Source organism: Salmo salar, chromosome ssa12, assembly GCF_905237065.1.
Source record: "Salmo salar chromosome ssa12, Ssal_v3.1, whole genome shotgun sequence".
In the NCBI taxonomy this organism is placed as follows: Eukaryota; Metazoa; Chordata; class Actinopteri; order Salmoniformes; family Salmonidae; genus Salmo; species Salmo salar.
In genome coordinates this window covers 51,502,920-51,617,539 of record NC_059453.1, presented here as the reverse complement: position 1 = coordinate 51,617,539, position 114,620 = coordinate 51,502,920, and the positions used below count along the sequence as shown (strand labels likewise).

At 42.7% G+C, this 114,620-nt stretch overlaps 3 protein-coding genes and 2 non-coding genes across 7 annotated transcripts; all 5 read left to right on the top strand.

The window, feature by feature from the left end:
• Positions 1–31,707: 31,707 nt before the first annotated feature.
• LOC106565181 (retinol dehydrogenase 12) lies at positions 31,708–49,269 on the top strand. Of its 3 annotated transcripts, none has more exons than XM_014132024.2 (6): positions 31,708–32,027; positions 37,353–37,592; positions 38,311–38,400; positions 42,981–43,169; positions 43,549–43,658; positions 48,402–49,269. In XM_014132024.2, the coding sequence occupies exons 1-6, from the start codon at positions 31,865–31,867 to the stop codon at positions 48,579–48,581; spliced, it is 972 nt and encodes a 323-aa protein (XP_013987499.1). In that variant the 5' UTR covers positions 31,708–31,864; the 3' UTR covers positions 48,582–49,269. The 3 variants fall into 3 exon arrangements, with proteins under 3 accessions (XP_013987499.1, XP_013987501.1, XP_013987500.1); XM_014132026.2 differs by lacking the exon at positions 31,708–32,027 and adding an exon at positions 36,442–36,595; XM_014132025.1 differs by lacking the exon at positions 31,708–32,027 and adding an exon at positions 36,928–36,967.
• Positions 49,270–62,347: 13,078 nt separating this feature from the next.
• Positions 62,348–91,370, top strand: LOC106565182 (NACHT, LRR and PYD domains-containing protein 12-like). The gene is given in 14 exon segments (XM_045692118.1): positions 62,348–62,593; positions 63,644–63,759; positions 63,933–64,156; positions 80,384–80,527; positions 80,908–80,949; positions 84,369–85,903; positions 85,906–86,220; positions 86,437–86,639; positions 86,907–86,995; positions 87,149–87,275; positions 87,379–87,552; positions 89,289–89,462; positions 90,053–90,102; positions 90,203–91,370. Coding segments are annotated over 13 exon segments (3,762 nt in total). The 5' UTR covers positions 62,348–62,593; positions 63,644–63,652; the 3' UTR covers positions 90,781–91,370.
• A 2,529-nt stretch (positions 91,371–93,899) lies between these two features.
• Positions 93,900–104,445, top strand: nop56 (NOP56 ribonucleoprotein homolog). Its single transcript, NM_001140556.1, is given in 14 exon segments — positions 93,900–93,943; positions 94,882–94,971; positions 95,072–95,186; positions 95,430–95,594; positions 95,837–96,035; positions 96,298–96,485; positions 96,773–96,924; positions 97,117–97,217; positions 97,583–97,731; positions 97,988–98,109; positions 98,338–98,463; positions 98,709–99,381; positions 103,748–103,764; positions 104,361–104,445. Coding segments are annotated over 12 exon segments (1,626 nt in total). The 5' UTR covers positions 93,900–93,940; the 3' UTR covers positions 98,925–99,381; positions 103,748–103,764; positions 104,361–104,445.
• Positions 96,544–96,668, top strand: LOC123725794 (small nucleolar RNA SNORA26). Its single transcript, XR_006758307.1, has one exon. It is a non-coding gene; the product is annotated as a small nucleolar RNA SNORA26 (small nucleolar RNA).
• LOC123725782 (small nucleolar RNA SNORD57) lies at positions 98,180–98,246 on the top strand. Its single transcript, XR_006758295.1, has one exon. It is a non-coding gene; the product is annotated as a small nucleolar RNA SNORD57 (small nucleolar RNA).
• Positions 104,446–114,620: the final 10,175 nt, after the last annotated feature.

Below are 114,620 nucleotides of genomic sequence, written 5' to 3'. Positions count from 1 at the left end.
TTTTAAATGTAACCAGTGCAACCATTGCAGAAATATTGCACAGAAAAAGTATTTTGTTGACCCATCTTCTAAAATGGAGTATTACGTCAAGCATTTCATTAACTGCAAAACCACTCATGTCATCTATAGATTGGAATGTCCAGAGTGCAAGGTGTTCTACATTGGACGGACAAAGAGACGCCTTCAAGACCGCTTAGCGGAACACAACTACGCTATACAGGTAGGCAATGAAGACAACCCATGGCAAGGCACTACAAGTCCTTATACCATGGCCACCCTGCCTGCCTACAAGCTATGGGTATTGATCATGTTCTGGCCTCAGTTAGAAAAGGGGACCGTCTTAAACAGTTAAACCAAAGGGAAAGTTTTGGGATTTACAAACTACTGGCCACTAAGTACCCTGGTTTAAATGAAGATATGGATTTCTCACCTTTCCTGTAGGGTCGTGATAGGTCCATTTGCTGTCATCTAGTGGACATTTTGCTCAATTGCCCTCAGCTATGTTTAGACTGTTGTTGTTCATGTTTGCTGTGTACTATGGAATATATTGCTTTCTTATTCTTGACACTTCTCCCAGTCATATTTAAGGTTAGAACTACCTTTCTAGGCGTTCTGATACTTCTAGCTTGGAGTTACATTTTTTGATAACATAGCTACAGTATTTCACATTTTAATGTGTTTATTATTTTATTTTATTTTTTCACCTTTATTTAACCAGGTAGGCTAGTTGAGAACAAGTTCTCATTTACAACTGCGACCTGGCCAAGATAAAGCAAAGCAGTGTGAAAGTGGTCAAAGTGGAATCACTGTAAATTTTTTGACATTTTTACAAATTAATTGCAAATGAAAAGTTGAACGGTCTGGAGTCAATAAGTATTCAACCCCTTTGTTATGGCAAGACCAAACATTTTCATGAGTAAAAATGTGCTTAACAAGTCACATAAAAAGTTGCATGGACAGTGTTTAACATGATTTTTGAATGACTACCTCATCTCTGTACCCCACACATGCAATTATCTGTTAGGTCCCTCAGTCAAGCAGTGAACTCAAACAAAGATTGAACCACAAAGTCCAGGGAGGTTTTCCAATGCCTGGCAAAGAAGGGCACCTATTGGTAGATGGAAAAAAAACCACCTATAAAACAGACATTGAATATCCCTTTGAGCATGGTGAAGTTATTCATTTCACTTTGGATGGTGTATCAATACACCCAGCCACTACAAAAATGTCCACCAGATACTGGGAGATATGTTCACCTTTCAGCAGAACAGTAACCTAAAACACAAGGCCAAATCTACAATGGAGTTGCTTACCAAGACGACATTGAATGTTCCTTAGTTGCCTAGTAACAGTTCGTCTTAAATCGACTTAAAAATCTATGGCAAGACTTGAAAATGGCTGTCTAGCAATGATCAACAACTAAGAATTTAAGAAAGAGTAATGGGCAAATATTGTACAATCCAGGTGTGCAAAGCCTTAGAGATGTGAGGGAATGTTGTTGTCTGAATAGATAGACTTGAACTGTACATCTTGGCTCATACAATCATTGGTTCCTGTAGGTGCTGGGTAGAGATATGAGAGGGAGACAGTCATGATCCCCTCCTCAGACCTTTTGGCAGAATGCCAAGAACATGTTCAATAAGTTAAGATAGGAGGTGGTGCCAGTCACATGCAGGAATCAAGCCTATGAACCGTATAGCCGTATATATGAGAACTAACAGGACTCATATATACGAGAGCTCCCGACTGACATGTACTATGGTGCATTAAGTCTGTTGGAACCTCTCCAGCTTGCTGATAATAAATAATTATTCATTTAAGATTGACTTTGAGTCCCTGGTGGTAATTTCCACAACAGAGATTTAGCAAGAAAGATTAACAGCTGTAATCGCTGCCATAGATTATTCTAACGTGTTAACTCAGGAGGTTGAATACTGATCTAATCAAGATATATTAGTGTTTTATTTGTATTTCTGACACATTTTTGAAAACGTCTTCCACTTTCATATTACAGAGTATTTAGTGTAGATCGTTGACCAAAAAATGACAATTAAATATATTTTAATCCCCCCAAAAAAGTAAAGTGGTGTGAATACTTTCTGAAGGCACTAAACATTAGGAACACCTTCCTAATATTGAGTTGCAACCCCCTTTTCCTCAGAGCAGCCTCAATTAGTCAGTGCATGGACTCTACAAGGTGTCGAAGGCATTACACAGGGATGCTGGCCCATGCTGACTCCAAAGCTTCCCACAGTTGTGTCAAATTGGCTGGATGTCCTTTGTGTGGTGGACCATTCTTGACACACACGGGAAACTGTTGAGCATGAAAAACCCAGCAGCTTTGCAGTTCAAGACACACTCAAACTGGTGCACCTGGCACCTACTACCATACCCCGCTCGAAGACTCTTAAATCCTTTGTCTTGCCCCTTCACCCTTTGAATGGCACACATACACAATCCATGTCTCAATTGTCTCAAGGCTTAACAATCCTTCTTTAACCTGTCTCATCCCCTTCTTCTACACTGATTGAAGTGGATTTAACAAGTGACATCAATAAAGGATCATAGCTTTCACCTGGATTTACCTAGTCAGTCTATGTATATTTGCAAGATGGCGCCGACAGAGTGGGTCGCCTCACTTCTAGTCTTTAAGAAACTTTGCAGTATTTTGTTTTTTTATGTATTATTTCTTACATTGTTAGCCCAGAAAATCTTAAGTGTTATTACATACAGCCGGGAAGACCTATTGGATATCAGAGCAACGTCAACTTACCAGCACTATAACCAGGAATACAACTTTCCCGAAGCGGATCCTTTGTCCGAACCACCCAAGGCATTGAACTGATTCCAGAGGCTGACCCAAAACAACGTCACCTCTGAAGAGGAAGACGGAGCGGACTTCTGTTCAGACTTCAGAGGCGCTCTCACCACCCACCGCTTCCGAGTATATTACTCGCTAATGTGCAGTCTCTAGATGACAAGGCAGATGAAATTAGGGCAAGGGTTGCTTTCCAGAGACATCAGGGATTGTAACATACTCTGTTTCATGGAAACATGGCTGTTGGAGTCGGTACATCCACTGGGATTCTTTGTGCGTCATGCCGACATAAATAAACATCTCTCCGGGAAGATTAACTCATGGTGTAATTGTAACAACATACAGGAACTCAAGTCCTTTTGCTCACCTGACCTTGAATTCCTCACAATCAAATGCCGACAGTATTATCTCCCAAGAGAATTCTCTTCAGTTATTGTCACAGTCGTATATATCCCCCCCATCAAGCCGATACCATGACGGCCCTCAAGAAACTACTCTGGACTCTATGCAAATTGGAAACCATATATCCTGAGGCAGCATTTATTGTAGCTGGGGATATTAACAAAGCAAATTTGAGAACAAGACTACCTAAATTCTATCAGCATATTGATTGTAGTACCCGCGCCGGCAAAACATTGGATCACTGCTACTCTAACTTCCGCGATGCATACCAGGCCCTCCCCCGCCCTCCTTTCGGCAAATCTGACCACGACTCAATTTTGCTCCTCCCTTCCTATAGGCAGAAACTCAAACAGGATGTACCCGTGACAAGGACTATTCAATGCTGGTCTGATTGTTTTGATCACGCAGACTGGGACATGTTCAGAGCCTCAGAGAATAATATCGATTTATACGCTGATTCGGTGAGTGAGTTTTTAAGGAAGAGCATAGGAGATGTTGTACCCACTGTGACTATTAAAACCTACCCCAACCAGAAACTGTGGATAGATGGCGGCATTCGCGCAAAACTGAAAGAACGAACCACCTCATTTAACCATGGAACGGTGACCTGGAATATGGCCGAATACAAATAGTGTAGTTATTCCCTCCGCAAGGCAATCAAACAAGCGAAATGTAAGTATAGGGACAAAGTGCAGTCGCAATTCAATGACTCAGACACGAGATGTATGTGGCAGGGACTACAGACAGTCACGGACTACATAAAGAAAACCAGCCACATCACAGACACCAAACATGTTAACCCTCGCAAGGCTGCCGGTCCAGACGGCATCCCTAGCCGCGTCCTCAGGGCATGCGCAGATCAGCTGGCTGGTGTGTTTACGGACATATTCAATCTCTATCCCAGTCTGCTGTCCCCACATACTTCAAGATGGCCAGCATTGTGCCTGTACCCAAGAAGGCAAAGGTAACTGAACTAAATCACTATCACCCCATGATAAGAGAATTATCTAATAAAGGTAAATGAATCAATAAACCATGATGAATTATTAGTCATACAGCAGGTTTAATGAATAATCAATGTAATGATCAATGTAGGGATCGATTAGTCTGATTAGTTCCGGAAAGTCCAGGAACCACTGGAGAGGGAAAGAAATGTGTGTATGCAATTAGTATAGAGAGATAGAGAACCAGATGGTCAAGGGAGTAAAACCTCAGAGAGTTCCTAACCTTGAAGGAAAGGAACAGGCTGAGCCAGAAGGTGATAAACAGTGTGAGAAGTTTATGGGGGTTGCAGGTCACCAACGGATTGTGTGTAAATGCATGTGCGTAAGTAAGCAAGAACTATATAATGACTGTTTTGTTATCCTGACGCCAGAACGTTCTCATGAATAAAGCTACAGAAACCTTTTGCAGAAAGCTGAGTCCTTGCCTAATTATTTGAACCCATTGTCTTACAAACCTTGGGCATTAGTCAAGGCGAATTGATTATTGATTATTATCATCAAGATATTAAATTCTTATAACAATTGGTCCTATTCGAGCCGGATCTCAAACTGCCGCTGTCGTTCCAAGGAGACACCGAAACCGTGCACGGGCGGATGAAATATCCGTAAATCAAAGACCTGGCCCTTTTCTGTGGGTTCTTTACAGGCCGGTGGCAAACTGGTACGCGACAGAGGTGGTGACGAGATTCAACGAACATTGAAAAACTCAGCTGCAAATTATAAGGTTAGTAGACTTTATTCATACTTTTGGGGAATAGCACCTGTATGATTACATTAAATAAGGGGTGAGTGATATACCTATAGGTCTGCATTGCATTGTGAAATGAGTGATACACCTGTGTGTCTGCATTGTATGGTGAAATGAGAAATACACCTGTATGTCTGCATTGTATGATGAAATGGGAAATACACCTGTATGTCTGCATTGCATGATGGAATAAGGGACACAATTGGGTGTTGGCATTTGATGAGAAAGCGATTGTTGAGAGTGTAAGGCAAAAGCGATTGTTGAGAGTGAAAGGCAAAAGCGATTGTTGAGAGTGTAAGGCAAAAGCGATTGTTATGATTGAAAGGCAGAAGCGATTTTTGTGTGAAAGGTAAAAGCGATTGTTGTAAATGAAAGGCAAAAGCGATTGATGAGAGTGAAAGGGAGAGCAAGTAGAGGATTTTAATGTACTCTGGGTGTTAGACGCTGAAAGTCGTGAATGTTATAGCTGGTGACCTGGCTTCAGAAGTTCGCGTGGAGAAAAATCGGTTTTAAAGGGAATCAAGTATTCTGCGCGAATGGAAGGCAGGAATTAGTTGTAAATTCAAAACGACGAATTCGAAAACGACGCAGGGTCTGAAATCGACCCTGGGCAACTGTGGCCACTGCATAAAACTAAACTAGTGCTTGTGGTGAGACCTGATAACGTAGCACAAGGGTAAAAAAACCATAAGGGGATAGTCGGTACCTAAATAAGGCTTTAGGTCTGATATCTATGGGTGAAGTGAGACCTAATATGGCGGAGTGAGATACAGGTATTGGTGTCAACAGTTACATGAAGCAACAGATAAATAGGCTGTTAACTAGGGCTTTACGACCCCTGGAAAGTAGTTTATAGTTGCATACGTATGCGACCTAATGTCTGATCGACAGTCCCCTCTGTAGATAAAGTTTTGAGAGAGATAGAGTAACTATGCTGGGATGAGGGATTGCGTGTGAGGAGAATTCTGTCAATAAATCGCGAGAAAAAGACAGACAGTAAAAACCTAAAAATAAAACGGGTTGCAGTGTTTGTCTAGGAGCGAGATAAAGACCGGGTTAGGATAGATACGTATAATCATTCTAGCAGAACAACTCTATATTGCGAATAGAAGGTTAATAACGAAAACATATTGCTAGAATCAACAGGCGGCAAGATAAAAGCCGTTCTTTTTGAGCGATGAGATAGAAGCAATTTGTAATATAGCATGCGAATAATTATTCCCCAAATTAATAACGAAAACATATTGCTAGAATCAACAGGCGCAAGATAAAAGCCGTTTGTTCTTTTTGAGCGATGAGATAGAAGCAATTTGTAATATAGCGTGCGAATAATTATTCCCCAAATTCTAGGTTAATAACGGTAAAATAGCATACACATAAAGATTAACAACGAGTAGACACTGATCGTATTTGGTTCGGAGTTGTATAAATTGGAGCACATATGAATAAAAGATAGTTTATGGTTCTTACGAATAAAATTTCTAAAACTCCAGATTGGTTCCTTTAACAACATGGGTAGTAAATCCTCTAAGGAGATCCCGGCATTGACGGGAGATGAACGGTTTATGCTGGGAAAAGATAAGAGGAACATTTATTTTGGCCCGAAATGGAGTAAGAAATACGATTTTGATGGATGTTTGAATGTTGAAAGATTGGAATTAATGGTAAAACAAATACATAAGGTCAGTGGGGGTAAGACAGAGAAGCAGCGCACAGAGGGCCTTGACACTGCTCGGGTTTGGCTGGCAGAAGCTAGAAAGAGAGCGGAGGGGGCCAAAAGTAAGGGAGTTACTAAAAATGAATGTTTGGGTAGCCAGGAGCAGACAGAGAGGACTCCAACGGCTCCCACAGAGACACCATCTAAACCCGAATTATACCCTTCCCTGGCTGACCAGGGATGGCGGGAGAACCCAGATGACGAGGTGGTGGTAGTGAGACGGAGGCTACCACATCAAGTGCCGCCCGTACCAATACCCCCTCCCCCATATGCTGGTCCTCAGGGAGCCGAGGGAGGTAGAGAGGAAGAGACACAGGGAGCTGGACAGGATTTAGCCACTTTATTGAAAAAGTGGATAGAAACGGAGGGAGAGAGAAAGATGACAACTAGGGGAAGAGAGCGTGTTAGTGGTGCTGCACAACCCAGAGCCCTCAGTAGACTCGTTTCCCATAACCAAAGTCCGGATAGAGATAGACAAGAGGGAAGTGAGAATGATTCGGAAGGGATAGAAGAGAAGGAGAGAGCAGTCAGACAGTACCCTCTGATAGCCTTACCTAACCCCCGAGCTGGGGAAGAAGGACAGGGGCCGACGCTGGAGGTATATAGAGCATGGACTCAGAGAGATGTAGCCAGGGCAGTAGAAGGGGTATGACATCCCAAGACAGGAATGGATGGGTTCAAGAGAGATTTGGAGGCTCTGGCAGCCAGCTTTAAACTAAACACGGGTGAAGTAGAGAGAGCAGTTAGACAGCTGGTGGGAAAAGATTGGGCAGCAGTTAGGGGAAATTGGGTACCAGGAAATGGGGATTTGATAGTAGTGCCCTGGGTGATAGATGGACAATATGTCGAGAAAATCACACAGCTGTGTAATAATCTGAGGGACCGCTATCACAGACATGCAGATTTCTCTAAGGTTCACGAGTGTAAACAAGAAGACAGTGAGACTATAAGCCAATACCTAGAGAGATTAAAGGACGTGTTCAACGCAAACAGTGGGTTAATAGAACCCCCGGTACTGGATGGATTTGATGCCCCGTATTATCAGCAATTAAAAATTCCTTTCCTCAGTGGAATGCGTCCCGAGATAAATCGTGCCACCAAACAGAACCTCGTAGGGTGGGGGCTAGCAGATCTGAGGGAAGTAAGCAATGCCAGAGAGGGAGTAGAGACAGATACAAAGAGAAGGTCAGGCGCCCCCAGCCAGACTCAGAGGAGGAGGAGGAGGAGGCATGACTAACTATGGAGAGCGGGGGAACAGACACTAGTGAGGGGAAGGACGATTTTCAGAATTTAGTTATAAACAGCGATTGTGAAGTTTTTGAATTGGCTACAATTGATTTGGCAGTACAACAAGAACAGAAACCCTATTTGACACTAACAGTAATGGGAGAGAGAATCAAATTTCTGTGTGATACTGGGGCGTGTCTTGTTTTCAGAGTTTTAATAAACACATGAAATTCTTTTGATAGGGAATGTTCTGGGAAACCTGGGATACAAAATGTAGATAAAGTTCTTAGCTTTAATTTGTTTAATGTAGTAAGAAACACGGTTCTGAAAGGGTGGTATGACTTTTGACCCCTCTGGTGACTTTTCCTGTGTGGTCTGATCAGCCACATTGAAAAGCCATTTGGATGGTGAATTAAGGTCATTGGTGATATTGATTTTAAGGGAATTTGGAGAACTGCTAATTATGATGGAGTTAAAGTTCTAAGACACAATTGATAATTTGAACCAATGAGAGGACTAAAAGGGCAAAGCTTTAGACTAAGGGTAGGCTTCCTTAAGTCTATTTTTCCTAGAACAATAAGGGTAAAATAATTTTTCTTGTTGGAGTAAATCAGATTAGTCATTTAGATCTGATTATGTGATTTGAAAATATTTTGACCAGTAGCAGGGGTATTTTTTACATTATCTAGATACGTTTATTTTCCCTTAGGAAGTCAGCTGTTGTTAAATTCAGTGTAAGAGATTTAACACAACAAGGCTGTGGAATTGATATACTAGTATTACTATATTTTGTTGTTGAATTCAGTGTAAGAGATTTAACACAACAAGGCGGTGGAATTGATATACTAGTATTACTATATTTTGTTGTGAATAAGTTTAATAATGGTAGACTTATGTCAACAGGACAGGGATATATGACATCCTATAGGTGATCCAGGATTATTGAGGGTATCGAGATAAATTTAAGTAGATATGCAATATCTAGACAGGTTGATTTTTCTAAAACTCAGGAGTGCAACCAAGGAGACAATGAGACATTTAGTCAATATTTGGAAACAACCATATTATGAGAAAAAGCTGGAGACAGATAGAAGGGCAGACGGAGAGATCCTCCCCTGCACTGCTGAAACCTTGAGGGTTGGGGAGTAGCAGGAATAAAGGAGGGGGGCCAGCAGGAGTAGATAGGAAGAGAATTTGGTTCACTTAGCTTTAGGATATTAATTCATGGAGAGACTATCGGCTCCGTTGGCAGGCATATATTTTAGTTTTGATTTTAAGTTCATGTTTGGTAAATTCGCTAGGAGGAGATATGATCATTTTGTTGAAAGTAATTGTTACCCTAACTAAAAGGGCTTAGTTGGTTTCAGGTGTTAGACACTGAACCATTGCCCAGACACTATTCTGTACAGTAGGCCGAAATAGTAGCATTGACTAGAACCAGTGAAATAAGAAAGGAGAGAAAAGTTACTATTTACACAGACAAGCACATAGACATTTAAAACTATACAAAGCAGCATAGATAAATCTTAAAGACGATAAGAAACTTGACAGAGAATTGTTAAATGATAGCCAAGGATGAAGGCCCCAGGAAGAATTGGACATGTGGAAAATGAAATGGGGCATCCTACAAGAGAAGGTCTGACATAAGGATAATTTACTTATCCTACCAAAGACATTGTATAGATACGCAGCAATATTGATACATAGGCTAAGCAATGTATCAAGGGGAGGGAAGTATAGTAGAGTAGTTAGGAAAGAGTGATGGCCTAGAGGATAATTACTTAAATAAATTTAAAAAATTGTAAGAAGATCCATTCCAACATTTGGAATTGGACTTATTGAACTATTCCGAATTGAGGGGAAGAAGGGGTGTTTAACAATAATAGATAAGTATAGCAAATGGGTAGAAGCGTTCCCAACTTACTTGGTGGACATGATTATGGTAGCTAAAATATTAAGTCAAGATATTATCCCTAGAGTTGGTTTACTAGGAGCCATCTCTTTAAATGATGGATGACAGTTTAGCTAATCGGGTTGAATAAATAGAATGCCAGAGTTAGAGATACCAGAACAGGTAGACATAGACGTTGAAGTAATACTAACAGAACACATGAGAAGACTGTTTGTTAACCAAACCCGTATGTCCAAGAATTTGTGTCCAAAAGTCCAGGAACCACTGGAGAGGGAAAGAAATATGTGTATGCAATTAGTATAGAGAGATAGAGAACCAGATGGTCAAGGGAGTAAAACCTCAGAGAGTTCCTAACCTTGAAGGAAAGGAACAGGCTGAGCCAGAAGGTGATAAACAGTGTGAGAAGTTTATGGGGGTTGCAGGTCACCAACGGATTGTGTGTAATTGCATGTGCGTAAGTAAGCAAGAACTATATAATGACTGTTTTGTTATCCTGACGCCAGAACGTTCTCATGAATAAAGCTACAGAAACCTTTTGCAGAAAGCTGAGTCCTTGCCTAATTATTTGAACCCATTGTCTTACAAACCTTGGGCATTAGTCAAGGCGAATTGATTATTGATTATTATCATCAAGATATTAACCTCTTATGGCTAGGGGGCAGTATTTTCACGGCTGGATAAAAAACGTACCCGATTTAATCTGGTTACTAATCCTACCCAGTAACTAGAATATGCATATACTTATTATATATGGATAGAAAACACCCTAAAGTTTCTAAAACTGTTTGAATGTTGTCTGTGAGTATAACAGAACTCAAATGGCAGGTCAAAACCTGAGAGATTCCTTTACAGGAAGTGGCCTGTCTGACCATTTCTGGAACTTCTTTGCCATCTCTATCTTTTACTAAGGATCTCTGCTCTAACGTGACACTTCCTACGTCGTCCATAGGCGCTCAGAGCCCGGGAAAAACCTGAATGTCGTCATCCCAGCCCCAGGCTGAAACACATTATCGCCTTTCTCAAGTGGCCGATCAAGGGACTATGGGCTTAGGCGCGTGACCTGGCCGCCCCCGTCTTTGTGATTTTTTCCTCTGTTTGCCGAAAAGGAGATTTCCGGTTGGAATATTATCACTTTTCTACGAGAAAAATGGCATAAAAATTGATTTTAAACAGCGGTTGACATGCTTCGAAGTACGGTAATGGAATATTTAGAATTTTTTTTGTCACGAATTGCGCCATGCGCGCGACCCTTCTTTACCATTTCGGATAGTGTCTGGAACGCACGAACAAAACGCCGCTATTCGGATATAACGATGGATTATTTTGGACCAAACCAACATTTGTTATTGAAGTAGCAGTCCTGGGAGTGCATTCTGACGAAGACAACAAAGGTAATGAAACTTTTGTAATAGTAAATCGGAGTTTGATCAGGGCTAAACTTGGTCGGTGTCTAAATGGCTAGCCGTGATGGCTGGGCTATCTACTGAGAATATTGCAAAATGTGCTTTCACCGAAAAGCTATTTTAAAATCGGACATATCGAGTGCATAGAGGAGTTCTGTATCTATAATTCTTAAAATAATTGTTATGTTTTTTGTGAACGTTTATCATGAGTAATTTAGTAAATTCACTGGATGTTTGCGGGGGGTATGCTAGTTCTGAACGTCACATGCTAATGTAAAAAGCTGTTTTTTGATATAAATATGAACTTGATTGAACAAAACATGCATGCATTGTATAACATAATGTCCTAGGGTTGTCATCTGATGAAGATCATCAAAGGTTAGTGCTGCATTTAGCTGTGGTTTTGTTTTTTTGTGACATTATATGCTAGCTTGAAAAATGGGTGTCTGATTATTTCTGGCTTGGTACTCTGCTGACATAATCTAATGTTTTGCTTTCGCTGTAAAGCCTTTTTGAAATCGGACAGTGTGGTTAGATAAAGGAGAGTCTTGTCTTTAAAATGCTGTGAAATAGTCATATGTTTGAAAAATTGAAGTTTTTGTATTTTTGAGGAATTTGTCATTCGCGCCACGCCTATCATTGGATATTGGAGCAGGTGTTCCGCTAGCGGAACGTCTAGATGTAAGAGGTTAAATTCTTATAACACCTCATAGCACTCACTTCTGTCATCATGAAGTGCTTTGAGAGACTAGTGAAGGATCATATCACCTCCACCTTACCTGTCACCATAGACCCACTTCAATTTGCATACTGCCCCAATAGGTCCACAGACGATGCAATCGCCATCACACTGCCCTATCCCATCTGGACAAGAGGAATACCTATGTCAGAATGTTGTTCATTGACTACAGCTCAGCATTCAACACCAAAGTACCCTCCAAGCTCATCAGGATGCGTGAGGCCCTGGGTCTCAACCCCGCCCTGTGGAATTGGGTCCTGGAGTTTCTGACGGGCCGCCCCCAGGTGGTGAAGTTAGGAAACAACATCTCCACTTCGCTGATCCTCAATACTGGGGCCCCACAAGGGTGCGTGCTCTGCCCCCTCCTGTACTCCCTGTTCACCCATGACTGCGTGGCATACACGCCTCCAACTCAATCATCAAGTTTGCAGACGACACAACATTTGTAGGCTTGCTCACCAACAGCAATGAGCTAGCCTATAGGGAGGAGGTGAGGGCACTCGGAGTGTGGTATCAGAAAAATAACCTCTCACTCAACGTCAAAGCAAAGGAGATGATCATGGACTATCACATCGATGGGACAGCAGTGGAGAAGGTGAAAAGTTTTAAGTTCCTCGGCGTACACATCACGGACAAACTGAAATGTTCCACCCACACAGACACTGTGGTGAAGAAGGTGCAACAGCGCCTCTTCAACCTCAGGAGGCTTAAGAAATGTGGCTTGTGGAGCACGTGATGCGGCGGAGCTGAACAGACGTTGACAAACCGAGCTCTTGAAAGTTATCTAATTATTACCTAAATAACAACGTTGAAACAATATTCTAACATCGGCTGATAAATTGTCAAGTACTTACCTTCCCAAAGAGCCATGAACCTCCGACCGAGAGGCAAGAAGGACGACCAAAACGTTGTTGATTCCCAAGATAACGATAACGCCACAGCTAGCAAGATTAGCTTTAGCCCTCATAACTCAGACAACAGTTCCAGACTGTTGCTCTCGGCAGCCTCTTGCGAGCCTGCCGACATGCTGGCTACTCTCCTCCGGGAAATTCAGGATGGTAACAAAGGTCTTTCTATGAAAATTGACAAGAAATCGGCTGAACTCCATTCTTCCATCGACGACCTGAAATCCTCCATGAATGATCTCCTTTTGAGAACGACTGAGGCCGAGATGCGCATTAGCACAGTTGAAGATACCATCGCTCGACATGACCAGGTTCTGATACAACTGCAGAAGGACAATGCCTACCTCAAAAACAAAGTAGACCAGATGGAGAACCAGAGCAGACATAGTAATATCCGTGTGGTGGGATTGAAAGAGGACAGCGAGGGCCGTGACCCGGTCCGCTTCTTCACTCAATGGATCCCGGATGTCCTAGGCATAATCAACTTCACCAAGCCGCTGGAAATCGAACGCGCCCACAGAACATCAGCGCCGAAACCCCGGCCAGAGGAGCCCCCACGGCCCATCCTGGTCAGGTTCCTCCGTTTCCAAGACAGAGAGAAGATACTGCAACTCGCAAGAGCCAAAGGGGACATCACCATCGATGGCAAGAGGGTCAGCCTTTTCCCGGATATGAGTGCTGATCTCGCCAGACGTCGCAAGCAGTTCAGACCTGCCGCCAAAGCACTGAAGGAGAAGAACATCACCGGCTACCTCATCCACCCTGCGCGGATTAAAGTTCAGTACAAAGGCCGAAGCCATATCTTCAACACACCGGGAGAAGTGTTCACTTTTCTCAAAGAACCGAACCGCGTCTGAAAAACGGTTTCTCTGGGGGATAAGATCCAATTTGTTTGTTTTCTCTTATCTGGACTGAACTGCTGATATCTTCTTGGAATTTGGATCCGTTTACCCCGCTATCCGGTCGCTATAATTGATTTGTACATTTTCAACTAACCGTTTTTTCCCGGGGTGAGTTCTATTAGATTTACAGGAGAGTATATTTTGGTTTAGTCAATATCCACTGGGCGAAGCAAATAAGTGGGCTTAGGCCCACTGCTTTCCCCCCATTTATGTTTCTCCTCTCCCGAAAAGAGACTCAAGCAGCCCTTACCGTGGGCAGTAAATATTCAGCCATAAATGTCTATTCACAACGTTTGTTTTCAACTTAGAAAGCTCGCAGGTTTAGTTTACGCCAAGGTTTAGCTGGTAAGAGCAAGGTGGAAAGCGAGCAGCAACGTATCTCTACAAGTGTATTCATGTTTCCTTGTTGGGAATGTTGTTTTAGTCTGACAATCGGGGTGGGAGGGATTTTTTTTCCTTCTTTTTTCCATGTTTATTGTTGTTTCCTTCCTAAAGAGACACATAGGTCACTTCTGTGTTCAAACCAAAGTTGAAACATTTCCTGACTATTTACATATGAGAGATTTCCATTCGGTTACATATTTGAAACCCAACCTATGCTTAATCCACTAAAATATGTCACATTCAACGTAAAAGGTCTTAACAGCCCGATTAAAAGGAAAAGAGTCTATACATACCTTAAGAAATTAAAGGCTGACATTGTGTTTTTACAAGAAACACATCTTACAGCCAGCGAACACAAGAAATTGAAGAGGGAATGGGTAGGACAAGTTTTCGCGTCCTCTTTTAACTCCAAAGCAAGAGGAACTGCAATTTTGATAAGTAGACACATCCCCTTCTGCGTCAACAACACCATCTCTGATCCCTCGGGCAGGTTTCTTTTGGTGCAGGGGCATATGTTTTCAGAGTCTTGGACCCTATTGAATATTTATGCTCCTAACTTCGATGACCATATGTTTATACAGAATGTCTTCCTTCAGGTCGCTCAAGCACCACCAGGATGACTACTGGTTGGAGGAGATTTTCATTTTTGTTTAGATACAGTTCTTGATAGGTCCTCTGATAAACCCTCCCTTCTTACCAAAGCTGCCAAGCTCACCATGTCATTCATGAAAGATCTTAATTTACTAGACATCTGGAGACAGTTGCACCCACAGGATAGGGACTACTCTTTTTATTCACACCCACACAAGACACACACACGCATAGATAACTTTTTACTATCGACCCAACTGTTTCATAGAGTGTTAGATATCGAGTATCTCCCCAGATTGCTTAGTGACCATTCTCCTCTGGTATTATCAATCTCTATTCTTACAAGGTAAATGGAGCATATAGATGGAGACTAAATTCTACACTCCTAAAGCAACCTGAATTTTGTGCATTTATCAAAGAGCAGATCAATATTTTTTACTTTGACAAACAAACCCTCTGCTCCTGACAGTTTCATTCTTTGGGACACATTGAAAGCCTATCTGAGGGGACAGATCATTTCCTATACTAAAGGGTTGAAGAGAAAACACAGTGCGGAACTGAATGTCCTTGAATCTGAAATCTCCGAGCTAGAGAAAACCTACCAAAGAGGCCCGACTAAAGATCTATACAGGCTTTGGTAAATAAAAAACTGAAATGTAATATTCTGAACACATACCAAGCTGAGAGGGCCATCACTAAATCAAAACAGCGTTATTACGAGCTTGGAGAGAAAGCTCACAAAGTATTGGCATGGCAACTGAAAGCAGAGGAAAGTAAGAGGACAATTAATGCTATAGAAACTCTTACTAATGAGATATCTTTCGACCCTACTGAAATTAATAATACCTTTAAGAAATACTATGAAGACCTCTACACTTCCCAATCAAGCGATGATCTGTCAGAGATCGACTCCTTTCTCTCCCCTCTCAACATCCCATGCCTGTCAGAGGAAGACAGAGAGCGCCTGAGTGAAAACTTCTCAGTTCCTGAATTGTTGGAAGCCATTAAATCCTTACCTTCTAATAAATCTCCTGGGGAGGATGGCTTCCCTTCAGAGTTCTATAAAGAATTTAGGGAGCTGTTGGTCCCCTACCTTATGGAGGCACTTAAAAAAGCCGGGGAAGACAACTGCTTTCCAGAGTCTTTCTCTCAAGCAGTGATTACTGTAATCCACAAGAAAGGGAAAACCCCGCTAAAATGCGCCTCCTATAGACCAATCTCTCTCCTTAACACAGATTGTAAACTGGTCACCAAGATGCTATCTAAGAGACTGGAGTCATGTCTTCCCCTGCTGGTCAACCCAGATCAGACTGGCTTCATAATTAATAGACTGTCCTCCAATAATCTCAGAAGGTTCTTTGATATAATTCACCTTGCTAACAAAAACAAAATACCTAGTGTCGCAGTCTCCCTCGACGCTGAAAAGGCCTTTGATAGGGTTGAATGGCAATACCTTTTTCGCGTCTTGGAAAAGTTTGGTTTAGGTACCGTGTTTGTAAATTTGATAAAATCACTCTACAAATCTCCTAAAGCTAGGATTGCAACCAATGGGATTACTTCCTCCTCTTTCCCTCTCTATAGGGGTAAACAGACAAGGTTGCCCAATTAGCCCCCACCTCTTTGCCCTCGCCATCGAACCGTTCGCTGAGGCTATTAGATCGTGCCCTGACATACATGACTTTGAGGTGGGCCCCCATACCTATAAGTTATCACTCTTTGCGGACGACCTTATCTTATTTCTAACAAACCCAGAACACTCCCTCTCTCACTTGCAGATCCTACTACAGTGTTATAGTTCTTTCTCTGGATAGAAGGTTAACTTTGATAAAAGCGAAATCTTACCGTTGTCTGTCTTTGACCATCATACCATCAAGCACAAGTTTCCTTTTAGATGGTCGCCTCTGGGCTTCACCTATTTGGGCATAATGGTGGATGGTAACCTGAACAACCTCTATAAACTCAATCTGGCCGGCTTGTTGCAAAAGGTGGAGGGTGACCTGTGTAGTGGATAGACTTGCCTCTCACTCTACTGGGTAGAATCAATGTGATTAAAATGAATATCCTGCCCATATTTCTATATTTGTTTCAATCTCTCCCTATCTCTGTGCCCGCAGCATTCTTTTCCTTTCTCGACAAGCTGACAAGACGGTTTATCTGGCATGGCAAAACCCCGAGGGTCAGCCTGGACAAACTGACCCTTGATTACGGTCAAGGGGGCTTAAACCTCCCCAATTTTAGAATGTACTACTGAGCTGCACAGTCTAGGTTTCTGGCTCAGAGGTTTGACAATGGTCCCTCTCCTTCATGGTTGAACATTGAAAAGCTTGAGGTGAATGATGACACGGGGGCAGAATTGTTTTACAAATGGGACAGAAAATCTATAAAAACCATCACAGACAACCCTTTAATCATACATTCTGTCCTGGCATGGTGCAAACTGCATGAGCTGTTCAGACGAGAGGGATTTCTTTCCCCTAAAACCCCTCTATGGAACAATAGATTGAGCCCTATGTTTTTCCAGAATAGTAACTTTAGACCATGGTCTGATAAGGGGATCACTCTTCTGGAACACTGTTATGAGGAGGGAGTTCTTATGTCTTTTGATCAACTGAAACAGAAATACTACTTGTCTAACAGGGACTTCTTTAGCTACCTACAACTACGAAACTTTATTAGGGTGACTCTCAAGGGACAATGGAACCTACCTAAGATGTCACCTATTGAACAAATCTGCCACGCAGACCAACCACTGTTCAAGACCATTTCCCGTGTTTACGATGCTCTTATGTCAGTACTAACACTGCCTGAGCTAGATAAACCCCGACTTAGATGGGAAAAAGATCTGGGTATTGATCTTGATGAGGGTCTATGGAGTGACCTATGCAGGGATGGTGTTACATCCACATTGAACTCCAGATACAGACTGATCCAATTTAATTTCCTCCATCAGCTCTATATCACCCCATCTAGACTGCACAAGTTCAACCCTGATATCTCCTCCCTATGTTTTAGATGTGGCTCAGATGAAGGAACATTCCTCCATTCCACTTGGCAGTGTTCAAAACTACACGGTTTCTGGCAGGCTGTATGCGATACCATATCCTCAATTCACGGGGTTGCATTCCCTTTAGACCCGGAGGTCTGTCTACTGGGTAACTATACTAACACCAATCTTAGGCAAAGTCATACTATAAAGCTAACAGAAATATTGCTAGCCAATTGCCAAAAAATGTATTGCCTTGAAATGGAAATCGGATTCCTTCCTGCCAGTTCCAATGTGGCTATCGGAAGTTAATAGTTGTATCCCACTGGAGAAAATCACTTACTGCTTGAGGAATAAGTTAAAGACATTTTACAGAATTTGGCAACCTTTTATTGACTATATGGAGAATCTCCCCCCACATCACATTGATTGAATCTCTATATAATCCTTATATAATGTTTCACACGTAATGTATAATATGTAGCTTACAGCAGGTGTTAGACAAGTGTGTGCACCTCAAACATTTGTGTAATAATGTGTTAACGTCATTTTAGGATCTGTGCTGTAGTTTGCATTAGGCACATTTCTCTCAAGGTAAGATTTGGCCATAACAGAATCGCCCTTCAAAAGCAATAAGAACACCACTATAGCGAAGCATAGTTTTTAGATAAGCTAGTTTTATGTATTATGTATATGATCCAATGTCTCATTATTATTATTATTTATTTTACTTTTTATTATAACTTTTATGTATCATGTATGTTTTTTATGTATTATGTATGTCTGTATATATAATATACTTTTTTTATTACGCTCGTCTGTTACCGTCACTTTGTCCTTTGTTGTCTAATATATTTTCACTTTTGTTTTGAATGTTCTTAATTGGAAAATGCAAAAATAGAATATATTTTTTTTTAAAAAGCAATATGGCTTGTCACCTAAAACCCTCACAAACTTTTACAGATGCATAATTGAGAGCATCCTGTCGAGCTGAATAACCTGCCCTCCAGAACACCTACAGCACCCGATGTCACAGTGTCATGATGTTGGCCTGTGGGTAAGGTTTATGAACCCCCCATAAATACCTTTCTCCCTTCCCCTCTCTCTCTGAAGGACTTTTGAATAGCCTTTGTTAAATATAGAAAGTCTGGGAACATCAAACAAGTGGGGGGAAAGGAACCATATTTCGGTAATAGAACCAGTTGGAAATATACCAGGTACTTAATGAGCATGGATGTCAGTTCGGTTGTCATCTGAGACATTATGACCGATGACAGGACGACATAAACTGTACCTGGGAAAGTCTACACATTCTAGTCAGATTCACATGGAATTGTTGTGCAATTTAAATGTTTGATATTGAAACTGTTTGTTAGGAGATTAAATGTAATTTTAGCTTCCAAATGAGAGAATTGGGTTTTCAAAAGGAAAGAGCCCTTCTCAATCAGTGGCCCGCCCCTGTGAAGAGACATGGGTTATAAACCATGAAACACACCCATCTCCCTCGCCACTATATAAGCCAGTGACGAAATGTAACCAGTCTGTTCCGGGTACGTGAGGTCTGCAGCTTCTGCGTTAAAAGGACACACATGTCAAGTACAGAACTAAGCCAACCTCAGCGTGAGCTTTGGTTGCGAATGGTATGAACTTTGAACCCTTATTCACTACAGAAGTGATTCTTCCTAGCCGTTGAGTTAGCAGCAGCCGCTGTAGACGTGGGCCAGGAAAGGATGGACGACGTATCCAGTCTAACACACAACGAAGATACTACAACGTATCCATTTTACCACCAGTGACATTCTTCCGAGGACAGGAAGATCTCTTTTGGCCAACACGGCCAGCATCTACGACCAACCTACCGAAGCGCAGCTCAGAGTAAATATTTATTGCATCTTCCTTTTCCAAATGGGCGGTAATTTAGAATGCATACGATACTGTATTTACGAGGGCATAGCTGCTTTTCTGGTTCCTCAGTCTTCCCGCTCTTTCATTCAAGCCAAACCCCCTTTCTTTGTGTAACAAGCCGCCATGCCGGTTTAGCCCACTAGGGCACATTGTCTTATCATTTCCTTGTAACCATATCTGTTTGTTATGCATTTCTGTGAATTACTTAGATTAGTAAATAAATGATTTTAAGACAATTGATGTATGGATGACTCATAGTGAAGACTGGGTTCGTGCAGATAACCAACAATTTACGACGTTTGGAATGAGACTGACGAGGTAAATAACACATCATTAATCAGAGGACTCAGAGATTAGGAAAATTATAACTTTGTAATCTGAATATTTTCCTTGGTGCCCTGACCTCCTAGTTAATTACAGTTACACAATTAATCAGTTTAATTGCGTAATAATAATTACAGAGAGTTATTTGATAAACATGTCTTCAGTTTAATGATGCCAAAGACACGACAACAGGAAGGCCAAAAAGATCATCAAGGACAACAACCACCAGAGCCACTGCCTGTTCACCCCGCTATCATCCAGAAGGCAAGGTCAGTACAAGTGCATCAAAGCTAGGACCGAGAGATAGAAGCTATTTTTCAATCTCAAGGCCATCAGCCATTAAACAGCCATCACCTTTCTAGGGAGTTTTTCCTAGCCACCGTGCTTCTACACCTGCATTGCTTGCTGTTTGGGGTTTTAGGCTGGGTTTCTGTACAGCACTTTGAGATATCAGCTGATGTAAGAAGGGCTATATAAATAAATTTGATTTGATCACTAATACAGAGAGGCTGCTGCCTACATACAGACTTGAAATAATTGGCCACTTTAATAAATGGATCACTAGTCACTTGAATAATGCCACATTAATAATGTTTACATATCTTGTATTACTCATCCCATATGTCATAGGTGTCGATGAACGGTGACCAAAATGCAGTGGGTATAGTGCTCATCTTTCTTCTTTATTTGAAAGAACACTCAAAACAAAATAAACAGCCAACGAAACAGTTCCATAAGGCACACAGGCTATACAGAAAATAACCACCCACAAAAACACAGGAAAAACAGGCTGTCTAAGAATGGCTTCCAATCAGAGACAACGAAAGACACCTGCCTCTGATTGGAAGCCATACCTGGCCACACATAGAAAAATAAACATAGAAATAGAAAACTAGAACCAAAATCCCCTAGAACCAAAAAAACCCAAAACACACAAAACAAACACCCTCTGCCACGCCCTGACCATACTACAATTACAAATGACCTCTTTACTGGTCAGGACGTGACACCATATGTATATTCTGCACTTTATACCATCTATTGCATCTTGCCTTTGCCGCTCAGTCATTGCTCATCCATATATTTATATGTATATATTCTTATTCCATCCCTTACCTAGATTTGTGTGTATTAGGTAGTTGTTGTGGATTTGTTAGATTACTTGTTAGATATTGCTGTAAGGTCGGGAATAGAAGCACAAGCATTTTGCTACACTGGCAATAACATCTGCTTACCATGTGTATGTGACCAATAACATTTGATTTGATTTGATTTGATTTAAAGAACAGGTTTTCCTTATGTTGTGTACACTCAGTAGCAACATCGACTTTGGAAAAAACTTCAGTTGTTGAATTGAATCATTCTATGTGGATACTGCAAATAGCCCTCAGAAAGGACCGAGGTAAAGACATTTTCAAGTTGGAGATTCGACTGATATTTGCGCTTTCAAACATCAATAGCTTTCAAACCACTTGAGCCACAAACTCCAAATAAGTGTTATGATGTTGGAAAAATTGCGCACAACATTGCACAGGTCTTATTTTTTTACATTCAAATTTCAATAGCTCCTTGGTCATGTGACCTACTGACTTCAAACAAGGTTCAGAATGTCCACTGACTACCCTTCTATATTGCACACCCTTTAGTTTGTCCATTTTCATCTCACATGGTTTTACATGAATTTTTCAAAATGTAGAATTTCAATAGCTCCTTGGTCACGTGACCTGGTGACTTCAAACAAGGTTCAGAATGTCCACTCAGTGGGCCTACACATTGCACACCCTTTAGTTTGTCCATTTTCATCTCACATGGTTTTACATTAATTTTTAATACAATAAAGTTTCAATAACTCCTTGGTCGTGTGACCTAGTGACTTCAACAAGGTTCAGAATGTCCACTCAGTGGGCCTACATATTGCACACCCTTTAGTTTGTCCATTTTCATCTCACATGGTTTTACATGAATTTTTCAAAATTTAGAATTTCAATAGCTCCTTGGTCATGTGACCTAGTGACTTCACGTCCTGACCATAGTAAGAGGTTATTTTCTATGGTGGAGTAGGTCAGGGCGTGACAAGGGGTGTTTTGTGTTTTCTATGTTTTCTATTTCTATGTTTATTCTAGGTTTTCTATTTCTATGTTGTTTTTTGGGTTGATCTCCAATTGGAGGCAGCTGGTCCTCATTGCCTCTGACTGGAGATCATATTTAAGTAGGGGTTTTTCTTCCTGGGTTTTTGTTGGTAGTTGTTTTCCATTTTGTGGTTGTTGCCTGACGAAACTGTTTGCTGTCGTTTTTGTTCCTTTGTAAAGTGTTTCATTTTTTCATTAAAATATAATCATGAGCACTCATCACGCCGCGCCTTGGTCCCCTCTATACGACCCGCGTTACAGAACTACCCACCATGATTGGATCAAGCGGCGTGCCCAGGCAGAAATTGACACCTGGTCACATAAGGAGTGGACGGAAAGGATAGACTGGACTTGGGGCCAGGTAATAGAGAGATATCGGAGCCTACCGGGGAAGAACGAGAGGCAGCCCCAAAACATCAAAACATTTTTTTGGGGGGCACACGGGTAGTTTGGCTGGGCCAGGGGTGAGACCTGAGCCAACTCCCCGTGCTTATTGTGGTGAGCATGTGCCTGTCTCTCGCACTCTCTCTCCAGTGCGCCTCCATAGCCCAGTACATCCTGTGCCTGCTCCTCGCACTCTCCCTCCAGTTTGCCTCCATAGCCCAGTACGGCCAGGGCCTGCTTTGAGCACTCGATCCTCAGTGCGTCTCCCCAGTCCGGTGAGACAGGTTCCAGCTCCACGAATAAAGCCTCCAGTGATAATTGATGGTCCGAAGCCTGTAGAGATGATCCATGGCACGAAGCCTCTAGTGATGATCCATGGCCTGGAGCCTGTAGGGATGTTCCATGGCATGAAGCCTCCAGAGGTAATCCATGGCCCGGCACCTGTAGAGATAATCCTTGGTACGAAGCCTCCAGCGATGATCCATGGCACGGAACCGGTAGAGATGATCCATGGCATGGAGCCAGCAGCAACGGTCACTAGTCCGGAACCTATAATGACGCTTCCCAGTCCGGAGCCTCCGACGACGCTCCTCAGTCCGGAGCCTCCGACGACGCTCCTCAGTCCGGAGCCTCCGACGACGCTCCTCAGTCCGGAGCCTCCGACGACGCTCCCCAGTCCGGAGCCTCCGACGACGCTCCCCAGTCCGGAGCCTCCGGCGACGCTCCCCAGTCCGGAGCCTCCGGCGACGCTCCCCAGCCCGGAGCCTCCGGCGACGCTCCTCAGCACGGAGCCTCCGGCGACGCTCCCCAGTCCGGAGCCTCCAGCCGAGGTCCGCAGCCCAGAGTCTTCAGCGGCGGCCTGCAGCCCAGAACCTCCAGCAATGATCTACAGTCCGGTTCCTCCAACGATGATCCATGGTCCGGTGGTACCAAAGCAGAGGGATCAGCGGGTGGAGCGGGGATTGCGCCCCGAACCGGAGCTGCCTCCTCTGCTGGAGGTTAGGGTTATGTGGACTGCATTTGAGCCGCCATAGATAGGAGTTGCCCACCCAACCCTCCATTTCATTATGTTTGTGTTTCGTTCTGGTAGCATTCGGGGTCTGCACCTTTGGGGGGGTACTGTCACGTCCTGACCATAGTAAGAGGTTATTTTCTATGGTGGAGTAGGTCAGGGCGTGACAAGGTCTGTTTTGTGTTTTTCTATGTTTTCTATTTCTATGTTTGTGTTCTAGGTTTTCTATTTCTATGTTGTTTTTTGGGATTGATCTCCAATTGGAGGCAGCTGGTCCTCATTGCCTCTGATTGGAGATCATATTTAAGTAGGGGTTTTTCTTCCTGGGTTTTTGTTGGTAGTTTTCCGTTTTGTGGTTGTTGCCTGACGGAACTGTTTGCTGTCGTTTTTATTCCTTTGTAAAGTGTTTCATTTTTTCATTCGAATATAATCATGAGCACTCATCACGCCGCACCTTGGTCCCCTCTATACGACCCGCGTTAAACCTACACATTGCACACCCTTTAGTTTGTCCATTTTCATCTCACATGGTTTTATATGAATTTTTCAAAATGTAGAATTTCAATAGCTCCTTGGTCATGTGACCTGGTGACTTCAAACAAGGTTCAGAATGTCCACTTCATATCGCACACTGTGTAACGGCTTGTCTGTTGTGTGGCGGAAAGAAGCGCAGGAAGCAGCGAACACTGTGTGGTAATTTTAATAAACCACAAGCACAAAATAAAAGGTTTCCCAACAACAGGGAAAATACACTCGACAAGCACAGTCGAACAAAACGCAGTCGACACACAGAAAGACAATCCCGCACAATAGGGAGCGGGCCAGCTGAACTAAATAGCCCTCTTAATGACTAACTCAGGGCAGGTGAGAAAGCATAAAAAAAGGGGAAAACAAAAAGGGAATCGGTGGTAGCTAATAGGCCGGTGACGACGACCGCCGAGCGCCACCCGAGCAGGAGGGGGCGCCACCGTCGGTAGGAATCGTGACACACTGTTTGTCTACTTCATCTCATGCTATTAGACTTAAATCTGTAAGCTTCGCAGGCCTTCGTTTTACATGTGTGTTAACATTTTTCTTTTTAAGTCAACAAATGTTCCATCCTCGCAATAACTATCTTTCACATGGACACTGAAAAGATCCGCAAATGGCTGTATGTGGTATGGATCAAGGACAGGAGAGGTGTTCGAACAGAGGTGCTTAAAGGAAGGCGCACAGGTAGGCCTCATGAAAACCATGTTTCATATGCTCTTTTTAATCACAGTAATATCAAATCAAATCAAATTTATTTATATAGCCCTTCGTACATCAGCTGATATCTCAAAGTGCTGTACAGAAACCCAGCCTAAAACCCCAAAAAGCAAGCAATGCATGTGAAAGAAGCACGGTGGCTAGGAAAAACTCCCTAGGAAAAACTCCCTAGAAAGGCCAAAAACCTAGGAAGAAACCTAGAGAGGAACCAGGCTATGAGGGGTGGCCAGTCCTCTTCTGGCTGTGCCGGATGGATATTATAACAGAACATGGTCAAGATGTTAAAATGTTCATAAATAATAATAATCATAGTAGTTGTCGAGGGTGCAACAAGCACGTCCGGTGAACAGGTCAGGGTTCCATAGCCGCAGGCAGAACAGTTGAAACTGGAGCAGCAGCATGGCCAGGTGGACTGGGGACAGCAAGGAGTCATCATGTCAGGTAGTCCTGAGGCATGGTCCTAGGGCTCAGGTCCTCCGAGAGAAAGAAAGAGAGAATTAGAGAGAGCATATTTAAATTCACACAGGACACCGGATAAGACAAGAGAAATACTCCAGATGTAACAGACTGACCCTAGCCCCCCGACACATAAACTACTGCAGCATAAATACTGGAGGCTGAGACAGGAGGGATCAGAAGACACTGTGGCCCCATCCGATGATACCCCCGGACAGGGCCAAACAGGCAAGATATAACCCCACCCACTTTGCCAAAGCACAGCCCCCACACCACTAGAGGGATGTCTCCAACCAAGGGCACAACCCAAGGGGGGGACGCCAACCCAGACAGGAAGACCACGTCAGTGACTCAACCCACTCAAGTGACGCACCCCTCCCATGGACGGCATGGAAGAACACCAGTAAGCCAGTGACTCAGCCCCTGTAATGGGGTTAGAGGCAGACAATCCCAGTGGAGAGAGGGGAACCGGCAAGGCAGAGACAGCAAGGGCAGTTCGTTGCTCCAGCCTTTCCGTTCACCTTCACACTCCTGGGCCAGACTATACTTAATCATAGGACCTACTGAAGAGATAAGTCTTCAGTAAAGACTTAAAGGTTGAGACTGAGTCTGCGTCTCTCACATGGGTAGGCAGACCATTCCATAAAAATTGAGCTCTATAGGAGAAAGCCCTACCTCCAGCCGTTTGCTTAGAAATTCTAGGGACAATTAGGAGGCCTGCGTCTTGTGACCGTAGCGTACGTGTAGGTATGTACGGCAGGACCAAATCGGAAAGATAGGTAGGAGCAAGCCCATGTAATGCTTTGTAGGTTAGCAGTAAAACCTTGAAATCAGCCCTTGCCTTAACAGGAAGCCAGTGTAGGGAGGCTAGCACTGGAGTAATATGATCAAATTTTTTGGTTCTAGTCAGGATTCTAGCAGCCGTATTTAGCACTAACTGAAGTTTGTTTAGTGCTTTATCCAGGTAGCCGGAAAGTAGAGCATTGCAGTAGTCCAGCCTAGAAGTAACAAAAGCATGGATTAATTTTTCTGCATCATTTTTGGACAGAATGTTTCAGATTTTTGCAATGTTACGTAGATGAAAAAAGCTGTCCTTGAAACAGTCTTGATAGGTTCTTCAAAAGAGAGATCAGGGTCCAGAGTAACGCCGAGGTCCTTCACAGTTTTATTTGAGACGACTGTACAACCATCCAGATTAATTGTCAGATTCAACAGAAGATCTCTTTGTTTCTTGGGACCTAGAACAAGCATCTCTGTTTTGTCCGAGTTTAAAAGTAGAAAGTTTGCAGCCATCCACTTCTTTATGTCTGAAACACAGGCTTCTAGCGAGGGCAGTTTTGGGGCTTCACCATGTTTCATTGAAATGTACAGCTGTGTGTCGTCCGCATAGCAGTGAAATTTAACATTATGTTTTCGAATGACATCCCCAAGAGGTAAAATATATAGTGAAAACAATAGTGGTCCTAAAACGGAACCTTGAGGAACACCGAGATTTACAATTGATTTGTCAGAGGACAAACCATTCACAGAGACAAACTGATATCTTTCCGACAGATAAGATCTAAACCAGGCCAGAACTTGTCCATGTAGACCAATTTGGGTTTCCAATCTCTCCAAAAGAATGTGGTGATCGATGGTATCAAAAGCGGCACTAAGATCTAGGAGCACGAGGACAGATGCAGAGCCTCGGTCTGACGTCATTAAAAGGTCATTTACCACCTTCACAAGTGCAGTCTCAGTGCTATGATGGGGTCTAAAACCAGACTGAAGCGTTTCGTATACATTGTTTGTCTTCAGGAAGGCAGTGAGTTGCTGCGCAACAGCTTTTTCAAAAAATGTTGAGAGGAATGGAAGATTCGATATAGGCCGATTAGTTTTTTATACTTTCTGGGTCAAGAGAGGCTTTTTCAAGAGAGGCTTTATTACTGCCATTTTTAGTGAGCTTGGTACACATCCGGTGGATAGAGAGACGTTTATTATGTTCAACATAGGAGGGCCGAGCACAGGAAGCAGCTCTTTCAGTAGTTTAGTTGGAATAGGGTCCAGTATGCAGCTTGAGGGTTTAGAGGCCATGATTATTTTCATCATTGTGTCAAGAGATATAGTACTAAAACACTTTAGTATCTCCCTTGATCCTAGGTCCTGGCAGAGTTGTGCAGACTCAGGACAATGGAGCTTTGGAGGAATACGCAGATTTAAAGAGGAGTCCGTAATTTGCTTTCTAATGATCATGATCTTTTCCTCAAAGATGTTCATACATTTATTACTGCTGAAGTGAAAGACATCCTCCATTTGCGAATGCTGCTTTTTAGTTAGCTTTGCGACACTATCAAAAAGAAATTTCGGATTGTTCTTATTTTCCTCAATTAAGTTGGAAAAATAGGATGATCGAGCAGCAGTGAGGGCTCTTCGATACTGCACGGTACTGTCTTTCCAAGCTAGTCGGAAGACTTCCAGTTTGGTGTGGCGCCATTTCCGTTCCAATTTTCTGGAAGCTTGCTTCAGAGCTCGTGTATTTTCTGTATACCAGGGAGCTAGTTTCTTATGACAGATGTTTTTAGTTTTTAGGGGTGCAACTGCATCTAGGGTATTGCGCAAGGTTAAATTGAGTTCCTCGGTAAGGTGGTTAACTGATTTTTGTCCTCTGACGTCCTTGGGTAGGCAGAGGGAGTCTGGAAGGGCATCAAGGAATCTTTGGGTTGTCTGAGAATTTATAGCACAACTTTTAATGCTCCTTGGTTGGGGTCTGAGCAGATTATTTGTTGCAATTGCAAACGCAATAAAATGGTGGTCCGATAATCCAGGATTATGAGGAAAAACATTTAGATCCACAACATTTATTCCATGGGACAAAACTAGGTCCAGAGTATGACTGTGGCAGTGAGTAGGTCCAGAGACATGTTGGACAAAACTCACTGAGTCGATGATGGCTCCGAAAGCCTTTTGGAGTGGGTCTGTGGACTTTTCCATGTGAATGTTAAAGTCACCAAAAATTAGAATATTATCTGCTATGACTACAAGATCCGATAGGAATTCAGGGAACTCAGTGAGGAACACTGCATATGGCCCAGGAGGCCTGTAAACAGTAGCTATAAAAAGTGATTGAGTAGGCTGCATAGATTTCATGACTAGAAGCTCAAAAGATGAAAACGTCATTGTTTTTTTTTTTGTAAATTGAAATTTGCTATCGTAAATGTTAGCAACACCTCCGCCTTTGCCAGATGCACGGGGGGTATGGTCACTAGTGTAACCAGGGGGTGAGGCCTCATTTAACACAGTAAATTCATCAGGCTTAAGCCATGTTTCAGTCAGGCCAATCACATCAAGATTATGATCAGTGATTAGTTCATTGACTATAACTGCCTTGGAAGTGAGGGATCTAACATTAAGTAACCCAATTTTGAGATGTGAGGTATCACTATCTCTTTCAATAATGGCAGGAATGGAGGAGGTCTTTATTCTAGTGAGATTGCTAAAGCGAACACCGCCATCTTTAATTTTGCCCAACCTAGATCGAGGCACAGACACGGTCTCAATGGGGAAAGCTGAGCTGACTACGCTGACTGTGCTAGTGGCAGACTCCACTAAACAGGCTGGCTAACAGCCTGCTGCCTGGCCTGCACCCTATTTCATTGTGGAGCTAGAGGAGTTAGAGCCCTGTCTATGTTCGTAGATAAGATGAGAGCACCCCTCCAGCTAGGATGGAGTCCGTCACTCCTCAACAGGCCAGGCTTGGTCCTGTTTGTGGGTGAGTCCCAGAAAGAGGGACAATTATCTACAAATTCTATCTTTTGGGAGGGGCAGAACACAGTTTTCAACCAGCGATTGAGTTGTGAGACTCTGCTGTAGAGCTCATCACTCCCCCTAACTGGGAGGGGGCCAGAGACAATTACTCGATGCCGACACATCTTTCTAGCTGATTTACACGCTGAAGCTATGTTGCGCTTGGTGACCTCTGACTGTTTCATCCCAACATCGTTGGTGCCGACGTGGATAACAACATCTCTATACTCTCTACACTCGCCAGTTTTAGCTTTAGCCAGCACCGTCTTTAGATTAGCCTTAACGTCGGTAGCCCTGCCCCCTGGTAAACAGTGTATGATCGCTGGATGATTCGTTTTAAGTCTAATACTGCAGGTAATGGAGTCGCCAATGACTAGGGTTTTCAATTTGTCAGAGCTAATGGTGGGAGCCTTCGGCGTCTCAGACCCCACAACGGGAGTAGAGACCAGAGAAGTTTCGGCCTCCGACTCCAACTCGCTTAATGGAGAGAACCGGTTGAAAGTTTCTGTCGGCTGAATAAGCGACACCGGTTGAGCATTCCTACAGCATTTCCCTCCAGAAGCCATGAGAAAGTTAAGTGTCTGTTGACATGTTGGAAAAGATTAAAGGTCTACAATTTCTGTTTAATTTGTCAATATTACATTTTTATTCATTGATTTACTGGCCACCATTACTGTGGTTACATGTTCAGTATATGTATTGACCAGCAAACCCACTGCAGCCTACCTCACTAGTTCATTCTCTATCCCTGCTTTGGTCAATTAATAGCATGACTCTCGTACTTTGCCCTTTTCCTTTATGGTTGATATTAACGACGAAAGGAGATATTGTCTGTCTCTCTCCTATTGTGGACCACTGTTAAATACTGTGGAAGAATAAAAAACTGGGAAAATAAACTTAGAACTACCAATTATTGTAGATAAATATTACAGAAAAGGGTAAACTGTCACAAGAATTTTCAATCCCAATGATAATAACTAACAATCCTTAAGCTTTGACTAATCCTGTCACGACTCCTACCGAGGGTGGCTCCTCTCCCTGTTTGGGTGGCGCTCGGGGGGTCGTCGTCACTGGCCTACTAGCTGCCACCGATCCCTTTTTCCTGTTCTGTTGGTTTTGCCTAATTAGTTGCACCTGTGTTTTATTAGGCTTGTTAGCTGGGCTATTTAAGCCCGTATGCCCGCCTGGTCTGTGTGCGGGCTTAATTGATCTTTCCACTTTATGCTGTGTGGTGGATGTTTATTTTGGGACGGTGTATTTTGTGCGCCCGGCATTTTGGGCGATTACTCCTTTTTGTGCGTAATAAAGAACACTGCATTGAACTTTTCTGCTTCCTGAGCTTGACTCCGCACCCACGACGCCCAGACCATTTCAAATCCCCAAGGTTTGTAAGAATAATAATTAGGCAAAGACTCAGCTTATGCAAAAGGTTTGTACAGTTTATTCACGAGAACGTTCCGAAGTCCATAATACAGAGACATTCATTTTATAACTTGCTTCTTCCTTACGCACATACATACACACAAACAGTAGGTATCCTACGCACATACATACACACGAACAGTAGGTGAGTTGTATCCCTCCCCGGAGTTCTCACCACTGTTAATCACTACCCAGCACAGTCCGTTCCATTCCCCCGAGATTGGAGAAACCTTGAGAGGTACTCCCTGTCCAATCATAGGTTTCTCAAAGTTCTAGCTAGGTCGGGTAAAACACAGTCTCTATTGTTCTTGGTATTTTCTTAGGCACACACATACATTTCTCTTCATCACAAGACTCTACTAAACCTTATGGGACTTACGTTTAGTACTTTAATTATTCATTATACATGCTACATAAACAACTAATTACTAATTAGTTACATTTCAGGGTGGGATTCTTTAATCATTACATTTAAACATATAAATCCCTTATCATAAACACAACACTGGACTGAACCCCCTAATTGTCGGACTGAACCCCCTAATTGTCAAACTAATATTAATGTGCAACAATATAGAAGATACATGACTAGAGGTTATGCAATATGCGTGTATATCCACTGCATGCTTCTTAGGTGTGTAATTGACATGACCAAAGAGCTATTGCAAATGTGAAACTATGAAAAATTTACATTACACAGCGTGATTTTACAGTACACAAACAAGAGTGTGCAATGTAGAAGGGTAGTCAGCGGACATTAGGTCACATGACCAAGGAGCTATTGAAATGTTACATTTTGAAAAATTCATGTAAAACCATGACAGATAAAAATGGACCAACTTAAGGGTGTGCAATATAGAAGGGTAGTCAGTGGACATTCTGAACCTTGTTTGAAGTCATTAGGTCACCTGACCAAGGAGCTATTGAAATTTTACATTTTGAAAAATTAATGTAAAAACGTGTGAGATGAAAATGGACAAACTAAAGGGTGTGCAATGTGCAGGCCCACTGAGTGGACATTCTGAACCTTGTTTGAAGTCACTAGGTCACATGACCAAGGAGCTATTGACATTTTACATTTTGAAAAATTCATGTAAAACCATGTGAGATGAAAATGGACAAACTAAAGGGTGTGCAATGTGTGTCTATGCCATCAGGTTAGCTACAACCAGTTTTGAAAGTGTTAGGAGTAATGGTTAAAGAGCTATTGAAATGTGAAAAATGTCATTTGTCACTATGTTGACGGTCCCTAACTGCTGTTGGTGGACGTAAGGAAAACTACTGGCGAATATCTGTCGAATATCCAACCTGAAACTGTCTTTACCTCGGTTCAGAAAGGAGCTGGGTAGTACATCTGCTTCAACCTGACTGACAATAACAATACATCTGCTTCAACCTGACTGACAATTGCGTAGTTGTATCCAGATACATTTTCGTTCTGCATTTGGGGCTCGGTGGATTATTAAATGTATTCGGTTTGGACTTATGTTTTCTCTCACCCGTTGTGGGCGGTATCGACGGTGATTTTGGGACTTGTCTTGCGATCACAGCGGAGAGGGTCGTGGGATCCGCGCGCCTGTCTGGTGCAACTGAAGGGCAAGACAGCCATAGTTACTGGAGCTAACACAGGTAACTGTTTTGTGTGGTGCCACTTGGCATGGACTATAGAATTGTTTTGCTTGGACAGGCTGATCCAGTCAATTTGATTCAATAATTATATTTATCCACCAAGTGCACAGACAAAAACTCTTAAACAAATGGTAATACAACAAAATCTAAAGACTATTTAAATCATAATTGGTAACCCACTGTGCACAGACGTCAATTCAGCATCTATATTCACTTTGGTTCAATCTCATCGAAAGGATGTGGAAACAACCAGTGTTTGTCCTGTGGGGAAAGAACTCTTGACATGACGCATTTCCCTCACTTGAAGCTTTCACCCTCCAGCCCACACTCAGTGTCTCAAATAGACTTCGGAGTTTAGTTAATGGCATGCTTTTGGAATCCAAGTAAAGATGTGAAGAAAGTGAGAGTTCTCCTGTATGTCCACATGTTTTTGTCCGTGAGAGAGGGTTTCCATTCATTTTCAACTCCACTGACAGTTTTGCATTATATAGCTAATGTGCCCACTCTGGTATTGACACGCGCGCTCTAGCCAGCACGGCGCAGATATGCGCACTATTGGCTTGAGCGCACATACAGCCTACATTATGAGATTATTATGGACAAAAGAGCGAGATTACTTTTTATTTGTCAAATGGCAGCCAAGCATCGATTAACATGTCACCAGAAAAAGACCCTTGATATTTATTGGAAAAAAGCATCAAGCTCCTTCCTATAATGGCACATTTTTTGTGAGAAAACCATCAGTAGAGTTGAAAATGCGATGGAGACCGATTTAACTTGTCTTTTTTTTCGGTTCATGGGAATTAGTATTTTTATGTTTACTACGTCTGCAACAAATCCATTTGATGGAAACAAGTCTCTGGTGGGAAATGTGCATATTGTTTTTATGCGGATTTTAGAATATTCCTCATGGAAATCTGTCACCAATTGGATGGAAATTTAGCTATAGCCACAAAAAGATCCCAGTTTGTCTAGCATGTTTTGTTTTGTCGACATTTGGAACGATTACCAAGTTTACCGACACATTTGCTGTTTCCATCAGGCCTGTCATTACATTTTTTATCCATGTACTTTACTTTGGTTATAAACCAGGTTTCCATCCAACCTTTATGCAAGTAAAGTACACTGATAAAAAAAATGTCACAATAGGCCTGATGGAAACATCAAATTTGAAGGTAAACTTTTCAAAATGTTGACAAAACCAAATATTTCTAGACAAGGTGGGATCTTTTTGTGTTTTGTGATGATGCGAACACATCCTCATTTGAACATTGCCCCATATTTAAATTGTATTTGTGAGTGTTTATTTCTATGTATATTTTATTCCAGGAACCTGCTTAACTTACGTTATTCATATCAGAGTTGAAAATCAAATGAAAGCTATTTAACTTGTATTTTTTATTCGATAAATGGGAATTTAACCGCAAAAGTTATTTTTATGTGCACTTTGTCATCACGCACAGCCTTTTGTCCACAACAAGTCAATTTGATGAAAACGTCTCTGGTGGTAAAATGCGCATATTACAGATATATGCTGATTTTAGAATATTTGCATTAAAATCTGTCATCAATTGGATGGAAACCGAGCTATAGACAAACACTTGGAACAATAGCTGTGCATGTCAGTCAGCTCAGAACTCAGAAGTGCCAAGTTTCATGTGAAGGAAACTGTCACGAGGTGGAAACGTGACAGGTTATTTGTAACTGGGATGAGCAGGCATAGTGAAGTAAAGACCAAACAAAATGACTAGTTTCAGCATTTAATAAATAATAGGGCATGGTTTACAAGTTCACCATTTCAGCAGTGGCCTTTCTCACTGGGCCAGGAATATTTACAAACCATGCAATTTCAAATGACAAACAATCAAAGTAACAAAAAGGCACAGGAGATGGTGCAGCCCAGGAGGTAAGTCCATCTTGGAAACTCCCAATACTCCATTTCCCCCATGCTCGCGGAAACAACCATACATTTGGACTGCATGCCCACCTGTAGACAGTCGCATCTAAAACAGAACAAGGCTTAAATCGGAGAGGAAGAGGCGAAGCGAGAGCTTTTAAATCTGTCCATGAAAAATAAGCCCACGAAGTGAGTTGTTTGGGGGGAGGTAGTTAGGACGAGTCTAAGGGCCTGTGAGTGACAGTGGTCCTAAAAAAATATTAGAACACTAGGTAAACATTTTTAAATATTAAATTATTAACCTATCATCATTAATATAATAATGTATTTACAGTGTACTAATAAAACTACTCCCAACAGAAGAAGGAGGTGAGCAGCATTGTGTGGAATGACATGTCAGTTGGCATAATTGCATGTACTGAAATGCATTAAGGACAGGATTGTGATTCTCCAGTCAGGAAAAATCTCACTTGACACAGAGGCAGCCAATATCAGAGCCTTAAAAGAAGAGATGCAGGGTCTTAGAGATGGAAGGGAGTCTCTCCTGTCTGAGGCAACATTGATTGTTATGCAAATGATTGTTGCGCCTCAATTTAGCAAGGGACACAGCCGCCAGAGGAAAAGGAAGAGATTCTATGATGAGACCTCTCAAGAGGAGACAGACAGCTCAGGACAGTGCAGCAAATATGTTTCAGAACAGTGTTTTTTACTGCTATGGACAACATCATAAGTGACTTGGACACTAGGTTCCACACCACTGCAAAAATTGTGGAATAATTTTCTTCTGTTCTGAAAGTTGGTCAGATTAGTGACGATAAAGTCCCTTCTGTGTGCCAACCACTGATCATGAAGTATTCCAGAGATCTTACACCTGAGTTTCAAAATGAAGTAAGACATCTGAACACTGTATATACTGCCACTTTCCCCCCTAACTTGTCCCCTCTTGGTCTCCTGAATGCAATTTTTCAAGATGCAGCTGCAAAGAATTTTTGGAGAAGTGTGCATTGCTTTACGTATATTTTGCACACTGTTGTGGTGGTCGCAGAGCTTTCAGTAAGCTAAAACTGATTTTTAAAAATTATTTTTGGTCCACTATGTCCCAGGACAGGCTTTGCAGTCTTGCCATGCTGTCCATTGAAAGTCAGTTAGCTAGAAAGCTGGACTTCAAATATTTGATCAGTGACTTTGCTTGCAAGAAGGCTCGGCGCTGGGCTCTTGGTGAGTAAGGCTGAACAAGGGCCAGTGATAACTGTTAAATGGCATGGATATGGATATTGGATCACTACACACATAATGCCCACAGGCTGAGAACAAGACTGAGAACAGACTGAGAACAAGATCTATCTCAAAGTAATGGCTGGATTGCCATACAATTTGTTGTGCACAGTCAAGACCCCAAGTGGAAGATACTACTAATTTGGTGATCACTTGACCTTTCCTCTAGCGCCACCATCAGGCCTTTTCATTTCCATTTTGTTTTCCATTTTTCATTTCCACTTTTATTTTCTAGTTGGTATGTATACTTAGTTCAAAAATCTGCTGCTGATTTTATTATTTTGTATGTTATATCATTCTATAGATGATAATGTTAATTTATTTTAATTGAAGAGGTTAATGTATATTTAAGTTATATTTATTTTAAGTTATTCATTAATGTTAAGACAATTTTCCATTCAAGAATTTTACCATTAAAATTACATTTGGACTGTAAAAGATGGCCTTTAGCACATTTCTTATAGAGGGTATCAGTCTTGCATCAAATAGTGAATTCCACTGTATGCAGAATGTTGCATGCATGTCTGCACAGTGTTATATTTTCACAGCTCACTGTCAGTAAATATCGTACAGTAACTATTGGACTACAAGAGAGTTGCAAGCCTGCAAAGGTAGAGTTATTTAAATCTTTGAATGGGTCGATTGGGTTCTGGAGGTGTGTGGTTACAGCAATTGCGCAGGGTTGGTGTGGCCTGTGGTGGTGGGGCCCAATGTGATATCTTTTCATGGGGCCCAGAATCCCTGGCGGCGCCCCTGCCAGTGAGTGTCGAATTTGGTCAACAAAAAAATTTAATTGCTAATTTGTTACGTGAGTCTTATTTGATCAAATAGACATTTCGTAATGGTTAGGTTGTTAAGAATGCACTTATATAAGTGGACGCACTCGGCATTACGGCAACTTATATATCGGCCTATAACGGCGTTGTGCCTGTTGCCATAAAGATAGATGTATGACTCATCATGGATATAGCCCATTTTAACATGGATATTGCCATTGAGGGCTTCCACCATTTTAAAAGTAGTCAACTGGTTGGGGAGCCTACGCGTTGGGAGCAATCAGACAATAAAGAAGAGGAAAATGCACTACTTTAAAATGCCGCTGCCCATGCCGTCCCAGACACTATAATGACACAGATACAAAGATGAGACCTCTATCTATCTCTATGGCCTGTTCACACACGTATCTGCCCTGTCATTGGCTAGAATGGTCCCACCTGATCTCGCCTTCTCCCGCCTGCCTTCCATCTTTGAGGCCTTTTATTCCCATTAAATTGACTATCTTGTCAATATAACAGACAATCTTTGATTAAATACAATTCAGCAAACATACAATTAACCAATGAGATCGCTTGGAGAGTTAACAAGTCAAGAAGGAGAGAAGGAGAGATGTCGTGTGGTAAAACTGCATTTTTTCACTCGATCTGTCCAACTTATCACCTTATCGCCTCTAAAATGTAAATAAAACACAATAAGAGTTTATATAATGTGTCATTACATGCCTATTTGAAGGTTTGTGTCGAATTTGAATCGGGTTTTTAGGGCGGTGCTAAAGTGATCTTCAGAAGTAAATAGCGGCTTTCAGAGTCATGATCGCTTGCAGTGATGACGCAAAAAATGACTATGTATCCCCCTTACCCAGTCACTGTCCATTTCTTGTTTTTAAACGATGAGAGAAGTGCTACACCTGGTGGAGAGAGATTGTAAGACAGAAATAGTTGCTTTATGCGCGCTGTACGTTACGGCATGACACGTCACGATGTAACGGAGGGTCAGTTTTTTCAACTTTTCTCCAATACTATAGAGCCATTACCATGTCGATCAATGCTTGAATGGAAACGTAGTTCACACCCCAGATTTTGAAGTCAACACAGTCCCATTCGCTTTCTTTGTAGCCTCGTTTGAATGTCGCGGTTGCACACATTTGTACGGAATGGGGTGAGTTTACGTTAACCCTGTTAACCTCCCTCCCTCTCTACTCCCCTATCCTGTTTTCTCATTCCCTTTCCCCCGTCTTTCTGTTTCTCGTTCTCTTTTTCTACCACTTCCACTCTCTTTCCCTCTCTCATTCTACATCTTCTTTCTCTATCTCATTCTCTCCCTAACTCATTTCCTCTTACACTCCACCCCCACCACCTCACCTATCACACTCTCAGGGATAGGGAAGTTCATTGCCCTTGACTTTGCCCGGCGCGGGGCTCGTGTCATAATGGCGTGCCGGAGCGAGGCTCGCGGTAGCGTCGCCCTGCAGGAGATCCGTAAGCGGAGTGGGAATGCCGACGTGCACCTGCGTCTGGTGGACACCTCGTCCCTGGCGTCGGTGAGGGCGTTCGCAGAGGGCGTCCTGCGAGAGGAGAAGGAGCTCCACATACTGGTCAACAACGCCGGGGCTTCAGGTGGGCGCCGGATCCAGATTAGCCTGGAATACACACTTAGGCTGGAATAAACACTGAATATTGTTCACTATTTATTACTGTTTCACTTGAAGCAAAAGACAATAGTGAAGGAGCTCTCTACACATCCTGGTCGACAATGCCAGGGCTTCAGGTGGGCATTGGGTCCAGAGTCAGTTATAGCCTGAAATCCACACTGAATATCGCTACATTTTCAATATTCACCTGAAGCAGAACAGTAATGAAAAGGAGCGATATTCACTCTGGATTCCAGGCTAAGATGCAGGGAACCAGGGGTGGACGTCAACAGCCGTCACACTAGTGTGATCAACTGGGTTTGAATCAAGGGTGTCTACACGCTATAAGACTGAATACTGTGCATGAGGAGAGTTAATGCAAGTCTTTAGGTCTTGGATAAGATTACCAAAGCACGGTTGTCATTTCGAGTCAGTACCCAATAAGAGTCTCCATGAGACGAACAGCTTTGCTTGATTGATAATAACGATGCTAACATGCCATTCAACCCAATTACAATTTGGCTTACAAATTCCCATTCATTATCTATGTCTGTTTGCGACATGCACATCCTTTTGTGCCCCAAGTAAAATGCATTCACAGAATTTCTTATCACATATTATAGTAATGCTTTCCGTATTTAAAATACATATTTTCAAATATGTATGGGTGTGCCTTGGTTTGGTTATATTGTGTCTGCACACAGGCTTGCCTAGAGATATCACCTCAGATGGGCTCGAGGTGTCCTTTGCTACCAACCATGTGGGTCCTTTCCTCCTCACCAACCTGCTTCTGGGTAAGATACAACATATCCCACTAATACCTCACCCTGCTGTAATGCTGGAGCTCTGTGTGCAACTACTAGAGCGTTACACAGGCCACGGCTATAGGCTTATTATACAAAATAGGTTCCTATACACTCTTAGACAAAAGTGTTTCTCAAAGGGTTCTTCCACTTTCCCCATCGGAGATCCCTTTTGGGTTCCATGTACAGTGCCTATTAGGTTTCAGGTAAGACCTAAGTGCAGACTGCTGAAGTAACAATGTTTATTGCAACAACAGGGGCAAGCAAATGACGGGTCGAGGCAGGCAGGGGTCGATAATCCAGAGTAGTAGGGCCAAGGTACAGGACGGCAGGCAGGCCCAGGGTCAGGTCAGGCAGAGGTTGGAAGTCCAGAGTAGGGGCAAAGGCACCGGACGGCAGGCAGGCTCAGAGTCAAGACAGGCAAGGGTCAAAACCAGGAGGATGAGGAAAAAGCAAGACAGAGGAAAAGCAGGCTCTGAGACAAACCGCTGGTTGACTTGAACAAACAAGACGAACTCTCACAGACAGACAGAAAACACAGGTATAAATACCCAGGGGATAAGTGGGGAAGATGAGCGACATCTGAAGGGGGGTGGCGACAAGCACAAGGACAGGTTAAACAGATCAGGGCATGACAGTGCCGTGAAAAAGTATTTGCTGATTTTATAAATTTTTGAATATTTTTGATACTGAATGTTATCAGATCTTCAACCAAAACCTGATATTAGATAAAGGGAACCTGAGTGAACAAATAACACAACAATTACATACTAATGTCATTTATTTCATAAACAAAGTCCTGCCACACCCAATTCCCCTGTGTGAAAAATAAATTTCCCCTTATACTCAATAACTGGTTGTGCCACCTTCAGCTGCAATGACTCCAACCAAACGCTTCTTGTAGTTGTTGATCAGTCTCTCACGTTGCTGTGGAGGAATTTTCGCCCACTCTTGCATGCAGAATTGCTTTATTTCAAGTCCTGCCACATCTCAATTGGGATTAGGTCTGATCTTTGCTTACTGTCAAGCATGGTGGTGGTAGTGTGACAGTTTGGGGATTTTTATATATGTATTTTTTATTTAACTAGGTATGTCAGTCAAGGACAAATTCTTATTTACAATGACGGCCGACCCCGGCCAAACCCAGACGACGCTGGGCCAATTGTGCGCCGCCCTATGTGACTCCCAATCACAGTCGGATGTGATACAGCCTGGATTTGAACCAAGGACTGTAGTGACACCTCTTGCACTGCGATGCAGTGCCTTAGACCGCTGTGCCACTCGGGATGCTTTGCTACCTCAGGACCCGGACGACTTGCCTTAATAGAAGGAACCATGAATTCTGCTCTGTATCAAAGAATTCTACAGGAGAATGTCAGGCCATCCGTCTGTGAGCTGAAGCTGAAGCGCAGCTGGGTCACGCAGCAAGACAGTGATCCAAAACACACAATCAAGTCTACATGAACATGGTTAAAAAACAACAAATTTGAAGTTGGCATAGTATAACGATTGTCTGAAAGAGGGGACCAAGATGCAGCGTGGTAAGTGGTCATAATTTATTATAAATGTCGAAACACTTAAACAAAGAAACAAAAACGAAAGCCAACAGTTCTGTCAGGTGAAAAACACAAGACAGAAAACATAGAAAAAAGGACATAGAATGCCCACCCAAATCCCACCCTGACCAAACCTAAATAGAGACATAAAAAGGCTCTCTCAGGTCAGGGCGTGACAGTACCCCGCCCCCCCCCGAAGGTGCGGACTCTGGCCGCAAAACCTGAACCTATAGGGGAGGGTCTGGGTGGGCATTTCTCCGCGGTGGCGGCTCTGGAGCGGGACGCAGACCCCGCTCCACCACTGGCTCACCCACTTTGGTGGCGCCTCTAGAGTGGGGTCCCTCGCCGCGGGCCCCGGACTGGAGGGCGACTCTGGCTGCGCCGGACAGGCGGGCGACTCTGGCTGCGCCGGACAGGCGGGTGGCTCTGGCAGCGCCGGACTGGCGGGCGGCTCTGGCTGCGCCGGACTGGCGGCGGCTCTGGCAGCGCCGGACTGGCGGGCGGCTCTGGCAGCGCCGGACTGGCTCTGGGCGCAGGCACAGGATTCACCAGGCTGGGGAGACATGCAGGAGGCCTGGCTCTGGGAGCAGGCACAGGACTCACTAGGCTGGGGAGACTTGCAGGAGGCCTGGCTCTGGGCGCAGGCACAGGATCCACCAGGCTGGGGAGACATGCAGGAGGCCTGGCTCTGGGAGCAGGCACAGGACTCAACAGGCTGGGGAGACCTACTGGAGGTCTGGTCCGTGGAGGAGGCACAGGATAGACCGTGCTGTGGGGGAGCACTGGAGGCTCCGGGCTGAGGAGCGTCGCTGGAGGCTCAGGGTTGTAGGCCGTCTCTGTAGGCTCCGGACTGTAGGCCATCTCTGTAGGCTCCGGACTGTAGGCCGTCTCTGTAGGCTCCGGACTGTAGGCCGTCTCTGTAGGCTCCGGACTGTAGGCCGTCTCTGTAGACTCCGGACTGTAGGCCGTCTCTGTAGGCTCCGGACTGTAGGCCGTCTCTGTAGACTCCGGACTGTAGGCCGTCTCTGTAGACTCCGGACTGTAGGCCGTCTCTGTAGACTCCGGACTGTAGGCCGTCTCTGTAGGCTCCGGACTGTAGGCCGTCTCTGTAGGCTCCGGACTGTAGGCCGTCTCTGTAGACTCCGGACTGTAGGCCGTCTCTGTAGACTCCGGACTGTAGGCCGTCTCTGTAGACTCCGGACTGTAGGCCGTCTCTGTAGACTCCGGACTGTAGGCCGTCTCTGCAGACTCCGGACTGTAGGCCGTCTCTGCAGGCTCCGGACTGTAAAACGTCGCCGGAAGCTCTGGATGGGGAACTGTCGCCGGAAGCTCTGGACGGGGAACTGTTGCCGGAAGCAGCTCTGGACGGGGAACTGTCGTCGGAAGCTCTTGACGGGGAACTGTCGCCGGAGGCTCTGGACGGGGAACTGTCGCCGGAGGCTCTGGACGGGGAACTGTCGCCGGAGGCTCTGGACTGGGAGTGCGCACTACAAGGCTAGTGCGAGGAGCAGGAACAGGATGTACTGGGCTGGGCAGGCACACTGGAGAGAGAGTGCGAGAGGCAGGCACATGCTTACCACAAAAAGCATGGGTAGTTGACTCAGGCCTCATCCCTGGTCCAGCCAAACTACCCGTGTGCCCCCCCCCCAAAAAAAAAAATTGGGGGCTGCCTCTCGTTCTTCCCGGGTAGGCTCCGATATCTGTCGATCACCTGGCCCCAAGTCCAGTCTCTCCTCCCAATTCACTCCTGATGAGACCAGGTGTCCATCTCCTCCCGAGCACGCTGCTTGATCCAGTTGTAGTGGGTAGTTCTGTCACGGGCGTCGTAGTGATTGGACCAAAATGCAGTGTGGTAAGTGGTCATAATTTATTATAAATGACGAAACACTTAAACAAAGAAACAAAAACGAAAGCCAACAGTTCTGTCAGGTGAAAAACACAACACAGAAAACATAGAAAAAAGGACATAGAATGCCCACCCAAATCACACCCTGACCAAACCTAAATAGAGACATAAAAAGGCTCTCTCAGGTCAGGGCGTGACACATAGTCAAAGTCCAGACTTAATTGAGATGTTGTGGTAGGACTTGAAATGAGCAGTTCATGCTTGAAAACCCACAAACATTGTTGAGTTAAAGCAGTTCTGCATGCTAAAGTTCTCCCTGTGGCTCAGTTGGTAGAGCATGGTGTGTGCAACGCCAGGGTTGTGGGTTCGATTCCCATGGGGGGCCAGTCCAAAAATAAAATGAAATGTATGCATTCACTACTGTAAGTCTCTCTGGATAAGAGTGTCTGCTAAATGACTAAAATGTAAAATGTAAATGTCCACAGTGATCTGAGAGACTGATTAACAACTACAAGAAGCATTTGGTTGGAGTCAGGTGGCACAACCAGTTATTGAGCATAAAGGGGCAATTACTTTTTCACACAGGGGAATTGGGTGTGGCAGAACTTTGTTAATTAAATAAATTACATTTGTTATAATTTCTGTTATTTGTAAACTCAGGTTCCGTTTATCTTATTAGGTTTTGGTTGAAGATCTGTATCAGTATCAAAAATATGCAAAAATTGAGAAAATCAGAAAGAGGAAAAATACTTTTTCATGGCACTGTAGAACCCTCTTCACGGCTCTTCATGGAACCCCAAATGCTTTTACATGGAACCAAAAAAATGTATTCAAAGGGTTCTACTATGGGGACAGCCGAATAACCATTTTAGGTTCTACAGTAGAAAGCACCTTTTTTCTAAGAGTGTATTCTAGTGCTGTATTTTGTGAGTATTATGCATTTTGTTACTTTACATGTTTTATATCTACTCAACCTTACAGTAGGTTACTGTATGTAACATTGTCCCAGTTATCTCACGTTACATTCCACACTTTACATTGTTACTGTATTCACTTCCCTTCCCACTACTCTTCTCTCACCTCGCCTCGCCTCTCCTCCCTCCATCCCCCCCGTTCCCCTTTCTCCCTCCTCTTCCTCTCCTTTTCCTCCCCCTCTCCCCTCCGTCCAGACCTGCTGAAGCAATCAGAACCGGCACGCATCGTCAACGTGTCATCCGTGAACCACTGGAGGGGTATGGTTGACTTCTCGCACTTCAAGGGCAAGAACCTGGGCTACACTATGGACAGTGTGTACAACCACACCAAGCTGCACAACGTCATCTGCACTAACGAGCTGGCGCGAAGGCTACAAGGAACAGGTGGGTATGAAGGCCTGGGCCAGTATTAGTAAAGCATCTCAGAGTAGGAGTGTTGATGGCATCTGGTTGGCTATTCGATTATCAAATTCTTGTTTAGAGCACATAGTAGCTATACCCTGTTTTACCGCTGCTAAAACTGTATTAGTGGATGAGTAACATTTTACAATGAGCATCATTTCTGAGTGGTCTTGTAAGGGGGAATGTGGTGACGTAATGAAATGCGCCAAACATCTTCTGTGGAGCTGGAGTTTCCCCATGTGAGTCAGACTTCCCAAGAAATCAGATTCCTGGTAAAGGAGGGACATGGATTTCTGGGCTTTTGTGTGGTTTATAATCTCTTCTGTGTGCACGTGCGTGCGTGCTTGCGTGTGTCTCACAGGGGTGACAGCTAACTCCGTCCACCCCGGGCTGGTGATGACAGAAGTGATGAGACACTACAACTTCATGGTTCGGTTCCTCTTCAACATGATCGGAATATTCTTCTTCAAGGTGAACATTTTGAATCATAACACCCTGGTGAAAATCATTCATACAGTGCATTGTTTAACACTTACTTTACCATCCTGTTTCAGCTGGTATTAAGTAAGAAACCATTTCTGGCACTTGTGTTATTATGTAATAATTATCATTTTATACAGTAGTTTCCAAATAAGTAAATAGTGTACTGTAAAATTAAGTTGTAATCATTATTTTCTTTTTGTCTGAACTGAAAGAGCGAAAGGCTGGGATTCATTGAAAGATGCATTTCAACAGTGCACACTTGTCACGGCTGTTCGAAGGAGCGGACCAAAATGCAGCGTGTTCGTAGTTCCACATATTTATTAGACGTGAAACTGAATGCAATACATAAATAACTTGAAAACACAAAAACAAACCGTGACGCAGAGAGGAAAACAGACTACTCAAAAGGAAGAGAAAAACCCCTACTTAAATATGATCTCTAATCAGAGGCAATGAGGATCAGCTGCCTCCAATTAGAGATCAACCCCAAACAATCCCAACATAGAAATAGAAAACATAGAACAACCCAAAACACCCCCTGTCACGCCCTGCCCTACTCTAGAAAATGACATCTTACTAGGGTCAGGATGTGACAGTACCCCCCCCCCCCAAAGGTGCAGACTCCGAATGCAAACAAACAAACAAAAAAAACACAAAACACAAAGGGAGGGTAGGGTGGGTGACTAATGTCTATGGCGGCGGCTCTGGTTCCAGGCGTAGTACCCCCGCCGCCCGCTGATCCCCTCGCTTCTGTATGTCCGGAGGAACCAGACCATGGATCGTCGCCAGGAGGCTTCGGATCGCCAACCGCCGCTGAAGACTCTGGGCTAAAGGCCGCCGCTGAAGACACTGGGCTGCAGACCGCCGCTGAAGACACTGGGCTGCAGACCGCCGCTGAAGACACTGGGCTAGGGATGCGCACTGGAGGTCCGATGCGTGGGACTGGCATAGGTGGCGCCAGACTGGTAACACGCACCTCAGGTCGAGTACAGGAACAGGACACCCCGGACTGGGCAGCGCCCTAGAGGCCTGATGCATGGAGCTGGCATAGGAGGCGCCAGACTAGTAACACACACCTCAGGGCGAGTGCGGGGAGCAGGCACAGGACATACTGGGCTATGGAGGCGCACTGGAGGGAGAGTGCGAGGAGCAGGAATCGGTCTCACCGGACTGGGGAGACGCACTAAGGGCCGAGTGCTCACAGCAGGCACTGGCTGTACCGGGTTATGGATGCGCACTGGAGGGAGAGTGCGAGGAGCAGGCACAGGACGTACTGGACTATGGATGCGCACTGGAGGTCTGGAGTGTATGGCTTGCACAACCCGCCCTGGCTGGATGCTCAACTCAGCTCGACAACTGCAGGGTGTGGGCACAGATCGCACCGGCCTGTGAATGCGCCCTGACGACACAGTACGCGTCACCGCACAACACGGTGCCTGCCCGATCACTTGCTCCCCACAGTAAGCACAGGAAGTTGGCTCAGGACTCCACCCTGACTCTGCCCAACTTCCCGTGTGCCCCCCCCCACAATTTTTTTTTTTTGGGGCTGCCTCTCGCACATGCCTCTGGGTGGATATAGCGCCTCATAGTTTCGCCGTTCCGCTCTCGCTGCCTCGATCTCCTCCTTCGGGCGGCGATACTCCCTAGCCTGCCTCCAGGGTCCTTTCCCATCCAATATCTCCTCCCAAGTCCATTTGTCCTGCTGCTCCATTCCACGCTGCTTGGTCCTTTGGTGGTGGGTTATTCTGTCACGGCTGTTCGAAGGAGCGGACCAAAATGCAGCGTGTTCGTAGTTCCACATATTTATTAGACGTGAAACTGAATGCAATACATAAATAACTTGAAAACACAAAAACAACAAACCGTGAAGCAGGGAGGAAAACACACTACTCAGAGGATAATAACCCACAAACAGGAAGAGAAAAACCCCTACTTAAATATGATCTCTAATCAGAGGCAATGAGGATCAGCTGCCTCCAATTAGAGATCAACCCCAAACAATCCCAACATAGAAATAGAAAAACTAGAACATAGAAATAGAAAACATAGAACAGCCCAAAACACCCCCTGTCACGCCCTGACCTACTCTACTATAGAAAATGACATCTTACTAGGGTCAGGACGTGATAACACTGCACAAATGACAACACACCTTTTAAAGGCAATCTCCCTGCTTTTTGTGGATATCACATTCATGTGCAATGTGCTTGTCGACATCGCTCCTTTGACTCAATTCCGGAAAAAGTGTGTTTCTGAGATGGTTTGTAGTTGGGAAGAAAATGTGTGAGATATAAAGATTTGTTATTGTTCTGTTATTGTTATGGTCCTGGTTGTAACATGTATGGGAACAGGATGTGTTAGGTCTCACTTCATTCACAAGGAAACTAAAGAGACTTACTGCACCAGACAACCGACAGTGCGCTTTTTAAAGATAATTTCCAGCTGAGCCAGTTTAACCAATGATATTTTGTACAGATAAGTATAAATAGGTTGTGGCGCTTAACTACTGTATGACTCTTTCAACATGCCACTGAAAAGGTTGAAAGCTGCAATTCATTTTACGATACCTGAAACTACTGAAGAGTAATTCAAAGCCATTTGCAAACATTGGATGCTTTGCATATACAACCTTGAACCTCTTTGACCATCTAAGGGTCAGTGTTCTTGTTTCAAACACACATTACACCATCTATAGAGGGATGGTTACTCCGATTTTCCACTTACCTTGGATGTAGTTGATTCAAAAAGGCAGTTTTCTTTCAACACTTAAAGGCATACTCCTTTATATACTTCCCCAAAGTCAGATTAACTTGTGGATACAAATTGTATGTCTCTGTGTCCAGTATGAAGGAAGCTAGAGGTAGTTTCGTGAGCCAATGCTAATTAGCGTTAGCGCAATGCCTGGAAAAATAGAGGCCGTTACCATTACAAATGTAGACAGAGAAAAGCCGACCCCCGATATAATCTGAGATGCCTTTAAGGCATACATTATGGGAATGATAATCTCAATGATAATCTAATATTTGGCAAAAACTAAATCTGATTAAGTGATTTATTTTTCTTTCATTTTTTATTTCTATCTTAGAAAAAGACCATAAAAAATCTTTACACGGTACAGAAGAAAATCACTTTTCTGAATTTAAGCAAGAATACAGTCTTTTACTTTTGAAGAGAGCCAACAATTACAGGTCAAACTCCAATAAAGCATATTACTTAATGGCAAATAAACCTGGGAAATATCTTGCAGCTCTCACAAAAAGGAATACATGCTAAACCAGTTATAATTTTAAAAGAAAGATACAAATGCTGTTAATCACAACGTGATTAATGACACTTCTATAACCTTCTATTAAAATGTATATAAATCAGAATTAAACAACAGTTGGACGGACCTTATAGTCTTCTTAGACTCAACAACCGTGAAGCAATTATCAGAAAGCAGAGATCGCCCAAAAATAAATATTATATTCTGTTAAAACATTTACAGGGAGAAAAGCACCAGGACTGGATCGCTTTCCCATAGAATTCTATTCAACATTTTGATACAAAGTAGCACCCCTTTTTACACAAATGACAACACATGTCAGTCAATTCAGTACTTATAGTTCTATGTCTCAAACAGTTACAAAGAAAATAAATAATTGGCTTAATATAATTTGGTTTTCTGAGAAGTATTTTAAATACTTTCAAATATAAAAAAATTCTGACACCTGTATTTGAATTTCAAAGAAAATAGTTGCCTTATAGTCGAAACTCTATATAAGCTATATTCCACTACCTTGAGTATTTGAAAAGTTTGTATTTTCAAATAAACTACAAAATACAATTATTTTCTGCCCTGGTCTGGTGGGGACCCAACAAAACAGCGGAACACTACAGAATGAGTTGAAAAAAACAAATCCACCCAATAAACCAGCAGAACAACTGTAAACGCTACCACATGTTGGTAATGAAAACAGCATTTATTTCTGTCTCTGGGTTCATGTGAACCGTGACTGTGGAATTTGGACTGTTTTGACTGTGTGCCATCCCACCTCGAAAGAACTGTTGTGTTTGTCCAGAAAGAATTCTTAGGGCTCTATTCAATCTGTATTGCTGAATACAGATTGTTACAGATTGCACAATAGAAATGTGAAGGTAATTTCCGATTTTGCCGACATATGCAGCGTTTACCTTGAATGCAGTCTCCGCTAATGCGGGAACATTGAAATGTAATGGAAATCAAGTTGGAATGCTAAATTCAGCGATACAGATTGAATAGAGATCTTAAGACAAAATAAACCAGTGTGAAAAGGAGTCAAGTGGAGTAGTGTCAAGTGCCCCAGTGTCTGAAAAATTGAATTTCTAGCAGTTTCACAACTCTTTTTCACAGATTTCCCTGAATCAACAAAGTTGCAAATTAAGGAAGACTTATTTCCTGGCATATCACCAAAACAAAGCACTGCGCTATTGACTGGCAGTTAATGTATTTACTAGCAGTGGCTGTCTCTTTTATGCAGAGGTGGTTAGTGTGTGTGTGTGTGCATGTGTCTTCTTAGGCCGGGATTCAATCTGATCACCGCTTGATCCGTGTTAAAGTGCTTGACATTTCCAACTGAGCTGGCATCTGCAGCAATTAATGTGAATGGCGGAACATTGACTTTAAAATGTGCATAACTGACAGCGCGAATGGATTGAATCCCGGCCCTACTGTATACCTAGCCTCACCTTCTCCCATCTCTGTCCACACAGTCTTCTGAGGAAGGGGCAGTGAGCACCATCTACTGTGCGGTTGCCGTGGAGATGGAGGGAATAACAGGGAAGTACTTTGACAGTGACTGTTCCCTGGTTCTCCCTGCTCCCCTGGCCCGAGACCCCGCCCTCGCAGTAAAGGTCTTTGAGTTCTGCGAGAGATTGACATCCAAGTTCTGAGGGAGCGAGAGTTTTTCTTGAAGTGTTTTATTCAATAGCAGACAAGTAAAATATAGTGTAAGGTTTTATAATCTGTGAAGGATACCTATAAAGTTTTTTTTGTGTTTATTTGTGCGTCTTCAGTGTTGTAGAGTCACCTAACAGCTCAGACACACCAATAATGTTTGCCGTAGGTCATGTGATATTTTCAGCTGACTGTATTTTCCTTCCCTGTGAGTAGGGACCTGCGTTTTGGTTAATCATGTAATAAGACCTGGAATTTTAACCTTTTATTTTAAGCCTTTTCCAGAAATGAGAAGTAGACCAAAAATGAAAGCAATTGTCTGAGGATGGTGCTGGACCATCTGAGAAAAGGGGACAGTTGTCATGTGTTGCTGCTATGCTATGTTGTTGTTATCTTAGGTCTCTATGTAGTGCTGTCTCTCGTCGGGATGTGTGTTTTGTCCTATATTATTTCATTTATTTTTAATCCTAGCCCCTGCAGGAGGCCTTTTGGTAGGCCATCATTGTAAATAAGAATTTGCTCTTAACAGACTTGTCTAGTTAAATAAAAATGAAATATAAATGGTTAAAATTCAGGTCATGTGACGTGATTAACCCAAAGACAGGGCCCTAACTATGAGGTGTGTGTGTTAATGCGTGCTTGTGTGTGAAGAGGGAATTATGTCAATAAACTTACTACCAGCAATGAGTGGTTGTTTCTTCACATTACAGACACTGCCATCTAGAGGATGTGGTATGGAAGTGTGACACACGTATGGATACACAGCTATTTCACAAGACAAGCAAAGCTTTATTGAAATGATCATTTTCCTTTATTCATATAATTGAAACAAACTGGTAGATTGGCAGCTTTGATGTCTCCTGTGGTCTTCTGTCATTTGGCTGAGAAAGCACAAACATGTTACAGCCTATTAATACCTTTAAGCACTGTACCTGCGTTGTGTTTTTACCTACAGTAGTACAAAGTTGCAGTAGTACAAAGTTTGTACATCCGTTGCACACTATACATACACTGAGTGTACAAAACATTAGGAACACAAACTGACCAGGTGAAAGCTAGGATCCCTTATTGTCACTTGTTAAATCCACTTCAATCAGTGAAGATGAAGGGGAGGAGACAGATTAAAGAAGGATTTTTAAGCCTTCTTGAGAGATGGATTGTGTATGTGTGACATTCAGAATGTGAATGGGAAAGACAAAAGACTTAAGTGCCTTTGAACACGGTATGGTAGTAACTGCCAGCCACACCGGTTTGAGTGAGTCAAGAAGTGCAAAGCTGCTGGGTTTTTCACACTCAACAGATTCCTGTGTGTATCAAGAATGGTCCACCAACCAAAGGACATCCAGCCAACTGTGAGAATCATTGGAGTCAACATGGGCCAGCATCCCTGTGGAACGCTTTCCACACCTTGTAGAGTCCATGCCCTGACGAATTGAGGCTGTTCTGAGGGATAAAGGGGGTACAACTCAATATTCGCAAGGTGTTCCAAATTATTTTTAGACTCAGTGTCTATATTAAAATGGTCAAAAGAAAATAAATGAAGTGTTAAGACATTTAAGCTAGTCTAAACAAAAGTTCCAACTTTGTTTTTTGTAACTACGCACCGTGGCTAGAGTTTGCACTTTTGGGACTATGCCATTGGTTCTGCCAGATAAGGACATTTTTGCAAAAGTATAAAAAATAAAACCTGAAATATCACATTTACAGAAGAAGTTAGACACTTAACTCAGTACTTTGTTGAAGCACCTTCGGCAGTGATTACAGCCTTGAGTCTTCTTGGGTATGACGCTACAAGCTCGGCAAACCTGTGTTTGGGGAGTTTCACCCATTCTTCTCTGAAGATCAAGATATGTTCAATTGGGTTCAAGTCCAGGCTCTGGCTGGGCCACTCAAGGACATTCACAGACTTGTCCCGAAACCACTCTTGCGTTGTCTTGGCTGTGTGCTTAGGGTCGTTGTCCTGAAAGAAGGTGAACCTTCGCCCCAGTCTGAGGTCCTGAGTGCTCTGGAACAGGTTTTCATCAAGGATCTCTGTACTTTGCTCCGTTCATCTTTCCCTCGATCCTGATTAGTCTCCCAGTCCCTGCCACTGAAAAACATCCAGACACCATGATGCTGCCACCACCATGCTTCACCGCAGGGATGCTGGCAGGTTCTCTAGACGTAACACTTTGCATTCAGGCCAAATAGTTAAATCTTGGTATCATCAGAACAGAGGCTCTTGTTTTTCATGGTCTGAGAGTCTTCAGGTGCCTTTTGGCAAACTCCAAGCGGGCTGTCATGTGCCTTTTACTGAGGAGTGGCTTCTGTCTGGTGGAGTACTGCAGAGATGGTTGTACTTCTAGAAGGTTCTCCCATCTCCACAGAGGAACTCTGGACCTCCATCAGAGTGACCATCTGGTTCTTGGTCACCTCCCTGACCAAGGCTCTTCTCCCCAATTGCTCAGTTTAGCAGATGGCCAGCTCTAAGAAGAATCTTGGTGATTCCAAACTTCTTCCATTTAAGAATGATGGAGGCCACTGTGTTCTTGGGGACCTTCAACGCTGCAGAAATGTTTTGATACCCTTCCCCAAATCTGTGCCTCGACACAATCATGTCTCGGAGCCCTACGGACAATTCCTTCGACCTCACGGCTTGGTTTTTGTTCTGACATCACTATCAACTGTGGGACCTTATAAAGACAGGTGTGTGCCTTTCCAAATCATGTCCAATCAATTGAATTTACCACAGGTGGACTCCAATCAAGTTATAGAAACATCTCAAGGATGATCAATGGAAACAGGATGCACCTGAGCTCAATTTCTAGTCTCATAGCAAAGGGTCTGAATACTTACGTAAATAAGGTATTTCTGTTTTCTAAAATCTAAAAACCTGTTTTTGCTTTGTCATTATGGGGTACTGTGCGTAGATTGATCAGTAGAAAAATTATTTGATCAATTTTAGAATAAGGCTGTAACATAACAAAATGTGGAAAAGTGGAAAGGGGTATACCTAGTCAGTTGTACAACTGAATGTATTCAACTGAAATGTGTTTTTCGCATTCAATCCAACCCCTCTGAATCAGGTCAAGGGGTTTGAATACTTTCTCAATGCACTGTATATACACTACCATTCAAAAGTTTTGGTTTCACTTAGAAATGTTCTTGTTTTCCATGAAAACATACATGAAATTAGTTGCAAAATTAATAGGAAAAATAGTCAAGACGTTGACAAGGTTATAAAGGAGGTAATCTGAAGAGATTTCACCCCATGCTTCCTGAATCACCTCCCACAAGTTGGATTGGCTTGATGGGCACTTCTTACGTACCATATCATCAAGCTGCTCCCACAACAGCTCAATAGGTTTGAGATCCAGTGACTGTGCTGGCCACTCCATTATAGACAGAAAACCAGATTACTGCTTCTTCCCTAAATAGTTATTGCATAGTTTGGAGCTGTGCTTTGGGTCATTGTCCTGTTGTAGGAGGAAATTGGCTCCAATTAAGCGTCATCCACAGGGCATGGCATGGCATTGCAAAATGTAGGGATAGCCTTCCTTCTTCAAGATCCCTTTTACCCTGTACAAATCTTCCACTTTGCCACCACCAAAGCACCCCCAGACCATCACATTGCCTCGACCATGCTTGACAGATGGCGTCAAGCACTTCTCCAGCATTTTAACATTTTTTCTGCGTCTCACGAATGTTCTTCTTTGTGATCCAAACACCTCAAACTTAGATTAGTCTGTCCATAACACTTTTTTCAAATCTTCCTCTGTCCAGTGTCGGTGTTCTTTTGCCCATCTAAATATTTTATTTTTATAGGCCAGTCTGAGATATGGCTTTTTCTTTGCAACTCTGCCTAGAAGGCCAGCATCCCAGAGTAGCCTCTTCACTGTTGACGTTGAGACTGGTGTTTTGCGGGTACTATTTAATGAAGCTGCCAGTTGAGGACTTCTGAGGCATCTGTTTCTCAAACTAGACACTCTAATGTACTTGTCTTCGTGCTCAGTTGGTCACCGGGGCCTCCCACTCCTCTTTCTATTCTGGTTAGAGTCAGTTTGCGCTGTTCTGTGAAGGGAGTAGTACACAGCGTTGTACGAGATCTTCAGTTTCTTGGCAATTTATTGCATGGAATAGCCTTCATTTCTCAGAACAAGAATAGACTGACACGTTTCAGAAGAAAGGCCTTTGTTTCTGGCCATTTTGAGCCTGTAATCGAACCCACAAATGCTGATGCTCCAAATACTCAACTAGTCTAAAGAAGGCCAGTTTTTAAATCAGGATAACAGTTTTCAGCTGTGCTAACATAATTGCAAAAGGGTTTTCTAATGATCAATTAGCCTTTTAAAATTATAAACTTGGATTAGCTAACACAACGTGCCATTGAAACACAGGAGTCATGTTTGCTGATAATGGGCCTCTGTACGCCTATGTAGATATTCCATAAAAAATCTGATGTTTCCAGCTACAATAGTCATTTACAACATTAACAATGTCTACACTGTATTTCTGATCAATTTGATGTTATTTTAATGGACAAAAAACAAGGACATTTCTAAGTGACCCCAAACGTTTTAACGGTAGTGTATAACACACTGTGGCTGAGGAAAGGCACTACTCCCAATATAAGTGAACCCCAAATCAATGTAGTTCTCATCATATTTGCGCCTCTTCGATGGTCCAATGTTGACTGTTGTTCGGTGCTTTCACGGGTAAGGGGACAGTAGCTCTTCGGCTGCATCAGATTCACAACTGTCAGGGTACATGCTAGCTGGGCTAAGAACAAATGTAGAATTACTGATGCTAGCATTGGATGTGCTCGTGGAAGCAGAACAACTTGTGTCGTCGACAGGTGCAGGTGTAGTACTGCTGGTAGTAGCAGTACTACCAGTAGAGCTGGTATGTGTCTCTATTGACGCGGGGCTTACTTTTATTTAAGCATTTATCCATTTTCGAGCAAACCAAATGAGCAGCAGCTACGTTTGGCTACATATGGACCGTTAGTGGAATTCCTGTGAGAGAATAACGGTTAATGTGATTGGATGTTAATTATTTGACTAGGCTACTTGTATTTGACATTGTGTTGTTATTTCGCTGAATACTAGATGGTTTAATTTTATTTTTGGCAGTGAAACGAGGCTACTCATGCCAGAAAAAAAACTCAACCAAATGTATAGCCTTGTTGGAAAATATTAATGGACTGTTAGAATTTTTTTTGTTTATGTGAATCACATTTTTATGTGGTGTACCGCCGACGGCATTGCACGCAACCCAGTTTGGGAATACCTGCCCTATGGGAAAAATGAATGTTGGAAAAACCATTTCCCTGTTTGACCGCTAGGTTTTATGGGTATTATGACACTTCCACAGTGGGGCTCTATTAACCTACCATAACACGAGTTGTTTGGTTGGATGCTGTCTCTCGTCTCTCCCTCCCTCCTCCCTGCTCCCGTTTCACTCGCTTACAGTAACTTACGGCCCCTCACCCACCCTCTAGAGCTGCAATCCTCTCTCCCTCCTCACGTGCTTTACCAACTCTGCTTAGTAAAGTAGCTTAAAAAGTACTTTTCTGCTGCTTCCATCACTCGGATCGGACCGGGTGTGGATCCAGCCAGGTCTATACGGAACGGGTCTAGATGTCCTCGGATCCGTTTGGAACGGGTCTCTATATATTTAAAAAATGTATTTATGCATATCAGGTCCGGGTGGGAAAGCCCCAGGTCCATTTTGGAACGAGTCCAACTTTTTGGACCCGTGAAGACCTCTACACCAGACGCCTCTCCTCAAACACTGGCTTATCCTCCCTTTATTCTGACACAAAACACACATACAACCAAACATGTAAATAGGGGAACATTCCTAATAGAGTGTGTGTGTGTGTGTGTGTGTGTGTGTGTGTGTGTGTGTGTGTGCGTGCGTGCGTGTGTGTGTGTGTGTGTGTGTGTGTGTGTGTGTGTGTGTGTGTGTGTGTGTGTGTGTGTGTGTGTGTGTGTGTGTGTGTGCGTGTATGCGCGTACCTGTGTGTATTTGGGGCGGGAGCAGCAGGAGCGTCATGTTGACGGGAGAGCCCCCCTGCACTCGGGTGGCCAGGTGCCTAAACAGGAACAGGATATGACATCACACAGGGATAAATAGATGGCAGTAGAAGTGGTGCCCTGTATTGTTTGGGTTTCTCTGGTGTAGGCCAGGTTACTGTAAAAGCACTGTGAAAACTGCTTATGTAAAAGGCCATAAATAATTTTTCTTCATTGATTGATTGATTGTAAAAGTAGAAGTGATGTCTACTTACCCATCAGGTAGGAAGTAGCAGTGCCAACACTCTGCACCCCAGCTCCCTCTGACCACAAATTGACCACACATTAACTACACAACATGGTCAACACACGGTAAAATCAAACATAACCATGTCCAAGAATAATGCTGAACTGAAAAAGTTTTGTAAAGAGGAATGGTCCAAAATTCCTCTTGACCGTTGTGCAGGTCTGATCCGCAACTACAGAAAACGTTTTCTTGAGGTCATTGTTGCCAAAGGAGGTTCAACCAGTTATAAATCCAAGGGTTCACATACTTTTTCCACCCTGCACTGTGAATGTTTACACAGTGTGTTCAATAAAGACATGAAAATGTATAATTGTTTGTGTGTTATTAGTTTAAGCAGACGGTGTTTGTCTATTGTTGTGACCTAGATGAAGATCAGATCAATTTGTATGACCAATTTATGCAGAAATCCAGGTATTTCCAAAGGGTTCATATACTTTTTCTTGCCGCTGTATTTAGCAGATGTTATTGCGGGTGTTGTGAAATGCTTGTTTTCCTAGCTCCAACAGTGCAGTAGTATCTAATGATTCACAACAATACACACAAATCTAAAAGTAAAAGAATGGAATTAAGGCATTGACTAAAATACAGTAGAATAGAATACAGTATATATACATGAAATGATTAAAGCTGTATGTAAACATTATTAAAGTGACTAGTGTTCCATTATTAATGTCACTGATTCCATGTCTATGTATATAGGGTAACAGCCTCTAAGTCGCAGGGTTGAGTAACCGGGTGGTAGCCGGCTAGAGATGGCTATCTATCAGTATGATGGCCTTGAGATTGAAAAACTGTCTCTCGGTTCCAGCTTTGATGCACCTGTACTGACCTCGCCTTCTGGATGGTAGCGGGGTGAACAAGCCGTGGATCGGGTGGTTGATGTCCTTGATGATCTTTTTGGCCTTCCTGTGACACCGGGTGCTGTAGGTGTCCTGGAGGGCAGGTAGGGTGCCCCCCGGTGATGCATTTGGCAAACAGCACCACCCTCTGGAGAGCCCTGCGGTTACGTGTGGTGCAGTTGCCGTGCCAGGCGGTGATACAGCCCGACAGGATGCTCTCAATTGTGTATCTGTAAAAGTTTGTGAGGGTCTTAGGGGCCAAGACAAATTTCTTCAGCCTCCTGAGGTTGAAAAGGCACTGTTGTGCCTTCTTCACCACACTGTCTGTGTGGGTGGACCATTTCAGATTGTCAGTGATGTGAACGCCGATTAACTTGAGGCTTTTCACCTTCTCCTCTGCAGTCCCGTCGATGTGCAGAGGGGCGTGCTCCCTCTGCTGTTTCCTGAAGTCCACGATCAGCTCCTTCATTTTGTTGATGTTGAGGGAGAAGTTATTTTCCTAGCACCACTCTACCAGGGTCCTCACCTGTAGGCTGTCTGGTCATTGTTGGTTATCAGGCTTTGTACTGTTGTGTCGTCTGCAAACTTGATTGATTGAGTTGAAGGTGTGCGAGGCCACACAGTCATGGGTGAACAGGGAGTACAGGAGGGGGCTGAGCCCACACCATTGTGGGGCCCCTGTGTTGAGGATCAGCAAAGTGGAGGTGTTGTTTCCTACCTTCACCACCTGGGGGCGGCCCGTCAGGATGTCCAGGACCCAATTGCACAGGGCGGGGGTTCAGACCCAGGGCCACAAGCTTAGCCTCTCTGGGAAATTTGGGACGCTAGCGTCCCACCCGCGGGACACACTATTCAACAGCCAGTGAAATAGCAGGGCGCCAAATTCAAAACAACAAAAATCTCATAATTCAAATTTCTCAAACATACAACTATTTTATACCATTTTAAAGATTAACTTCTCGTTAATCCAACCACATTGTCCGATTTCAAAAAGGCTTTACGGCGAAAGCATAGCATTTGATTATGTTAGGACAGCGCCGAGACAAGAAAAACCACACAGCCGTTTTCCAAGCAAGGAGAGGCGTCACAAAAACCAGAAATACAGCTAAAAGGAATCACTAACCTTTGATGATCTTCATCAGATGGCACTCATAGGACGTCATGTTACACAATACATGTAAGTTTTGCTCGATAAAGTTCATATTTATATCCAAAAACCCCATTTTACATTGGCATGTAATGTTCAGAAATGTTTTGCCTCCCAAAACTTCCGGTGAATGAGCACATCAATTTACAGAAATACTCATCATAAACATTGATAAATTATTCAACTGTTATTCAAAGAATTATAGATAGACTTCTCCTTAATGCAACCGCTGTGTCAGATTTCAAAAAAACTTTACAGCGAAAGAACACTTTGCAATAATCTGAGTACAGCGCTCAGAGACGAAACCAAACCCGCCATTTGTGGAGTCAACAAAACTCAGAAATAACATTATAAATAATCACTTACCTTTGATGATCTTCATCGGAATGCACTCCCAGGAATCCCAGTTCCCCAATAAATGTTCATATGTTTCGATAAATTCCATATATATGTCCAAATACCTCCTTTTTGTTCACACGTTCGGTAGAGTACTCCAAATGCACTGTGCTCGCGCAGTTATGTTCAGATGAAAAGTCAAAAAAGTTATATTACAGTTCGTAGAAACATGTCAAATGATGTACAGAATCAACCTTTAGGATGTTTTTATCATAAATCTTCCATAATATTCCAACCGGACAATTCCTTTGTCTTCAAAAAAGAAAAGGAACACAGCTAACTCTCACGGGAGCGTGAGCTCATGTCATTTTCTCACTCATCTACTTCCAGGAGCTCTTATTCTCTCCCTATTCACAGTAGAAGCATGAAACAATGTTCTAAAGACTGTTGACATCTAGTGGAAGCCTTAGGAAGTGCAAAATGAACCCTAAGTCACTGTATACTGGATAGGGAATCACTTGAAAAACCTACAAATCTCAGATTTCCACACTTCCTGGTTGGATTTTTCTGCGGGTTTTGCCTGCCATATGAGTTATTTTATACTCACAGACATCATTCAAACAGTTTTAGATACTTCAGTGTGTTTTCTATCCAAATCTACTAATAATATGCATATCCTACCTTCTGGGCCCGAGTAGCAGGCAGTTTAATTTGGGCACGTCATTCATCCGAATGTCCGAGTACTGCCCCCTGTCACTAAAAAGTGAGCTTGGAGGGTACTATGGTGTTGAAGGCTGAGCTATAGTCAATGAACAGCATTCTTACATAGGTATTCCTCTGTCGGGACTATTTTCCAAGTTTAAAATGATAAACATTCAACATTGGCCATGATGTCAATGAAGCATGATTTGTGCCGCTCTCAAAACAACTGTTAACTCGGAACCTTGAAAACTTGACTTCAGTGAGTTCAAGACAACTGGGAAGTCGGGAATAAATGAGCTCTGACTGGGAAAATACATTTTGAACGGTCATCCAACTCGGAATTGTTGTTTTGAACGCACCATAAATCCATAGAATGCCAGACTTTGGTGACAAAATTTGCCCACAAAGGACCGCCGCGCCATCTTCCTGTTCAAGTGAGCACAGCACAACAAGTCCAAAAATGTATTGTTTGCTGCTGCATAAATTATGTAATATGCCAGGGAGATATGTACACTGTAGCTAAGAAAGTAATACTAAGTGTATGTTGTGTAGCAAGATGTTAGTTGCCCATGTGCTTCACCCTAATAATTGGTTTGATTTAACCCCCTTTATTTATCCTACAGTTCTGAGTTGGTACAGGGAGAACACTGAAAGAACGACCCATGTTCTGAATTCTGTCACTGTACATTTCAAAAGTGCAAACAAATAGTTATACTGACTACGTCCGTAGCTCGCTCATGAATGTCTTAATTGAAATTATGGATTGCCACTTATCCACTTGTCGTCCCCTTATGCCATATCTGTACATCTCAATTGTCATTAGCAACCACATTTGTTTAAGCAAGTCAGCCATGATTGAACTGTTTCGCTGCCAGACAAGGCTCAGCTGATAGCCAGGTGTAGTGGTGGTAAGATGTTGGGACAGCTTTATGTAGGCCCTAACAGATTGTCACCATTATTGTGCAATTCATTTACTGTTTAGTGTTGTGTTGTGTAATGGCTTTGCTGTCATCCCATTTTTTTTGCCCCACCAAGATCTACATGCATGTAGCCTATTTGAAATTATGCTTGCTTCTTACATTCACCTTTTCATGTTAATTTAAATACTTTTCATTCAAATTCATATGGTTTGGTTTCAATACATAAAAACCAATTAGTAGGTCCAGGTAGTCACAAAAATAGATGGGTGTTGGTTAAATTGTGATTTTATTGAATGTAGCCAATTTGGAGCGGGAGATTTTTTTCTTCCCGTGAAAGCTGAGATGTTGTTAGCAGATTGTAGAAACGGACATGGAGGCTTCATGAGCAATGGGATTTCCAACCACTCAACTCCGCTCACTTGCTCTGCTGCCTACATGCCTACCTATACCTGGCTGAACCCCTTCCATCTCTCTCTTTCTCTCTCTCTCGCTAGTTTGCTCTTTCTTTGCCGTGAAAGATGCGAGAGTTTGTGTTCTCGAAATAGACTATGGAAAATAGTTTCCCCCGTTGCAAAAATACTGAACCTTAGGAGTCGATTGCTAGTGGAATCGAAGCTTGACTCCCAGAAATGTGAGTCGACACCGGGAGTCGACGGGCAAGGAGTCGAGAAATCGATTCTTTTGGAGTCGACTCACCACCACTAATCTCACCACACCGGTATCAAACGTAACATCACTACTGTTTAAAGCTGGTGTACAAAACCGAAAGTAAAAGATGCAAACACAAAATTTAAGAACGGGACGTATAGAAATACAGCACATGGTACAGATATACGGCGTAGACTTGCTTTCAATGAGAATGACCAAACTAATTTAGTGATGGGCATTCCGGCTCTTTTCAGTGACCTCTTTTGGCTCCCAAACGGCTCTTTTAAAAAAAAAGGTATTTTTTCAAGTAAAACAGTTTGCGATAGTTTGACTATGATTGGTGTTAAAACAATTCGAATTAAACTATTAAATGAAATCATATTCTACCTTAACCACGTTGTATTTAAAAATATTTAAAAATAATGCTTTTAAAATTTGCATTTCAAGTATAACTATTTAATGTATATAAACAAAGTGCATATAAATCTAACCATTCAAAACGAATACAATCTGAACTGCATATTAGAATATTGCACCATGTCAAAGAAAAATAAATAACAATTTTTAAAACTGCAGCATCCCACAAATTGAAATAAATGTAAAAAAGAAGGATGCTATTACACAAGTGCATTTCAAGTGTAACTTTTTAAATGTATATAAACAAAGTGCATATAAATGTAACAATTCAAATCGAATACAATCTGAACAACATAATATTAGAATATTGCACCATATCAAAGAAAAATAAATAATGTGCAAAACAGCAGCATCCCACTTAAAACATTAAACTGGTCCCTCTTTTCTCTCTCTTCTTTATGCCATGTTATAACCAGTAGCACACAGCAATGCTGACCATATTTTCCTTTTATGAGAGATTTGCATTCAGAAATGCAAGCTGCCTCACTTTCGAGGGGCTGGTGCGGTTTCTTCTCTCAGTAATTATTTGTCCCGTTTTCAAGAAGACCCTCTCAGAGGGAATGAATGTGGCCACTATGCAGAGTCTCCCTGTCATGACTTTAGTAAGCCGTGGGTAGACAGAGGCCTTGTTCTTCCACCAGCTCAGAGGATCTGCAGGTCTATTTGGAGGGGCTCCTCCAAATAGGATCGGACCTCCATTATGGCATCAGCTGAGGGATTCCTTCGTGCTGCATCCCCAGTTGCTCTCTCATCAAACAGCATCCAAACAGCAGACGTTTGTGGCACTACTGCTGGTGCTTCTGCTCCCTCTTCTTCCTGTTGCCCTGGTGCCTGAGCCAGCTGACTGCTGGGGCTGTCCCTCCCTGCTGCTGAGGTTATTCTTTGAAGAGCCTCAATAATCGCTCTGGCATCACTAAAGGCTAACTTCTTAAACCTGGGGTCAAGTGCAGCGGTTTCTGATAGCACGTGATTATATTCCAGTCTGTGGAACTTTCTGTCCATTGATGAAAGAAGGGTGTCCATCAACTCTGTCACATGTCCTGTGGTAACCTCCCATTCCTCCTGGTTCAGAGCATCAACAGGTGCATTGACAATGGCCAGGGTAGAGATGATGGCATCCTTTGACTCAAGAAACCGCTTGAACATATAAAATGTTGAATTCCACCTTGTAGTGCAGTCTTGTTTATGCCTCAGCTCAGGCATCCCCATCTGGCGTTGTGTAGACTTTCGTTTTTCAGCACCTACTGTGCTCCTGTGGAAGTATTCCACAGCTGCTTTCACTTTGTCCACAGTGGGCTTCATCACCTTCAGAGCATCTCTTACAATCAGGTTGATTGTGTGGGCAAGACATGGATGACGGGGCCTTTTTAAAAAATGTTATGGCTTTGGTTATGTTAGCTGCATTGTTGCTAACACAACAGACCACTTTTCCATCTACTTGCCATTCTCTGGCCACTCTCAACAGTTCCTCTGCCAAGTTCTCTGAGGTGTGTCTGTCGCTGAACTCAAAGCAGTCCAGAAGACCGCTAGACATCGAAAAATCCTCAATGAAGTGACATGTAACTGACATGTAAGAAGTGGTTACCCTTGATGTCCAGCAGTCAGTGGTAAGGCAAACTGCAGTAGCTTTTTGGACTCTTTCCCGCACTGAAGCCTGTGTGATCTCATACAGTTGTGGAATAAGTGATTTTGAAAGGGTTTTCCTGCTTGGAATTGTGTACATTGGATTTAGACTATTGCTATAATTTCTAAAACCTGTCCTTCACATCGAAAATGGCTGGAAATCGGTGGCAATCATTTTAGCCAATGCAATATCAATTTGGCCTTGTTTTGCTACAGACATAGCCTTTGGCATAAACTGGTCCATAGAAGGCTGCGTTGCTGTGGGTCACGGAGTAGGCCAACTTGACTGAGTGGATACATCTCCACGTGTGGAGGTGCTGGCTACACCACTATCACTAGCAGGCCCGCTAGTTTCTCGAAGCTCCGCTACAGCTAGCTTCACAGTTGGGTGCACAGTTTGCACATGCCGGTGTAGGTTGTGCGTATAACCGGCTTTATATGAGATTTTGTTTTGGCAAATTCTACACTGTGCTCTAACATTGTCTACATTATTAAAATGCATCGAAATGCTACTGTGCTTCTGACTAATTTTCCAGCTGTTGTTTTCACAGCTGTCCTTCCTCTCTCTCCTCGGCTGCTAAGTGTGTGACTGAGAGTGAGTTGGCTCGGCCCTCCCTCACGCATGTTTGCTTCATTGGTTGACACTACGTGTCTGATTGACAGGAACAACAGGTGAGGCTCTTTTTTTCTGAGCAGACAGTCAGAACGAATGTGTGCGCTTGAGCATTTAGTCCTATATTATTTTATTTTTTATTTATTTATTTATTTATTCGTTCTTTGAATTAGTTAATTCTATTCATTTAAATGTTTTGATTATTCATATCTTTATTTTTTATATTTTTTATAAATAGATTCGGCTCTTCTGATATGCGAGCCGGCTCCCAATGTTCACCTACAAGAGCCGGCTCTTAGAGCCGAGTCGTTCGCGAACGACCCATCACTACAACTTTAACTCCATTTGTCGGGCCGCCCAACAACAAACAAATTGCAAGACTGTATTCAAGCAGTCGAAATGTTTATTCGTCTTCGTTGTTTAATTTCAAATATTGATTGTACAAACTGGTCACGTATTGGTGAGTTATTGTTTTTTTTTACTTAAAACTGAAGAAAAAAATCTATATAAAAGACTCACTAGGCTACCTTTTTGTTTTTGGAAAATAAGTTGTGGGCACATTCTAAAATGGCGGGTTGGACTGGAAAGTTATCTTTTGTAGAGGTTACTGGCCTTATTTTATGAAGCACGTATCGCTGATGTCGAAATAATGTAGTAATACATCAACTATGTAACGTTAAGTAGAAGTGCTCCGAAAAAAATGGAAAATGTAAAGCTGTTATCTGTCATTTCACAGACTCATTTGACCAACCTACTGACCGGTCCCTTAAAACAAAGATTGCAGTAAAAGTGCAGTAACAGCAGTCGACTGATAATTTGGACGCAGTAATCGCAGAATAACTGCAGTTATACTGCACTCTTAATGCAGTTACACTGCAAAATGACTGCAGTAAAAAAATGTGTTATTTTGGACGCAGTATTTGCTGCTAACTTAGACTCTGACTGCAATCTCTTTTCATACGGGGTACAATAACAGTTCTAGTTAACAAACTCTCTGCCAGGAAGAGATGTGAGCCATAAAAACCTCTTTCCTCAAAAAATTGCCGAAAATAGGTGAAACTAGAACATAAATAAGTAAATGTTGCATAACAACAAGCAACCCACATGACACAACCCAAAATATGTAATATCTGCCTTTTATAGCTTGTGACGTTCTTAGCATGTACATAGGTTATAGGATACACCCTGAGCAAATACCTGTCTCAGGTGAAACATTTAAGTAATATTTAACCTGACCTACAGTATTCCGTAAGATATTCAAAGATAATACAGCTCTGCATCCTATGTACTGTAACTCTCAAGAGGCGTCAACCTGACAAATGGTCAAAGGTCCGTTTTTGCACAGATAAAAAGGGATCGTTCAGATGCCCTGAAGTGAAATGTACTGGATGTCAAAACAAGCAATGCAATGTTAAGGCATCGACTAAATCAAATTGATGGCCTTGACATTACTGTGTTTGTTTTCAACTAAATCAAACTGATGGCTATGATATTACTCTGTTTGTTTCAGCTTGTCACCATGGCACACTCCCTTCCTGACCTCTTGGATGACCTGGAGCAAGATCAAAAGAGTTGCAGCAATGATCAGGTGCTAGAGCGAGAGAGGGAGAGGGAGATGAAAAGGAGGTGGGTTGTTGTACTTTGATGATACACCCACTGGAGAAGAGAATAACTGCATTTATACAAAAAATGTAAATCTCACAATACACTATAATTACCTCTGACTAACCAAAATAGAAAGAGGCACACAAACACGTGTATAATTGTCTCTCTCTCACCCCCTCTATTATTCTCTGCAGTGAGTTGAGGGCTGGTCTGGTCTGTCCAGTGTGTGAGCATGGGCTGAGAGACCCAGTCTCGTTTAACTGTGGACACAGAGTGTGCAGACAGTGCATCAGCAGCTTCAGGGACCAGCCTGGTCCATCAGGAGACCCTGCCTGTCCTCAGTGTGGAAAGAGACCCAGAACAACTCCTGAATGGAACCTACATTTGCAACAGCAATCTGTTGTTAGACAACATGAGCGTAAGACAGCTTCTTTATATCAACATTTTACTTTGTGTAAGCACATCTACAGCTAACTGACGCAAAGTACAGAATCCAAGAAAACAGGTTTGGAATAGGATCAGGTTGGGATTTTGTTTAAATTCCAGCCACTGTTGTTTTTAGTCTAAGACAGTGTTTCCCATGTCCAGGCCTTGAGTACCCCCAACAGCACACATCTTTGTTGTATTCCCAGACAAGCACACCTGATTTGGCCCCCCGAGTGGCGCAGTGGTCTAAGGCACTGCATCGCAGTGCTAGCTGTGCCACTGGAGATTCTGGGTTCGAGTCTATGCTCTGTCCTAGCCGGCCACGACCGGGAGACCCATGGGGCGGCGCACAATTGGCCCAGCGGGGAGGGTTTGGGCGGCTGGGGTGTAGTGATGGGTCGTTCGCGAACGAGCCGGCTCTTGTAGGTGAACATTGGGAGCCGTCTTGCATATCAGAAGAGCAGAATCTATTTATAAATTATTATTTTGTAAATTAGATATGAATAATCAAAAGATTTAAATGAATAGAATTAACTAATTCAAAGAACGAAAAAAGAAATAAATTAGTATAGGCCTAAATGCTCAAGCGCACACATTCGTTCTGACTGTCTGCTCAGACTAACAGTCTCACCTGTTGTTCCTGTCAATCAGACACGTAGTGTCAACCAATGAACCAAAGATGCGTGAGGGAGGGCCGAGCCAACTCACTCAGTCACACACTTAGCAGCCGAGGAGAGAGCGGAAGGACAGCTGTGAAAACAACAGCTAGAAAATGAGTTGGAAGCACAGTAGCATTTGGATGCATTTTAGTAATGTAGACAATGTTAGAGCACAGTGTAGAATTTGCCAAAACAAAATCTCATATAAAGCCGGTTCTGTGCACAACCTACACCGGCATATGCGAACTGTGCACCCAACTGTGAAGTTAGCTGTAGCGGAGCTTCGAGAAACTAGTGGCCTGCTGGTGATAGTGGTGGAGTCAGCACCTCCACACGTGGAGATGTATCCACTCAGTCAAGTAGGCCTACTTCGCGACCCACAGCAACACAGTCTTCTATGGACCAGTTTATGCCAAAGTCTATGTCTGTAGCAAAACAAGGCCAAATTGATTTTGCATTGGCTAAAATGATTGCCACCGATTTCCAGCCATTTTTGATCTTGGAGGACAGAGGTTTTAGAAATTATAGCAATAGTCTAAATCCAATGTACACAATTCCATGCAGGAAAACCCTTTCAAAATCACATCTCAGAGAACTTGGCAGACGAACTGTTGAGGGTGGCCAGAGAATGCAGGTAGATAGAAAAGTGGTCTGTTGTGTGCGCGACAATGCAGCTAACAACCAAAGCCATGAAAATGTTCAAATGGACCCATCATCCATGTCTTGCCCACACAATCAACCTGATTGTAAGAGATGCTCTGAAGGTGATGAAGCCCACTGTGGACAAAGTGAAAGCAGCTGTGGAATACTTCCACAGGACCACAGTAGGTGCTGAAAAACGAAAGTCTACACAACGCCAGATGGGGATGCCTGAGCTGAGGCCTAAACAAGATTGCACTACAAGGTGGAATTCAACATTTTATATGTTCAAGCGGTTTCTTGAGTCAAAGGATGCCATCATCTCTACCCTGGCCATTGTCAATGCACCTGTTGATGCTCTGACCCAGGAGGAATGGGAGGTTACCACAGGACATGTGACAGAGTTGATGGACACCCTATGTTCATCAATGGACAGAAAGTTCCACAGAATGGAATATAATCACGTGCTATCAGAAACCTCTACACTTGACCCCAGGTTTAAGAAGTTAGCCTTCAGTGATGCCAGAGCGATTGAGGCTCTTCAAAGAATAACCTCAGCAGCAGGGAGGGACAGCCCCAGCAGTCAGCTGGCTCAGGCACCAGGGCAACAGGAAGAAGAGGGAGCAGAAGCACCAGCAGTAGTGCCACAAACGTCTGCTGTTTGGATGCTGTTTGATGAGAGAGCAACTGGGGATGCAGCACAAAGGAATCCCTTAGCAGATGCCATAATGGCAGTCCGATCCTATTTGGAGAAGAAACTGCACCAGCCCCTCAAGTGAGGCAGCTTGCATTTCTGAATGCAAATCTCTCATAAAAGCAAAATATGGTCAGCATTGCTGTGTGCTTCTGGTTATAACATGGCAATAAAGAAGAGAGAGAAAAGAGGGACCTGTTTAATGTTTTAAGTGGGATGCTGCTGTTTTGCACATTATTTATTTTTCTTTGATATGGTGCAATATTCTAATATTATGTTGTTCAGATTGTATTAGTTTTGTATTGTTACATTTATATGCACTTTGTTTATATACATTAAAAAGTTATACTTTAAATGCAAATGTTTAATAGCATTCTATTTCGCAACAAACCAATGCATATTTAAATGCATTGTGGTTAAGGTAGAGTATGATTTCATTTAATAATTTAATTAGAATTGTTTTAACACCAATCATAGTCAAACTATCGCAAACTGTTTGACTTGAAAAAATACAAAACATTTTTTTTTAAAGAGCGGGCTCTTTTTGTTGAGCTGAGCCAAACGAGCTGCCTCACTGAAAAGAGCCGGAATGCCCGTCACTATTGGGATGCCCTTGTCCCATCACACACTAACGACTCCTGTAGCGGGCCGGGCGCAGTGCACGCTGACACGGTCGCCAGGTGTACAGCATTTCCTCCGACACATTGGTGCGGCTGGCTTCCGGGTTAAGAGGGCATTGTGTCAAGAAGCAGTGCGGTGTGGTGGCTAATTTCCGCATTACCAAATGAGGATTTACAAACACACCAGTCCGAGTTAAAACTACATCTTTAATACTTAAGATACTTTTGCAAAAGTTCTTGACCCCCAATAATGCATTCTCTCGAATGAATCATTTAATGAGGTGATTGCAGAATGGCTACAGGGATCTTTTATAGCAACGATACAGCCCCTTCAACGTACATTGACAAACCACAGATACTTAGTAACAGTTCACAAAGGTTACGTTTTGTATGACAGATATCCATAAAACACATCAGACAGTAACTGCTATGTCAACAGGATTAATGGTATAGCCCAGTATCTGGTCTCCTTAGAACTGTCCCTCCCTGGTACGGTATTGAACAGAACTATTTCATCCAATGGCATATATCAATTGTCAACTCTAGATACTCCCATCTCAAGCAAACCCCCTCTTGACCCCACTCCTGGACAGGCTCACTGGAGGGAGTGAGCCTCTAGGCCATATATTATCACAGGATAAGTGTGAGATCTAAAAGACCATGGTCCCAGACACTGCCATAAACCTCCCCACAATAAGGAAAAGGAGGGTGTGACTTGCTCACAGACATTGTGGAGACAAGTCATTGGTTCCCCAGTAATCACGCCATCCCTTCACATGGTTTAAGCATAGGTAAAGACACATTCCCATGACGACAAGTCTGACCTCTCCCCTCTCTGGGCCCCAAGTGTCTGAGCCCCAGCTAAGGTAGACATGCAACTGAAAAGACACCAGAGTCCAGTGGACACTTTCTAATGACAAGTACCTCAAATAAGCATATTATACTAATAAAACATCTTAATTATCTATGTTACCCAACTAATTCTGATTCGTCCACGACATTCCCCTCTCAAGGGACTCCGTCCCTTCTAGAGAATCAGAACAGTAACGTTACAGCGGAACCAGTGTCTAAACACAGGCTTCATCACAACAGAAAAGACAGTCATCCCTCTGTGTCCCCTCTCAATTTAAAAGAAAATCACCAGATTTAAGAACATTCATTCACATAGAACATACATATATTCTACATAAACCAAAAATCACAAAACAATAACTCATTGCATGGGGTTCCTGCACATAACATCCCAAGAAACTCAGCACTGTCTCTTATTACCATCCCCCAACATTTACTAAACACTCTAGCAATTTGTCTGGGAAGGTTAAGATACACAGTCACCTGCACGAACCCATGAAGAAAAACAAAAAATGCATACAGTTTATGAGATTCAAAGCTATATTTTCCATAGACAGTGAAAAGCACATAATGAATGCATAATGCAGTGCATGCACCAATGGAGTTTAATACAATAATCTTTAGTTATCTATCACACTCAAATGGATCAGCATAGTATGTTGGAAATGACTATTTCCATCCCAGAAACTATAATTAGCATATCTTGTTGTACAAATCCAGGTAGTGACTCGTAGTTAAAATAAAATGTATCCCCTTGGTGCCTAATGAACATGACCCAAGACACGCATCATGATTCCACTATTTATAAGGCAATGCCTATAGATCCAAATAGATTAGGATCATTTTCACTCTCCAGATCAGAGTTCACCCATGTCATTCTCCCATGGCATGCTTATAATAACCTCAACATCTTTAGTTCATAACAACAATCAAAACAATCTATCTCTAATACATGAATTTCTTCACCCATTTAGATTTTAACATATTCAACTCAAATCAATCCTTCAGTTTTAAAATTCATTCAATTTCCAAATAAAATCATAATTAGAACTCAGTTAATTATCCAACCAAAATTTCAAAATGACATTGCTCAGTGATTCAAATTTGTCTTATCACTCAAAGTAAAAACTAAATTTAAACACTCATCAATATTAGCAGAATGTCCATTCATTTTAACATCCAGTATAATTATCCAATAATTTCTACTATTAACAATTTTATCACGATTATTCTACAGATCAGTATCTCAATGCATTCTTAATCTAAATTACTATAATTTTACGTGGTGTAGACCTCTACATCAACCTGATACCCCAAAAGTCTAAACAGTTATGGGCACAGTTGACCAAACCCCTCTCTCCAGGCACTGATTCTTCTGGCGTCCTCTTCGTTCTTCTTCAGATAACTTTAAAGTTCAAAGTGAATGACCCATTATAATGTCCCAATGTCAATGTTTCACCTTAGATGCCCATTATGTCTTGTCCATTCGTCAACCAATATACCAGCAACATAAGAATAGTTTAGAACAGCACCTTTCCCCATGCTCACTCCACGTGGACTCCTCTCACACTCCTGAGAGAAACATGAGAGAAAAGCAGTTGATATCTTAGTTCGGAAACTGTACACCGGTTGCTGGCTCGGCCATTCCTCTCAGTAGAAATGGTTCGGACAGGGCCATATTCAACGCCTTCGTCACTCCTTCAGCCAATTAGAGGGGGTTTGAGGTACACACACTTTTCGGTCCAATTATCTCTTCCATGCATTAAGATACCGTCTGATGTCACTTTTCATGATAACCTCGAAAGAACAGATCAGAACAACAGTTTAGTTCAGTTCATTAACTACATGATAAATTATTACTTTTACCAATTATTCTTAATACAAATGTCTAAACATTATTGAAAGAGAATAACAACACATTCTGTTGAAATTATTCTTTCACATTGGTTAATACTTCCCATCACAATTTCAACTCCATCGCAGAGCCACAGAATCAGGAAGTTAGACCTATAACCCATCAGGAATAGAACAGAACAAACAACACAACAATACACTCCTTCACATATCACTCAAGGTGTGTAAACTTCAATCCAAATTTCAAAGAACTGAATCCAAACCCTCAAAGGACTGTATCCTCCCCCATTTTTTTTAACACATGACTCTCCATGAGAGTAATGTATAAAAAAACACTACTACAAATCAAAATGTCAAATAACATAACCAAATGAAAATCACAACTCTGAAAACCTCCACAAAGAAAAAATGATTTACCCATATGGTCATAGGAAAACAGACTTCAAGCAGCCTACCCTTAGTGAAAGGCAATGCCCTATATCACATAGGTCCAAATTACAAATATGTCTAAGAACTTTAAATTCCATCATAATTATACATTTCACGAATTACCTTGAAATCAGTATAACAAATGACCTAAAATGTATTATCCAAATGGCTTTCCCATGAGGCCGATCAGACCACACAGGAAAACCCTGACAAAGGTCATAAGTCAAACCACCCCTTCACAGAAATGTTTCTTACTATCTTAGACAACAAAATGTAAAAACGTCAAACATTTTCTACATGTTGTATCACAGGTTACCCAGGACGTTTCATTAACAAAAGAATCCACATCTTTAGTTAAAACTCAGGGGAAAAAAACGTCCAAATATTCCATGTGTATACCCCTTTAAGATATCTTAGCACTAAGTCAAATGGAAAACTCACCAATACCACAGGAAATAGAAAAACAAATCAAACATACTATTTTAACAACACAAACAAATAGCAATAACAAATGTGTTGTGTATGGGCATTGGCGAAAATCTGATATCAACTTTGGAGGGGACAATTACATGACATTTTCTCAAGAGCAATTCCTGAGGGGGACACCAAAAGTAGTGCTGTAACACATAGCCTACATTGTAATATGGTAAATGTATATTGAGGAACCAAAGAAATAAGGTGTTTGATGTACTCCTAACTACCGGTACCCAAAACTACACAACTAATCACAACAGCAATACCATTGCCTTTAACAAATCTTAGTTCAGTCACCAGTTTAAGTTGAGAGTGGGGGTATCCATGGCATTTTCCAATTATGTTCCTATTTTACAAGTTAAAAAAATGGAGAACCTTTCATAATGTTGCCAAACAAAGACTCAACAAACTTACCTGAGACTCCCTGTCTCTGCCAGTCTGTCCCTGCATATCTGTCCCCAACTCTGCTGTCTGTGTGCCATCTGTTGCCTGCTCTGCCTAATGACATCATTGTGAAACATTTCCATTAGAATTTAATTTCTTTCTTATGAACATTTTATCAACTAGTCTTTGAGATATTAGGCTACTAGGGTTCTTACTATGCGTTTTGGTGTATTGAAAAATACTCTGATGTACGTCTTTTATTTTTCTGCCATTTTTCTACCTGGCTGGCTACACACACAGTGTGTAGGTTATTTACAGTAGGAGATGGGCTTCTATCATCTTCAATCATTCTATTTGGGCTTCGATCTAAAACATAGCTAGCAAATGTGAAACGGATTAAAATGACAAGATTTGACAGCTGTATGAGTTCACCATTTACACAACATATGCTGCAACCTTTTGTCATTTTAATAGTTTGTTTCATATTGGCTGGCTTCCAACAATAGCTGAATTTGCAAAGCTAGCGAGCACCAATTCAGTTTCAGTGGTGTTTGCTATAATTTTTGCTACCCGGGTTAAATAAAGGTGAAATAAAATAAATAAATAAAAGTTCACTTGCGACAATTTAGCTTTTGCAACGAGACCATTAAATATATTTAAGACAATGGTAGAAGAGAGTGTAGTTCTGTTCAGTTTGGATTTCAGTTTATCGCTAACCTTATCACAGGGACTTTGAAGCACTAACTTACATCATCTGCATGCTGATTCCATCTTTGACGACGCCACAAATGGAATAGGTACTAGCTAGCTTAATAGTTAATATTTGCGCGCTAGCTCTGCATATTCAGCTAGTGTGTGTGCGCAATTGACTGGATTAACCTCACGTCAGTTACGTAGCAAGCTAAGGAACTGGCAGTGGATCAAACCATTGTGAGGCAAAGGGTGGGGGGGTTGCAATCTTTTGAAACTTAAAAACGCGCTATTAAGTGTCTATAATCAGCACAATTGCTTTCATTGCGTATTATTAATATTATTTAAATTACATAGTTATGTTTCAGTGATATATTGGGGGGGGACAAATCATATTTTTCCCAGGATGGGGGGGTCGTGTCTCCCCCGTCCCCCCCCGGGATTTCCACCCCTGTGTATGGGTATTTGCAAACCCTAAAGTAAAAACAAACAAAACAAATCCAGGCCTTTTCCATTTTGGTAGTTTACGGCCTCAATCTCACTCACCCAAGATTATAGCCCCATGAAACATAGACAATGAAATCCCCATTGTCCCAAAGAAAAACACAAACACTTCTTTAGCAGTCATTATACAACTGATTCAGAAACCCAAACGTTAACTACAAACAAAACCTAATGATAATTCCACTGTACTCCCTCATCATTAGTTTTAATCTGCATCAATGTATATGCATGCTTAATTGACCCTTAGATACAATTATCCTGGTATCATTACTAGACCAATGTCCAACAAATATGTGATAGCTTTTTCACCTTTGGATTGTTCAGCAATATTTAATCCCAGGCATTTAATAAAATGTAGTTTGAGACGTGTTCTCTCATGTCGCCTTTAACATACATACTTCAGTTGACTTTCATCCGTCCTGGAGGAAAGAATCCTACTCAAACACATCAGACAATACAATGTTTAATTAAATGAAAACAACACCAAAAATAAACAGTAAACAAAGCCATAACCTCTTTCTAGCAATCAAATCATTTCAACCTGTTGCATAAATTTAGTACAACAATCCTTGTTTAACAAATCTAAAACCTTTCAAAAAATGTGTGCTGTCTCATCAGCGTAAGAATCAAAACTAACTTTTTTTCCACTCATAATACACAATGTTTACATTTCCCCCAAAGGTCAATACTGTTCAGCTCATACATTAATGATCTTCCTTCTGTCTGTACAGGGTCTGAAGTTCCAATGTATGCAGATGATACAGTGATAAATGCATGCAATTAACAAACAACCTACACAAAAACTCACTTCTGTAATGGTTGAGATGACAAAGTTGCTCAGAGACTCATGTTTGCATCTCAATAAAATACAAAACACAGTCTGCATGTTCCTCACAAAGAAAACACTGATGCCCCTGAGACAGATGTCTATTTATCAGGGGAAAAGTTCCAAGTGATATCTGATTTTAAGTTCCACGGCATCATACTTCAAATCAAACAAATTTATTTTTATATAGCCCTTCGTACATCAGCTGATATTCTCAAAGTGCTGTACAGAAACCCAGCCTAAAACCCCAAACCGCAAGCAAAGCATGTGAAAGAAGCACGGTGGCTAGGAAAAACTCCCTAGGAAAAACTCCCTAGAAAGGCCAAAAACCTAGGAAGAAACCTAGAGAGGAACCAGGCTATGAGGGGTGGCCAGTCCTCTTCTGGCTGTGCAGGGTGGATATTATAACAGAACATGGTCAAGATGTTAAAATGTTCATAAATGACCAGCATGGTCAAATAATAATAATCATAGTAGTTGTCGAGGGTGCAACAAGCACGTCCGGTGAACAGGTCAGGGTTCCATAGCCGCAGGCAGAACAGTTGAAACTGGAGCAGCAGCACGGCCAGGTGGACTGGGGACAGCAAGGAGTCATCATACCAGGTAGTCCTGAGGCATGGTCCTAGGGCTCAGGTCCTCCGAGAGAAAGACAGAAAGAGAGAAAGAGAGAATTAGAGAGAGCATATTTAAATACACACAGGACACCGGATAAGACAAGAGAAATACTCCAGATGTAACAGACTGACCCTAGCCCCCCGACACATAAACTACTGCAGCATAAATACTGGAGGCTGAGACAGGAGGGATCAGAAGACACTGTGGCCCCATCCGATGATACCCCGGACAGGGCCAAACAGGCAGGATATAACCCCACCCACTTTGCCAAAGCACAGCCCCCACACCACTAGAGGGATGTCTCCAACCACCAACTTACCGTCCTAAGACAAGGCCGAGTATAGCCCACAACGATCTCCGCCATGGCACAACCCAAGGGGGGGCGCCAACCCAGACAGGAAGACCACGTCAGTGACTCAACCCACTCAAGTGACGCACCCCTCCCATGGACGGCATGGAAGAACACCAGTAGGCCAGTGACTCAGCCCCTGTAAAAGGGTTAGAGGCAGAGAATCCCAGTGGAAAGAGGGGAACCGGCAAGGCAGAGACAGCAAGGGCGGTTCGTTGCTCCAGCCTTTCCGTTCACCTTCACACTCCTGGGCCAGACTATACTTAATCATAGGACCTACTGAAGAGATAAGTCTTCAGTAAAGACTTAAAGGTTGAGACTGAGTCTGCGTCTCTCACATTGGTAGGCAGACCATTCCATAAAAATGGAGCTCTATAGGAGAAAGCCCTACCTCCAGCCGTTTGCTTAGAAATTCTAGGGACAATTAGGAAGCCTGCGTCTTGTGACCGTAGCGTACGTGTAGGTATGTACGGCAGGACCAAATCGGAAAGATAGGTAGGAGCAAGCCCATGTAAGGCTTTGTAGGTTAGCAGTAAAACCTTGAAATCAGCCCTTGCCTTAACAGGAAGCCAGTGTAGGGAGGCTAGCACTGGAGTAATATGATCAAATTTTTTGGTTCTAGTCAGGATTCTAGCAGCCGTATTTAGCACTAACTGAAGTTTATTTAGTGCTTTATCCGGGTAGCCGGAAAGTAGAGCATTGCAGTAGTCCAGCCTAGAAGTAACGAAAGCATGGATTAATTTTTCTGCGTCATTTTTGGACAGAAAATGTCTGATTTTTGCAATGTTACGTAGATGGAAAAAAGCTGTCCTTGAAACAGTCTTGATATGTTCTTCAAAAAGAGATCAGGGTCCAGAGTAACGCCGAGGTCCTTCACAGTTTTATTTGAGACGACTGTACAACCATCCAGATTAATTGTCAGATTCAACAGAAGATCTCTTTGTTTCTTGGGACCTAGAACAAGCATCTCTGTTTTGTCCGAGTTTAAAAGTAGAAAGTTTGCAGCCATCCACTTCTTTATGTCTGAAACACAGGCTTCTAGCGAGGGCAATTTTGGGGCTTCACCATGTTTCATTGAAATGTACAGCTGTGTGTCGTCCGCATAGCAGTGAAATTTAACATTATGTTTTCGAATGACATCCCCAAGAGGTAAAATATATAGTGAAAACAATAGTGGTCCTAAAACGGAACCTTGAGGAACACCGAGATTTACAATTGATTTGTCAGAGGACAAACCATTCACAGAGACAAACTGATATCTTTCTGACAGATAAGATCTAAACCAGGCCAGAACTTGTCCATGTAGACCAATTTGGGTTTCCAATCTCTCCAAAAGAATGTGGTGATCGATGGTATCAAAAGCGGCACTAAGATCTAGGAGCACGAGGACAGATGCAGAGCCTCGGTCTGACGTCATTAAAAGGTCATTTACCACCTTCACAAGTGCAGTCTCAGTGCTATGATGGGGTCTAAAACCAGACTGAAGCGTTTCGTATACATTGTTTGTCTTCAGGAAGGCAGTGAGTTGCTGTGCAACAGCTTTTTCAAAATTTTTTGAGAGGAATGGAAGATTCGATATAGGCCGATTAGTTTTTTATACTTTCTGGGTCAAGAGAGGCTTTTTCAAGAGAGGCTTTATTACTGCCACTTTTAGTGAGCTTGGTACACATCCGGTGGATAGAGAGCCGTTTATTATGTTCAACATAGGAGGGCCAAGCACAGGAAGCAGCTCTTTCAGTAGTTTAGTTGGAATAGGGTCCAGTATGCAGCTTGAGGGTTTGGAGGCCATGATTATTTTCATCATTGCATCAAGAGATATAGTACTAAAACACTTTAGTATCTCCCTTGATCCTAGGTCCTGGCAGAGTTGTGTAGACTCAGGACAATGGAGCTTTGGAGGAATACCCAGATTTAAAGAGGAGTCTGTAATTTGCTTTCTAATGATCATGATCTTTTCCTCAAAGAAGTTCATAAATGTATTACTGCTGAAGTGAAAGCCATCCTCCATTTGCGAAGGCTGCTTTTTAGTTAGCTTTGCGACAGTATCAAAAAGAAATTTCGGATTGTTCTTATTTTCCTCAATTAAGTTGGAAAAATAGGATGATCGAGCAGCAGTGAGGGCTCTTCGATACTGCACGGTACTGTCTTTCCAAGCTAGTCGAAAGACTTCCAGTTTGGTGTGGCGCCATTTCCGTTCCAATTTTCTGGAAGCTTGCTTCAGAGCTCGTGTATTTTCTGTATACCAGGGAGCTAGTTTCTTATGACAGATGTTTTTAGTTTTTAGGGGTGCAACTGCATCTAGGGTATTGCGCAAGGTTAAATTGAGTTCCTCGGTTAGGTGGTTAACTGATTTTTGTCCTCTGACGTCCTTGGGTAGGCAGAGGCAGTCTGGAAGGGCATCAAGGAATCTTTGGGTTGTCTGAGAATTTATAGCACGACTTTTAATGCTCCTTGGTTGGGGTCTGAGCAGATTATTTGTTGCAATTGCAAACGTAATAAAATGGTGGTCCGATAGTCCAGGATTATGAGGAAAAACATTTAGATCCACAACATTTATTCCATGGGACAAAACTAGGTCCAGAGTATGGCTGTGGCAGTGAGTACGTCCAGAGACATGTTGGACAAAACCCACTGAGTCGATGATGGCTCCGAAAGCCTTTTGGAGTGGGTCTGTGGACTTTTCCATGTGAATGTTAAAGTCACCAAAAATTAGAATATTATCTGCTATGACTACAAGATCCGATAGGAATTCAGGGAACTCAGTGAGGAACACTGCATATGGCCCAGGAGGCCTGTAAACAGTAGCTATAAAAAGTGAGTGAGTAGGCTGCATAGATTTCATGACTAGAATCTCAAAAGACGAAAACGTCATTGTTTTTTTTTTGTAAATTGAAATTTGCTATCGTAAATGTTAGCAACACCTCCGCCTTCACAAAATCCTTCCTTCCAGCCAAACATAGCCCAAGCATAGCTCAGCTCACATAACCATCTCTTCTCATCTTTTGTTTTACCCGTAAGCAAAAATAGAACCCACTACTCAACCAACGTTCTGCCTTACCTCTATAGTAAGATTAAACCCAAACTTTACAACTTCCTCTTCACTTTCAGCTTCACACTTATGAAATATCCAAGACTTTAAAAATAACATGTAAATCGCCATACTTATAAAATACTTCATTCAACTCTTTCTCTGTATGTCAGTTCCAGCAACAGACAACGTATCGTAATGAAACAGCAGGGAGCAGGTCTCGAACCCTTGACCTTCTAGCCCGAAGTCCGGCGCGCTATCGACTGCCGCAAAAGCATGCTCGCCCGGCAGGGTCGATTTCTGCGCTTATAAACCCAGGGTCGTTACAGTATCATATCAAAATTCCCTCGCTATTATTTTCTAATGAATTAGCCTTTCAATTTAAACTAATCAAGCTATCAGAAACGTTACATTTATATCTTAAACAAACGCTAGCAACCGTATCTCTCCAGGCAAAACATATCAATAGTAGAATTATAATCAGTCCCCTGGTGCATGGGCTAGGATAACCCTGGCCTCCTGCGTGGCAGGCGACAATTCTACCCCTGTACCACCAATGCTATTTAATTGAACCAGACTCCCAGCAAATAAACCCATTTACAATTGTCTGTAGTCGTAAAATCAGGCACATATTACCGAGACAATTCCCAGAAAATAGCCCTAATTTCAAAGTCCAAGCGTTACTCCGGCGATGATTCTCACATGCCAAATGAATAGATTAGCAGGCAAAGAGTAAAATCAACATTCATAGACTAGGAAACAGATCTTGCGCCTTTTAATAAAAGTAGATTATGTTTTCTCAACGTATTTCAATTACTTTACTTCATCATATTAAAATCAGCCAATGATAATTAGTTTGATGGATACCCTAGGCTTTGTCCGACTTTATCAATTACGTCGAGATTCCATCTTAATTCGCTCCAACTTTATGGAAAACGGTGTATTCAATAAATCCAACAACTCCTCTCATACTGGGAGGAAAAATAAAATAGTTTCAGACCTTAAGGGCATTTTTATTTCAACTGTTGTACCCAGACGGGGATAATACAATAAGCATTTATAGTTACATCATTAGGGTAAGATAACCAAAAGTGGACACACTCCAATCAGTTTCTAGATCACAATTTCCCAAACATTGTAGACTGTTTAATAACGCTTAAAACCTCATCTTTATCAAATTATCCATTAAAGATACCAACTCAAAACCTACGTATGTCTACGAATGGTTGGTTTCAATTGTATCTAATTATATTCTCAGCATTACTTTATCAAATCTCTAGTAATCGATTATACACACACATACAATTTATCATATTTTCACAAAATCCATATAAAACGTTAGAAACGTTTAGGTACTCACACAGAACTTTAAGGATCACCCACACAGGATTGGCCCGATACTCACACAGAACTGGTCCGATGTTCACACAGAACATCAGAACATAATTGAAAGGTTACTCACACAGAGTAAACCTACTCACGCTCACACAGAACGCTCCTACAAAGATTACCTAGTGGTAACTTTAACAAAATACTCACACAGAGTAACCCAGGGCATACCTGGCTAGCACATTTAAAATAATTGGAATTCACCACCTCTGAGGGTCACTTAGACAGTCACACAGACATTCTCAGAACTAGGTCCTTATTCCAATAGGGCTTCACCAAGTACCATGTTTCACACAGAACACACAGTCGCCCTGGCCCCTCACCCCCACAGACCGCACCAATCCCCACTGTGATCAATTCAGTGTCAGGACGGCTCTAGGTCGCCCGCAACCGACCAGTGGCAGAGTATCATTGAGTCCGCAAACTCTCAGATTGCTCTCCTCTGACTCGGCCCTGTTTACGCCTCCAAGGTGCCCCCCTCACAAAGGAATACACACTCAGAGCTCACGTAACAGAGGCTTTTCTAAAAACTCGACTTCAAGTGTGTTTTGCTCACCTCTTTCTTTAAAAAAAAAGGTTGAAATGTGGTATCCACTCGGCTCGCTGCCTCTCAGATCAAAGGTGGGTCCATCTGCTTCGTTCCCGAAGTGTGGTCTCCCTGAGATCCCAAGTTTGAGGGATCCCTCGTGCACCATTTACCTAGGTCATCAGGAGCGATCACCAAGTGAAGATTCACATCCCACCCCCGTCGCCAAATGTGGTGGCTAATTTCCGCATTACCAAATGAGGATTTACAAACACACCAGTCCGAGTTAAAACTACATCTTTAATACTTAAGATACATTTGCAAAAGTTCTTGTCCCCCAATAATGCATTCTCTCGAATGAATCATTTAATGAGGTGATTGCAGAATGGCTACAGGGATCTTTTATAGCAACGATACAGCCCCTTCAACGTACATTGACAAACCACAGATACTTAGTAACAGTTCACAAAGGTTACGTTTTGTATGACAGATATCCATAAAACTCATCAGACAGTAACTGCTATGTCAACAGGATTAATGGTATAGCCCAGTATCTGGTCTCCTTAGAACTGTCCCTCCCTGGTACGGTATTGAACAGAACTATTTCATCCAATGGCATATATCAATTGTCAACTCTAGATACTCCCATCTCAAGCAAACCCCCTCTTGACCCCACTCCTGGACAGGCTCACTGGAGGGAGTGAGCCTCTAGGCCATATATTATCACAGGATAAGTGTGAGATCTAAAAGACCATGGTCCCAGACACTGCCATAAACCTCCCCACAATAAGGAAAAGGAGGGTGTGACTTGCTCACAGACATTGTGGAGACAAGTCATTGGTTCCCCAGTAATCACGCCATCCCTTCACATGGTTTAAGCATAGGTAAAGACACATTCCCATGACGACAAGTCTGACCTCTCCCCTCTCTGGGCCCCAAGTGTCTGAGCCCCAGCTAAGGTAGACATGCAACTGAAAAGACACCAGAGTCCAGTGGACACTTTCTAATGACAAGTACCTCAAATAAGCATATTATACTAATAAAACATCTTAATTATCTATGTTACCCAACTAATTCTGATTCGTCCACGACAGCGGTTAGGTTGTGTTTCGGAGGATGCACAGCTCTCGACCTTCGCCTCTCCAGAGTCCGTACGGGAGTTGCAGCGATGAGACAAGGCTGTAACTACCAATTGGATACCACGAAATTGGGGAGAGAAAGGGGTAAAAAAAAACAAGGCACACCTGATTCAACTCAACTAATCATGAAGCCGAGGGCTCCCGAGTGGCACAGCGGTCTAAGACACTGCATGTCAGTTCAAGAGGCGTCACTACAGTCCCTGGTTTGAATCCAGGCTGTATCACATCCGGCCGTGATTGGGATTCCCTTAGAGTGGCGCACAATTGGCCCAGCGTCGTCCGGGTTTGGCCAGGGTAGACCGACATTGTAAAGAAGAATTTGTTCTTAACTGACTTGCCTAGTTAAATGAAGGTTACTTTTTTTTAACGTGCTGAATCAGGTGAGTTTGTCTAGGGCTACAACAAAAATGTGTGCTGTTGGGGATACTGGAGGAATGGAGTTGGGAATTACTGCTCTAAGAGAACCCGAGATCTATCCGAAAAGTTGCAAACCATATGATGTGAGATTCTGTTGGCAAGTGGAGTCTAATTCCTTTTTTGTTTCAAAGCGTGTTTTGAGGAGCACAGACCAGCACCTCTCCCGACCTGCATCGCAGCTCACACTGGAGGCGTTAACGTTGTCCCACATTTTGAAAACTCCAATGTAGGAGGCTCTGTAAACATCAATGTCACTTTGCAAGCTCAGATGAGAGGTCAGTTGTTTGGTGCTCTTATGTACAGATTTGACCAGTTTCTCACAGCAGGAAAATAATCCTTTAGCAACAGGAAATGTGGATTATAATAAATTGACATTTTTGTAGGGGTTGATATTTTGTAGTTAGGGCAAATAAAGTCTGAAATTGTAAAGTGGAAATTACAAACTTTAGAAGCCTTTTTAAACCTTGAATACACTAAGTTTGCAATTCCCGCTGTGCAGGACATTTCCAGCAGCAAAAGGGTGAACAAATTAAGATCCTACAGTTCTAGTCATACGGATGGCACTATTCAATCAAGTTACACAAAGAACTGTACAGTAGATATCATGTGCTGTATTGGGGCTTAAGCTCCATTGTCTTTTTAAATTTATTTCCAGAAGACACATCCCAGGCTGTGCAAAGCAGTGTCAGAAAACAAGGGTAAGGTGCCAAATTTTTTTGTTTTTATGAAGGGAAGAAAAACTGTATACTCCATCTAAAGCCTTATTTTCTTTTTCACAATATATTTTGTTAGTGTTTATGTCATGCAAAAGTAAAATTAAGAACCCATCGTGGTAGTACTTTATAATAACACCTGGTAATAAAACATTTATAATGGATTAGTTCGTTTATTCATAATTTATTAAGCATTATTCCTGTATACATTTTTGTAAGATATTCATAAACAGTATTTTATCAACACTGTTATAAATGATTTATTCATGATTAATGAGATCCATTTTAAAGTGTTTGATAATTGTATTTTCATACTTTCTAAATCATTTATTGACCAGATATAAATGACTTGTTATTGCAACTCCACGCTACTAGCTAAAGTAGGACAGCGTGGAGTAGCTAAATTAGTTATTTGAGTGAATCCAGAAAATGACACTTATTGCATTTCTTTCTTTTGTAACTTTATCAGACATTTATCCAACATATTAGCTCAACACAAATCCTCAGATGTTTCCTAATCACACAAAATTGAATTGAATTGTCATTTGGGTACATTTAGGACTATACTAATGGTGTCCCAGATTATCTAACCTGCTGTCCCAGTCTACCAAATGCGATCTGAAAATAGGGTCTTGACTCAGTGTACACAAATGGGTGTGTCATGCCTCCTGGGAATATGATATTAAAAAATGTGTGTGTGTGGTTATGAAACATCTTCAGGATTTTGGGAAATGTTTAATGTGCTGGGCTAATATGTTGGATAGATGTCTGAAGAGGTTACAGAAGACACAAATGTCCCACATATTCCGAATTCACTAATGATTAATGAGTGTGTTTTTATAAATATTTATCATCAAAACGTACCAATACATACTGCAATTGATGACTGATAGGGTTACTTTCAAAGTATTTGCTAATCATTAGTTAAGTCTTTTGCAGGCAATGATCTAAAGTGAGGACTATCTATACCTTATAAAACCCTAAGGCTGGCCATGCCATAAGTAGCCATTCCAGCAGTAGCTGATTCTCCACAAAGGGCTCAAAATGACCTGAAATATGCCTCGCTTATCAACAGTAACAGAATATGGACAGAACACAGAAGGTGCGGAAGACCCATTTCAGTTGAAGGCATTCCGTTGTATTTTCGGCTGGCGCTAAGGAGGCGCAAGTGTTAAACGCACGTTAGTTTACAATTTTATCATGTAAAAAAAAAACTGGTGCACTAGCATTTTCCACCCCTTTATGCCAGGTTCGGCACTGAACCTGTCGGAAAAAACCCTCCGTTTATGTTGTCTTAGGCCTAGTATTATATGCCCACGGGGAGCAATTATGGTGCCTGTAACTTTATTTAGACATAACTTGTTTTAAAATTGGCTCTCATTTTATTAGAATTTGATTAGAACTATTATCGGTGTCTTTTTAGGTCTTATCAATATTGAATGTAATCTTGCTCATTGATAACGTTTGGCATTTTCATGGCTCAGACAAATCTTTTTACAGTAGGCCTATGTCAGTGTGAATCAGAGGAGGCTGATGGGAGGAGCTATAGGAGGATGGGCTCATTGTAATGGCTGGAATGGAATCGATGGAACGGTATCAAACACATCGTTCCATTAATTCCATTCCAGACAATAAAATGAGCCCTTCCTCCTATAGCTCCTCCCACCAGCCTCTAGTGCAAATGCTATGTTTAACAATATATTTCCAAATTGAAGCCATGCAATTACTTAGAACAATGTGGACTCCAAACATGTTCAACATATTTAGCAAATATGGGATAGGCCTACATTTTATTTCTGTGGGCTATTTAACAAACTAGGCTATAATGGACTAACATTCGAATTGGAGTTGATGACAACGCAACACATAAGACCGTAAATACACAACTTAATGCAACCACATATTTGGCCATGGAGCACTTTTTTATACACCGACAACTTGTTTATTCATCAAAACCCAGCCCTTTCGCACCACCGCCAGCTACTGCGAGCATAATTTTGGTTGTGAAAATAGCAAAAATATTCTTCTTCTCCTCTTTCTAATGCACGTTGTTAAAGAAACGTTTTAGGCAGATCATCCTACACTAGCAGTATTGGAAGACTGCTGGGTATATAAACAATATCAAAAGAGGGGATTTGGCCCAGAGATTGGGAAAAGGGTAGATGAATATGGACTCCGGGACCTTGATATAGGGCCATCTGTGGCAATAGGAAATGTGCCACCATGGTTTTATACAAAGCCATATGTTAATCTTAGCCTGGTCAAAGAAAAGAAACAGTGGTTTGAAGAAAATATAGGAACAATAGTGGATCAATATATTGGTAACCAGTTTTATACTTGCTTGGCAGTGTACACAGATGGTTCAAAGGATTCCATGAATGGGAAGACTGGAGCGGGTGTATTCCTGAGTTCAATGTTAATCCATGCAACAAATGATTTATCTGTATATGCAACACAAATGGTTGCTATAATTGTTGGATTGCAATGGCTAGAGGAGGGGCAACCAAGAAGAACAGTAATATGTTCAGGTTCTACATCAGTTTTGTGCAGTCTAAGATCTGGGAAATTAGAACGTGTGGATTTATGGATAGAAATAATGACGATGTTAGGGTTAACAAGAAATGCGATAGAGGTTCAGTTTTGTTGGATTCCTGCTCATACAGGAGTCAATGGGAATGATATAGTAGATAAAATAGCAAAGAAAGCCCTGAAAAATAATTTTGTGGATATAGGCCTACAGGTGCAATTAGGGAGAGGAGAGTAAAACATTCATATCAAACACTGTTGGATTGCTGTCAGAGGAAATGGGATGCAAGTGGTAAAGGGGAGACAGTTTTATAAAACAAGGAAATCTGTACGAGAGATAATGTAATGGTAACAGAAAAGAGTACGTTATGTTGTCTAGGATGAGATTAGGACATATGGTATTGAATTATTCTTAAATTGATAGGGAACCATGGTACTGGTATGTGAGATGGTAAAAGAAACGGTTGAACGTGTAGTATTATGTTGTGAATTGTATTATGTAGAGAGTTAGTTTGCGAGGGTCAGAGGGGTTGGGCAGGGATGGGATTTGGGTGGGGGGATGGAAGTAGTAAGGTTTGTAGGGGTTTATTTGATTTGGTTAGAAACACAGGGTTAGATAAGAGAATATCGATGTATTGGGAGGCTGTGACCGGTCTCACACTCCAGTACAGTAGGTGGCGGTGTATGCACCTTTCAGTTGGCTGCGATCCTCCAATACAATTTAAAGAAGACCTTTCCAAGTAAATCACAAGGCAATATTAAAACAAGGTTAACATTATTTTTTGCACTTTGCACAATAATTTTGCACTACGGAAATGTCACCCCGAAAGATTTATCTTTATTTATTTTTGGCTTTTATATTCCTTTTTCCTTGCAGTGGATGATGTGATGCAACGAGTTAAAGAGGAGCATAAAGCCAGTCTGAAGGAGAAGTTTCAATTTGTTTTCGAGGGAAACACAGACTATGAAACTCCTCTCGAACGGATCTACACCAAGCTCTATATCACAGGGGGAGAAAGTCAAGGGGTGAATGATGAACATGAAGTGTGGCAGATTGAGAAAAGATCCAGGAGGAAAAAAACAACAGACACTCCAATCAACTGCAATGACATCTTCAAACCCTTACCTGGAAAAGACCGACCCATCAGAACTGTAATGACCAAAGGCATCGCTGGAATCGGAAAAACGGTCTCGGTGCATAAGTTCATCCTAGACTGGGCAGAAGGAAAAGCCAATCAGGATGTGGATTTCGTCTTTGTTCTTCCTTTCCGTGAGCTGAATTTGATCAAAGATGACCAGTACAGTCTTTCTGAACTTCTGAATGACTTCCACCCTGAACTTGCAGAGATAGAAGACACAAAGACATTTGCTGCTTGTAACGTTCTGTTCATCTGTGATGGTCTGGATGAAAGCCAACTTGAATTGGATTTTCATAAAAACAAGAGGTTGACTGACGTTACAAAGACCTCATCAGTGGATGTGTTGCTTACAAACATTATCAAGGGGAATCTTCTTCCCAAAGCTCTCCTCTGGATAACATCACGACCAGCAGCAGCCAATCAGATTCCCCGTAAGTGCATCAACCAGGTGACCGAAGTACGGGGTTTCAATGACCCACAGAAAGAGGAATATTTCAGGAAAAGAATAAGTGATGAGAACCTTGCCAGCACAATAATCTCACACCTTACAACATCAAGGAGTTGCTACATCATGTGCCACATCCCAGTCTTCTGTTGGATTTCTGCCCAAGTCCTTGTACAAATGATGATGACAAATGAGATTGGAGATATCCCAACAACTCTGACTGAGATGTACACTCACTTTCTACTCATTCAGACAAACCTGGCAAATGAAAAGTATCAGGGGCGAAATAAGGCAGATGCACAGAAGATCTTGGAATCAAGTAAAGACTTAATTCTAAAACTGGGGAGGCTAGCATTTGAGCACCTGAACAAAGGCAATCTCATGTTCTACGAGAAGGACCTGAATGAGTATGGCATTGATGTCAGTGAAGCTGCAGTGTACTGTGGGTTGTGCACAGAAATCTTTAAAGAAGAGTCTGTGTTGTACAAAAAGAAGGTCTATTGCTTTGTGCATCTGAGTATCCAGGAGTTCTTTGCTGCTCTGTACGTGTTCCACTGCTGTGTGACAAAGAACGTCAAGGAGCTGGAGCCTTTCCTGAAAAATGAGCCAAAAGAATGCCCCTTGGATGAGCTTCCCTTGCACGGGCTTCTGCAGATGATAGTTGTTAAAGCCTTGCAGAGTAAGAATGGACACCTGGACCTGTTTCTCCGATTCCTTGTTGGCATCTCACTGGAGACTACTCAGAAACTCTTACAAGGCCTCCTGCCACAAAGTGAGAATGGCTCTGAATCTGTTGTGAAAATGAGGAAATATTTTATGGATCAGGATGTGTTTTATTAGGGGATTACTCACCCGAAAGATTCATCAACCTTCTCCAATGCTTGACTGAGATGAAAGACAATTCAGTACAAGAAGACATTCTAGAGTACATTAAGTCAGAAAATCGAGCGGAAACAGAACTTTCGGCTCCTCATTGCTCAGCACTGGCTTATATGCTTCAAATGTCAGAGGAGGTGCTGGATGAGTTGGACATAAATAATTACAACACAGGTATCACAGGTCATCTGAGACTGCTTCCAGTTGTGAGAAACTGCAGAAAGGCAATGCAAGTATTAATGCAGAATTCACACATACCACATCATTATAAATAAGTATTATCCAATTTTTATGATATGCAACTTGTTCAGATTTGTATTATCATAAATTGAAATGTTTGCAATGCTGAGGGACTTTTTTTAAAATACCTTTTTAGTTAGGAGCACTGGGATTTCATTTCTCAGTGGCTTACCTGGAAAATCCAAATAATTCACAATACAGTGGTTAAGAGACCCTGACGTAACATAACATCACAGGTTATGTGAGTTGTATTTTCTCTATTCTTGCAGATTGTCTGGCATTGTCTGGCATTACTCACAAGTCAGTGCTTTGAATTACTGGCCTCCATTCTCCAGTTTGCAGACTCACCCCTGAGAGACCTGGACCTGAGTAATATTGCATTTCATGACAAAGAGATGTTATTCTTTGCTGGATTGAAACCTCCACACTGTAAACTGGAAACACTAAGGTCAGTTATTTTGGAGAGGTCCAGATAGGATATCATGATAACAACCCAAAGAGTGACTCTTACAAACTGTTCAACAAAGTTTCAAATTGTCACCCTGAGAGCATGTTTTGAGAAATGAAACAGTAATGGGCACGCACAGTAATGAAAGCATGTCATTAAATGTGTACATGCTTTGTGTTCATGTTCACAGATGCTTTCTTTGCTGAAATAAATAAATAATAGAGTAAGACAACCTGTTTTAATCACTTGATATCTCTTTCTTTGTAGACTCTCAAGCTGTAAATTCACAGAAGCGTCTTGTACATCTTTGATTACTGCTCTAATGCCAGTGAGCTCACCACCTACAGACTCAATCTGTAAGTTTGATTTTGTGTCGAAAGTATTGCCTGATGCATGCCTTGTAAACTGTGCAATGGTTGGCATAAATTGGCCTTTGTTTGCTTTTTGTGCTGTTGTGTAAGTTTCGTTTTCATCCTTCATCGTTTTTCTATTTTATTGTATTACCACAGGGGGCACAGAAGTTACCGGTTGGGCCTTAAAACACCTGGACCTGAGTTTCAACAGACTGAATGATTCAGGCGTTGTGTTGCTATCTGCTAGGCTGGAGGATCCACACTGTAAACTGGAGAAACTGAGGTCTGAAGAATGATTGTGATTTTGTTCTCACTTTTTTACTTTACCTGTTAATATCTTATTATATCGTGTGTTATGTCTTTATGTATCTTCGTTTCTCATTTAGGATGAGTCGGTGTTCTCTGACAGAAACATGTTGTTACACGTTGGGCTCAGTTCTCGGCTCAAACTCCTCTACCCTGAGAGAGCTGGACGTAAGTAACAATGACCTACAGGATTCAGGAATGAAGATGCTCTCTGCTGGACTGGGAAATCCACACTGTAAACTGGAGATACTGAGGTGGGAAATACATGGGGACAAAGGGAGAGATGCCTACATTTACAGAAATATAATATTCACAATAATACTTTTTTTAAACTTGTGTTATATACAGTGCCTTCGGAAAGTATTCAGACCCCTTGACTTTTTCCACATTTTGAAATGTTACAGCCTTATTCTAAAATGGATTAAATAAATAAAAAATCCTCAGCAATCTACACACAATACCCCATAATGACAAAGCGAAAACAGGTTTTTAGAACAAGTTTTTAAAAAACAGATGCCTTATTTACATAAGTATTCAGACCCTTTGCTATGAGACTTGAAATTGAGCTCAGGTGCATCCTGTTTCTATTGATCATCCTTGAGACATTTCTACGACTTGATTGGAGTCCACCTTTGGTAAATTCAATTGATTGGACATAATTTGGAAAGGCACACATCTGTTTATATGAGGTCCCACAGTTGACTGCATGCCAGAGCAAAAACCAAGCCATGAGATCGAAGGAATTGTCCGTAGAGCTCCGAGACAGGATTGTGTCGAGACACAGATCTGGAGAAGGGTACCAAAAAATGTATGCAGCATTGAAGGTCCTCAAGAACACAGTGGCCTCCATCATTCTTAAATGGAAGAAGTTTGGAACCACCAAGACTCTTTCTAGAGCTGGCTGCCTGGCCAAACTGAGCAATCGGGGGAGAAGGGCCTTGGTTAGGGAGGTGACCAGAACCCAATGGTGACTCTGACATAGCTCTAGAGTTCCTCTGTGGAGATGGGAGAACCTTCCAGAAGGACAACCATCTCTGCTGCACTCCACCATTCAAGGCCTTTATGTTAGAGTGGCCAGACGGAAGCCACTCCTCAGTAAAAGGCACATGAAAGCCCACTTGGCGTTTGGCAAAAGGCACCTAAAGCCTCTCAGACCATGAGAAACAAGCTTCTCTGGTCTGATGAAACCAAGATTGAACTCTTTGGCCTGAATGCCAAGTGTCACATCTGGAAGAAATCTGGCACCATCCTTACGGTGAAGCATGGTGGTGGCAGCATCATGCTGTGGGGATGTTTTTCAGCGGCAGGGACTGGGAGACTAGTCAAGATCGAGGGAAAGATGAACTGAGCAAAGTACAGAGAGATCCTTGATGAAAACCTGCTCCAGAGCGCTCAGGATCTCAGACTGGCGCAAAGGTTCACCTTCCAACAGGACAATGACCCTAAGCACACAGCCAAGACAGCGCAGGAGTGGCTTCGGGACAAGTCTCTGAATGTCCTTGAGTGGGCCAGCCAGACCCCGGACTTGAACCCAAGTGAACATCTCTGGAGAGACCTGAAAATAGCTGTGCAGCAACGCTCCCCATCCAACCTGACAAAGGTTGAGACGATCTGCAGAGAAGAATGGGAGAAACTCCCCAAATACAGATGGGCCAAGCTTGTAGCGTCATACCCAAGAAGACTTGAGGCTGTAATCACTGCCAAATGTGCTTCAACAAAGTACTGAGTAAAGGGTCTGAATACATGTAAATGCGATATTTCCATTTTAAATGTTTAATAAATTAGCAAACATTTCTAAAAACCTGTTTTCGCTTTGTCATTATGGGGTAGTGTAACAGATTGATGGGGGGAGTGGGGAATGTGGGAAAAGTCAAGGGGTCAGAATATACGGTTCCTTCGGAAAGTATTCAAAGGCCTACTCTGAAGGCTTTCAAGGCCCTGCACTCAACCTCCAGCAGTCTGGTTGTAAAATCATGACCTCTCTCTGCAGTCTGTCATTCTGCAGCGTCACAGAGGAAGGCTGTGCTTCTCTGGCTTCTGCTCTGAGGTCTAACCCTTCCCATCTGAGAGAGGTGGACCTGAGCTTCAATCACCTAGGAGACTCAGGAGTGAAGCTGCTCTCTGCTAGACTGGCGGATCCACACTGTAGACTGGATAAACTCAAGTATGCTAACTGTGCAAAAATTGTCTTGAGTCCCACTCTCTCCAGATTTCTATGAAATATTACATATAATTACAATATATTTGAAATGGATATTCATCCAGAAAATTGTCATTAAGTAAAAAGTTGCTTTTCTATATACCCCTGCCGGACTTGTTCACCATCAACAGAATGGTTCTGGGCATATACCAGTCATTATAAACATTCATGACAAGTAAACAGCTGTGCAGCTTTATACAGCTACTGAATATAATGAAGCATCTACGACTTTTGTAATGATATACTTTGTTTGTGCACCAGTCTTGTAACCACTGCCATAACTGACTGTTTGAGGAATCACTGCATTTCTCTTGTTGGTCTGAGAACAGACCGGTCCTGATATTGTGTTGCTTCATTGCTGCTCTACATACTGTAGCAAACGGCAACATCCGGGACTCAAACCAGGGTCTCCCAGCCCGTAGGCAAACCTGTAAACAACTATAACAATAGGGTTAACCCAGTTGAGGTAGATTGTAATGAGTCTAATACCTAGGCAAGTGTCCTTACACCACAGGCTGTGTCAGTCACTAACTGTTATTTTGCCTCTCCTACAGTTTGAACCAAAATGAAGAGTTGTGGTTTAAACCGGAGCTGCTTAAGAAGTGTAAGTGTCTTTGCTCATGATATTGCAATTCAATACAACTGCTATTGACCCACTGGTTCTGATAAGATTCTCTCTCCTTTGACTTCTCTTGCTTGTCCAGATACCACTGAAGTCACGCTGGACCCAAACACAGCAAACAAATATATCTCACTGATTGAGGAAAACAGAAAGCTGACATGGGTGGATGAAGAACAGACATATCCTGATGACCCACAGAGATTTGAGGAAATGCCACAGGTGCTGTGTAGAGAGCCTCTGACCAAACGGCATTACGGGGAGGCAGATTTGATTGGGAATTGTGACATAGGAGTGGCATATAAATGTATTAGCAGGTGGGGAAAGGCAACAGATTGTAAGCTGGGAGCCATGGACAGGTCTTGGTGTATGTTCTTCGAAGAAAATAACCGTTACCTTGCCCGCCACAATAAGAAAGAGAATCATATTCTTTACCCAACCACCAGACCCGATCCCCAGAGAGTAGGAGTGTATCTGGACTGGCCAGATGGCACTCTGTCCTTCTACAGTGTCTCCTCTGACACCATGACCCACCTGTACACATTCCAGGCCACATTCACTGAGCCCCTCTACCCAGCTTTTGGGGTAATGGACTCATTAATGGACTCATCCGTGTCCCTTGCGGTTACCAGTAGTCCAGTGCCAGCTGAAAATCCTGCATAGTCTTGGATAAGGTACAATTCCTTATGTTGGAGGGTATTTTGTTTCACAGCCTTTTCTATTACATTTTCATGACTGAATTTGAATGATGGAAAAGTTGAAGGGGACATTATCTTTTCCATCATTGACAGTTAGCTTGTAACTTTGGGTTTAAAATAAAGAACAACTGTTGGTTGTTGTTGCAGTCATAGAAAACGTAATGAATTAAATGGTAATTCGGTGGTGTAAAGTTGTTTCATCCCGTGTGGCTCAGTTGATAGAGCATGGTGTTTGCAATGCCAGGGTTGTGGGTTCGATTCCCACAGGGGACCAGTATGGAGAAAAAAATTTATGAAATGTATGCATTCACTACTGTAAGTTGCTCTGGATAAGAGCGTCAGCTAAATGACTAAAATGTAAATGTTTCATATGACAGAGTGACAAGGGTTTTAATTTGCCTATGATTTGGCCATGTCTGTTTGTAAATAAATATGTGTTATCTCATAGCATATGCACAGTGTAAAGCACTAGCTAACTTTTCTGCCTGTTTGTCAAAATGCATATTAAGATTTTTTTGGGAATAGATTAAAAGACACTTGCTTCTATTCAAATTATCCCCTTAATTTCAAGTGTTGACAATCAGTAGACGGTGTTAGAATCGCAGAATCTTTAGCTCCCACTAACCCAACCCAGTGTCAGCATGGTGCTGAAATTCAACAGTTTGTGCATGCAGCATGACACACACAAACTGCAGGAGCAGACATCGCTGTCCTGGGAGGTTATATACAGTTCATTCAGAAAGTATTCAGACCCTATCACTTTCCACATTTTGTTATGTTACCATCTTATTCTAAAATGGATTAAATAAAACATTTTCCTTATCAATCTACACACAATACCTGATAATGACAAAGCGAAAAAAAAAAAAATGTTGAAATTTTAGCACAGAAATACCTTATTTACATAAGTATTCAGACCCTTTGCTATGAGACTCAGAATTTAGCTCAGGTGCATCCTTTTTCCATTGATCATCCTTGAGATGTTTCTACAACTTGATTGGAGTCCAGCTGTGGTACATTCAATAAATTGGACATGATTTGGAAAGGCACACACCTGTCTATATAAGGTCCCGGAGTTGACAGTGCATGTCAGAGCAAAAACCAAGCCATAAGATAGAAGGAATTGTCCGTAGAGCGCCGAGACAGGATTGTGTCGAGGCACAGATCTGGGGAAGGGTACCAAAAAATGTCTGCAGCATTGAAGGTCCCCAAGAACACAGTGGCTTCATCGTTGTTAAATGAAGAAATGTGGAACCACCAAGACTTCCTAGAGCTGGATGCCCGGCCAAACTGAGCAATAGGGGGAGATGGGCCTTGGTCAGGGAGATGACTAAGAAGCCAATGGTCACGCTGACAAAGCTCCATCTCTGCAGCACTCCACTCTTCAGGCCAGACAGAAGCCACTCAGTAAAAGGCACATGACAGCCCGCTTGGAGTTTGCCAAAAGGCACCTAAAGGACTCTGCGACTATGAGAAACAATATTATCTGGTCTGATTGTCAAAGACTCCAGTCACCCAAGTCATAGACTGTTGTCTCTGCTACCGCTCGGCAAGCGATACCGGAGCGCAAAGTCTAGGTCCAAAAGGCTCCTTAACAGCTTCTACCCCCAAGCCTTAAGACTGCTTGAACAATTAATCAAATGGCCTACCAGACTATTTGCATTGACCCCACCCCCCATTGTTTTTACACTGCTGCTACTCACTGTTTATTATCGATGCATAGTCACATAACCCCTACCTACATGTACAAATTACCTCGAGTAACCTGTACCCCTGCACATTGACTCGGTAGTGGTACCCCCTGTATATTGCCTCAGTATTGTTATTTTATTGTGTTACTTTTCTAATATTTTATTTTTTACTTTAGTTTATTTTGTAAATATTTTCTTGACTGTTCTTAAAACTGCATTGTTGGTTAAGGGCGTGTAAGTAAGCATTTCACGGTAAGGTCTACACCTGTTGTATTCGTTATATGTGACAAATAAAATTTGATTTGATGAAACCAAAATTGAACTCTTTGGCCTGAATGCCAAGCGTCACGTCTGGAGGAAACCTGGCACCATCCCTACAGTGAAGCATGGTGGTAGCAGCATCATGCTGTGGAGGTTTTTTTCAGTGGCGGGGTCTGGGACTAGTCAGGATCGAGGGAAAGATGAACAGAGCAAACTACAGAGAGATCCTTGATGAAAACCTGCTCCAGAGGGTTCAGGACCTCAGACTGGGGTGAAGGTTCAACTTCCAACAGCACAACGACCCTAAGCACACAGCCAAGACAGCGCAAGAGTGGCTTTGGGACAAGTCTCTGAATGTCCTTGAGTCACCCAGCTAGAGCCCAGACTTGAACCTGATCAAACTTCTCTGGGAGACCTGAAAATAGCTGTGCAGCGATGCTCCCCATCCAACCTGACAGAGCTTGAGAGGATCTGCAGAGAATGGGAGAAACTCCCCAAATACAGGTGTGCCAAGCTTGTATCATCATACCCAAGCAGACTCAAGGCTGTAATCGCTGCCAAAGGTGCTACAACAAAGTACTGAGTAAAGGGTCTGAATATTTATGTAAATGTGACATTTCTGTTTTTTATTTTTAATACATTTGCAAAAATTTCTAAAAAACGGTTTTTGCTTTGTCATTATGGGGTATTGTGTGTAGATTGATGAGGCAAAAAAACTAATTCATTTTAGAATAAGGCTGTAATGTAACAAAATGTGGAAAAAGTCAAGGGGGTCTGAATACTTTCCAAATGCACTGTACCTGGAAGTCTGTAGTGTCTGGAATAAACAGGGTATATGGGACTACATGGAAGCCAGTAATCAGAATGGTTAGTACATTTAGTACACGTAGGCTATACTACATTATATAAAGACCCATTGCAATAATGCATAAACCCCATGGTAAACCCCGCAGCATCCCAACCACAGACCGTATATATAAATCCCAACTCATCATTCATCAATCAACAAGTGGTGCCCGACATTATGTTAAATTCATTAATCTCGCGATACAAAGTCGACCCCACGGTACTTCAGTCATGTGGCTGCGTGTTGGAAAGCAAGTGAAGTCTTTCTACAGTCGTGCAGCAGAGAGAAGGACACGTATAGGGTGTCGCAGCTGATATTTTGCAATCATGGTAATATTTTTATATTTTTGCACGACATTTGGATTGTTTAACCATTTAAACACCAACAAGTAACTACTATTTGTGGTTACACATGCTTAGGAAAATAAGATGTTCGTGGCAAAACTGCCATTTTCAAGGCTGAACTAGCTAAGCTAACTAGCTAACGTATTTGGCATATGGATTCAATTTCAGGGTGGGAAGTTGACGAGCTAGCAAATTAAGTGATTGTATAATGTGTCGTAGTAAAACATGTAACTATTGTATGCAGTTAGCGTTGATGTATAATCGCGACAGTAATTACTAGTTAACTACAGTAGGTAACGTTATCTAGTGCTCCCAGCAGAGAGGTGGGGAATTAAATGTTGGCAGCCTCGATGGTAGGCCTCTGTCTCAGTGAAAATTCTGATTTTGCGAAAGGAAATCGTGACTATCACTTAATGAACATATTAAGCAAAGAGATAACAAACACACGTTTATGAACATTTGTAATACACGGTAAGAGTCTAATTTAACTCCCTTTACAAGGTGCGGAAGGTTACTGCGTGTTGGTCTCATACAACACGTGGTTTGGCGTTCGTCTTGGTAAAGCATTTGGCACGGAAGTTCAACTAGGCTCACGTTACTTTTTGGGAAATAGTATCAATTACATGTATCACATCGGCGATGTCGTCCACTTGTGAAATTATTATTCTTGCCTAACATTGTTTAATTTGACCACTTGGCGTAATTTAAGCACCACGTGGATATTTCCATCATGGCTGCATACAAGCGTGCAGCAGCGCTTTATCGCCCACGCCACGTGTTTAAATATGTGATCGCGTTTCGCTACCTACATTGTGATTTAATCATTTGGTTTCAGTCACGTTGTTTTTTTTCTCCACAGTATTTAATATGCTAGTTATATAAAGTTAACAGTTTTAATAACCTAATGCGTATCTCTTCCACAGGTGCTGTTGCATGTGCTGTTCGAACATGCAGCAGGATATGCGCTCTTCGTTGTTAAGGAGGTGGAAGAGATTGGCATGCTTTTGCCTCAGGTACGAATAAACAATTCATCCACAAATATGATAACATTTGAAGCAGATTTACCCTTATTCGTTGACGTTTGGGGAGTTAATCTTTACTCTCACTCCCCAGGTTGAAGACTGCGTTCTAAACATTGGGAAGTTCAATGGCATGGTGAGCCTAGCTGCTTTCTTCCCATTCAAGTCGGCCCAGGCTGCTCTAGATAATATTAATGCCATATCAGAGGGTGAGTTGGTTACTTTATTTCATTTACTCAGTTGTAATCCAAGCTCAGATGTAATGATGTTAAACAAAAATCTGTCAATCCACTGAATGGCTGTGCTGACACCAATCATCAAACCTGAACATCTGGGCCTGGCCATATTAATTATACCAGGTGGCATTAGCCAATATGTATGTTAACACACCCCCAACTAATAATACTCTTATTTGTAGTACATTTTAAATGAAAATGTTGTAATTGTTTCAGGTGTGGTCCATGCTGACCTGAAGCTGTTCCTGGAGACTAACCTGCCAATAGGGGGTAAGAAGAAGGCAATGCTGGGGGTAGGCGATGCCAAGATAGGAGGAGCTCTGCAAGAGGAGCTGGGCTTGGCCATCCAGACTGGAGGAGTGGTGGCCGAGATACTGAGAGGTGAGGACTCAAATAGGCTATGGTACAAGTTATTGTGTGGGGGGAGGGGGTCATCTTTTAGGTTGACCAGTAGACCGTGTGCAGCTGGGGATGCCTGGCCTGTGGTGATGTCAAGATAATCAATCCCTGACCCTCGTGATGGTTTATACTGAAAATCTGAACGGCCGCCAGTGCCAATGACTCAGGTTGTGAAAATACCACCCCTGTGCATAATCACTGTCACTTACTGTTCTCACCTGAAGGTGTGCGTCTCCACTTCCACTCCCTGGTGAAGGGGCTGACTGCCCAGGCTGCCTCCAAAGCCCAGCTGGGGCTGGGCCACAGCTACTCCAGGGCCAAGGTGAAGTTCAACGTCAACAGGTCCGACAACATGATCATCCAGTCCATTGCCCTTCTGGACCAGCTGGACAAGGACATCAACACCTTCTCCATGCGTGTGCGGTAGGTACAGCTGCTCTGATTACCAAGTCTCCCTCAAAGGAGATGTGGTACGTAGTAGACCCAACAACCATCCACTCACATTTGCTAATGGGACCAAATGATGTTTATACCAAATCTGTCAATCCCCTGAACTCTTAATGTTGAGTCTTCCATCGGTGCTGACTGTCCCTCAGTATAAATGTAAATTATGCCCTCAACCTGGTGGTTTTGACTTTCCAAACATTCCCAACTTCTGCTCCCTCATTCCCCTCCTGGTTTATAGTGAGTGGTATGGCTACCATTTCCCGGAGCTGATCAAGATAGTGACGGACAACTCTACATACTGCAAGATGGCCCAGCTGATTGGCAACCGGAAGGAGCTGAGCGAGGAAAGTCTGGAGAGCATGGAAGAGGTGGTGATGGACAGTGCCAAGGCTCAGTCCATCCTGGAGGCCTCCCGCAGCTCCATGGGTCAGTAGCAATGTCCCACACTGTCTATTATACGCAGGTATTAAAAATAGCCCCTTTTTTGCCCATCTAGGACTTTGAGGTGTCCTATATGACCAACACAGAGGGGTAGAGTATTATAGTTCTCTCATAAACCTGTAGTGAAGGCTCAAATCCTTCCTGCGGATCCTGTCGGGAGATACAAAATGTATATTTCAGTCTTCACTGTGGAGGTGTTTGTACAATGAATGCCCGTGTCCCTGGTATCAACGTTGCCGCTTGGCCTTTTCCCTTCCCGTGGCTTTCTGTAGGCATGGACATCTCTCCCATTGACTTGATCAACATTGAGAGGTTCTCTAACCGCGTGGTCTCACTGGCTGCCTACAGGCTGGAGCTCCAGGAGTACCTCCACTCCAAGATGGGCCAGGTGGCCCCCAACTTGGCCGCACTCATAGGAGATGTGGTATGTAGTGACCTTACAACCGTCCACTTGACACTAACGGGACCAAATGATGTTTATACCAAATCTGTCAATCCCCTGAACTCTTAATGTTGAGTCTTCCATCGGTGCTGACTGTCCCTGACACCTCTGCCACCAGTGACATGTTCACCGGCCAACCTCTGACATGTCGTCTCACTCCCCCCTCCCCTCTAGGTGGGAGCACGCCTTATCTCCCATGCCGGCAGCTTAACCAACCTGGCCAAGTACCCAGCTTCAACTGTGCAGATCCTGGGTGCTGAGAAGGCCCTGTTCAGGTACTGGGGCACCCCCTCCCTGCTGGGGAAACTGGCGGCCGCTGTGATGGCAGGGCTGGGGCGGAGCAGAGAAGGGTGACTGGGGGTGACCCCCTCGGAGTGATCTCTCTCTCCGTTACGCACCCCCACAGTCTGAGCAGCCGCCCAGGGCACTAAGAGGTAGATTACTTGGCACTTTGTTCTAGTCTTGGGCCATGATAAAGGGGTTATGGCTGCACGGCCGTACTTTCATTGTTCGAATTAGGACATGTCGTGGCAACTAATACAAATTATTGAGTAATCAACACTTACCTGTTGGGGAAACATTTGTTACCATAGCGAAGTTAACTTAAACTGGTAACCCAACAGCCATTCCCCGCACACAGGGCTCTGAAGACTCGTGGCAACACCCCCAAGTATGGCCTCATCTTCCACTCAACCTTCATTGGTCGTGCTGCCGCCAAGAACAAAGGGCGTATCTCCCGTTACCTGGCCAATAAGTGCACAATCGCCTCAAGAATCGATGCCTTTTCTGGTGAGTGATGGCTGGGGTTTAACCCATGAGGAGAGCAGAGTGGCCTAGTAAAAAAAAAGGTTGTTTCGGGGCCTGTTCATTATGACCCGCCTGGCATTATTTGCGATGATGTTTTTATTTTTCGTCAACAGTAATTCACCTCCGGGTGTATGATGGTGATGAGTTAAATACTGAGCAAAGCCTAGGTCTCGTGTATTCTTGCTGGTGCCCCCTGCTGGCAAACGGTGTTATTGAATTTCTTTCCAATCTCTGACAGATGTGCCCACCTGTGTGTTCGGTGACAAATTGCGTGACCAGGTGGAGGAGCGCCTTTCGTTCTACGAGACGGGAGAGGCGCCTCGCAAGAACCTGGACGTCATGAAAGAGGCTGTGATACAGGTGCGCTGACATTGAAATGGGATCTGTTTTGTGAGCATTATTTTAGCACTTTGATGTTTAGCTTATTTGCTGTGAGTGATGACAACACTTTCCCTGACTCAAATGTGGGGGGTTTACTGATTTAATGAGCCTGACACTGCACTAAAGCACATCTCCACTGCTTCTAGCAGCCGTAAGTGGCTAGTCTCCTAGAAATATAACCATGCTGTTTCGCTTACCCCCTCCTAGGCCGGAGAGGTGGCAGCTGAGATTAAGATCAAATTGGCAAAAAAAGAGAAGAAACGCAGGAAGCGGGAGAAGAAGCTGGCAGCCCTCTCCACTGGTGACGGCGAAGAGGAAGCGGGTGATGCCGAGGTAATTATTGCTTCGGCCGTCCAGTCTTAACTGAAGGCATGTTTTGATTTGAGATTTGACCCTTCCACATGGTTCTGTCTCAGTGTACGACATGCTAAACTAACTTGACTCCGAACCATTGGCTGGTCCCCCTACAGTGGGCCAAATCACTGAAGTGAGTCGGACATTATAACCCTCTCCATATGGAAATGAGCGTAGGCCATGGAGTAATTCTGAAACATCCTAATGTAATGATCTGTCTTTAGGCGACTGAGAACGGCGAGGTAAAGAAGAAGAAAAAGAAGCCGGCAACTGAGGCCGTTCAAATGGAGGAAGAGGCTCCGGCAGCAGAGAACGGGGATACCCCGGCCAAGAAGAAAAAGAAACGAAAGAGTGAGGCAATGGAGGTGGAGCCAGTGGCTGAGGAGGCTCCAGAAACCCCCCCGACTGAGAAGAAAAAGAAGAGAAAGAAAAAAGACTGAATAGCAGATGGGGCAGAGATTATTATTATTTTTTAAGTTCTGTACAGTTTTGCCATCTTATTTTTAGCTTTGGACTCAAGAGGTTGTAAGCCAACTGACTTGTGAAATCAAGTTTCTCTCCGCTCCCTAGCCTCAATGTGTACTAGACGGAAGGTGAATATTCAGCTCAGTGCATTGATGTTAATGTAATAATCATCACACTTGTATGTAAATACTTTCATGGACATTTTCTATCAAATCTGTTCAATATAAATGTGCTTTCAACCATTTTTTCCAAGTAAATATTATAAATGACCCGTCTGTTATCTCTGAAATAATTCCACGAGTAGCTAGAATACCATGCTATTGAGTGCACAATTATGGACATTTGGGAGGTCTTGATTAGAGGTTGACTTTTTTCCCCAACGCCGATACCGATTATTGGAGGGCCCAAAAAGCCGATGCTTTTAAAGTGTGTGTGTGTGTATATACACACACACAGCTCTGAAGTGACAACGATACTGAAGAGTCTGCTTAGGAGACAAATACTCAACTGAATAATAAAGAGTAAGTTACCTGTGATGAATGCTGAAAACAAAAACTATCTATGTGTAGGAAATCCTATTTTAATAATGGGCATGGTAAAAATTGACTACCAAGGTGTGAGTCGATTCCATGACACCTAGCAAAATCTGAAAAGCGGTTCCTTCATTTATTCCATAGGATATTTTTAAAATAAGGTCTGTGTTTGGTTTAGGCTTACACCAGCTTGCCAATTTTGTAACTCTGATCAATATAAGCGAAGATCATTTTTTTTGTAGCGTGGGTTTATGAAAATATGTTGACAAACGTTACCTAGTGAGATTTACACGGGTATCAAAACGCTGAGGCGGTTTAAGCACAAAACACAGACCTTATCTGAAGTAGATCAAGACATTCTCTATGGAAGACATGAACGGTAAAATAACGAAGGAACCCCTTTCAAGTTCAGCCGCAAGTTATTACAGGAATTATGACGCGTCGACTATTTCTCTCTAAACCATATACCTTTGACTATTACGAGCCTGCTGCTGCCTACCACCGCTCAATCAAATCAGACTTAACTATAATATACTGCTCAAAAAAATAAAGGGAACACTTAAACACATCCTAGATCTGAATGAAAGAAATAATCTTAAATACTTTTTTCTTTACATGGTTGAATGTGCTGACAACAAAATCACACAAAAATAATTGATGGAATTCCAATTTATCAACCCATGGAGGTCTGGATTTGGAGTCACACTCAAAATTAAAGTGGAAAACCACACTACAGGCTGATCCAACTTTGATGTAATGTCCTTAAAATGAGGCTCAGTAGTATGTGGCCTCCACAACCTCCCTACAACAACTGGGCATGCTCCTGATGAGGTGGCGGATGGTCTCCTGAGGGATCTCCTCCCAGACCTGGACTAAAGCATCCGCCAACTCCTGGACAGTCTGTGGTGCAACGTGGCATTGGTGGATGGAGCGAGACATGTCCCAGATGTGCTCAATTGGATTCAGGTCTGGGGAACGGGCGGGCCAGTCCATAGCATCAATGCCTTCCTCTTGCAGGAACTGCTGACACACTCCAGCCACATGAGGTCTAGCATTGTCTTGCATTAGGAGGAACCCAGGGCCAACCGCACCAGCATAAGGTCTCACGATCTCATCTCGGTACCTAATGGCAGTCAGGCTACCTCTGGCGAGCACATGGAGGGCTGTGCGGCCCCCCAAAGAAATGCCACCCCACACCATGACTGACCCACCGCCAAACCGGTCATGCTGGAGGATGTTACAGGTAGCAGAACATTCTCCACGGCGTCTCCAGACTCTGTCACATCTGTCACGTGCTCAGTGTGAACCTGCTTTCATCTGCGAAGAGCACAGGGTGCCAGTGGCGAATTTGCCAATCTTGGTGTTCTCTGGCAAATGCCAAACGTCTTGCACGGTGTTGGGCTGTAAGCACAACCCCCACCTGTGGACGTTAGTCCCTCATACCACCCTCATGGAGTCTGTTTTTGACTGTTTGAGCAGACACATGCACATTTGTGGCCTGCTGGAGGTCATTTTGCAGGGCTCTGGCAGTGCTTCTCCTGTTCCTCCTTGCACAAAGGCAGAGGTAGCAGTCCTGCTGCCTGGTTGTTGCCCTCCTATGGCCTCCTCCACGTCTCCTGATGTACTGGCCTGTCTCCTGGTAGCGCCTCCATGCTCTGGACACTACGCTGACAGACACAGCAAACCTTCTTGCCACAGCTTGCATTGATGTGCCATCCTGGATGAGCTGCACTACCTGAGCCACTTGTGTGGGTTGTAGACTCCGTCTCATGCTACCACTAGAGTGAAAGCACCGCCAGCATTCAAAAGTGACCAAAACATCAGCCAGGAAGCATAGGAACTGAGAAGTCGTCTGTGGTCCCCACCTGCAGAACCACTCCTTTATTGGGGGTGTCTTGCTAAGTGCCTATAATTTCCACCTGTTGTCTATTCCATTTGCACAACAGCATGTGACATTTGTCAATCAGTGTTGCTTCCTAAGTGGACAGTTTGATTTCACAGAAGTGTGATTGACTTGGAGTTACATTGTGTTGTTTAAGTGTTCCCTTTATTTTTTGAGCAGTGTATAATAAACCTTAGGTCATTAATATGGTCGAATCCAGAAACTATCTCAAACATTCTTTCAGTGACATACGGAACAGTTCCGTATTTTATCTAACGGGTGGCATCCATAAATCTAAATATTCCTGTTACATCGCACAACCTACAATGTTATTTCATAGTTCTGGCAAATTAGTTCGCAACGAGCCAGATTCTGTATACCCTGATTCTGCGTGCAACGAACGCAAGAGAACTGACACAATTTCACCTGGTTAATATTGCCTGCTAACCTGGATTTCTTTTAGCTAAATATGCAGGTTTAAAAATATATACTTCTGTGTATTGATTTTAAGAAAGGCATTGATGTTTATGGTTAGGTACAGTCGTGCAACGATTGTGCTTTTGTTAAATCATTCCCGTTTGGCAAAGTCTGCTGTCTTTGTTAGGATGAAAGTCTTCACAGTTCGCAACAAGCCAGGCGGCCCAAACTGCTGCATATACCCTGACTCTGTTTGCAAGAGAAGTGACACATTTTCCCTAGTTAAAAGAAATTCATGTTAGCAGGCAATATTAACTAAATATGCAGGTTTAAAAATATATACTTGTGTATTGATTGTAAGAAAGACATTGATGTTTATGGTTAGGTACACGTTGGAGCAAAGACGGTCCTTTTTCGCGAATGCGCACCACATCGATTATATGCAAAGCAGGACAGGCTAGATAAACTAGTAATATCATCAACCATGTGTAGTTAACTAGTGTTTATGATTGATAGTTTTTTTTACAAGATAAGTTTAATGCTAGCTAGCAACTTACCTTGGCAACGTAAAGCAGGTGGTTAGAGCGTTGGGCTAGTTAACGTACGGTTGCATCCCCAAGCTGACAAGGTAAAAATCTGTCGTTCTGCCCCTGAACAAGGCAGTTAACCCACCGTTCCTAGGCCGTCATTGAAAATAAGAATGTGTTCTTAACTGACTTGCCTAGTTAAATAAAGGTTAAAAAAAAAAAAAACGGCAAATCGGTGGCCAAAAATACCGATTACCGATTGTTATGAAAACTTGAAATCGGCCATTATAAAATGTATCGCTCGACCTCTAGTCTTGATGCAATGGTTCAGCTATCTAGTGGGCAAAATCAATTATGCACGTTTTCTTCCACAAATGGATCAAGATGCTTTTCACCAGACACTCCACTCTGAAATGTATTACAGTATGGAAGGTTTTCTATAAAACAGGCAACATTTATTTTGGTTCTAGGGGGGGAATAATTAAGAACTTTAATTTGTTGGACAATGAAGGATTAAACCAATTGCAGTGAGCTCAAATTATTGGGACAATACAATGACAGCTTTATATTGTTTTCATCCATATTGAGTGAACCATTTAAATTACAGTACTTGTCACAAGCATTGTGTGCTAGGAATATGGAACCAAATACTTTAATGGGGGAGACTATGTAAAAGGTTCACCTGATATGGATGAAAATACCCTCCGATTAAAGCTGACAGTGTGCACTTTAACCTCATTTCAAATCTGAAGTAAAGAGCCAAAACGAGACAAATTGACGCTATCCCAATACTTTGAGCTCGCTGTATAAAAAGGTGGAAATCACAAATGGAGGGGTAAAAACAAGCTATAAATTACCCTCAATAGAAAAGAGTTCACAGATGGGGGAGATGTGTGAAAAATTATGCTTAGCAGTAATGTACATCAGGTTCATGTATGCATACAAAAATCATCCACGCCACATGATGCTTGTTCTGGTTAAGTACTGTATATTCACCATCAACTTCATAATTACTTCTCCATGATATTTGATTCCTATCATCCTTCGAAAAAAATCTTAACCAAATTTCATGTCCTACTAATACATATATACTGTATAAATACATACATAAATATATTTTACATACAACAGCCATACATTTTTAAAGGGAATATTGAGCGGGGGGGGGGGGGGTGGTAGTGTGTGTTTTAGCCTGGTGCTGTAAAATACTTTGTCCCCCCCTCTGGTCTGATAAGTCAAGATAGGTGGGCATGATGCAGTGTGTACACACACAGTCCTGTCAGTTGCCCCAGTATGGGGAGCTGCCGTAGCTGGACTTGTTGACCTGGCTCTTCTGCTGCATGCTGCTAGACTGGCCTCGCTGGCTAGGACCTCCCTGCATACAGAGATAGAGGACAGTGTCACAGACTGGATATGACCAGCACAAGTACCACACTGATATGTGTGTGTGTATATACACACAGCTCTGAGGTGACAACGATACTGAAGAGTCTGCTTAGGAGACAAATACTCAACTGTTTGAATAATAAAGAGTAAGTTACCTGTGATGAATGCTGAAAACAAAAACTAATATCTATGTGCAGGAAATCCTATTTTAATAATGGGCATGGTAAAAATTGACTACCAAGGTGTGAGTCAATTCCATGACACCTAGCAAAATCTGAAAAGCGGTTCATTCATTTATTCCATAGGATATTTTTAAAATAAGGTCTGTGTTTGGTTTAGGCTTACACCAGCTTGCCAATTTTATAACTCTGATCAATATAAGCGAAGATCATTTTTTTTGTAGAGTGGGTTTATGAAAATATGTTGACAAACGTTACCTAGTGAGATTTACACGGGTATCAAAACGCTGAGGCGGTTTAAGCACAAAACACAGACCTTATCTGAAGTAGATCAAGACATTCTCTATGGAAGACATGAACGGTAAAATAACGAAGGAACCCCTTTCAAGTTCAGCCGCAAGTTATTACAGGAATTATGACGCGTCGACTATTTCTCTCTAAACCATATACCTTTGACTATTACGAGCCTGCTGCTGCCTACCATCGCTCAATCAAATCAGACTTAACTATAATATACTGCTCAAAAAAATAAAGGGAACACTTAAACACATCCTAGATCTGAATGAAAGAAATAATCTTAAATACTTTTTTCTTTACATGGTTGAATGTGCTGACAACAAAATCACACAAAAATAATCGATGGAATTCCAATTTATCAACCCATGGAGGTCTGGATTTGGAGTCACACTCAAAATTAAAGTGGAAAACCACACTACAGGCTGATCCAACTTTGATGTAATGTCCTTAAAATGAGGCTCAGTAGTATGTGTGGCCTCCACGTGCCTGTATGACCTCCCTACAACAACTGGGCATGCTCCTGATGAGGTGGCGGATGGTCTCCTGAGGGATCTCCTCCCAGACCTGGACTAAAGCATCCGCCAACTCCTGGACAGTCTGTGGTGCAACGTGGCATTGGTGGATGGAGCGAGACATGATGTCCCAGATGTGCTCAATTGGATTCCGGTCTGGGGAACGGGCGGGCCAGTCCATAGCATCAATGCCTTCCTCTTGCAGGAACTGCTGACACACTCCAGCCACATGAGGTCTAGCATTGTCTTGCATTAGGAGGAACCCAGGGCCAACCGCACCAGCATAAGGTCTCACAAGGGGTCTGAGGATCTCATCTCGGTACCTAATGGCAGTCAGGCTACCTCTGGCGAGCACATGGAGGGCTGTGCGGCCCCCCAAAGAAATGCCACCCCACACCATGACTGACCCACCGCCAAACCGGTCATGCTGGAGGATGTTACAGGTAGCAGAACATTCTCCACGGCGTCTCCAGACTCTGTCACATCTGTCACGTGCTCAGTGTGAACCTGCTTTCATCTGCGAAGAGCACAGGGTGCCAGTGGCGAATTTGCCAATCTTGGTGTTCTCTGGCAAATGCCAAACGTCTTGCACGGTGTTGGGCTGTAAGCACAACCCCCACCTGTGGACGTTAGGCCCTCATACCACCCTCATGGAGTCTGTTTTTGACTGTTTGAGCAGACACATGCACATTTGTGGCCTGCTGGAGGTCATTTTGCAGGGCTCTGGCAGTGCTTCTCCTGTTCCTCCTTGCACAAAGGCAGAGGTAGCGGTCCTGCTGCCTGGTTGTTGCCCTCCTATGGCCTCCTCCACGTCTCCTGATGTACTGGCCTGTCTCCTGGTAGCGCCTCCATGCTCTGGACACTACGCTGACAGACACAGCAAACCTTCTTGCCACAGCTTGCATTGATGTGCCATCCTGGATGAGCTGCACTACCTGAGCCACTTGTGTGGGTTGTAGACTCCGTCTCATGCTACCACTAGAGTGAAAGCACCGCCAGCATTCAAAAGTGACCAAAACATCAGCCAGGAAGCATAGGAACTGAGAAGTCGTCTGTGGTCCCCACCTGCAGAACCACTCCTTTATTGGGGGTGTCTTGCTAAGTGCCTATAATTTCCACCTGTTGTCTATTCCATTTGCACAACAGCATGTGACATTTGTCAATCAGTGTTGCTTCCTAAGTGGACAGTTTGATTTCACAGAAGTGTGATTGACTTGGAGTTACATTGTGTTGTTTAAGTGTTCCCTTTATTTTTTTGAGCAGTGTATAATAAACCTTAGGTCATTAATATGGTCGAATCCAGAAACTATCTCAAACATTCTTTCAGTGACATACGGAACAGTTCCGTATTTTATCTAACGGGTGGCATCCATAAATCTAAATATTCCTGTTACATCGCACAACCTACAATGTTATTTCATAGTTCTGGCAAATTAGTTCGCAACGAGCCAGATTCTGTATACCCTGATTCTGCGTGCAACGAACGCAAGAGAACTGACACAATTTCACCTGGTTAATATTGCCTGCTAACCTGGATTTCTTTTAGCTAAATATGCAGGTTTAAAAATATATACTTCTGTGTATTGATTTTAAGAAAGGCATTGATGTTTATGGTTAGGTACAGTCGTGCAACGATTGTGCTTTTGTTAAATCATTCCCGTTTGGCAAAGTCTGCTGTCTTTGTTAGGATGAAAGTCTTCACAGTTCGCAACAAGCCAGGCGGCCCAAACTGCTGCATATACCCTGACTCTGTTTGCAAGAGAAGTGACACATTTTCCCTAGTTAAAAGAAATTCATGTTAGCAGGCAATATTAACTAAATATGCAGGTTTAAAAATATATACTTGTGTATTGATTGTAAGAAAGACATTGATGTTTATGGTTAGGTACACGTTGGAGCAAAGACGGTCCTTTTTCGCGAATGCGCACCACATCGATTATATGCAAAGCAGGACAGGCTAGATAAACTAGTAATATCATCAACCATGTGTAGTTAACTAGTGTTTATGATTGATAGTTTTTTTACAAGATAAGTTTAATGCTAGCTAGCAACTTACCTTGGCAACGTAAAGCAGGTGGTTAGAGCGTTGGGCTAGTTAACGTACGGTTGCATCCCCAAGCTGACAAGGTAAAAATCTGTCGTTCTGCCCCTGAACAAGGCAGTTAACCCACCGTTCCTAGGCCGTCATTGAAAATAAGAATGTGTTCTTAACTGACTTGCCTAGTTAAATAAAGGTTAAAAAAAAAAAAAACGGCAAATCGGTGGCCAAAAATACCGATTACCGATTGTTATGAAAACTTGAAATCGGCCATTATAAAATGTATCGCTCGACCTCTAGTCTTGATGCAATGGTTCAGCTATCTAGTGGGCAAAATCAATTATGCACGTTTTCTTCCACAAATGGATCAAGATGCTTTTCACCAGACACTCCACTCTGAAATGTATTACAGTATGGAAGGTTTTCTATAAAACAGGCAACATTTATTTTGGTTCTAGGGGGGGAATAATTAAGAACTTTAATTTGTTGGACAATGAAGGATTAAACCAATTGCAGTGAGCTCAAATTATTGGGACAATACAATGACAGCTTTATATTGTTTTCATCCATATTGAGTGAACCATTTAAATTACAGTACTTGTCACAAGCATTGTGTGCTAGGAATATGGAACCAAATACTTTAATGGGGGAGACTATGTAAAAGGTTCACCTGATATGGATGAAAATACCCTCCGATTAAAGCTGACAGTGTGCACTTTAACCTCATTTCAAATCTGAAGTAAAGAGCCAAAACGAGACAAATTGACGCTATCCCAATACTTTGAGCTCGCTGTATAAAAAGGTGGAAATCACAAATGGAGGGGTAAAAACAAGCTATAAATTACCCTCAATAGAAAAGAGTTCACAGATGGGGGAGATGTGTGAAAAATTATGCTTAGCAGTAATGTACATCAGGTTCATGTATGCATACAAAAATCATCCACGCCACATGATGCTTGTTCTGGTTAAGTACTGTATATTCACCATCAACTTCATAATTACTTCTCCATGATATTTGATTCCTATCATCCTTCGAAAAAAATCTTAACCAAATTTCATGTCCTACTAATACATATATACTGTATAAATACATACATAAATATATTTTACATACAACAGCCATACATTTTTAAAGGGGAATATTGAGCGGGGGGGGGGGGGTGGTAGTGTGTGTTTTAGCCTGGTGCTGTAAAATACTTTGTCCCCCCCCTCTGGTCTGATAAGTCAAGATAGGTGGGCATGATGCAGTGTGTACACACACAGTCCTGTCAGTTGCCCCAGTATGGGGAGCTGCCGTAGCTGGACTTGTTGACCTGGCTCTTCTGCTGCATGCTGCTAGACTGGCCTCGCTGGCTAGGACCTCCCTGCATACAGAGATAGAGGACAGTGTCACAGACTGGATATGACCAGCACAAGTACCACACTGATATGTGTGTGTGTATATACACACAGCTCTGAGGTGACAACGATACTGAAGAGTCTGCTTAGGAGACAAATACTCAACTGTTTGAATAATAAAGAGTAAGTTACCTGTGATGAATGCTGAAAACAAAAACTAATATCTATGTGCAGGAAATCCTATTTTAATAATGGGCATGGTAAAAATTGACTACCAAGGTGTGAGTCAATTCCATGACACCTAGCAAAATCTGAAAAGCGGTTCATTCATTTATTCCATAGGATATTTTTAAAATAAGGTCTGTGTTTGGTTTAGGCTTACACCAGCTTGCCAATTTTATAACTCTGATCAATATAAGCGAAGATCATTTTTTTGTAGAGTGGGTTTATGAAAATATGTTGACAAACGTTACCTAGTGAGATTTACACGGGTATCAAAACGCTGAGGCGGTTTAAGCACAAAACACAGACCTTATCTGAAGTAGATCAAGACATTCTCTATGGAAGACATGAACGGTAAAATAACGAAGGAACCCCTTTCAAGTTCAGCCGCAAGTTATTACAGGAATTATGACGCGTCGACTATTTCTCTCTAAACCATATACCTTTGACTATTACGAGCCTGCTGCTGCCTACCATCGCTCAATCAAATCAGACTTAACTATAATATACTGCTCAAAAAAATAAAGGGAACACTTAAACACATCCTAGATCTGAATGAAAGAAATAATCTTAAATACTTTTTTCTTTACATGGTTGAATGTGCTGACAACAAAATCACACAAAAATAATCGATGGAATTCCAATTTATCAACCCATGGAGGTCTGGATTTGGAGTCACACTCAAAATTAAAGTGGAAAACCACACTACAGGCTGATCCAACTTTGATGTAATGTCCTTAAAATGAGGCTCAGTAGTATGTGTGGCCTCCACGTGCCTGTATGACCTCCCTACAACAACTGGGCATGCTCCTGATGAGGTGGCGGATGGTCTCCTGAGGGATCTCCTCCCAGACCTGGACTAAAGCATCCGCCAACTCCTGGACAGTCTGTGGTGCAACGTGGCATTGGTGGATGGAGCGAGACATGATGTCCCAGATGTGCTCAATTGGATTCCGGTCTGGGGAACGGGCGGGCCAGTCCATAGCATCAATGCCTTCCTCTTGCAGGAACTGCTGACACACTCCAGCCACATGAGGTCTAGCATTGTCTTGCATTAGGAGGAACCCAGGGCCAACCGCACCAGCATAAGGTCTCACAAGGGGTCTGAGGATCTCATCTCGGTACCTAATGGCAGTCAGGCTACCTCTGGCGAGCACATGGAGGGCTGTGCGGCCCCCCAAAGAAATGCCACCCCACACCATGACTGACCCACCGCCAAACCGGTCATGCTGGAGGATGTTACAGGTAGCAGAACATTCTCCACGGCGTCTCCAGACTCTGTCACATCTGTCACGTGCTCAGTGTGAACCTGCTTTCATCTGCGAAGAGCACAGGGTGCCAGTGGCGAATTTGCCAATCTTGGTGTTCTCTGGCAAATGCCAAACGTCTTGCACGGTGTTGGGCTGTAAGCACAACCCCCACCTGTGGACGTTAGGCCCTCATACCACCCTCATGGAGTCTGTTTTTGACTGTTTGAGCAGACACATGCACATTTGTGGCCTGCTGGAGGTCATTTTGCAGGGCTCTGGCAGTGCTTCTCCTGTTCCTCCTTGCACAAAGGCAGAGGTAGCGGTCCTGCTGCCTGGTTGTTGCCCTCCTATGGCCTCCTCCACGTCTCCTGATGTACTGGCCTGTCTCCTGGTAGCGCCTCCATGCTCTGGACACTACGCTGACAGACACAGCAAACCTTCTTGCCACAGCTTGCATTGATGTGCCATCCTGGATGAGCTGCACTACCTGAGCCACTTGTGTGGGTTGTAGACTCCGTCTCATGCTACCACTAGAGTGAAAGCACCGCCAGCATTCAAAAGTGACCAAAACATCAGCCAGGAAGCATAGGAACTGAGAAGTCGTCTGTGGTCCCCACCTGCAGAACCACTCCTTTATTGGGGGTGTCTTGCTAAGTGCCTATAATTTCCACCTGTTGTCTATTCCATTTGCACAACAGCATGTGACATTTGTCAATCAGTGTTGCTTCCTAAGTGGACAGTTTGATTTCACAGAAGTGTGATTGACTTGGAGTTACATTGTGTTGTTTAAGTGTTCCCTTTATTTTTTTGAGCAGTGTATAATAAACCTTAGGTCATTAATATGGTCGAATCCAGAAACTATCTCAAACATTCTTTCAGTGACATACGGAACAGTTCCGTATTTTATCTAACGGGTGGCATCCATAAATCTAAATATTCCTGTTACATCGCACAACCTACAATGTTATTTCATAGTTCTGGCAAATTAGTTCGCAACGAGCCAGATTCTGTATACCCTGATTCTGCGTGCAACGAACGCAAGAGAACTGACACAATTTCACCTGGTTAATATTGCCTGCTAACCTGGATTTCTTTTAGCTAAATATGCAGGTTTAAAAATATATACTTCTGTGTATTGATTTTAAGAAAGGCATTGATGTTTATGGTTAGGTACAGTCGTGCAACGATTGTGCTTTTGTTAAATCATTCCCGTTTGGCAAAGTCTGCTGTCTTTGTTAGGATGAAAGTCTTCACAGTTCGCAACAAGCCAGGCGGCCCAAACTGCTGCATATACCCTGACTCTGTTTGCAAGAGAAGTGACACATTTTCCCTAGTTAAAAGAAATTCATGTTAGCAGGCAATATTAACTAAATATGCAGGTTTAAAAATATATACTTGTGTATTGATTGTAAGAAAGACATTGATGTTTATGGTTAGGTACACGTTGGAGCAAAGACGGTCCTTTTTCGCGAATGCGCACCACATCGATTATATGCAAAGCAGGACAGGCTAGATAAACTAGTAATATCATCAACCATGTGTAGTTAACTAGTGTTTATGATTGATAGTTTTTTTTACAAGATAAGTTTAATGCTAGCTAGCAACTTACCTTGGCAACGTAAAGCAGGTGGTTAGAGCGTTGGGCTAGTTAACGTACGGTTGCATCCCCAAGCTGACAAGGTAAAAATCTGTCGTTCTGCCCCTGAACAAGGCAGTTAACCCACCGTTCCTAGGCCGTCATTGAAAATAAGAATGTGTTCTTAACTGACTTGCCTAGTTAAATAAAGGTTAAAAAAAAAAAAAACGGCAAATCGGTGGACAAAAATACCGATTACCGATTGTTATGAAAACTTGAAATCGGCCATTATAAAATGTATCGCTCGACCTCTAGTCTTGATGCAATGGTTCAGCTATCTAGTGGGCAAAATCAATTATGCACGTTTTCTTCCACAAATGGATCAAGATGCTTTTCACCAGACACTCCACTCTGAAATGTATTACAGTATGGAAGGTTTTCTATAAAACAGGCAACATTTATTTTGGTTCTAGGGGGGGAATAATTAAGAACTTTAATTTGTTGGACAATGAAGGATTAAACCAATTGCAGTGAGCTCAAATTATTGGGACAATACAATGACAGCTTTATATTGTTTTCATCCATATTGAGTGAACCATTTAAATTACAGTACTTGTCACAAGCATTGTGTGCTAGGAATATGGAACCAAATACTTTAATGGGGGAGACTATGTAAAAGGTTCACCTGATATGGATGAAAATACCCTCCGATTAAAGCTGACAGTGTGCACTTTAACCTCATTTCAAATCTGAAGTAAAGAGCCAAAACGAGACAAATTGACGCTATCCCAATACTTTGAGCTCGCTGTATAAAAAGGTGGAAATCACAAATGGAGGGGTAAAAACAAGCTATAAATTACCCTCAATAGAAAAGAGTTCACAGATGGGGGAGATGTGTGAAAAATTATGCTTAGCAGTAATGTACATCAGGTTCATGTATGCATACAAAAATCATCCACGCCACATGATGCTTGTTCTGGTTAAGTACTGTATATTCACCATCAACTTCATAATTACTTCTCCATGATATTTGATTCCTATCATCCTTCGAAAAAAATCTTAACCAAATTTCATGTCCTACTAATACATATATACTGTATAAATACATACATAAATATATTTTACATACAACAGCCATACATTTTTAAAGGGGAATATTGAGCGGGGGGGGGGGGGTGGTAGTGTGTGTTTTAGCCTGGTGCTGTAAAATACTTTGTCCCCCCCCTCTGGTCTGATAAGTCAAGATAGGTGGGCATGATGCAGTGTGTACACACACAGTCCTGTCAGTTGCCCCAGTATGGGGAGCTGCCGTAGCTGGACTTGTTGACCTGGCTCTTCTGCTGCATGCTGCTAGACTGGCCTCGCTGGCTAGGACCTCCCTGCATACAGAGATAGAGGACAGTGTCACAGACTGGATATGACCAGCACAAGTACCACACTGATATGTGTGTGTGTATATACACACAGCTCTGAGGTGACAACGATACTGAAGAGTCTGCTTAGGAGACAAATACTCAACTGTTTGAATAATAAAGAGTAAGTTACCTGTGATGAATGCTGAAAACAAAAACTAATATCTATGTGCAGGAAATCCTATTTTAATAATGGGCATGGTAAAAATTGACTACCAAGGTGTGAGTCAATTCCATGACACCTAGCAAAATCTGAAAAGCGGTTCATTCATTTATTCCATAGGATATTTTTAAAATAAGGTCTGTGTTTGGTTTAGGCTTACACCAGCTTGCCAATTTTATAACTCTGATCAATATAAGCGAAGATCATTTTTTTTGTAGAGTGGGTTTATGAAAATATGTTGACAAACGTTACCTAGTGAGATTTACACGGGTATCAAAACGCTGAGGCGGTTTAAGCACAAAACACAGACCTTATCTGAAGTAGATCAAGACATTCTCTATGGAAGACATGAACGGTAAAATAACGAAGGAACCCCTTTCAAGTTCAGCCGCAAGTTATTACAGGAATTATGACGCGTCGACTATTTCTCTCTAAACCATATACCTTTGACTATTACGAGCCTGCTGCTGCCTACCATCGCTCAATCAAATCAGACTTAACTATAATATACTGCTCAAAAAAATAAAGGGAACACTTAAACACATCCTAGATCTGAATGAAAGAAATAATCTTAAATACTTTTTTCTTTACATGGTTGAATGTGCTGACAACAAAATCACACAAAAATAAATCGATGGAATTCCAATTTATCAACCCATGGAGGTCTGGATTTGGAGTCACACTCAAAATTAAAGTGGAAAACCACACTACAGGCTGATCCAACTTTGATGTAATGTCCTTAAAATGAGGCTCAGTAGTATGTGTGGCCTCCACGTGCCTGTATGACCTCCCTACAACAACTGGGCATGCTCCTGATGAGGTGGCGGATGGTCTCCTGAGGGATCTCCTCCCAGACCTGGACTAAAGCATCCGCCAACTCCTGGACAGTCTGTGGTGCAACGTGGCATTGGTGGATGGAGCGAGACATGATGTCCCAGATGTGCTCAATTGGATTCCGGTCTGGGGAACGGGCGGGCCAGTCCATAGCATCAATGCCTTCCTCTTGCAGGAACTGCTGACACACTCCAGCCACATGAGGTCTAGCATTGTCTTGCATTAGGAGGAACCCAGGGCCAACCGCACCAGCATAAGGTCTCACAAGGGGTCTGAGGATCTCATCTCGGTACCTAATGGCAGTCAGGCTACCTCTGGCGAGCACATGGAGGGCTGTGCGGCCCCCCAAAGAAATGCCACCCCACACCATGACTGACCCACCGCCAAACCGGTCATGCTGGAGGATGTTACAGGTAGCAGAACATTCTCCACGGCGTCTCCAGACTCTGTCACATCTGTCACGTGCTCAGTGTGAACCTGCTTTCATCTGCGAAGAGCACAGGGTGCCAGTGGCGAATTTGCCAATCTTGGTGTTCTCTGGCAAATGCCAAACGTCTTGCACGGTGTTGGGCTGTAAGCACAACCCCCACCTGTGGACGTTAGGCCCTCATACCACCCTCATGGAGTCTGTTTTTGACTGTTTGAGCAGACACATGCACATTTGTGGCCTGCTGGAGGTCATTTTGCAGGGCTCTGGCAGTGCTTCTCCTGTTCCTCCTTGCACAAAGGCAGAGGTAGCGGTCCTGCTGCCTGGTTGTTGCCCTCCTATGGCCTCCTCCACGTCTCCTGATGTACTGGCCTGTCTCCTGGTAGCGCCTCCATGCTCTGGACACTACGCTGACAGACACAGCAAACCTTCTTGCCACAGCTTGCATTGATGTGCCATCCTGGATGAGCTGCACTACCTGAGCCACTTGTGTGGGTTGTAGACTCCGTCTCATGCTACCACTAGAGTGAAAGCACCGCCAGCATTCAAAAGTGACCAAAACATCAGCCAGGAAGCATAGGAACTGAGAAGTCGTCTGTGGTCCCCACCTGCAGAACCACTCCTTTATTGGGGGTGTCTTGCTAAGTGCCTATAATTTCCACCTGTTGTCTATTCCAT

What these genes read in the sequence shown, in the direction of transcription:
- LOC106565181 (XM_014132024.2), top strand. Translation starts at nt 31,865, where the DNA reads ATGTATTCGGTTTGGACTTATGTTTTCTCTCACCCGTTGTGGGCGGTA. An exon ending in AGTTACTGGAGCTAACACAG is followed by an intron (nt 32,028 to 37,352) that starts GTAACTGTTTTG and finishes TCACACTCTCAG; the next exon opens with GGATAGGGAAGTTCATTGCC. An exon ending in GCGAAGGCTACAAGGAACAG is followed by an intron (nt 43,170 to 43,548) that starts GTGGGTATGAAG and finishes TGTGTCTCACAG; the next exon opens with GGGTGACAGCTAACTCCGTC.